This window comes from Haemorhous mexicanus, chromosome 21 (assembly GCF_027477595.1).
Source record: "Haemorhous mexicanus isolate bHaeMex1 chromosome 21, bHaeMex1.pri, whole genome shotgun sequence".
Lineage (NCBI taxonomy): Eukaryota > Metazoa > Chordata > Aves > Passeriformes > Fringillidae > Haemorhous > Haemorhous mexicanus.
The window spans coordinates 2385524-2497639 of NC_082361.1; the positions used below are offsets into that span (position 1 = coordinate 2385524).

Below are 112116 nucleotides of genomic sequence, written 5' to 3' on the forward strand. Positions count from 1 at the left end.
TTTGCCTTTGGAGAAGTCTGGGGACAGAACAGTGGCCTCAGCCTGTGGAGGAATGGCTGGGGACAGGACAGGGCCATGTGCCTTCGGGGAAGGAGGCTGGGGACAGACCACCCAGCCAGCTCCTCTCCACTGGCTCTTAACTCCCACAACGCAGGGACGGGAACAATAAGGGCAAAAGGACAAGAGAGCAGAAGTCAGTCTGGGGTGTCGGGTAACCGGTTACCTGAGCTCTGCCTAAAGGTAACTTCCTCATGAATAGCCCAGGAGCGCTCATCCGAACACTCAGCCCAACAGCGACATGCCAGGCTGGTGAATTATGCAGGGCGGGATGCTGAGCAGATGGCATCGCTGCTGTAACCTGAGCGGCCACACGACACAACGCTCAAAGCCCAGCAATTAACCTTTTCCAAGGTTTCCTCTTGTCTCGGGGATTAAACCTCCTTCAAGCCCCTGCGCTCCACTCCTGCCCGAGAGAAATGAGTAATCCCCCAAATAAATAAGGGAAATAGATTTCGATAGCTCCGGCAGCCCAGTGAGATTGTCACACGGCTCCCAGCCCTCCCCATGAATACCGGCGGGTCTGCAGAGGGAGAGCTCCGTGCCGCCTCTGCCACTTGCCCTTCCCAGCCCTGGAACAGTCCCACCCCGGTGGGCTAAAGACAGGAAAAAGTGAATTCCATTCCCTGTCAATCCACCTTGGCAGCAGCTTGGTGGCCACTCAGTGTGGCGAGGAAGGGAAACATGAACCTGGGCAATGATTTACTACTTAGATGAAAAAATATTTGCCAAATGTGAGGCGTTCACCTTGGTGCATGACAAAAGCTATTATTTTAACTATGATACTTGATCCTCTTTGTAATTAAACTGATTAATTCACAACAATAGAGTCTATATTGCCTAATACTTTTAATTAACAAAGTGTTGTACATATACTGGCAGAGCATTACTGGCATGCTTCCTAGGCAATACACTTAATTCTGTAATAAATTATTAGGACAAATGACTAAGATACATTGCACCCTGGAAGAGACTGTCAAGAGAGAAGGACTTGAGACTCTTGGGCACTGGCTGGACCATCATAGAGCAGAACAGAATCTGGGGAAGGGAAATGTGTGCGAGTACAGCACTGACAGCTACAGCACCTCCAGAACGAGCTGAGTGCAGAGCCAGTCCTGCTCCTGCCAGCCCTGGTGACTCAAGACTGGGGTCACCAGCCACTGTAGGGACACCCAAGGAGGGAAAAGAGTGGAGGTACCAGGGGAAGAAAGCACCAGAATGGAACTAAACAGCAGGACTTGACCCTTGGCACATGCTGGACTTCAGATCTTAAAGGTGACCAAAATTTTATGATTGTTTATCGGGTATGAGAAGGAAACCACATCTTGTAAGAATATGGAGGTTAGGGGAAGGACCCTATGTTTTCCCAGGTTTATTATGAATCAATTAAGAGACAAATACCCTGGGGACACATGCAAAGCAAAATTCATTCCTGCAACTCTTATTAGATCACAGCTGAAGAACCTCACGGTCACAGGTCACCTGTGTTACTTTAAGACACAATCCCTGGGGTCAAGCTAATTAGCACCAGGGATCACATCACAGGCTTTTCCCTTTCCTCTTTGTTTCCAAGTCCTCTCTGACCTCTGGTCAGAGCCTTCCAGCCACCACTTTCCTCTAGTTTTCTGGCTGGCAGACCTGTGGCTTGGCTCAGACACCCAGCTGAAGAAACATCCAGGTTTCCTCCTCTTTCAGTTCAGTTTGGAACCAGACAAGAGACAATTCACGGCAAACACAACTTTATTCCTCTCTCCAAATTATGGGAGCCATTTGCTGGAGACACCTACCCATAACTGATACTGATTGTAGGGCCCCACAGCAACCATGGCTGAAGAGGTTTTAGCAGCATCCAGCTGGAGCTGAGCACATTCCCTGCTGTCCCTGGGCAATGTGGGCCAGCATCACTTCTCTGACTGGCAGATCCCAGCCCGTTGTGCTTGGTCAGCACATCACAAAGATGAGTTTCATGCAAAAGCTGAGCCTAGCCCCAACCTCATAAATTTGTAATGCATTACATCTAATTAATGTAAATTATTACAGTGACTAAATAATGGCTCTGCATCAGATAAGGGAATAATCATAAGTGAGCCTGAAAAGTCCCAAGGTCCAACTGTGTTAACCCTTTCCCCTGACTCCCCTGGACCTGGTGTGAGGATTGGGAACAAGCCCAACTCTTGTGCCTTTGGAAAAGGGGACACGTAGTCCTGTCCCTGAGGCAGATTTAGTGTGGGCTTTGGGGAGGTCTGTGATCAGAGTGCCCCAGGCAGGGAGCTTATGCTCATCAGAAATGCCTCCAAGTGTCTGTGCTGCTGAGACCTGGAGGGACCCTGGTGTGTTTTTCAAGGCAGAAGTGGTCATCAATGTTTGCAATAATTCCTGGGCTCAGATTAAATGGAATAAAGGCATGAGTTCTGAGCAATAAATAAATAGTCTTCTCTCTGCCTCAACGTGTTTCTCAGGGATTCATTCCCAAGTTTCCTGCCTCTTCCTCCTTGCCTTGCTTGTGCCCAGCTCCTCATGGTACCTGTTTTGCCTTGGCAGAAGAGCCCACAAATCATAGTGACACACCAATCAAGAGATCTGGAAATTTTTACACCACTCTGCCTCTTGAAAGATGAGTCACCTTCTGCACCACGTTCCTGGGCATCCAGATAAATCTGTCACAAACTTCTCCTTCCCTCAAGGTGCAAAATTCTCTCCCTCTTTCAGTAGAGCTGTATTTCCTCCTTTTAAGCTCCTCTTTCTTGCCCCAATACGCATTCCCACTCCTCAGCCATCTCAGTATATTTCTCCCTTTGTTCCTGTTTCACTGACAACTTCATCCTAATAGTCTCCTCAAAGGAATGATGAATGCATAAGCTGCATATTGATCACTGCAGTGATTGATTACTGGATCTCTTTGACAGATGAGCCTACTAAGGTAGTTGCCAATATGGAGGTATGGATGGCAGGGCCCCCTTGTACAACAGTCTAATGGTATCTGACCTGATAGGGCAGAAAGGCAACTCCCTCATTTCAGCAGGAAAAAAGGCCTCTTTATACTCTTTATAAAATAATTCATAGGAAACTTAAAACACTCAGACACAGAGAGATTGCAAATGGGGAAATATGATGGATTATGGGTTGAAAGGAGCCGACTTCTGGAAGCTAAATTGATCCCCAGGAAAATGTTTTTGTCTGCTGTGAAAAATGGGCAATATCTCAGCAGCTCTGGAGGGCTATAATCTGGAAAATAATTTGCTTTTGATTTCCTTTAGTTTCATGCAGGTTTTTTTTTTTTTTTTAAAGTTGGTTCCTTGCAGGCTTTGTTGCTCAGCTGGGAGAATCAGTGATGAAACAGGAGAGGGATTAGCCATGGACAAATACGAGCTGATCCTTACTTATGGTTATAAAGCCCTCACCCCACCCAGTGTCACTTATTCCTCAGGAGATGTTACACCCCCTGCAAACAGCACTCTGCCTAGGAAAAAAGGCAAAGCCAAGCCCAGAGTTGGGCATGAGTGTATCTGAAATAAATTAGAGAATCTCTGTCCATGATCCTGCAGAGTCCTGCAACCAGATGTGACGAACACACTCCTTTTCTAAATGTCTCCAGATTGCCCCACTGACAATGAGGAGTAGATTGCACAAGGCTTGCTCAGCTCCCTTACTCAGCCCTTGCTCAGTGAGAAAGCCTCCGTGAGTAATCCTGTGAAATGGGAGGCACAGTTTTGGGAGCACTGCTGGCACCAGGCAGGCAGGGAGAGAGAGAATTCCACGAGCTTATTTACTGCTTCTGCCCCTCACCAGGATGTCCTGCCTCCCTAATTTAGGGGCTGGAAAGACACAGAACAGCAGGGTGGTCAGTAAAGCGCATTTAGAAGCTCTTCTTCAGCAGAGGAGTTTCTTTTGCTCCCATTTTTTATTCAGCTTCCCGCTTCTACTGCTAATAACGAGAAATGTTTTGGCAACAACTAGAAGAGTTTTGTCCGAATTCAAAGTGCTAAGAATAAAATTTATAGGAATAGTTACAGCCTCTCAGTGCCTGGAAATTCCTTGGCAGTAGACTTTTGCTCCAGAGAAATATTGAATCAATGGTGTGCTAACAGCTCAGGAGCCTATTACAATAACACGCATACCTTGAGTCCAGACAATCAATAACTCAGCGGGATGCAGCTACCAGAAAACAACAACAAATTAGTTAGATTTCCATGGACTATACATTTGGTGAGTAATAATCTGTAAGTGGAAATGAACCCAGCCTGGAGAGACCACTGAGCCAAATGGAGATCTTTTATTCATGGCTTTAACTATTCTCTGAGCAGGATGTTTGGGGAGGGCTTCAAGCTTCTAAATATACATGTGCATGTTTGGCTTTGCACATATTCCTACTGAGCCCAGCCACTTTATTGCTACACTGGAGTTCTGTTTGCAAAGGTTTTCCAGTATAAGTCAGGATAAAGGCCCAGTAGTGAAAGACTGGCAGGCTTAAATTTAATGTATCTTATTGTTTGCACGTCCCTACTTTGAGGTACGGCTGAAAATCCCTAAATAAAGTCCAGAGGTCAAATCTTTCTCAGGTTACATATTATTGTTGCTGACTTATAGTCTTCTAAGTCAGCCAGGATTGACCTCTGGCTGTATAAAGCACTTGAAGTATAAGAGCTCTCAGAACAGCAGAACCACAAATCACCAGGTCTAAGCACTACAAACAGTTTCAAGGCTATTTCCGTGGTTTCTCTACAGGCAAACTCCTGTTTCCTCTGAGATTTCCAAGTTCATTTTTCTCCCTCTGGAATAATGAATATTTGGATTAATTTTTAATCATAGGTGCCTATCAAGAGTTGATTAGCCCTTTATAGCTAGAGCTTCTGTTAGTAAAGCTAAATGATAAAGAAAAGTGTGAAAAAGCACAGGTGACATCCACACCTCCCCTACTGATTTATTCAGGCCACAGCTGTGCCTGTCTCGTCCCTCACAGATCTGGATCCCAGCTTTTACCCAACACCTGTACAGAAGAGAAGAGGCCACAAAAAATGATTTAAATTTGTTGGCTAAATTCAAAGCAGCTCAACTTGCTCATCTAAGTGTAAAATTAGATCAGAAAGTAGCCATGGAGCATCAAAACATTAAATGTTTCTCACGCTCACCTGGCAGGCAGTTTCTGGGGAGGCAGATCTCACAGGCTGGGAGCTGATTTTATCTGCTCAGGCATTAAACTCTCCTATTCTTGACAGATTTTAAGGAACCCTTTTCTGAATACCAGGTTTTATTTTTCCAGCTGAAACACAAATACCAAAGAGGATGTGTTACAGAGATATATTTGCTTACTGCTTTTAGTAAAGTCTAAATGTCTGCTGCAAAGTCCCTGGGGAGAGCACATCTGCATTACAAGTGGCCTTTCCAACAGGAGAGACCCTTCATAGCTACTGTTATTAGTCATAAAAGCTTTTAATTACACAGTTCTGACTGGACCTAGTGACTGGCTACATGTGCAGATAACACCAACCACTTGCCTCTGTATTTCTTTTTATTTTATGATCATTATATAATTGTATTTAATTTAGGAGAAACACAAATTGTTAAAGAAAATAATCCCCGTAAAAACCCCAAACTTCTGGATATTTCCAACCCTGCACCACACTCTGATCCAAGCTGAGAACAGGCAGGAAAGAGTCTCTTAAATGAAGAAATAAAGATAAGGCTGTGCCTATCACAAGAACACACATTAAGTTGCTCCAGGAACATATGTACCTGTGGGGGTGTCGGGGAGGGTCCAAAATTGTGAATTCCATTTCAGGGAGACATTTTCATATGGATGTGGGGAAGCATTCAGCAGTGTCATGCAGTGATCTATGGCTATTGCCAGCACAGGCCAGGCACAAGCACTGCAGTGAACTTCCACACTCGTGCACGTGGAACTATTTTTCATGGATCTGATGAATTCTGCAGCGACGTTCATCGCTGTAGGACACATTATTGCTGCAATATATGACTATCAGTAACACCTACAAGCCTTTAATATTCTGCAGCTGAACTGTGGAAACAGAAGAAAGTCACTTGTAAATGCCTAATTCACAGTGTAAGTGGGCTGTCTGTCAAAATAATGCTCAGATGTGAAACTTCAAGTAGGAAGCCTAAAAATCAGAAAAATGCAAGGAACCTCTTGATGAATGTTAAAAGCAGTTTAGAGAAGGAGAAAACGACCAGAATACTTTTCTGCTCTCGTCCTCATCACAGAGTTGCAATTAGCTCTGTCTGTACAGGTATCTAATCACAGAAATTTCTGCAGTCTTAGCAGCCATCATCTGAAGAGTAAAGAGGGTTGTTTCAAGTGACAGGGCTTTGAGTGTGGCAAAATGGATTCTGTCCTTCATTTTGCCATTACAGGAAATGTCTCCTGCTTATTTCTGTCTCCCAGTTCATTTGTTTCAATAGAAGTGCTGGTTAAGTGTGCTGTGCTCCAGGATTTGCAGCTGCACTCCCTGTTCCTTTACAGATGGAGTCAGTCCCCTGCAGAGTGCCCATGGGAACAGGTCCTCAACTCTACCCCTCCAAGGACATGAAAGCTAGATGGTGGCAGGAGAATTCAGACTTGGAGAAAGAATGAACTGAAGAGAAGTGTTGCAACACAAAAAACACATTTAAAGAAATGGGCATTTTGTGTTACATGAGGGATTGTCCACTCCTGCCTCGCTCCAGTGCCAAACCTGCTGGGGGATTTGCAGCCTGCGAGTCCATCAGACTTTCCCTGCTGGTGCTGCACCTACACGGGGCAAACAAGGAGCAGCAGCTGCGGAAGCTGCAGCACAGATGAGGGGAGTGCCCCTCTCCCGCCCCGCGGCCATCCAGCGGGACAATCCTAGTTGGCATTCCCGTCATTGGAACCGCCCGACAGCTCTTTGCATGAAACATTGTCCCAGGCTTTGGCAGGAAGTTGTGCTTACCGACAGGCTCTCATAGGAGGCACTTGATTATATTAGACAGATAATTATTGATCCAGCTATAGTTTATCCTTGCTGCCTAATTTCAATAAACAACAGCTTGGGGGAATTAGCAAGGGATTCTGTTCCCCCTCCCCCTGCTTCTTCAGGATTTGTCAGAAACAAGATGATTTATGTGTATTCCAGTAAGATTCTCGTTTGTTGGCAGGCTGCAGGGATTGTTTGGGGTTGGAAGTACTAAGCTTTTATATTTAAATGTTTCCATGCGAGTATTCATGGGTCTCGGTGCCTTGCATTGTAATATCTGAATAATAACTGTGACTTATGCAAACCAGTTTTCAGCTGTTCATCGGGATCAATTTTTCATTTTAAGCAACTCCCTGCCATCCCAGGGAAAAAAAAATAATAATCTGATAGTCAAGAAGAGTGAGACCCGAGGAAGGCAGTAATGCTCTTCCCTTTTTAAATAATGCACAACTCATTTCTGGAGTACTTTCAAATGTGTTGCTTTCTATTAAGCACAGATAATATTCTGAGGATGTTCCCCCCTCCTTTCAGGTGAGGCTTTTGGAACAGCAAAGGTTCACACAGCAGTGGCAGGATGGCCAAATAACTTCAGTTCTTTCAGGGAACACCTCGGTGTCATTTCTCTTTTTAAATAAAAATCTCCCAATTGGACAGTGAAAGAAAATTCTTACTGCTAATAATTAGATCTCTGCTGATAAATTAGTTTTTTGAAAACACCCTGGTTTTATTTCTACTTCCTGGCTTGTTTAGGAGTCCCAGTTGCTAGAAGGCTGCTGGGGATTTAGTTGTCTCTTACTGGCACAATTTGGAAGCTTGCTGTACAATAAACACTTCATTAAGCACCAGAGTGATGAGTTACAACACGATTTACAGATGAGCACTTGGGAATGATCTGCTCACTTCCAGGCCTGGGCTTCCCAACGGGAACCAGATCCCAGCTGGTGGTTTTAGCAAGGCCAGTTAGATTGATGCTCTGGTATTTCAGCTCTGTCCAAGAGTCAGAGTAGCCAAAATTCTGTCATTAGATACCAGATACAAAGGTCACATAGGAAATGGCTTGAGTGGGTATCTATGAGAAATCCCTGATTTGGCAATATCCCTGTGCTCACAGTCTGTGCAGTTAGGAGGAGCCTGGAGTTCTTGCAGGCGTCAGCAAGCAATCCTTTTGTCCAGGAAAATAGAAAGTAAACAGATTCTATACAGGGCACACAGTATTTCATACTGGCACTTGATTATTTACGTTACTTTCCAGAAAGGTTTCAGGATAACCTTTAAAAACTGAAAACTAAGAAAAACACCTAAAAGAAACTCAAAAAACTCAACCCAACCCTCTTCCCATCTTAGTTCTAAGACCTCCTTATTCCTGAGTCACAGTCCCTATTATAAATTGAAAATTTTGCCCAGAAAAAGGTGAGATAAGGACCTGTTGTAGCTAGGAATACCAAAATAAGCTGTAAATCTGGGATGGCACAGCCTGCCCATTTCCTTTGGCCTCCCAGAAAAGGAATAAAATCCTTTTCCAGTAGTGGGGCAAGAGAACAACCTTCCAACAGACACCTGGCCTGGTTTTAAAGACTTATTGGGGAACATCCCCACAGCCCATGGGAAGAGCCCAGCAGTGAAACATTGGCACAGTTGAGAAAATTTAACAGGTTCAGTCAAAAATTGTTGGAGTGGGACAGTTTTCACAAAATATTGAGGCTTTTTCAGAAGAGACCCCATGTTATTTTTCACTCTCTTGCAGCACAAGCATCCAGGATCTCCTTTGCTGCATATTTAGTGAACAGCATCTGCAGTATCTTAATTACAGTAGCTGTTCTCATCTTAATCTCTTGCTTCAGAATAAGGTTAAGTGTAATCTGTCCTAGATTCTTATACAGATGGTTCGTTTCTTAAATACTTGAGAAGAGTTTAGTCGATCTTTAATTCCTTAATCTGGGAACCAAGACCAACCAACCTGATTCTGACTGATATTTTAGCAGATTTTACAAGAAAAATGTAACACACACAAACATGGGTTGATTCATTTTCAATATATTTGTTGGTTCTAATAAAAGTTGCTGGGAGTAAGAAGCTGCACATGACTCTGCCTTCTTCCCATTTAACTCAAAGAACTGCACAGCATTATGGATAAAGAGCGCCTGAATTTCAGAAGAAGCCAGCAAATATTTTTTTTCTTCAGATGAAATATAGGGGTTTCTAAACAGTTCAATAATATAATCAGTAGAATTTTTTTTTTCTAATCTATAACCAGATTGCTGGCATTGCCAAAAAATACAAATCCTGATTGGACATAGATTTTCTTTCTGCAAGAAAGCTGTGCCTACCCAATTATGATCCTGGCAGGGAACAAACTGAGACACACAATGACAGTTTTCAGTCTGGTTTATATTGAAATACAGCAGTGAAAACTGCTGTAAAATTTTAAACCAGAGTTTTGGTTTTTAGTTATTTATCTGAGTCTTGAACCAAACTTCTTGACCTTCACACAACCATGAAGAAAATAAAAGGGCAGATTTTTCACTCAGACTAAAGGAATGAAACCTCAAGGGTTCACTACACTTTTTCTTGTCTGTTTCAATTTTCCTTTACAAGCTGAGTTGCTCTTTTATTCCCAGTATGGCACCAAGGGAACCCAGCTGATGAGAGCACAGTTTCATCCCTCCACACTCTCAGTGAGAAACAACGACAGCTCCCAAAAGCAGCCAGTGGAAGTTATGAAATGAGAAATCACCACCCCAAAATCCTGTGGCAGTGTCAGCCCAGGATGCTGCATCCCTGGAGTTACAGGCTGTTGTCCAGCACAGCCCTTCTTTTCCAGAGGAAATAACTGTTCACCTCTTTAAGCTAATAATCACTTCGCCATTTTAATTCCCCAGCTCTTGGCTTGTGCTTATGATTTCAAGCTTTGAATTCAGTAAGACCCTAAAGAAAGCTCAAGAAATGAGCTCCCCAATAGTCACTTCTCTTGATGGGCTCTTCCAGAACAGGCTCTGCCCACCCTGACCTCTGGCAAACCTCCAGGGAAGGCATTTTGATGCTCTTTCCAGCAATTCTGGGAGCTCCACATAAGAATAATTGAGATGTTGTATTTCCCCCCAAATCTGGAGTGAGGAATTTTCTGTGAGCATTTAAAAAAATAGCTATGATGGGCACAGAATTATGGAATTGTTAATGTTGGAAAAGGCCTTTAAGATCATCAAGTCCAAATATACATGAAGAAGGCCTACAAGGAAGATGGGGAGGGACTTTTCATAAGAGCATGCAGTGACAGGACAAGAGAGAATGGCTTCAAACTGCAAGAGAATAGGTTTAGATGAGATATTAGAAAAAAATTCCTCCCATGAGGGTGGCGAGGCCCCGCACAGGTTGCTCAGAGAAGCTGAGGCTGCCCCATTTCTGGAAGCATCCAGGAATACTTTGAGGAATGGTGATTCCACTACTTCCCTGGGCACCCTGTGCCAACCCTTTCCACAGGGAGCTTTTTCCTAATACTCAATCTAAACCTCCCCTGGCACCACCTGAGGCCGTTTCCTCTGCTCCTTTCACTTGTTACTCGGCAGAAGAGATTTCGTCGCTCCGCTTTGAGATTCCCAGGATTGGAGCCAAAGGCTGCAGGATATCTGCACCCACCCTGCAGGGCGAATGAGCCATTCCCCCAAAGCCTCGTATTAAGGCATTGATCCGAGTAAACAATAATCTTTATTTATGTCCTTGATAAATCAGCAGCTCCTCAGGCCCAAGCCACCCGGCAGGACCCCTCCAGAGCCAGGTCGCCCCACACAACCTCTTTGTCACAGCCCCTTCCCCCTGCCCGCACTCAACTTCCCCAAGTTCCTAATGTGCCTCTTGGCAAGCCGCAATTTTTCTCCGCGATTATAAATTTCCGCGGTTGCCCTGATCCGGCAGCTGCCGGGCTGCCAGCGCGCCGCGATTGCTCCCCGGTGACACGAACAGATCGATTTCTCGCCTCGCAGCGCTCGGGCGGATTAACACAGTGATAAATGGCCGGGGATTGATTTGCACTTAATTGACAATTTGGTGAACCTGCTCTAAAACCCCGAGGTTTGGCCCCGGGTAATGGAGCGGGATCGATCCGTGAGGGGAGCGCGGCGCGGGCCGACAGGGGGCGCCAGAGGCTGCGGCACCGTTGGCGCGGGGCCCTGAGGGCTGAGGGGAGCTGGGGGGGGCGGCGGCGCCTTCCCGCCTCTCGCCGTTCCCGCCTGTGGAGCCACATCCCTCAAAGGTTAAAAAAACATGGATATGGACCCCGGGGACACGGGGTAGTGGTGATCATGGTGGCGGTGCTGGCGTGATTATAGAGTCACGGAATAGTTTGGGTTGGAAGGACCGTAAAGCTCATCCTCTGCCCTTGGCAGGGTCGCCTTCCAGCCTGGTCTGGGGCAGCCACAAATTCTCTGGGAAATCGGTGCCACAGCCTCACCACACTCACAGAAAATTATTTTCTTTGTAATATCCAACCTAAGCCTACTCTCAGTTTGAAGCCATTCCCCCTCGTCCCATCACTCCAGACAAAAATAAAATAATCTCTCTCCGTCTTTCATGTAGGCTCCTCTCATGCACTGGAAAGTGGAAATTAGCTCACTCCAAGCCTTCTCTTCTCTGAACTACCTCAATTCTCCCAGTCTTCCCTTACCCAGCTGCTCCGGGAGTGGTTCCAAACTCATTACCTCTGGCTTTACCTGTGGCATTATGTTTATCTTAAATGTAACATAAACTCCCCCCAGGATCAGTCACCTGTGACTACAGGGCTTTATGGACAAAGCAGGAATGGGCTTATTGGCAGGAGTGAAAGTAAAGGCCAGGGAGGAAGTTAATTAACAAAAACTGTAACCTTCGTTTGCCTTTTCTGTCGTCTTTTGTTCCTTCCTTCTGTTGTGCCAAATCCCACAGCTTTTACTCAATAGCCCCACAACACAGTCTGCATTATATGATAAAAGCTCTGTGCAATTCACGACAGCAGAGCAACATTATCCTCCAGTATTTATCTATTATTTATCACAAAGAACTTTAGAGTTGACAAGAGAAGCACTATGGAGCCAACCTGTTGAACAGCACGTTTCACCCCCACCTTGTGTTTGAGGTTTCTGAAGGGCTGTGTGACTGTATGGTTGTGTCCCCATAGTGAGCACAGCTCAGGCATCTCCTGAACATAAAAAATGTCGGAATTGGGAGTTTTTCCAGTAACTTTTTAAATTCCAGCTAACCTGAGCTTCAGTTCCAGCAATAGCATCCACAACCACCTCTGCATTTCAGTCTCTAGGTTACAATTGCTACACCTGGTAAAAAAAAAATTGCAAAGATAAATCCTTCCTATTGAAGAGTTACTTTAGGCTTCACACCTTCTCTTCCTGCTCACCCCAGTGCCACCTTCTCCCAGGAAGCTGGCACAAACTGATAATGAGTTTCAGTTTGTGAAACAAATGCAGGATTCCAGAGATGAGTCAATCGTTTGACAAAGCAGAGTAAATCCAGTACACATGTAGAACCCCTCTCCCTGGAACTGCAGAGCTCCTCCTGAAAGCAATCCCACAAACTGCAGCACACACTGCCCCCACAATGGGCTCTGACCCTGAAAGGCAGCCCTTTCTTGAGGAAAATCAGAGTTTTTCCCAACTCCAGGACTTGTCTCCAGCTCTGCTTCAAGCAAGGATGAGCAGTACTACCGAAAAACCTCAATCCACCTTGCCTACAAGGCAGCCTTCTAGACTATTTTGTTACAGTAGTTACATAATGGAAAGGAGATAGAGAAGCAAATTAATCACATGGGATAAAGAAAATATCTTTTTAATGTTACCTGTAGCTTTGTGGCATCTTCCTACTGATTACAGCAAAGGGAAAATAGAAGCCAAGTCAGAATGCACCATCAATACATTTCATTGGAAATGAAAGGGCAGGTTTACTAGTTAATTAAGAACCATATCAAAAGACAGCTAAAATTACATGGAAAGAAAAACTTGAAATTTCTCTGGCCCCAGCATGACCTCCACTCCTGCCTGCAGCTCCTTTTGTATGAGGTTTAGCCAAACCTCTGCATGTTCCTTACCTGGAGAAACAGGAAAGTAGCAGAGGATGCCAGGAAGCAAAATAACAGTGGCTGGCATAATAAATAAATGCAGAGTTATAACTCCTGTCATGAAGAGGGTTTAAATAATTGTATGTTCAATGATTTTATCTCCTTGTGCAAGAATCAGGAGGTAAAATAAAACCTGATACTGCTAGAATGAAATAGCACCCTCTGATAATTCCAGTGTGGTAAAAGCTGGTGACTGCTGAGCATTCGTGTTTTAATTATTGGACACACATAAATCATTTATTACACATTGACTTGTTTTTTAAGGATGTTTTGGTAGTGTGAAAACAGCTGGTAATTAACTTGTGGTCAGATAGATTTAGGCCCTTAGCAAATCAGGGGGAACATCTGAAGGCTTATGTTTATCAACCATTTCACTTTTAATTCTAAAAACAAGTCCAAAGCTCACAAGTTCTTGATAAAGATGTAGAAATTATTTTGTGGAAAGCCATTAAAAATTGTAAGAATTCTCCCTGTCCAGAAAAACCAAAAACAAAGATTTCAGATTCATAAGAATTCGGATTGTGCCTGTGATTTTTATTGAATTCCTAAGCTGTATCCAGAGGAACAGCTAATTGGAAACTAGGAGTTCATTAGTTGCTCAGAAAAGCAATATTGGTAGAAATAGCTGAATCCTTGGTGCAGCAGAATCCTGGCCCTTGTCCTCAGTGTCCTTCTGCTGGCTCCAGTGGGTCAGGGTTTCACCCAAAGGCTTGAAAGCTTTTCAGCAGAGAAATTGTTTTATTTACTTCACTTTTACAATGAAACTCTTAATAAAGAGACTTTCCTCTAAAAACAAGCAAGGAGGAACGGAAATGAGCTTCTTTGTAATCAGCCAAGTCAAAGCAGCAAATGAACCTGGCTGCTCTGAGTTTCTCATTCGGATGCTATTCAATGCCACTGTTATTTCTGAGCCTGGTGGTGCAGCCAAGTCTGGAAATTGAGGGATTTGGAAAACAACAGGAAGAAATCCCATATCCCCTACCTGTCCTGTGAAATGCTACAGGAGACCCGTGGATAATTATTGCCCACGGCAATCTGGGTCTGCACCAGGGGACAGAGGGTTAAGCCCAAGTTATTTTGAACAATAGATTTCACTTTATTTTCCTGTTTCCTACTTTACAGACTTACATTCTGAGGCTTTACTACTTAATCCCCACTGTAGTAATAAAAATTTTTAATCCTGTGTTTAAAATATGAGATTTACTTGTCAAAATCTGGATATACAGCATGGAATTATAATCGCTGTTCAGCAAAAGCAATTCCCCTCAAGTTCGGGCTGCTGTTTGGGAGAGCCTGCCAGGTGCTTTGTGTCAGCACTGGAGGAATGTGCAGTCTGCAGGGTCACAGCAGCTTTCCCTGCACACTGGGGACACAAGTTCACATGCATTTTATAGGTACCAGCTCAGATTTCCCATTTTTCTCTGATTTTTGTGTTTTAATCCCCCTATTCTTGCTGGGGTGTTAATAGCAATTTTGACTCCCTCAGCCAGCACCTGCCAGGCAATTACTACCTGGCAATTAATGGGTAAAGCATTCATCCAGCATGAAAATCAGATTTTTCACAGACAACATCACAACGCCAGCTGGGCACTGCTCAGCTCTGCACAGCCTCAGGGAATTTTTGGCACCAGGAAAGCCTTGGAAGCCTCAGCACTGGACACCCTTAGCAGGCCCAGGATGCCCAGACCAGCCAGGCACTGCCCCCAAGGGTCAAGGTTAAACTTCTCCTGAATTAAAGTTGAGATGCTGATAAGGAGCAGATGTGGGATCTAACACAGATTAACATCCAATTGCCATCGCTGCCTCTCTGGGAGAGGGAATTCCAGGCTGACCTCACCACTTCAATAATGAACTTGAAATATATTCCTCTCTGGAACAACATTTAGTTTCCTCACCCAATATTTATTCCGAGCAGATTTGGAATGTGCCACACCTACCCATCTTGTCTTACAATAATAGTACAGAAAATATTAAACTCCTTATGTCTTAGTGTGGCAAAATTAATGCCAATATACCTGAGCTGTTTACTGGATTCTTAAACAGCTCTAAGCTCTCACACAGGTATACAGATATTGGAATTATTCTGTTTCCAACAAAAAGAGAAAAGTCAGATGCCAATTTATCAACAATTATTCTGGATTTTTTTCATTTGATTTGTTTTGAGACAATAGGCTGAGAGTGTTGTATTTATCCCAGTGCCACCTCTCCCAGTGTTAATCTTCTCCCAGCTGAGTAAAAGAGAAGTTCCTGCTTGGATTACATTACTTTTTTTCCCTCTTTGAATTGCACTATTCTCTTTTGCAGCTCATCTCCCTTATTAATTACAAAATTTGGTGCTAGGAAAGGAACATACAAAGAGCCAACTTGTGGCAGGCAAGGGTCATTACTCTGGGGTGTTTCGAGAGTACCTGGTTATTTCAGCATTGCTTTGAGATTGTTTCTAACCAACAGCTCTTTATCTTGCTCAATGGCAAGAACACTTTCCCATCCTGACTAAAGGAAGGTTTAAATCTCAGTGAGGAAAAGGAAACCTAGGAATAGTGATTATTTTTTCTTAATGGAAAATTATATATCAACTAAATCATCCTTCATGCTAGATATGACAGACTTAAGCACTTTGAAGTGATTGATTTTTAAATGATATTATGATTTCATGGTTGAAGCAGTAATACTCTTTGCTTTCTCAGACCCTGTGTATCATCCTATTCCTTACCCAGTGAAGACACCATTAAGTAGCAATTTGGGACGTTTATTACTAGAGATGGAGATAAATTATGTTATTTTACTTGTACAATGCCCCCGTGTCTCTGCCATACCAGGTCATGTGCACTACCCAGGGCTGGCTTTACCCAGGACATGGTGCTGCCCTGCTTTTTGCTGTTTTCTGAGAACTGCTCCAGTGTCCTCTTCCTGGCCAGGAAATGAGGACACAGCTGCTGGAAGGGCCACCCAAATCCCACCTGCAGCCAGCCCTGCCTTTCACCCCATTGGTTAAACCACTGCTTCATTCAGGGAAAGAAAATCTTCAAGGAACACATCCAAAGCATTTAAAATGCAATCAGCCCTCAGCCAAATATCTCACTTGGTTATCCTGACTTGAAAATCTGTGCTGCAGAATCAGAGCTGGTTCCAGCTCCAGTAGCTGGATAAAATAAAGATATTCTCTCTGCCTCATTGGACCCAGCACAGATTCCCTTCCCAGCACATCTTTGTCCAAACACTGTGACCTAAACTGCTACAAATGGAGCCAACCTTTCCATCAAGAAAGCCTTAATTTATGGTGAGCAAAGAACAACAAATCACAGCCCCTCAGATTTATGGCCCCCAGGATCTGAATTGACCATACAGCACAGCAGCCTTTCCAGCACTCTAGTCATTTCTTTAATAAAGTTGAAAATATCAAATCTGCATGCATGCAGAGCCACCCCATCTGAATTTTATGTAAAGTGCACAATAAGTTTATGGATGGTAGTAACGTATCACTCCTTGTAATTTCATTATGTAAAGAGACACAGTTGGGATCTCTTAGGCCCCTATTTCAACATTTATGAATTAAATAACAGAATATATGCAAGGCTGGAATTGGAGAACAACATTTTCAAACAGGCAGAATTGATGAGGAAGGGTTCTCAGTATTTTATGAGGCTGTAACAAACTCCTTGCTGCCTAATTAGAGAGAATCTGACAGAGAATGAGGGGGGCAAAACAACAAAGGAAAGCAGAAATCTGTCAAGATGGGGATAAAGCAAAAGTTAGTGCAAATTTAGGACCTTGGAACAAACCCACCCTGACTTGCAGATAGTTCTAGTATCAGAGCAGGGTGCAAAATTTAGGACTTGTTCCTGTCAGCAGGAGAGCTGTGATCCCCTTAGTCTATCCAGAAGCCCCAGTGGTTGATCCTGCAGCTGTGTGGATAAACCTTTGCTGTGTCTCATCAAACTATAAAAATGTGGTCATGCCCTGGGTCTGTTCCTCCTCTCACTCTCCCTCCCAGAAATCTTGAGTTTAATTTCATTAAAAGTTCAATAGTTTGGTCACAATGGCTGCACAACCAAGGAAGGAAAAGCCTGGAGTAGATTCTGGGCTTATGATGTTATGTGTGGGACATCTCATGCCCTGAGTTAAGTAAACTCTAACCTGTTTGGGCAATACCTTTTGGTCCATAGAAATGCCATTATTTAGACTATCACAATCAATAAATTGGATTTTGCTTTTGCAAGTAAAAGGGCTGTTATTTTTCATACAGTTTGTCAATAGGCTCCAGGTTAGGAGATATATGAAAGATATTCTACACAGGCCAGAGAGTTATGAGCTCTCAGGCAGATGAATTATTTAAGTTCTTTTCGCTTCTATAAAAAAATAAATACAGAGATGGCCAAAACAGATGCCATAAATTGTGGGTTTGATGTAGGATTTTCATCTTTCCTTGTCTGTTCTAAAAAGCCTGGGTTCTTTGTGCTGGAAATCCTTTCACCATTTGCATCTGTGCAGTGAAAGACGTTATTATACACTGAAATAGTGTCCTGTGAACTGGACTTACAGGTGAAGACTTACTGCACTCACAGCTGTTGGGTCACGCTGGGAACTGCAGCAGCCAAGGACATTTCATTCCCTCCTGCCCATTCCCTCCCTGGTGTAGGCCCCAGGAAAAGGCAGAAGGGCACAGCACCTTCCATTTTTGCTGACATCCCTGTAATTCCTGCCTTTCTGCCAGTCTAGCAATTACCTGCTCCCATGAGCTACTGTAAAGAAGTCTTAAAGGAAACTAATTATTGTAAGAATTATTTGAGAATATAACAAACTCTGTGTGATCTGGACAGAGAGGTTTCAAACCACTGGAACATAGGTACTGTCTTCCAACCTGCCCCTTTCTCTTTGCCCCCAGTCTCTCTCTAACCCTCACACCCCAACTCAGCAGAATTTCTGCCTTGCCATGATCCATTATTTAATCCTAATGTGCTCTATATACCTCATCAGCATGTTCAATGCACATATTTTCATTTACAAGTCTGCTCTCAAGAGCCAGGACAGAGAACAGGGCCTCTTTGCTGCCAGATGCTGCAGGGATGTTTAAGCAGAAGGGGAATTCTTTCCAATCTCCTGTATTAGGGTATTGGTTCATTTTCTCCACCAGCACTTGCTTGGAGTACTCCAAGCCAGCCAGCTCTGCCCTTGCTTTTTCCTTACCCAATCCACTCTAGTTAAATACCTTTTTCATAAGGAGTTTTAAATTATAAGTCTAAATGAGGCCAATAAATTATACTTCATAAAATCCTGTGCACATCATTTCCTCACAGAAGAGGCTCTAAAGAAATATTTTCCATGCCACCACCTATGTACCCATCCCTTTGCAATATAACATTTATTCTAATATTAAAATGGCAGCTGCTCTATAAATTGTGAATCATTAGCACTCTTCATTGATTTTTCCCTTGCAGCCTGCAACCCTGGGCAGCGACTGTGTGTGAATATCAGTCTATTGGATTGAGATTCATATCCTATTTGAGGGTCAAAGACCAAGACCTCGTGAGCTTGAACTTCTATCAGCCTAAAGCTGATCAATACCTGGAGATGTATTTGATCCTGGCTGCTAGCACAGATTAAGGGGCCATAAATACAATCAAAAACGTGAGGCTGCTGGGGGAGCAGGAGCCCAGCCACAGAGATGCCAGCTCCAGTGGGATTTCTGGGAGCAGGGACAAGCCTGCAGGGCTGGGTCCTGTGATTTTGGGGAGGCTCAGCCCAGCATGCAGCTGCTGGAGGAAGAAAGGAGGATTTGCAGCAGAGACAGGATGCAGAGCTGTTTTCCATGATGCTCCTGTCAGACATAGGACCACTTCAAGGTCCCACACCCCAGGTACCCCAGGATGTGAGGGGACTGCTCCTGACACGGATCAGAGCCAGCTGCACAACCCCTGCTCAGCTTGGCATGGACACCACGGGTGGAAACACTGGGAGGATTAATTGAAAAACATTAAACAGATCAAATAAGTCCCTTTTTTTCCTTGTGTCCCCTCTCCCCCTCTATCCCCAAGTGAAACTTTAAATATATGATTAAAATGACCTATTAAAGAGAAGAGACTCATTCCATTTGAGTATATTAATGGTGATTCTCTGCTGGCTGAGGAAGAAAAAAATCCATAATCATAAGCCTTATTAAAGAACAATATCCTTCGAGAGCTTATTGTTTTCCCCTTTGGAGAGTGCGAAGCCTTGAAAAATAGACCTGGAAACAGAGAGAAATAAAGACACTGTGTTGCACTGCTCCAGACACCACAGCACTCAGGGAAATTACCTCCCTATTTTTAGGCATGTTTACAACAGGCCTATTTACACTATTACCTTTGATCCTAAACTCTAATTTAAATTATTCTTTTAAGCGCTTGGGAGATCAAGAGGGGAAATAATTAGAAGTGGCAGGAAGTCTGAAAAAGCAAGAGGCTCTTCTGTGCAGAAAGTGGCTGTGAGATGGGGTGGAGGATGCCACTCTGGTCAAGCAGCAAAGGGCACAAACCATCCTTGCTGTGTGTGGGGGCACCAGGGGCACCACCAGGGCACCTGCAAGATGCAGCTCCCTCAGTGCTGATTTTAGGAGAGAAGCCTCTGTCTGGCTATAATCAAATACAAGCTGCTGTTTATATTTACATGGTTTCATGTCCTTGCAGTGTCCTTGGGGGGAAGAGACTTCATTATCATAAAGAATATGTTTTTATTCCACTACATAAGTACTACTTATTATAGTCTCATATATTTTCTGACACTACCAAGGGGTCTTTATTGTTGTACATCGAGGTCACTGACAAGTAATATATTCAATCTATTAAGTTATTAGGGAGATAAATAATTTGGATGCAAGCTGAACTCTGAACTTTTACCTTTTCCCCTGACAGCCGGGTAGTTTCTTGGCATTCATACTAATCTCAGCTCTGCTTGAATAGTAATTCCATTAGGGTTATGGCTGCAGCTATACATATGCAATGACCTCAAACACAATTTCTTTATGGACATAGGCAATAGGAATATTAAAATTTTAAGCCAAAGAGGATGTAATGTAACTTTACATTATTTATTGTAGACACAAATCCTTTATAATATTAAAGGATAAAGAATTAATAAAAGAAAGATCCCATAAACAATCCATAAAGTCAAATGTAGTTCTTGATTTAATGCAATTGCTTTTTAGTGTCTTGTGGTTACAGACTTGCACTTCATTAAAAAAAATCTAGTCCAGAATCAGGAGCATCCTGCTAACTCAGTGGTCCCTGGGTGGTTTGGAAAGCAGCTTTAACCCTCTGGTTCTGTTTGTGACAATCTACCCAGGGATTGTCATAAACCAAGGAGTGGGTAAGCCTAATCCAGAGTTATTACAGTTATTTCAGTCCCTGAAACCAGGACTAACTGGTTATCTCAGTCCCTGAAACTGGGATCTCTGCACCTGCTAAGCAAAGTTTCCCTCTCTGAGACCACACAAGCCAGGTCTTCCTGCTGCCAGGACACCTTGGGATTGGCTTGGACCTGGCAGTGCCCCAGGGAAAGTCTCTAAATCGGGAATTGCTGTTTCTCCCCTCCCAAATATTCCACCAAGTAGTTTATCACTCCTGATTAACCCAGCTGCAGGGACTGAGTGCCTCTGAAGCTGCAGTATGAGAATGTCCTGTGCCAGATTCTGGGGCAGGAAATCATCCCTGAACATTGGAGCAAGGACGCTGCTTCCTCCAGGCTGATGTGGTGTGGTGTGGCCCTGGAATCCAGAATTTAACTCTGCCAAAATCACATCATAGTTGATAGGTATTGACAACCAATGTGTTAAAGCTGCTTTCATGTAAATTCTCTCTAATTGAGACCTCTAATGTCAGGAGAATGTAAACCTTGCTGAAAACACCAGTACCTAAATAATTAGCTAAACTTTGGAGGGAGCTTTTCTCTAATGAGAACAGAATGAAAGTGGAGGAAATAAACCAACAAGACTTTCCTACTAAATTTATATAGCAAATACCTGCTGCTGTAACATGTGGCAAGAGAAGAGCTATGATTATTACTTTTTTCCCTGTGTTTATTTGGGATTGGAGCTTGGGATACATATGAGAGGGTGTTCTAATTATGTCCTAGGCATTCTAGAACTACTCCTTTTAAGTAACCTGGATTCTTTTTCCAGGGAGAGGAATAGCTGTGTGATCCTGTCTCTAACTGTCCAGGGAGATGTTTTATTCCTGCTGCTAAAGACAGAAGTCAAACCCATCTGGGGTGTAACACTGCCACAGTCAGAGTTCAAGCACTTCTTTTCACATCCTCCATTCTCACTTCTTTTTTTTTCCTCCTCCCTCATTCATCATCCCCTGCCCACACCCTCTCACCACTCCTCAGTGTCTTCTTCCAACTGGGAAATCTCTCAGGGGCTCAGAGCAAGTTGTTTCCCAGGCACCTGCAGTCCCCACCCACTCTCCCTGGGGATCTGGACACAAAACAGCCCCCCCAGCACCCAGCCCATACAGAGCTGCCCAAATCCTTCCCTCAGCCCCAGGGCAGCAGGAGCTTTGCCCACAGGGAATGTTTGTTTATGATGTTTTCACACTACAATGTGCCAATCAATGAGCTTGATCCAGATTTGAGGTTTTTCCTCAGGTTTCTTTTTTTTTTTTTGGCTGTACTTGTTGGGCATTTGGGCTGCTCCAGCTCTGCCCCAAGCTTTTGTATTGCAATAAGCAAAATTCACTTTACATCACCCCTGTCAAACCAAATCTCAATATTATTTTAGATTTAGTAGAACTATTGCTGATTAAATAATTACCCATTGATTGGAATAGTGAATTGGGGGTTACTGAACTTGAGAAAAGAGCCTTTAAGCACTTAGATTGCAACAGGGGAGCTGTTCTGCCCAGCAGGGCTGGTGACCTGTTCATCAGTGGGCACAAAGCCAAGCAGAGTGAGGAGCTTTGGGACTCCCCCACCAGCAGCTGCTCCCTTCCCCAAGTCTGCTGTTCAATAAATCAGTGATGGATGGTCTGTCAGGTGGGCACAGCCCTAAAGAACACCCCTGAATTCTGTGGAATGGCTCTTGGGATGCTCCCAGGAACAGAGTTTGGCCCTTCCAAATGAGCATTCCAGCCTGAGGAGGGGTCCCTGCAGCCAGGGTGGGCTGGGATATTCCTGCAGCATGTGGGGAGCACAACCCCCTCTGCTCAGGGAGGGACACATGAGGGTTTAGCTCTGCTGCTGCAAATCAAACGAATGACATGGATTTGTGGCCTATCATCTTGACAGCCTCCTTTAAACTGCTTATTTTAAAACAGGATAAACAGAGGATTAATAACCTTGCAGAACACAGAGAGGCTGGTTCCTCCCAGGGAAGCCTCTGTAACATCCCTCCCCAGCAGCTGGGCGAGGATCTCACCCCCCTCCTGCCCTGCTCTCTGGAAATTGTGTCCCCAGGAGTGAGCTGTGTCTCCCTCAGCATGCAAAAAGTATTCAGGATATGCCCCTGATTCAGTTATAGGAATAAGGTGCTACTGAAAGATGATTTTCCTTTGCATTACTTGATTTAGGAGGGAAGAGGTCTGTGTAGTAAATCTGAATATTTTCTTAATCATCAAAATAAAATCATTTCAAGGCCAACTCATGTTCCCACACTGGGCAACAGTCTGCTCCCCCCACCCCTCATTCAAGTTGGATAGAAATGCTCTTCCAAAACATTCATGCAAGTTAAAGCAGTTGAAAAATTCACAGATACCTTCCAATAAACACAAACACACTTGTATTTACAAGTGAGTAACTCGACTGAGCAGCACAGGGGGATTTTATCCAAGTCCTCCTGTCCCTCAGTCATTTCAGGGCAGATTTTCCATCCGTTGCTGCTGGACAGCCCCACAGAGCCTGTGTGTGAGCAGGGAACACCAGAAAGGTCCTTTCACACTTCTGCCAGACCTTGCTAACTTGAAAATGCCACATTTGCAGCAAAGCAGCAGCACATCTAATAAATCACATCTGCACACTGCTTTATTCACAGGCACTGACAGTTTAGGATTGACGACACCCAGGGCAACCTAATGTCAAGCACTCCTAATGAAAACTATCCCATTTTGCTCCAGTAGCAGCAGCTGCCAACAGACATAATCTACTGGCATATGGAGAAGGCCATGCTAATCCCTGCAAGGTCATTAACAAGAGGGTGAAAATTACATGCAAAGCACCAGCTGTGGCATCCCCGCTGCCTCACACTTGCTGTAGCAGGGGCAACAGAGGTGAAAAATGTGGTTATGTCTGAGTAGGCCAAGAGTTGTGGTAGAGCAGAGCTATTTCCACCCCTTCCTTCCCCAAATCCTTCTTGTGAAAGGAGCTGGGAGACTTTCAGGTGTCACAATCTGCAGTGGCTCAAGGAGAGAAGAGCTGCAGGATGGCTGGAGCTCACAGGAGAGCGAGGAGGTCTTGGCTCCCCTTGGCACACGGGCAGGAACCGTGTCCCACCTTCCCAACAGCCTGACATTGCTTTCCTCTGTGGAACAGATGCAAAGAGCATCTTCACACCCACCTTTCCAAGCAAACCCAAGGAGATGTGGTGCCTGGGGAATGGTTTAGTGGTGGATCTTGGACTTGATGGTCCTAAAGGGATTTTCCCCCCCATATAGCACAGAATTCCAAATGCCTTCCCAGCAGTGAGGAGCAGCATTACACAAGGACAAGAGGAAGCAAAGCCTCCAACCTCTTTTTCCTCCAACCCCTAATCCACAAATAAGGATGTCCTTGTCACTCCAGGCCCACCTTGGGTTTGTAAATTTTAACATTTACGTGCACATGAGCTCTGCTTCCATAATCCCAAACTCACTCCCACAGAATATCCTACCCCCACACTTACATGGGAATTCAGGATTTCAGTTTGTCTTTCCATTAAATTGCACAAACATTTTTATAAGCCATAAATCAAAAAGTCTGTTAAAACCCCTCTGCAACGACTACCTAAAACAAATCTTTTCCAATTTAAATCCCAGCCTGCATAACGATCAATCCCACAAACCCCTAATTGTTAACATTACTTTGGGTAATGTTTAAAAACATTAATTTCAAAAAATGTAATAGGAAAAAAGCTCTTTAAATCGGCAAAAAGATAAATGGTCTTTAGCAGCATGACCTTTCCCCATACCACAGTGACATTGAATCATTTTAAAGTTATTTACATTTTCATTCTTCCCTGGAAAAACGTTGACAAGGCTTTCAGGGACCATAATGGATACACAGCAACATCTGTGGGAAGTGTGACTGCATCAAGAGCCCTTCCTCGATTCCTCCTCACACCAACCAGCTTTAATTAATAGTGGAGAGGTGATTCCAGAGTGAGCTGGCTGAGCTGGGGGAGCTGCCACAAACCTAAGAGGGGTTTAACCACCAGTGTCTCCCTGCCTCGAGCCCACATCCCTTCAACTCTGCTTTTCCAAGGTGAATTTGGCTCATAAACCCCATGAGGCTGCAGGCTGGGCCGAGGCAGCACAAAAATACCTGAGATAAATCTTGGCTTTTTCTTTCCAATCTGTAGTGGAACATGCCCCTGGCAGCTCCCTGGGCAGAGGCTGTGTCGTGGTGTGCACACAGTGGCCCCAACAGACAAAACACACCCAAAAATGCTGCTGCAGACACCTCAGTAGGCCTTTCCTGGGTAGGAGAAAGTTTGGCACCACCCCTGCACTAATTCCCAGCAGGAGCAGGGACAGGCTTAAGAAAAATGAAGAGAAGTCTGGTTTTCCCTTCCTCCATTGTCTGCTGGGCATCTGGGGCTTTAGAAAGTAAAACATCTACCCAAGTGGAAGCAGGAGGTGACTCCTGAGTGACTCCTGTCCCCACAGACACAGCAAGCCAGGGCTGGTGGGGCCAGACTCAGCCCTGACTCATGAGCCTTCAACAGCTTTCCTGGATATTCCAGCAGCCTCCCCTGACATTCCTGCTGCCCGTTCGAGCCCAGGCAGCCCAGCCCTGTCCCTGCAGCCCGCTGGACACAGCGCTACCAAGGCTCCCCCACAGCAATTCGAGCCCTGCTTGGCTTCCTCTAATATTCATGACAAGTAATGTGTCAACCCCCAGGGGCACCAGGGGATCGTATTTCAGCAGTGCTGTGCCCAAAGAGGTGACACAGGCTCACCTGGGCTCCAGGGTCATGCAAGGAACCAGGGCAGGTGCCAGGGCACAGGGACACGTCCTGTGGCATCATGGACAGACTGCAAATGTCTGAGCTGCTACTGCAGTGTTATTGTGGTGACAGCTCCTGCAAATGCTGGCACTGAGAGGTGGCTCAGGACTCGCTCCATCCCTGTGCGTGGTCCAAACACTTCAGCTCACACACAGGACATGACCCTCATGTTGAAGAGGAGCAGAAATATCCCACCTGATCAAAGCACGTCAATTAGTGTTCATCTAAGTTAACGAGATGCTTCAACTAACACAAGGGAATTTATTTTGGAACATAATGGTTTTTCTGTTGGCAAATGTAGTGATAAAACCCTGCACAAATCTGTATTTCAATGGAGCTGGGCTGCAGCCTGGCTCCAGACTGGCTCAGGGTGGTTTGCTGCCCTGGTGCTGTGGCATGGCAAATATCAGCATCCCACAATTAGCATGCAGCTTATTAATCCCTGCAAATAAATGAGCCTGGTCCTACAGTCCAGAAAAACACTTGGGGGACCAATTCTTTATTTCTGAGTGTATGATTAGTACAAATTAAAACCAGAATAAGTTTTAATTTTGCCACATCAAGCAGGTTCATCAAAACACCCTTAACCCCCAGAGTCAGATCCCAATAAAGGCATAACAAGGGGATAATTCAACTAGAATGATTAGGATAGTCCAGGAAAATTAATTTTGAAGTTCATGGCAGCCTCCTGTCAGAAACAGGCCACAGTGAGGAGGGAATGTTCAGGAAATGAAAATGAAAAGGCTGTGCTAAGGACTGCTGGTGGCAAGGAGCAGGCAGGACCTGGCTCTGCTCCTTCTCAAACACTCTCATAAAAGAAACACGTCCTATGAAGCCAATTCAACGTGATACACTCAACAACTGGAGCCCAACTCCCAAATACAGAGCCCTGCTGTCCAAACCCTCCCTCATTTACTGAGGGCTCCCCGTGGCTCTGGTTTGGGCTGCCCAGAGCCATTGGAGCAGGTGCTGCTGCAGAGGGGCCCAGGGGGCTGCACAATGACCAACAAACACAGGGCAGCACGGGATGTGCAACTTCACTTTCCAAAAAACACACTTCAAAGCAATTTCCCTTCAACACTGCTGCCTTCTGCCACCCTGGCTCTGCCCAGCACACACAGCCTTGCTGTGCTCTATCAAACCCACAGGGCACCACCTGGGCTGTGGGACCTTCATCCCAGTGCACCCAGGAGTAGTTCTGGTGCAGGGACCCACAGCCCTAAGGAAAACACCAGTGCTCCTCTTCTGCACCCACAGACACAGCTGGGCTTGTGCCTCTGTGTGCCAGGACTCTCCTGTCCCCAGAGATGAGGCAGCAGCAGAGCCAGAGCAGAATTCCCTCCAGGAACAGGAAAGTAGCAATTCCAGCATCCGCTTTCCAGAAAATATTGTAAGTCCTTTCAAATTATAATTCACGTTTGAGAAAACAAAACAGAGCCCAACACATCCCAGTACAGCTTGTAGCACACAGAAGGGAAAGCAGCCACAGCTCATGAGTGGCCTCAGAAAAGGAACCAGCAAACCAGTTCAGCCTCTCAAACCAGGCTGAAAAGTAAAGTAAAGGCTCATTATACTGCAAGCTGAGATCATCTGAGCTTTGGGGGGTTTTGGGTTTTGTTGGGTTTTTTGGTTTTGGGATTTTTTTTCCCCTTTGAGAAAAGAATCACATGTTCCAACCAACCTCTTTATCTGTTTCATCTATGGTCCACACAAATGCCAGGACAAATGCTGGGGAAACACCAAGCACTACGTCCTGAGATGAAATCAACCCCACACCTCATGATTTTGCAGCCATCTCTCCCAAACACAACCAGCACCACTGACCTTCAGTCCAGAGGGAAGACTCAATCCCAGATCCTACATGGTCAACACAGAGTGCCCCTGTGATCGTTGAGAGCAATTAGGAATCAGCAGAGACACAGCCCTGGACAAGGGGAGCCAGGAGCCATTAAATAATTCCCCTCTGGCCTCACCTGCAGAGCCCAAGCTAGCCTTGGTGAGGCCCATCCCTTTTTCCAGGCAGGTTTGGGGAAATCAGATGTTTCAAGTAGAAATCAGCCCTCCATCCCAAGCCCTGCCAGACCCGTGTGGGTGTCTGTGTGAGGGAAGCCCTGTCCCTGCACTTTTTCCCTCCTGTGCTTTGCATTTCTGTTCCCTGCCCTGATTTACCCCAGCACAGTGAGGGGAGCCCAGCCTTGCACCCCGTCCCTGCTATTAATGAGTATTCCAACGGGCTGCTTCCATAGATTGAGAACAACATTCTCCCTGGGCAAAACAGAAGTGATTCCTGAATTAATTTAGATTTCCCGCTGCCTTGTTAGACCAGCTGGATATGGCACGCTTCATCTTCCCTGCAAACAGTGCCACCCTCCCTGGGGGACACTCAGCACTTTATAAACCTGTCAAGCCCTTAAAGCCGCTGACCGTGAGGCTTCACAACAAAACCTGGGGAGGTTTATGGCCACACACACACCAGCCAGCCCCAGAGAGGAGCTCCAGCACGGCTGGATTGGGACTGAGGGGATGTTGTTTTGTGCTGTGCTTTCATTTAAAAGCAAGCAAGGAAAAAAAAAAAAAAAAAAAAAAAAAAAAAGCGCTGCATGATTTATTTTAAAGCATCCAAGCTGCTGCAGCCTGCGGTGCTTTGAGAGCGTGTGTATATACATGGGGAATGGGAGATTGTCTCCAAAGTCATTTGCATTCATTGCCCTCTCCCCCTCCTCCATGCAGGGAGTGTTTTAAAAGGCCTTATCCTGCAAAGGGCTGAATACCTGCAACTTGTGCAGAAATCTGACTTTGGGCCGCAGAGCACCTAGCGAGCTGGTTTTTATTTAGGAAACAATGGTCTGCCACTTCCCCCCTCCAGTGATAATTTAGTTCTCTACTCTCAGACAAGCTTCACAAAAGATTTTTTTTACACAAACAACATTTTTCAGCATCTCTGTGACCCCTCAGGCCGAGCACTCTCCGAGCTCCGGGCAGGCAATGCGGGGGGATGCTCGGGGATGCTCCCGCTGGCCCGGGCTGAGCCCTTCCCTAGATCACAGGGGATTTGGGCTCCGGGCTCAGTCCCTGGGGCCGTGCTCAGCTGCCGGACGCTGCTTGTCCCCCAGCTGGAGGGGCTGCCAGCTCCCGGCCACTCCTCTGTCCCTCGCTGTCCCCTCCCGGCCGTTTGCTCAGCCTGACAAGTCGGCATCTGATGGAGCCGCTGCCGTTTGGGTCCCTCAGGGATTATAAGATGACTGCAGCAGGTCCCAGCTATTCTCTGCAGCCCAGCATGTTGTTGCTTCATTAAACGCCAAATTGTTACATTAATTCTAACTGCCCTGTAGAGATGTAGCTGTCAGGAATGATTTACTCGCCTCCAGCTGACTCGGAGCCTTTTTCCAGGCTCTGCAGAGGCGCTGGAAGAGGCCAGGCCTGGGTGGGAGTGGGATGCAGGACTTGTGTCCAGCCTGACGCTGGCTCTGCCCTCCCTGGAGAGACAGGGACACTCTTCAGACCTCAGTGGAAGAAGAACCAGGGAGCTAAAAAACATGTGGAATTTACTTTTGCTGAAGCGTGGGTGGCTGATGATGAAGTTTCCTGTTGACAGGCATCAACTTTGCTGGAATATTTACTGAGACCAAATGTCTGGGACTCTCCCTCGTGCTACCCAGCAGCTCTGCCTGCACTGCAGGAGGAGGATCCAGGGGTTTGGCTGCCTTGTTCCTGAGGATGCTGATTTGGGCAGGGAGAGGTGAGGTGGGACATGAGGGTGGTGGGAACACCTCTGCTGAGATGCTCTGATACATCTGGGAGAAGCCACCAGAGGGACCTGAGGATGAGCTGGCCATGTCCACCTTCCCTGCTCCCTATGGATGAGGGGTTTCACCTGGCCCACACGCCCAAAAGGGGCACTGAGGTCCCCAGGCTCAGTGCCCAAGCTCTTGGTCCCCTTTTGTCACCTCCTCCCCTGGATCAGACTGGGTAGGAGAGGAGGTGTCTGTCTCCTGGACATGAGGGATTTGGTTTCATTGGCCTCACAGGGGAAATCCAAAGAAGAAAAAAACAAGCTGCTTTTAGTATTTGGCATAAAACCGAAACATTTCTGTAGGGAGCACATAAGTGAATATGCTGTTTGGGGAAAAAAAAAAAAAAAAAAGAAAAAGGTAGACTTTCCTCATTGAGAAGACAAAAAATTTCCTTCCTCCCATGTCAGACACTGATGGAAATCAGTGGAGGTTGTAAAGCCACCTGCAAATTGAGCAGTGCAAACCTCCTCTTCCTAACTCTGCCTGGGTTTTACAAGCTGTCACTCAGTTGGACAGTGTTAGTTTTATTTGCCTCTTTCAAATTGGTTTTCTTTTTAATGGGAAGAAAGCATTTATATTAATGGAATCCTTGAGCCTCGGCCCTGAAAGGAGAGGCTGAAATGCAATCCCTGAATTTGAGCTCAGGACACTCAGAGCTCTTCTCCCTGCTCAGAGCAGCACGAGCACCGGCAACTTCCAGCCCCGTTCTGCCTTTCTGAGCAAAGCACAAAGGCAGGGGGAGATTTGCATTTCTTCCTTTCTTAAATTCAGCCATCCCCTGAGAATTCCCAGGGGCAGAGGAACAGCAGCACCCGTTATTTACTGGGAGGGAAACGATGAGAGAAATATCTATAAAATACAGGTTTGATGACAATTATTAGACTGCTTTTATAACAACAGAATTATCCTAAAACCAACTGCATTTGTCTTCCTGTTGTTAATTCTTTATTTTTAGTAAATAAGAGTATTTAAAAGTATTTTTTTAGTCCTTTATATGAAAATATTATAAATACTTGAACTGCCAAAATATTTTGTTGCAAAACACCTTCCCAGATTTGGTGAGGGCATTTCTAGACACAGAATTCTTGACAATGCGAACTCTTCCTTTCTCTTTCAGTGAAGTTCTGCTGTCTGCTTGTTTTAAATCCCACAGTTTTCTATTTACTCCAAAAATTTCCTTAAGAAATGTCCCTGTGATGTAACTACAGGCTGGCAGCAACAGTTGTCTCTTTATTATTGACTTCTGGAGAAAGAAGGAGAAGCTGCTGAGCCCAGTTTTGGACTCAGGAGCTCAGAACTGAAGGAAACAATTTATTTGTCTGGGATTTCTCCCATCCCTGCCATGGTTCTCAGAGTGGATCTCCTGGAGAGAAAAAAGGGAATTTCTCTGTTGAGTGAGCAATTCTTCCCTAAAGCCATGCCCATGGAGCTGCTCTGCTTTGCCAGGCTCCTTGTGCTCCCTGAGAGAGAACCTGGAGGGAAAGAGCAGGAGGGGGCGATGGGCATCGTGGGCAGCACAGCCCCCAAACCACCCAGCAGCGGCCACGTGTCCTTTAGAGAAGGTGAGGGATAAAAGCCGGGATGTTCCAGCTGTGCCCCGGGGCACGGGGGCTGTGCCAGGCGCTGGCAGCCCGCAGGGCACCCGCAGGACCCGGCGCATCGCCCCGGGCTGTGCTGCTGCTTCACGGGCACTGGGAAATCTCGGTGCAAACAGTCCCTGACTTCCCAGGGCAGGGAGAAGAGCCCACGTGTGTCAAAAAGTGTCTGTCCTCAGCTCCTGGAACCAGAGAGCTCAGCACAGCCTGCTCTGTGCTCCCAGCAGCGTGACCACGGGCACGTGGATGTGTGTGCTTATCTGGATATGTATTTGTGTGTGTATAAATATAAATATAAATATAAGCATATGTTTGGTCAAACTGACTCCCTTAGGAATTTTTTCCCTTTCTTTCTCATTGAAATATTTCCATCTCTGTGTTTCACATTCACGACTTTTTGCAGACAGACAACATCAGATTCCATTTCCATCAGCCATCACCTTTGCCACAAATGCTGAAAAAGAACAATGTCCCATCAAAAATATGATCAAAGCCAGAGCAATCCTGTTCAGATCTCCCAAGGACTGCCAGCCTCCCATGTCCTCATTTTTTTTTGTTTCAAAGCATTTCCATATCAGTAGGTTTGCTCTTCTGTTGAAGGGGAATATTTCAACATTTTGTTCAATCATGGCATCAAGTTTTAAGAGCTTTTAATTTCAGATTTTTTATTTACTGATATTGATGTGAATTTAGCAAAAGACTATGTAAAGTTTAGCTGACAAATTTATTTGTAACCTTGAAGTATTTGATCATCAGAGAGAGAGCGAGAATATAAATAAAAGACACTGGACATCCACATAATCTACAGTTAATTCCATAATTTTTACAGATAACAATATACACATTGTCTTGCCTTTCCTCACAATCAGTTTGCACGATAATCTGTGGAAATACACAAATGTCTGGAGCAGGAACGTGTCCCCAGGGAAGGGGCTGCTCACTCCAGCAGTGCCTGGGGAAGGGCTCATCTTAAACCCGACCCCACGAGAAGGTTTTTGGCAACAAGACATCAGGGTGATTTTTGAGACACTTTGCAATAAAACTGATACAAAGAAATTTCAAGGAAAAGCATAAGATCCACAACCCAGATTGACCACTGGTGTCCCTGGGTCAAGAAAATTCACCCCTTGAGCTCGTGATAAACGTGGAATTACTTGGTAATAAATACATCTATTCACGGTTTAATGCTTATATGGAAGAGTCAACCTAGCAATCTACAAATTAAAAAGGGGAGAAGCAGAATTAACATATGATTTTCATTTTACAAAGGAAAAGGGCTGTTGATAAATGATTGGCATATTAAAGAGCATTTTGTTTTAGAAAAGTTAATGTAAATTCAAAGTAAAACAGAACATACCGCATTGGTGCACTTTTAAAAAATCTGTTGGAAGAACAGAGAAGTTTCCTACCATGGATTTCTGAAGTGATTCACTATGAACATTTCTCCTATAGAAATATAGACATTGTCACACCTTTCACCGTGGATGAGGATTTTATTTTCCCTTAAAAATGTTTCGGTGTAGATGGGTGACGGAGCAAGTCCTCGCTTTGGAGAACGCACCGACAACAGAATGCAAAATACCTCCTATCAAATCTGTAAAGCACAAGTCCTGGTGTTTGGTAAAGACACGAGATTCTGTTTGGTTGGGACGCTCCGGGTGCCAATGGCTGCAGTGCCAGGGCCTTTGTCCACCATCATCATCATCACCATCTGCCAGGGTCATCTCCAAAATCCCCTCTGCTCCCTCCGTGCCACATTCCTGCCCCGCTCGGCACTCACGGCTGTCCCTCTGTCCTTTCCAAGAGCAGGTGACATTTAACAGCACCGAGTCCTTCCCCTTCCCACTGCCTGGGGGTGGCCCCTGTATCAAAACTGAGCGTGGTCGACCTCATCCAGCCAGGAGGCCGGGCTGGCCGGGAAATCCGGGTACCCCCCGCTGCTGCCGGTGGAGAGGTCGGAGCTCGGTCCATTCCCGGCCAGGACCCTCATGGGCTGGGGCACCCCTGGTCCGCTCTGTCCCATGATGGCCAAGTTGTCTGGGTAAACCAAGCTGGAGATTAAGGGCTGGTGGCCTGGCAGTGCCTGCAGGGACGCCGGGGACGGGGGGATGCCGTAGGGGCTGGTGGAGCGCAGGTCGTGGTACTGGTCCTGGGCCGGGATCCCGCCGTGCTCCAGGGCAAAGCTCCCGTTGGTGCCCGCCTGCCGCCCCAGCGCCGGGGAGGCTTCGTTCAGGTTGCTGTAAATCCCATTGGAATGGCTCATTTCGGACATGGAGGGCTCATCTGCAAGGGAAAAGGACTGGTTTTACTGGGAGAGCATGGGTCACCCAGGAACTCCTGCAGACTCTGGGTATAAATAGATTAAAGGGTGGGAGCTGAGCAGTCACACTCTTCCTCTTGTAATTCCTTATTATTCCCATCCTCGTTGATAAATCTTCATAGGCAGCCACGGGATTATTTTTTCCCTGAGTACAAACATCTAATACATCTTGGATTTTAAAAATATGCATGAAAAGTACATATTAAAATATAAGACTGTGAATTAAAAATAATTCTTTAAAGGGGAAGTGAATTCAATGTCTTTCCATCTTTTGTTTCTATTTGGTTTTGGGGTTTATCTTGAATTTTGATATCACTTTTAGGATCACCTGAACCAATGCAAGATAAATTCCCCGTTGCTCAGGAAAAGAGATATTAAATTAAGATATTTTTCTGCTCAGGAACAGGCTAATGAAACCACAGGAACACAGAATGTGTTTCTATGGCTTAAAAACACTCCTGAAAAATGACCAATATTTTTTAAGTTCCCAGCAAAAATTGTTTGTATTCTTTGGGGGCTTTATGGACAGTGAGAGCTGCTCTGTTGCCGGGGATACAAACCTGTTTGTGGCATCGAGCTCTCAATAATTGTTTGACATTTTTTAGTTATTATTTATAGACTATTCATATTTAATGAGCTGATACACAGTGTGCATAAACAGACTTGAAAATCAAATAGTTTTTAGGAGCACGGGAGAGGAGCTGAGGTAAAAAAGTGTGTGTTTATAAATACACAGTCTGTGTAAATACATACAGAGGTTTGCATCTCAGTTTCTCTCCCATTCCTAAAAATGATACAAAAATTTGGGATGGAGCTGGGATTGTGTAGAACGTGTTCCTGCAAATGTAACCCGGCCCTGGGCCCTGCCCCTGCGGGTCTGGAGAGTGCGGGGTGAGCTGCTGTTGGTCGGTCCTGGGCTTGTCAACAGAAATCTCGGCTCCAAAAAGGGGGCACTGCTGCAGAAGCCGCCTAACATGCCACAATTTCCTTTTTGCAGCACAGGAACAGCTCCCACAGGACCGAAGAGTCCTAGTGAGCAGCTGCACAAATAAAACCATCCCTAAAGAAGACTAAAAAAAGCAACAAAAAAATCACACTCGTTTTCCCATGGAAACATTCCGTGGTTCTGGGCTTCCCGGTTTTTGTATTTCCAGGAATCCCTTGAAAAGGCCGTGTCTGAGCAGCGGCTCTGACGCTGCAGCGCTGCCCGGGGAGCTCTCCCTGCTCCTCCCGCAGCTTTGGGGCCCGGCCGGGGGCAGAGCGGGGCCTCCCCCGCTGCTCCTCGGGCCCGGCTGCCCCTCGCTGCCGCTGTCCGGTTCCGCCCCGCGGTGAATCCGCGGCTCTGCCCTTCTCCCACCTCAGCCGCTCGGTTTCACCCACGGTTTTACCGCCGAAAATTCCGACCGCGGCCCCGAGGGGGTGAAAGCAGCCGGGGCACGGCAGCAGCTTTGCGGGGAGGACGCAGCCCTGGCAGAGCCCGGCTGGGGCTGAGGGCACCGACCTGTGAAGGAAACCTCGGCGTCGCTATCGGGCCCCTCCTCCTGGATGCTGTCCTTGTCGGACTTGGATGTCCCCCGGGATCGCTTCATGTTCCTGAAGTACTGCCCCCACCGCTGCCTCCCCGCGTCCTTCTTCAGCCTTTTCTCCTTGGCCCTGCGGTTCTGGAACCAGACCTGCGAGCGGGACACGCCGGGGAGCTCCGAGCCTGCGGGGCCGCTCCCCGCCCGCCGCCCCCGGCCCGGCCCGCCCGGACCCCGCTCTCACCTGCACCACCCGCATGTCCAACCCCGTCTCCGACGAGAGCTGCTCCCGGACGTGCCGCGCCGGTTTGGGCGAGTTGTTATAAGCGTTTTTGAGGGTCTCCAGCTGCTTGGCCGTGATGGTGGTGCGGGGCCTCTTGGCCGTAGACTCAGCCTCTGCCGACACGGGGCGAGTTAGGGGCGAAGTTACCACGGGGGACGCGACCCCCGACCCTCCCCTGGCTCTCCCGGGACCCTCCCGCCCGGTGTGTAAACCTGTCCCGGAGGGTAGGAGAGCCCCGGGCCGCCCCCCTGCTGCCCTCGGGGGTGGAAGGGACTGGGCAAGGGGTACCTCTCTGCTTGGCCGTCTCGTAGTCCGCCTTGCAGACCAGCCTGCTGTCCTCCATGAGGTAGAACTCGTCGCCGGTGGCCAGCTGCCGCTTGCAGACGATGCAGGCGAAGCAGTGCAGGTGGTAAACGAAGTCCTGGGCCCGGCGCACCACCTGGGTCGGGGGGATGCCCTGCTGGCAGGCGGCACACTTCGTCCCGAAGCGCCTAAGCATGGGGGACAAGCGGCGGCCGCTGAGCTGGGGGACTCCGGTCATTGTCCCCGCCGGCCCCGGCGCTGTCCGCGGTGCTGCTCCCGGTGCCGCTGTCCCGGTGCTGAACCCCAAACGCGCCCGGGCTGCCCGCGCTGTGACACCCGCCCGGCCCCGGCCGCCCCCCGTCCCTTCCCGCGCCGTCCCCACGCACTTGAAGAAGTCTTCCTTGCAGTAGACGCCGTCCCCGCGGCTGAAGCACTTCTCGGCCAGCTGCGTCTGGCAGTCGGAGCATTTCAGGCACTTGCTGTGCCAGTGCCGGTCCAGGACTTTGAGGATGAACCTGTCCACGATGTGCTGGTTGCAGCCGGCGCACAGCGGGATCTCTGCGGGGAGGGAGCCCCCGTCAGCCCCGATGGCCCCGCTGGCCCCTCCGCCTCCCCGACGGGCCCGGCCCGGCCCGGCACCCCAGGGCTGCTGCCGACCGACGGTGGACCCGGCGGTGGCCCGAGGAACAGCACGAAAAAAACATTATTCGTTCAAATTCGTTGTCGTGGCATCGTGGAGAGCAGCAAACGTCCGGGCAGAGCACACTCGGGGAGAAGTGCCCGGGAGAACCGGGATAAACAAGAAGGGAAGTGATGGAAACGGAATTAACCCCCTGAGCGAGCCGCCGGCAAAGCTGTAATTATCCCAGGCTCTTTTTCCTTTTCCTAAACTTCCAAAATTCACCTGCTGGCAACGGCGGGGGAGCCCGAACGGGTTGGGGAAAGAAACTACCAAAAATTACGAGAATTGCGCTGAAAATAAAAACGCGACAGTCTTGTCCTGTCCCCCTCTAGATACTGACAGAGATTACACAGAAAGAGATAAGGGTACATTTATGGAGAAATAAAGATATAAAAATAAACAGATACAGCAGATAGAGAACGAAATTTACAGATATATATAGACATAAATATATAGATTTCAATATATAGGTATAGATAGAGATAAGTAGGTGAAAATATGGATATGAGGGACATAAATACAGATATATCGGTGTAAATAGAGGCTGAGAGATGTATGACACGGCTGTACAGGAACAGATAGGTACGGACACGAGAGTATTTCTATGTAAAGATATTTCTATGTAGATATAGAAGCTGGATCGCCGTGCACAGGGGTAAGAGGTGGAGGTGATAATCGTTATCCTTAACAATTCACCGCGTCCAAACAAACAACCCCAGCAGCGGCCGCGCTAAAGGCAGCGGCCCCGGCCAGGACGGAGCTCCGGCACCGGCACCGGGCCCGGTAGCACGGCACAGCCCAGCAATGTCTCGGTCCAGCCCGGTCCACGGCTCTTACGCTGCATGGCGATCCGCGGGCTGCGGCTGCTCCGCTCCCTCAGGCGGGCCGCGGGCTCTGGCGCATCTTCCGCGGGCGCAGCCGCCGCCGGCCCCAGCCCCTCCGCCGGGCCGGGCGCGGAACCGCCGCTCTCCCCCCGCCGGGCCCCCCCAAATCAGCGGCTGCTGTGCCCCGCTCCGGGCGCTGCCACCCCCGCGGCGCCGGGGATTTAATTCGCTAAAGCGGGTTATTTTTAGACGCCGGCCCTCGCCGCCGGTGCCGGTCTGAAGCGCCGGGCAGGGCATCGCAGCGCGCTGTATTTAATCCCCCCCGCCCCCGGGGCCTGCGGCACATCCCCTCCCGCCGCCCCTTCCCGGCCGCGCTAGGCGGGAGGGACGCGGCTCCGGGGCGCCCGGAAACGAACCCCGACGGGGCCGGCGGCGGGCGGGGGTCGCGCCGGGGGACGCAGCGCCGGCCGCTGCCCCGAGCTCGTTGTGAGCCGCAAACCCCGGGATTTGTCCCCGGCCCGGGCAAAGCACCCCACGGTTCGGCCCCCCCGGCGGCGCGAACCCCCCGGGACCGGCCCTCGGCCACGGTAAGCCCCGCCGAGCTCGCCGAGCCCTTCCCGCTGCCTCCCAGGGCCCCGACGGAGCCCAGGACCGCGGGGCCGTGAACGAGCGTCGTGTCCTGCGGGAAAACGGAGTTTGCGCGTCCTTCCTTCTACCGGGGCTCGATTTCGGTCGCCTCCGCCCCTGGGGAGCTCGAGCAGCTCCCGGCTGCCGGGTCAGAGGCGCAGCTGCCGCTGCCACGATTTGCGCGGGTAGCCCACGGGGACAGCCACGGAAAGGCGAACTGGGGTAGGACTGGGGGCACCGGCCCGTTCACGGCGGCTGCGGTCGGTCCCGCTCACGGTGACACCTCTGTCCCAGCACACCGGCGGGGGCCCCGCCCTGGTTCGTAGTTGATTTTTTTTTTCTAAGCCCCATCGACAGCTTTCGGTGTTGGCGAGAACCGAGACGGCCCGGCTCCAGGACCGGACCCGCTGCCCCGAACCCGGCTCGGGCTCTCCCGTTGAGCCCCGAACCCCGGCCACGCCTGGGGAGCGCAGCCCGGTTCTCCCCGCCCCGCCAGGGCCGGCCCCGTTCGTTCAACGGGACAAAAAAACGTTTGAGAGAAGAATTAACGGAGTTTTTCTAAAGTGGGGGAAAAGCCGCGTGGGAGCCGGGCAGGGGGGCGCGGGTGGTCCCCGCAGTCGGAGGGAACCGTCGGGCAGCGGGAAGTCCCCGTCTCGTCCCTGTCCTCGTTGAGCGGGCAGCGGTGGGATCCCGGGGCATGAGCAGCGGCTCAGCCGGACCGGGCAGAGCTCCCGTGAGCGGCGCTTTTCCCCGGGATCGACGGGGACCCGAAGCAGCCGCGGGGCCGGCAGCGAGGGGGGCTCTGGTACCGGGGACGAGGCAGGAGAGAGCGAGAGAGAGCGCGGGGCGGGCGGGCCGGACCGGGACGGGCGGGACGGATCCCCCGATGCCGCCGGGCCGCTCTTCCCCGCAGCCAGCCCCGACCGCGGCACCGACGGTGCCCCCGGGACACAGACGGAGCACGGCCGGCCCCAGAGCAGCCGCCGCTGCCTCCGCAGGGGGACGCGGAGATCTGCGCGCCTCCCCCTCACCTGGGCTCCGCGGGAAGGGGCAGAGCTCCGTTGCCTTCTCCGAACCGGCGCGGACCCGCTCCAGCAGCATCGCGGCCTCCGTGGGCGCCGTCCGAAGTGCGCGGGTGGCGGCGGAGGAGTGGCGGAGCGGCGCGGAGGGGCGCGCAGGGAGCGGCGCGGGGCTGGGCGGAGCGGGGGGGCGCGGGGGGCGGGCTGGGGGCGGCACCGGGCCGCAGCTGGGCCGCGGTTCAGCGCCGGGTTCTTTAGCATCACAAAAGCGGCGCAGGGAGCGCTGTCCCCGTCGTCCCACTCGTGGCCGCGCCCGACGCGTGGGCTCTGGCTGCAGCCGCCACCCTCGGGCGCAAAGCCGCCCCGGGGCCCCCGTGAACCCCCCGGGGGCCGCACGAAGGGGGTCGGAGGAGCCGCCGTCGGGTGGAGCCTCCGCCCGGGCCCGGCTGCCCGCCGGCCGCTCCTGAGCCCAGATTTCGTTTGTCCCCGCGTTTGTCCCCGCGGTGCGGGGCTCCCCCGACGCCGCCCTTGGGCAGCAGGGGGGCTTTTCCCCCTCCGCTAATTAATTAACGAACGCGGTGAGGTAGCGTGTGCCTGACCCGCGGCCAGCGGCGTGCGGCGGCTGCAGGAGGTTAATTGCGCTAATTGAAGACGGGGCGGACACGGACGGAGTTGTACGTGCGCAACACGCGGGGCCGTGCGGGGATTTTGTGAGCGCGGCATTCCTGGGGCTGTGCGGGAGCGCTGGGGTGGCCGGGGTCTGGCCGTGCCCACAGGTGTGGGGTGTGGAGTGTGGGGTGTGGAGTGTGGGGTGCTGTGCCCGGAGCCTTTGCCTGTGCTCTGTCCCACCTTCTGTAGCGTTCCCGCGTGTGCGGAGCTCTCGGTGCGCTCCCAGGGGCGCGGGGCCGTGTTTGTCCGGGGAGAGCCCCGTGCGTGTGTGCACCGCTTGCCGCGGGCAGCCGGAGCTGATAATTGTGGTTGTTACTGTGAGCCCGTTAATCCCCCGAATCCCTTTACCTCCTGCTCGCAGGGGATTACAAATTAATAAAAGCAGCTTAGGGGCGGGAGCCTCCAAACTCACATATGCTCCTGCCGACGGCAGCACCGGGACTTTCGCCCGCTCCTGGGGGTGGCCGTGGAGCCCCCAGAGAGCCCCGGACCCCGAGGCACCCAGCCCGGACCACCCTCTCCTCCTTCGGGTCCTGCGGGGCCTAGAGCCGGGTCGGGGCTGTCCCCTTGGATGGTTCATCTGGCCGGAGACCGGCTCCAGTCTGCGGGACAACTGGGAAATGCAGGGGACACTCTGGGGACCAGGACTGGGGTCCCCAAATAAAGCACCCAGGAACGCCAGGTGGGAGTTGGGGTCCAGGTCCTGCCCGAGTGGGACCGGTACAGTGAGCAGTGACACCGGGTTCCACCAGCACCAGCACCTGGCCCTCCCCAGGGCCATGCACATCTTCTGGGGACAGCTGGTGGCCCACGCGGTCCCTTTTAAGCTCGGTTTTCAAGTGGATTTTTAGTCTGAGCCTTTAAGGAAGCACTTTAAGCAAACCCGTGTGTGGTGGTGCCGGGGCAGGGGTGGGGCAGCCAGTCCGGGCAGGAGGGAGGGCAGGAGCCGTGTCCCACACAGGAGGGAGGGCAGGGGCTGTGTCCCACTCAGGAGGGAGGGCAGGGGCTGTGTCCCACTCAGGAGGGAGGGCAGGGGCTGTGTCCCATCAGGACAGAGATCAGGGGCTGTGACCCACTCAGGGCAGAGATCAGGGGCAGTGTCCCACTCAGGACCATCAGAGGCCCCTGCCAGCCCTGTGGTCTCATGCTGTGACATCCAGGACCCCACAGAAGCCCTTGTGCTGATCTCCCCCTGCACACCCTCCTGTGCCCTCCTGCCCAGGGGCCAGCAGGCACCAGACCTGCCCATGGCCTTCCTCACTTGGGCTTCTGCCATTAATTTAAAAAAAAAAATCATTAATAAAAACCAACCCACTCAAGCATTTGTTTTTTCCTGGTTTATTTTCTCTTCCCTCGTTCAGATTCCTTAGCAACTCCTGAGAAGTCTGGGCTTAAAAATACACCTCCCCAAGAGGATGGATCTGGTTTATCATGGACATGTTCATGAGCTGCCCTGGCAATAGAGTTCAGCCTAAAATAATTTGCAGACACAGATAAAAAGCCCAAGCACATCCACTTTGCCCAAACGCTTGCAGTTTATTTTAAACAAGCACATTAATTTACAATTTAGTACAAAACAGTCACTTTTCCTTCCAAGAGAGGAATGAGACAGTAAAAATCCAACCCAACCAGAACAGACTTGGAGATGTCAAGTTATTGACTTCAAATAAATAGAACATTTAAATTACTGAAATGGTATTGTCACTATTTCCAACACCTCATGTGCAACACCACACCTGGGACCTTTGTTCCCATCCTGCAGGGTGGATGCACTGCTGAAAACAGAGAATTAGGAGTTCTCACAAATAACTTCATCAGGTTTCTTTAGCATTTGCAGCTTTTGTCTCTCCTGGTACATTTCACTCTTTTTATTTTATTATTTCCTATTTGAAATCATCCTGAGAGCAAGGAAAGCTCCATGAATTACAAAGGGCCAAGTGACTGCCCCAGCACAGCACGATTCCCACAGGGAAGTGGCATTGCAGGAACCTCTGTGGACAACACACCACACCAATGAAGCCTCCAAGGTTGAGGATGTGGGGCTGGGAGGCAATTTTTAAACCAGAAACACTTTCCTGGCAGCATCAGCCATCCCCCAGCACAGACTGTAGTGGTGCAGAGACATAAAATAGTAAAATTTGTCATTAAAAAGACAGAAAACAAACCCAAGATTTACTCAAGTGAATTCAAAGTCAAGAAAACCTTCCCAGACGAGGACATTGAAGTGAAAGCCTTGGCTGGTTCACTGGCAAGGGCTGGAGAACCAACATGGACAAACAATATCCTCATTTCATTAATTTCATACTTTCATACTCTGAAGAGACAAAAAAAAAGCCACTGAAGTTTGAGTATTGATTCATTTTGTTGTGTTTGCAGCAGGGTCACAGCAGTGTGGAAGTTCAACTTTATTCCAAACTATTCCCCCCAAACTTTATTCCATTTGCTGGTTTTTAATGGCAAATTCATCCCTACAAACCCCCAAGGCCTTTTGCTTTCATGTGCAGACAAAAATGAGCAGAATGAGTCCAAGTTTATGAAGCCAGGTCTATGTATTGGAATTCTAAACAACCAATGACTGAATTTCAACTTGAGAATGTGCAATCCTGACAGCAGGAATTATTAACCAGCTCAGTTTTCCAGATCTAACACTGCTGTGCTGGGTTAGGCTTTCCTGGTGTTTGGATTTTCTTTCAAAGCTAAGGGTCCTTGCTGGTGGGCTGAGAACACCCCAAAGTCACCTGGTTTTCAAAAGCCAGTGTGGAATCTCCAGGTTTTCCTCTGCATGAGCCTTGCCCTGGGATCTCACTGGGTTCCAGCCCAAACCAGAGGGCCCTGATGAGCCTGGAGCCCCTTCCCCATGGGCTCACCACCACCCTTGTGCTCACAGGGTGTCTGAATATCCAAGCCCAGCTGCTCTAAGGATGGGAGTCCTAAGTTCCTAAAGAGGAAAGAGCCAGGATGGTTCCTCCTGCCAGAACTCTGGAATTCTGAGGGTCCTTAAGGACACAGACCCAGCCCCTCTGCAGGAATGCTGGACTGACAGGGCCATGGGAACTGAGATTTCTTCCCCTGACACATTCACAGCAGCCCCAGAAAGTTGTTCCTCTCCGTGGGTGTTACTGTGCCAAACTTCAGCTACAAGGGACAGTGAATCTTTGCAGCTCACTTCTGTCATTCCCACTGGATGCTGCAGGGACACATCAGAAATACTCAATTTTGTGAACAGCCACTGTTTGATAATAAAAAATAACCCTGTGGAGTTTTGGGGCTTTTGTGTTGCCAGGCTTCAAACTTTCTATGCTGGGGCTTCTGAGGGGAATCAGAGGAGGACACACCAGTGGTACAAATGCAGGGAATTGGCCAGGGACTCCTCATTCCTTCTCGTGTAACAGAGGAGCCAGCAAACATTCAATTAAATTAAAAGTTGCAAATGTAGAATTGAAAGGAAAAGCCTTTTTATATAACATAATTAATCTGGAGAACTCACTGCCACGAGAAAACATTGAGGCCAAAACCTATTAGGATTAACTAAAGATTAGGTAATGGATAACTAGAACATGCTCAATTACATTGGATAGGATTAGAAACTTCACTATCCAGGACGTGAATTATCCCCCCCAGCCAGGATCACAGCAACTCCTACTCCCAAGGATGATTTTGTAATGTTTCCATGATTTCTTCTCACTGCTGCTCCAAGTGCCCCACACTGAGCTCTAGAGGGAACTGGACATCCCAGAAGAGGGCAGCTCTGGGTGGAAATACCAAGGGAAGTGTTAATTGTTCTCTTGTGATGGAGAAATTCATCAGAAGAAGCTCAGGATTTGTAGATTTTCTGATCTGTTCTGCCACAGTAACACAAAGCTTGCTGTCCTTCACTAAAAACATTGTTTTCCTTTCCTAGAGCTCATCAGGATTGGTTTCCACCTGGATAACACCACAATTACTTAGCAATCAGCATCAGGCTGCTAATTGTGCCCCAAAACTCTCATCCTAGTCATGGCACACACGTATCCTTGGCTGGACTGCACCCAAGAATGGATGAAAGATTTGAACATAAAATGCTTCCTACTTTAAATATGTAAATAATATTTCAGAAAGTCACAGAGGTTTAGAATTGATTTAATCAGAAGACAACTCATGTTTCCTGAAAAGAATCACCAAATTCCTGCTTCTCCCATTGAAGCAGCCAAGGTACCATTCAGAGGAACTGCTCAGCACTCAGGGAGGTGAAATCAGCTCTGGATGAGTTAAAAAAAATAACACCTGACTTGAAAATACACAAAACAATATCCAATTTCCTTCTCCAGCAGGCACAGTGGGTTGCATAATGCAATGTTTACTCTGGAAATGAGTAAAGGATGTTGGTGGGAAGTCATGGAAAAACCTTAACTGCCAAACACAACGCTCCCGCGTGAGGACATTGACGTGGCCTTGGGCAAAGCCTGGGGATCTCAAGGCCAGCTCCACCTGTTCAGCTGAACACCTGGGAAATGCCTCAGGAAGAAAGGGGTGTGACCCAAGGAATACTGCATATAAAATCCCTGATCATAAATATTAAAGCTGTGTCTGGGACCCAACAGCCACGAAGAGCGAGAGCTCCTACACCGAGGAACGGTGAGACTTCACTTTCCAGCGCTTGGACCTCACCCGGAAAAAAAAGTACATGATCATCAAAAACAAGGATGATGCCACATAGAGGATGACACACAGACTCATGTCTAGGTTGGAAAATCCAATCCCTAGGAAGGACACAGCCTGCCTGGTCCCTTTGAGGCTCACGGATGCAGCTGCGCCTTTGCCGCTACCTTGGACAGCTCCAGGATTTCCCACCGGCTTCTCCAACCCCTTGGAGCCTGGATCTCCTGGGTTCTCCTTCTCCTGGAGTTTGTTTTCTCCATTTCCCCCCGAGTTCTTCTGCAGGGTTTTGTCTTTCCCCTCCCTCGTGTCTCCCTGCTCGCTGTCACTGGGGTCAGCCTGGCTCTGGGTGTACTGATAGAGAATGTTTTCACTGCTGTAGTGGGACTTCAGGAACTGCAGCACTTGCTCTTCATTCCAGCTGTGCAGCCCTTTGATTTCCTCATGACATGCAGGACAAATGTCTGGAGTGGGCCACTGAACTTTGGGGAATTTTGGATCTTCAGTCAAATCACCTAATTGGGAGGAGAAAAACAGAAATGGAGAAAAGTCAGGAGGGATGAGCAGGGAAAGCAGCACCTCAGACACTGCCCAGGGAGTGCTTCCCACTTTCAGCGAGGTTGGCATAAAAAACCACAGCACAATAACTGAATTAAACAAAGACAGTCACAAATTTGGAACTTTTCTCATCAATTCTGACCCCAAACATTTCAAGATGCAAACACTAACTCACAATTATTTCCCTTTTCTCACAGTAAAAGCTGCAGCATTTCAATCCCAACCCCAAATCCTGCAATTGCTGCTTTTAGAAGGCAGGAACACAGCACAGTCTGGGCCCTGCAGGGTTAACCTGAATTATGGTGCAAAACAAACTGCTCTTTTCACTCCTTAATCCCTGTTTTCTGCCTGGTTTGCAAGAGCAGCTCCAAGGCCAGACACTCAGATATTTTCATGTTTCTGTGTTTTGAACCATTCCATCCCAAGCTTGCTTTTCCACAGCTCTGCATCATTACCAGGACAAACATTTGCAGTATTTTAAAAGCCATGTTCATGTTTAAGATGTATTTTTCAGCTAAAAACCAAGTCTTTAAATATGTAACACTGCCTTGAATTAGATCTAATTTTAACATTTCAGATGCTCACAGCTCTGGCCACGTTTCTGAGCTGAACACTGCAGCTGGTTTCACACTTTGCTCTAAAAACCAATATTTTAAAATGGGAAGGAGATAATTTTTAGAAAAAAAATCTCCACCTGCTAAAACCCCTAATTTATTAACCTGATTAGTACAATAGCACTTAAAATATTTTAGAAATAATAATTTTGTATTTTATTCTCATTTTATTATTTTTATTCTTTTTAAAAGCAGGAAACTTCCCCATGATTTTGGGTAAAATAGGGATTCAAAAGACATTTAAAAATGTTTGCCTCCTTGATATTTACGAGCTAAAAAGCAAATTGGCTTTTTTATCCTGAAGATCACTCAGCAATCAATTTGTTTCAATAAAAAATGCAGAAACAAAACGTGTTACAGCAAGGTTACAAACAGAAAGCTCCCTGTACTTTGTGTTTTCCTGCCAAAGAGGGAAATGCTGTAAATCCTGTGCATTCCAAAGGAACAGGGAATAATTCAATAGGGCAGAGCCATATCCAGGCACCTCCTGACCCCCACCCCAAGGTGTTTTCATTGACCAAACATCATTTCTCACTCAGCACCACAAATACAGATGCAGCTTTTAAGGGTGAAAATACATCACTGTCCCACAGAGAAATTTTAGCAAACTGAAAAAGCATAATTTAACATTATTATTTATTCCAGTGTGTTTATAGTTCTTACTAAAAGGGTATTTTAGCTGGCTGCTGCATCACCTAAATCAATATCCACGTGAGTTTTCCAATACCTTAATGTTCTAAATAAGTGCATTGCTCCACCACTTGGCAACTCCAAGTCCACAGGAGCTGCCTGTTAGAGGAGCCAAAATTAGAGGATGTTTTTATTTAATCTCTTGTTATTTACCTTTTTTCTCCTCAGAGAAAGGAGGCTAACTGTTTGTACTCACAACAGTATTTAATTCTTCATAAATCTTGGGAATGCAGCAGGAGCATAATATGAACACAATGTAGCATATTGAAATTGTAACTAATGCTGCATTCCCAGATCCATAACAGCAGACAGGGATTTAGTGCAAAGAGAAACCAATTTTCTTTAGTGCTTTAGTTACTTGATACCTCCATAACAGAATGGATTCAACACAACCAGTATTTTAACAGCACTTTCAATGAAAACACAGTGATCTGGAGGGAGCACACATTTCCTTTGCACAGTAATTTTATTTTATTCAGCTGCTGATCTGCCAAGAGTTGAGGCTCTTTTACCCCGAGGAAGCCTCTTGTTCAATTGCCACCATTTTCCAGTCAGGTTTTCACCCTAAACTGGTACAGAAAGAAATGCAATCATTTTTTATCCACTGCTAAGCAGCTGAACTGCTCCTTTGATTTGTGCTCCAGAAAGAGCCTCACCAAGCAGGTGGAATCTCAGAAGAAACCAGCTCTGAGGATGTTGTTTTCCATCCTCCACCAGCCCTGGCTCAGGAGTTTCTCTCCCCTACCTGCCAACCTGTTGTTGACCACGTTGTGCTTCTCCCAGAGCCACAGGACAGCCTGGTCCAAGGTTTTCACAGAATCCAGGGATTCTCTGGCCATCTCCTCAAAGTGCTGAGCACAAGCCTTGCACCCAAAGAAGTGCTGGATGTATCTCCTCATCACCTGCAGCACAGTTTGGGGGTTGTCCTCAAGGCCTAAAAGACAAGGCACAGACACAGCTCCAACAGCAGGGAAGTGAAGGAGGGGAGAAGCAAAGGAAAAGTTGCTCCATTCTTGTTCCCCAGAATTGACAGCTGAGCAGAAATAAATCACTTTTGCAATTTGAAGTGGCTGTTTGTTCCAACACCTACAGCATTCAGTCTGTACAACTGTGCTCAAAGCTACCCTGAACACCACAACCAAATAAAAGTCAAGGGGTCTCTACAGCAAAATTTATTTCTCCTTTCAGAGTATCTTAAAATTTCAGGGAGAAACCAAACTTAGTTACTGAAAAACAGACATTAGTTTTATCAGAGAACATTGTGAAATTGTTACAATATGCAAAATTCACATTTTCTGTATGTCACAACTCCAGTGGAATCAGAGACTTTCTCCAAGCTCTTGCCCAATATGTAAATGAATGTTTATATTATGCATTCACCTCTATATTCATGCTCAGGCACTGAAGTTATGGTGACTTTGCTACTGAAAAATCAAGAGTCAATCCCCCTCTGGGGAGTCCTGCCCAAGGTGCCTGTGAGGGCTGTTTGTTACTCCTCAGTTCTGAGGAATTAGGGAGCTCCACAATCTCATTAGAATTATTAATTCCATGGATTTTTTGGCAGGCTCTGAATGCACAGAGCAGCTGCTGAGCAACACTTTGGAGACTAAATCAGGAATTCCTCCTAAAATAAACACAAACATGTGATTCTTTTTATAACATTCCCATTTCCACACTAAAGACAATGCAAAGGAATAATGAATTCAGCAGGAAGACGAGGCCTGCACAGGTTGAGAACTTTGTGGCCTTTCCTGTGTCAGCAGGCAGCTCCTCACATCTCTAAGTGCCTTGAAAACCTGATATAATTTGTTGAAATCCTAATGGTTTCATCTCTGTCACAAAGAATTTCTGATTCATGCTTAATTGACCCAGTAAATTATGTCAAAATGTATTTAAAAATGTCCTGTGTGTTACCATGAGCACACACTTGTCAAATTAAACACATTTTATGGTGCAGATTGATCAAATTACAGACTCCTGCTGCTGAACACCACGAATAATTTACTATTGCTTTGTTTTCTTGGAAAAAAAAAAATCAACAAAACATGCTCAAACTATCAGAGCACTCATCTGTTATAGATATGGGAAATATATAAAGATTGTCATCAACACCTTTATTTAGAACAACAGGGTATTCTCAAACACAGCAGCAAAATGAAGTTTTTAAGGCCCAAAAGAAATCCTAAAAACCCCCTGATTTCTCCTCAGCTATTCAATATCTGTGATTGAACAGACATGTATAAATAAAAGCTATGAGATTAAAGCAGATTAAATTACTGCATTAAAAGAAAGGCTGGAAAATTATTTTGGAAGTTAAAACAAATTTCAGGCAGAACAGTTTTACCATTTATACTGAAATATGTATTTAGGGAAAACAATAAACACAACCAGAAAATTACCTCTTTGTAGAGAAACAAGAGATTGATACACAAATTTCATTTCATCTCCTGTGTAATGGTACACTCTTGAAAATTCATTTTGTGGGGAAATCTGTCAAATTCAGCACTAGATTTAAAAATGCCAGATAATTTATTATAAAATCCACAAGGCTGTTCTATTCACACCAACACCTCCTGTTACTAAAACCACATTTCTTGTTGTGAAGTGTGCTCAGGAAATGATTTCTTTGATGATTTTATACATCCTTGGCTGTGAGCAGCTCTGTCCTGAGTTCCTTCAGATCCCTCCTGCTACTCCCACTGCAGGTTCAGATTTCCCCTTTCAGCATTAAAATGAATCAAACAGAGCCCAATAAAATCATTTGCTCAAAAGCCACGGGGAGTTCACCCAGAGTGCCAGGCCCTGGAGCAGAGGGGACGACCAGGAGAAATCCATCTGCTTCAGAAAGCAAACAATTGCAAAATGGCTCATTTTGGTTGTTTTTTCTTTTATCAGCCCCGAGATGAATCTTCTATTAACATCTGCCATGTATCATTGTGTAATCCTCCTTTTCTCTTTCCTCCCAAACTACTGCAATTCAGGGTAACCCTAATCTTTAAAGTGGACAAGAAGCATAAAACCCTACCTGTGGTGGGAAGGATTAGGGAGTACATCATGCTTTTTAGTAGATGGGATTTAAACAAGCAATAAGGAGAGGAAAACCTCCCAAGACATAATCCCACAGTCTCAGACTGACCCAATTCTTTCACCATAAGAAGTGATCATCACATATCTGGCCCGATTTACAGCCAGGGTTAACTGTGCCAAAGAGTTCCCAGGTCCTACAATGGATTTTTAACTTCAGGCTCATGCCTGAAACACACAGTTTGAGGGGCAATTTTGTGGTGTTAAATATTAAGAATTAATAGATTTAATCAGAACACTTTGGGACTAAAAAGGGGAAATTTAAGTTCTGCAGGATCATGCTGAACAGCTCAAAATCATCCAGCACAAGCCCCTCAAACTCACTGCACTAAATTGAAGAAATTCAATGTATTGCCCCATGAAAAACAAACAAAACCAGAGAAAAAATCAATAACAGAATGATTTGCTATCAAAAAATGCCTGTTCTGCAAGAGAATTATTCAGATTTGAAGGATTTTCACTCTGACTGCAAAGAATGCTGGTCAAATGTATGGATCTATAATGTGAAATATTAAAATCCTTTTAAACATACAATCAACAAATGGTAAATTGAAAATGCCTGAGTTTTATGATGTCCATGTAGAATTCTCATGTCCCTTGGAAAAGACATTTAAAAGGCTTTAAATGAAAAATAAATAGAACTGTAACCAAACAAAGCCCTGTCCTGGCAAGAATAAAACCCAAACTTTTAGCATTAGTGATTCTCTTTTCATTGGGTGAGGAGAATAGATTTTATAACCAGCATGTTTCTTAAACAGGAATCATCACCAGAATATTAACACTCAGCTTCACAAGATGCTGCAAGTCTAAAAAGGAGCAATTTTACAGAGTGCTGGCAAAGTAGTAAATCACTGCAGGGATTAATGACAGGTACATTCAGCTGGGAAAAAAAAATAAACCAGAAAGTTGTAACATGCAGTATTTAAGAAATAACATTACAGAAGGATCAGCTAATGGCTGTACATCTTTTATAGCTACTGAACTGGATGGTAAAACCTCATTTTCCTCGAATTTCATTCCCAGTGCAACCTCAGGTAACCTGAATCATTTCCATCCCTTTTCAGGGAGCTCAACATTTCTTTGCTTGAAATTCTCTTTTTCTTTTTTTCCTTTTTCTGCTTTATTACTCCCAGCTTTAGGGCCACACACTTTATTCAGCACATTTCCAAACCTTTCTGCTGCAGCCAAGCTCTGACCCCTGCTGGTGTAGCCCTGCAGCCACTCTCCTCCACAAACTGATTCCTTGAGGATTTACACACCAACAAATATTTGCTGCTCACCTGTGTTTCCCAAAGCTTTTGGTCTCAGTGCAGCCTGAACAGTGAGGGTATGGAACAGCTTCCAGAGGGAGCAGCTGTAGCCCCTCAGCTCTGGTCTGCTGCCCTGGCAGCCAACCCACTGCACTTTCCTGGGGAGAAATATCCCAGAAATCTGCAAAAAAAGAGATGTATTTAAGGTATGTGCTGCTCTGGGGCCTAAATGTACCACTGAGTGTGGCAGCACTGCTGATCCCACATGGAATTGAGGTGATCCAGGGCAAAGAGCAATAAATGACTTTCTGCACTTGTTGATCAGTTCATGCTTCAGGCAAACAAAAATCCTCATGTCTCAGATACTCTGAAGCATCTTCATAGAACTCATCCCTTTTGGATAAGCTACAAATTGTTCAGTCATTGACATCAAACCTACCAAAATCAGTCTGACAGAGCACACAAAGTAGTTTAACCTGTGAAGATTTTTTTTTAAAAAACACCACACACAAAAACATTCCTGTACACTGACAGAACTCCCCTGGGCACATCCAAAATTCCCTATTACTCCACAAAGTTTACATGAGTTACAGTGTAAAGCCTTGACTGGCTGTAAAATTCCATATTATTTCTTCTTGGAACAAAGCCACTCCTTACTCATTGCACCTGAAATGCAGTGCAACATTTTAATTTCTGAGACTTTTCTCTCCTCTTTCTAAAACACACAGGAGGCTTTCAAATTTCAGACAGAAATAGGGAAGAAATTGTGAAGTTCTGTGCAAAGACAACCCTGTGACAGGGCTTTGCCAAAGTGGGATGGGATTCCAGCAGGGAAATTGAAGAGTATTTGGGGAAACTCTTCAGGAATAATGCACATTTCAGTAGGTAAATTTCTCATCACTTAAACTCTGACCTTCAAGAGAATCCTGCTGACAGCAGGCACAGCAAAGTCAGAAATATCCTCTGGGAATCTTGCATCCCTGGGGATGACATTAGGGAACAAGTATTGCTTGCTCACTCTAAAACCCAGCCAGGATTGCATGCTTCAATTCTCTCATTTCAATTTCTTTGTGTGGATGTGGCTTGGTTGTTTTTTTTTTTTTTCTGCTAATGATTTCACTTTATTTTCATTTTAACCTTCTTATAACTCCATTATGAGTGGGGGAGCAGCAGTAAGTGATGTCTTAGATTGAAATAGAATCTTATCCTTTCCTAATGCCCTGTTTGATGCTGGGCCTGGGAACAGCTTACCCGCATTTTGTTGTTGACCAGATCCAGGATAGCATCATAAGGGATTTTGTCTAATGGAAGGCTCACCAGCCACTCCTGCAAGGTCTCTAACAACTTCACCACAGGCTGACGGCCAGGAAAAAGCTGAGAAAAATAAAAATAAACAAAGAAGTAAACATTTTCAAGCACAAATCTCATTAGCAACGAGATCCTTTTGGTTTTATCCAAATGTTTTTAGGCTTCATTTTGTTTTCTCATGAGCAAATTAATTACTTGTTCTGCTTGCAGTAAAAAGCCATCTCACACCAGCTTTTGCTTACAAAATTCACCGAGTTTTTTTGTTCAAAATGTTAAAATTTTTTAAAATTTTAAAATTTTTAGCAGAACAACTTGACATTATCTAGGATTTCACATTAAGGTAATTCAGATCAGAATGTTGCTCAAAACAGAGTAAAACACCTCAGTGAAACAGAGAGGCTGAAATCCTTCCCATTTCTGGAAGATCAATCACAAAAATAAGATCTTTTTAGTCAGATTTCTGTGAGTTTTGAGTTGTTATCCAGAAGAACTTTTTCCTTTCATGTGTAACAGTGATTTCCAAAGTGATCTGGAATCAGGGACTTCCTTAACTCAGACCTTACAGAGCCACAGCCTGGCAGATGGGTGTGAGGACCTGTAAATCAGTGGCAAGGCCATTATTTTACAGCAGAAAGGCTACTTTGCTTTAATTAGGGTTGGAATTATTACAGAATTAAGTCAAGTATCTGCCTTTCTTTAGGACCCTTCCAGAGGGAGCAGGATTTCAGTCATGAAAATTCCCCAGGCAGGGAATCAGAGACCTCTGTGCCTTTGGATTGACCATCACTATAAACAGGAGAAGAATATTAAAAAATTCCTAACAGAAACACCTGAAAATATGAATGAGACAAGTGAGAAAAGTGTTACATGACAAAAAAAAACCAAAAAAAAAATGCAAATAAAGGATAGCAACTCCTGGTGGGACAGGGCAGGGGGAGATGAGCAGGCACCTAAAAGAGAACATTCCCCATTTATCACAACAGCCAGGGAATCAAATGACATCAGCTGGCCAGGAACCATGGGAAGAGCAGAGGATGCTCTGGGGATAATATGATGGAAAGATTACCACCACACTTTCTTAAAGAAATGAGGCCAGCTGCAGATTTCTGACCTCTGATGGCTGCAGGGGGGAGCTGGCTGGGTAAGGAACTGTCTGATTCTCAGATAAACCCAGATATTTGGAAATGGTTCATATGGGCCTTATTATTCCTTTGAGAGTTATTGATTCACTTGTTAAAAATAAAACAAAGTGTTAGCTACACAGGGAGTAAAAATAAAAATGTATTGGTCATTTCAGGGAGATGGCATTGTAAAGCAAAATGATTTTAAATTTTTTCAAGTCATATCACATTATATGTGTTTTCTTTTTATGCAAATGAAACACATAAGCATTTTCAATTTTTAAATACTCAATTATATTCAATAGCTCAGTTATTTTTGAATACCTATTTAATCAAAATCAGTACCTCAATCATATTCAAAATTCAGACAGAAGCTACTAACATCTCTAAATAGAACAGCACTTGCCAAGTATGAATTAATGAAATCCAAAAGTCAAGAATGAAAAACAAAGGTTGGTTTAATCCCACTCAGTAACAATAGCTACTTATCCTGAAAATCTGATAAATGGACTATATTTACAGTGTTTGTTCAATATGCTGCAGACTACTTAAGCTTTATTTAATTTTGAGCCCCCAAAGGTGAAATTAAATTGCATTTTAACCCTGTAAGTATGTCAGAACAGCAAACAATACCTCAAAAATAGCCTTTAAATAAACCCACCAGACTCTTTTTGAAGCTGCTGAGGATGCACACACTCAAACACAGTGCAAGACATTTTGAGAGATTTATGTCCCACGATAAATTTTCTGGTGGAGTCACTTCATCTTCACAAATAATCACAGCCCAGGAGTGCCTACCTTGGCAGAGATGGTGACAAAGTCCTTGAAGGTTTTTAGCTCAGGTCCCTCGAGTGCCTTGTGCGTGGCCAGCTCCACCCGGAGCAGGAAATGCAATCCTGACTCAAGGTCAGCCATGTAGAGCCTGGACCTGGAACACACATCAATAACCCTGGCAGGCTCTGGCAGCCTCCTGCCACCCCTTCCCTCACCACTCACCCCGGTAAACTGATGAGAGGAGGTGTCATTAAAGCCCCCCCAGAGTGACTGCAGTCCTGCCCAGCCTCAGTGGCACAGGCAGAGTGTGGAAATTTGAGGCACAACCACACATGAGAAAGTTTTTTTTATATTTGACTGAACTTTTTGCTTCCCAGCCAGCTTTACCTTGTAATGAAATTACAGCCCTGGTGTAAGGAAATTACAGCTTCTCTGCTGGGCTGACCACAAACAGAAACAGGACATGCCCTGAACAGCAGGGATCCCACACAGGGCAGGGTGCAAACTAGACTGGAAATGTCAGTGTTGGGAAGGACTGAATTAGGAATCCTCTCCCAAATGCAGCAGTTTTACTGCAGGCCCTTTACCTCCCAGCTAAAACACAGCAGCTCTTGAGACAAGAGTTCTGACAGGTACAAGTAAACCATATAAACTAAATAAAACATCTTCCATGTTCCTTCTCACAGCCAAATATCTTCATAACTAAACCTGCTTTACAAAGTACAAATGCAGCAGGCACACAGCCCCAGCTTTCAGCGCTTTCCAGGCAGTGTGAGACAGCAATGGAACTGAACAAACAGAAGTTCAGAGAGCTCACACTTCTTGTAAGAGCTCAGCAGCACTCCTGTTGCTAAAAAAACACAATTACAAAACAAACATTGAAAAAACTGGCTGCTCCCACCTCCTAAACAACATGCAGGAAAGAACATATTAAAAGACAGAATCATCTATAATCATATATACTACATCTATAATTTCATTTAAGCCACAGATTTATTCTGAATTCATCTCCTTAATGAATAAAGTACTCACTTAAGTTATAAAAACCAGCACAATTCTGCTTCAAGTTTCTTAAATAAAGAGACATCCACATGAATGCAGGAGGTTCTCCAAAAGGATCCTATTTAGAAGATACTTGGAGTGGAGATTCATGTCAACAAGATTTTGCCTTGCTGGAAAGCAGCTCAATTTAACCAAGTTGTTTTGCTAACTGAATGCTCCATGTAAAGTATTTTATAATAGTCACTGAAAGAAGATGACACTAATAGTGCCCATGAAAGGAAAAGAAGTATTATATTAAAGCACTCAGTCCCACATCTTTTACATCTAAAGATGCTCAGGGATTATCTCTCAGCAAAGGCTTTGCATCCTTCTCTCAAAGAGGGAAAGAGGGTGAAGATAAACCTCAGAGGATTTGGGGTGATAAACATCTTTCACAGTGACTTAAGTATTTTCTATTATACTTGCATTTGACAAGCCCTTTCCAGTGGGCTCTGTTTCACCACTGCACACACACAGATTTCTCCTACAGAAATGTTACAGCTTGGCATTTTACCATGAATTTTTTCAGGGACACTGATCACTTCTTTCAGGTGGTGGGTGGTAAGTCCTTGGTATTTTCAAGGCAATTGAATATTTCACAACACTTCTGGTAAAAACATTCCTTCCAGAGCAGTGCAGATATTTGCTGCTAAAACCAAAATACCTCAGTAATTTCACCTGGGAATTGTTTGAAAAGCTGCTCACAATTGAACTGAATGGAGTGAAATGAAGTAAAATATGGAACTGCACAAGGATTTTATAATAAATTACAGCACAGCTTCCCACGTGACAGGAAAAAGCTGCAGGTGATTTTTAATAACCAAATTTATAAAAATCAAGGGCATCACTTACTTATCAAACTCTTTCCACACCTTGATTTCTGTGCTCTCCTCTTTGTTTTCTGGAGCAGGCAGCTGCAGTGGCAAAAGGAGTTTTTTCCTTACACCTGGCAGTGACTTTAAATATGAAGAGAAGAAAGACCGTAGAGGCTTCAGACTGCAAATGGACAGAGAGAGATCATTTTAATCTCAGACTAAGTGAATGCCCAAAGCAAATAACTGTATTTATAAAGTAAGATATTCACTTTGGTTTATGTTTTACAGTCCTAGAGCAGCATGGCTTGTTTGGATACAAAGTGAAAAGAAATAATGTTCAATTTATGAATTACAAATCACTTGGATTAGGGGTGTGAAATTCCATTCAAAATAAGAACAAATAATATTTATCCAAATGTCAGTTCTTGTTAAGAACATGATGCTTCATTTATTTTTCCACTTTTATTCCAAAGATTTTTTCTCCTTTCAGAATTATCACAATAATAAATTGTAGCTATAAATAAGCAACAGTGATAAGTAAAAGCAGTCTTTTATTGATAATATAGGGAACACACAAGTTCAGGCAGTACAATGCATTGATTGAGGACATCAAATCCTGACATTTTAATAAGTGAACATCTCCATAACCCTCTGACATTAATTACTTACTTGTTAATTAATCCATGGCTGCCATTGGGCTGTATCAGGTAGCATGAGGGGACTGAGGTGACCCCCAGTTTCTCCAGAAAAGCTTTATCAAAATTCAGTGCTCTCCTCACCACGATGTTTTCATACTGGATCAAGTCTAAGATAACCTGGGTAATGAGAGGATGCCATGAATTATACATTGTTCAAGGAATATCCAATCTTGCAGGACAAGACACATAAACAGGTGAAGTGCATCATCCTTTAAGGGCATTAAGTTGTTTGCAGGAAGTGCAGCTATGGCTGCTCTGTGCACACAAACAATTTCACTTAAAGAAGATTTACTCTTCTCTAGAAATTATTACTCCTATTTTCCTTTTTCCAATTTTAGTTTTTCTTGGTCTATTCTGTTCTTTTCCTCTTTCCTTCCATCAGTGATGACACATGGCCTCCTTTTTTTCAGCAGTATAGGAAGGTTTGTCCATTTTGTCTTGTGTTGTAAACATGAAAACAATGCTATTTTCTGTTTCACTAAACTATTCTATAAAGCCTAAATACTACATAACACTAACCAACATTTTTTATCCTGAAAGCAGACTCCACTTTGTGTTAATCAAATGACTCTGTCTTCCCCTCTAACTGCAGATAATAAAACCAGTGTGATAAAAAGCTGAGGAACTTTATAACCTTCACATTTCTTCAGTAATGCCCACTGGCATCACCACAGCAGCTCCCAGAGAAGAAATGCCTGGAAGCAGTCTGATCCCAAAGTGATTCCCACTCTTGGCAGCACAGCCTCCTCCACCCATGACACTGGGCCATCTCAGCATCAAATCTAACTAGAAACATTTTGTAGACACTGGATGTTTCCACACAGACTATGCTTGGGTAATTATGCAATTTTTTTTCTTCACTTATCCTTAGAAGAGAAAAGTAACAGTTGTCTGAGCTAACAACCAACACATGAGGTAGGAAAATGGTGCCAATCAAATATTTTATTGGGAAGCAAAACCTAAAGACTTCCACTTCCTCTGTGTTTCTGAACTGGGTAAATAATTTTATGCTACCATCCTAATTTCCCAAAATTTATATGTGAAGAAAGGGAATTGGAGAGTTTAGATTATTACAAACAGTTGTCCAGAAGAATGAGTACTAAAAATGGTTCTCTAGTAGCAACAAAACAATAATGTTATCTGGCAATACTTTTGTTGTTATCTTTCAAATTCCTGAAAGAAAATTGTGCTGAGAATGAAATTGGTAAATTAACCTTCCACTAAAATAAGAATGGAAGAAGTTAACATGACATCACATTTTTTGTAAGCAAGTTCCTCTGTGGGAGTGAACACCAGAGCCCTACAAAATCCCTGGGTTTTAGGATCCCCCAAACATGTGTGACCTGCTCTAGTGCTGCATTCAGGGAGCTGCTGCTTGGCTAAATGAACTCAAATCCAGCTGGTTCCTGGTGACATCATTCACAGTCACTCTGTCCCTCACAGGCCCCACGTTACCTCTCGGCCCACGTAGGAGCTGTTGCTCTCAAACACAATGGCTGTGTAGTGGTGGCTGTTCTTGTCAAAAAGAGATGGGAGATCACTGGACCTTTGAGGAATCGAAAAGAAAATTTAGCACAGAATGCAATACACCCACTGTTATCATGGAATTTCCTTTTACAATCTCATAGCAGAACCTGTATTAAAAAAATAAAAAACTTTTAAAAGATTTTTAATCATCTACAGTTTATTTAATTAACTGAGTGAACAGAGAGCAGCTACATTTGCAAACAAGGAACTTACAACACTGGATCCAGAGGTGGGCAAGCAGGAGGTCTCAGCTCCTGGGAATGGTTCTGCAGGAAGTCAATCATCATCTGACGAAGGGTCTGCAGCTCTCGATCTCCTCCTGCTGAGAACAGGTTCCAAACAAACACAACCCTTCAGAAAACTGGGAAAAATGACTCACATGAAGGCTTGCTATGCATGCTTTTCTGGGTCAGGTTTTTGCTTCAAATTCAGACTTAAAACTCAGCATACTATTTGGCTGAAGGAACTAAGGATTTGGTTGTAGGACTTCATTTTAATGTTGCTGTGAGATCATATTTACAAGCTGTCATCACACCCTAAAATGAATAAAACCTCAACACTTTTCCAAATGTAGCCATCTGCCTGCCTTGCTGATTTTCTCTTCAAACAATGCTTGATTCTCAATGTGAACATTTTCACTGTAGTTGCTGTGGGCAACTTCAGCAGGATAATAACCACAAATTAAAACCTGCCAAGAGATATCATTACTACCAAATGGAGAGGCCACAAAGCCATGGAACAAGAGGAGGAAATAACTGAAGTGTGAGAATATTTTATTTGCTTTAAAAGAACCACATTAAAAAGTAGAAAACACTTCAAATGCCCAAGAGATAAAACTAAGGTTCCCTTGTACAGGAAGGGTTAATGGTGCAGGTGGTCTCTCCTCTGACCTCTGGCCTTTTAAATGTTCATCCATGGAAAGGGACAACATTACTTTTGTCCCAGACAAACCACCTCAAGCTGTGATCCTGACAAACTCTGGGATAAGCCTATTTTCAGGGAGTCACCATCTGAATAGGGGCTCTCCCAGTGCAACTCAGGATGCCTGGAAAATGGCTGAGGGATCAAAAGTCAGGATTGAGCAAATTTGATCTCGTGCTGATGAGGAGTGTGGTGGGAAAAAAAGGGATTAAAAAAACTAACAAGCCATTTGTGAAAATGAAGAGCTACATTAAAAAAAAAAAAAAAAGAAATGTAATTCCTAAGTTTCTTGTAGAAATGTTTAGCCTGCCTAAAATTCTGATTAACACTTCATAGAGTCCTTGAAATATTCTGTCTTAAAGAGCTATTTAGTGTCCACCCCATCCCTGCCCAAAGGAACTGACAGGATTTTGCTTGTTGTGTGACACAGCCCTGGCTGACAGGAAAACTGCTCTGAGTAAAATGTTCTTACCTTGGTAATTTTCTCCAGTTGTGAATTGCTTTGTAAATGCTTTGAAGTACTGTGTGGGAGAAAAGTCATTGTATTAGACAAAAAAGCCCAGTTTAGGAACAAAAACAGCTTTCAAGAGTTTTCACTTTTACACCTCTAACTACAAAACATTTTTATTTATCTGCTCAGGAGACAGTTTTCCCCCTTAGCCTATGAGTTCCAAAAAGCTGCTTCTCACCTACCTGAGGGCAAGAGGAAAAATACCTCAATTCATAATTCAATGGTGTGTATTGATCCTGCAGTGCAAACTTTAACCCAAACACAAACAAACTGATCACCAAATCTGTGCTACAACTCTGTGTGTCCTTGGAACACTATTCACATTTTCCCAACTCCCTCCAGTGGTTAAACAGGAGATCTAAGGGAGCTTGGCTGCCTCCTGCTACAAAAAAATAACATGGAAAAGATTCCGTGTTTAATACAGAGGATATCACAACTTACACCTAAAACTTTGAAAATTTAAAAAAAAAAAAAAATCGTTTTTACTATCAGGGTAAAAGATCACAAATCCTACATTGAAATGTCTTGTGTTCCCTCTCCTGTCATCACAAACATTTTATTCAACCCTCTCCATCCACTACATTCTGCTCATACTTAATAATGTGATTAATTCAGACTGACTGAGAAGGTAAAAAATTGTATAAAAATGAACAATGGTAGATACTTTTGGCTAATGTGGCATCCTCATTAAAAGGCAGTTTAAGCATTTTATTATGAAAATTATTATGAAATTAATCACAAAAATAGCAAAGGATCTATCAAGGGTAAATTTTTAACTGGCCATGCAATCTGCTGTTTTCATGAGGCAATTTCAATGCGTTCCCTTTACTTTCACACACCAAAACTAAAAACATTATTAATAATCCTGTAACCTCTAAATTTGAAAAATATTTACACAAATAGTTATTATCTAATAAATCTATTGAAACTAGGGGTTTTATACATGTGATAACATGATACTTTACAGAATGATATCTTCTTTCAATAAGAATTGTTCAGATTCAGAACCGAATTACTGCTCAAAACAGCTGCATCAACTCTTGCATTCAGCAAAACCCCCTCAAATTAATCTTTTATCAACTCTGCAGTTTTCTCAGCAAAGCAAAAACTCCAGCTACAGAACAAGGAGTGACACAGTTTAATTACTAGAAAATATTTGCCTAAGGCAGGATGTTCTGCACTTACCCTAAGGGTTGGGTAATAGTGAATCCCATATTCTTTGCACGTCTCATAGTTCCCTTCTTCCCCACAGTCCAGCACTCCAACTCTAATTGCAGATTCCCAGTCTGCAAACAAAGATATCTTTCAATTTTCAGCAGGAGTGACCATGGATCCCAGCTGATGAATTACCTTGCTTCCCATGGAAACCAGCAGCAGGACTCTGAGAGATTCCAGTGGCATAAAAATCCAGCCCTGGGTCGATTCTCATTTGCCATTCATTTCCATCCCCCAGTGTAATACAATCTACTGATTTTTAAAATAACTAAAACCTCCCTGTTTTTCTTGGCTGCATCAGTGTTTTCCATGCACCTGAACAAGAGGAATCCCAGCACACAATGCAGCAGTTCCAGGAGTGAATCCAGGAAGATGAAATCAGGGCCAATCCTACACTTGCAAGGAACTGGATTGAATTCCTCAGCATTTCCCATTATCTGTGCTCATAAAATAGAGCATGCAGAATGAATATAACTGAACAAAATTCATCCAACAGTTACTCATCCACATGGCTGTCAATTACAAACCCATAAATCTGATGCACCTTGTATTAGAGGTTTTTAACAAGCTGATTTTTCTCCAACTTCCAGTATTCTGAGAGGCCTCAGAATTACACACAACCCCAGCTCATGTAGTGTCTGCCGAAAGCTGCATTTATCTGTCAGTATTGTTCAGAAATACATTAGTTATACCCCCCAAAATATCTGGGTTTTAACCAGAGAGTTCAGTAGTTGAGTTTGAGCATCACTCTGACTTTCCTTTACAGCAGTAACCATGAGAGTTCAAGGATTTCCATAAACACGCTTATATAACTTCAATAAAAGCTTTCAACTAACTTACAGCTTTTTCCTTCTCTTTTTTGCTGGGAATTTATCTTTTTGAGCCAGCCTCTGCTGCAGCATTCACTTTAAGGAAGAACCACTCCAAGAGAATCCTTAGACAGCTGCTTTTTAAAGCAAAGTTAAATCAAACCAGCCGTGGGCAGAATCTGAAGGTCCCTCACAATTCCCAATAAAATTTAAAAAGCACTAAAATTAAACCTGCTTTTATAGCCAAGAGCATGAAAGCTTCAAGTTCAAGAGCTGATGGACAGTCCTAGTCTGTCAAATTTAGCTTGACCTTTACTTGTGTTAGGAGGAGGCCAGGGCAGCTGATGGAGAGGTTTGTGCTGAACATGCCAAGAGCTGAGCGGGCACCAGGAGAGCAGATGGGCACCCATTCACAGCAGCACAAAGGACACAACAGCCCATTTCATCAAATAAAATGCAAAACACAAAAGAAAAGTTGGGCTTCTGGTTATCTCCTCCATTCAACTTTCACCACTCCTCCTCTTTTTTCCACCTGTCTGGATCCTCCTCCACGCCATGAATGGGAGCTCTCTGAACTCAATGCAAATAACCCCGCACAACAAAGCAGCCCCACCCCAGCTAAACACCCGGGTTAAAGAGCACCAGCTGGGATGTGCTGCTTAGCATTCCTGCTGCTGGAAACGGAGCTTCTCCTTTCCAAGGGGTGCCAGAGCTGCTGGAGTGCACAGCTGACACTCTGGAGTTACTGCAGCACTGTAGCCTGGGCTGGCTTTTCTCAAAATGCTGATTAATTCGGAATTAGCATTAGTGGTTTTGAAATACTGACTCACAAGCAATGGGAACGAGGCAGATGAGGGATGCATTAACCAACACAAACTCTGGTTATGCTAAACAAGCTCCAGTGAATGACAGGGCTTTGTTGGACAAACTGGAATCCTGCAGGTGGAAATGCCACAGATCCCATGTGAGAAATGCCACAGAGCAGAGAATTACAGGGAATTCACTTCCTTTCCATAGACCTGGCTGTTTTCCATCAGGAAGTTTCAGTCAGGGGGGTAAAAGGCTGATCACAGGCACCTCTCTCTCACAGCTACTTGAGAGTTGCCTGTTTTGTCACTTGGCTGTTTCCTGACTGCAGTTCCCCACCAAATGTGTTCAAAGAACAGTTTCTAGCAGGAAATCTTTATTATGGATTTGAAACAAAACCTGCTTAATTTGGACAGTTACCCCAAATTCTGAGGAGTGAAATGATTCTGTGTATAATTCACAGGTTGTCCTATGTGGGATTTCCAAGGGTTTGTTACTACACATAATTCCAGCCTGTGGATATTTTGCTGGATAAACTTAATCATCTTTTAGACAGAAAAAGGATAATTAACTCTAATGGCCACTTTGGCCACTGCTGTAATAAAATGAAATGTGTGATTAGGAAAGCAGCAGCACTGACTGAGCTTAAAGCCTGTTCTGAGAGGGAGTATCAAAATAAAAACATAAATTACACAAAAGCAAGCACTGATCCTATTTTTCAGGAGGATTATGCTCTGCTGTGAAGTCTGCAATGGTAGTATTGCCAAGATTTAACAAATGAGAAACAAAATTAAAATTAGGTCTATTAGCACAGGCCTTTTTTGGACAAAGCTGTTGCACCAATTTAACTGGATTTTGTTTGGACACCAAATCAGCAAACATAACCTCAGTGATCCAGGAGCTCCCTAATGTAAAAATCTGCATCCTCAAGGATATCCTTTAATATCCCAGCAGATGAGTAAATATCTTTGAAAAAGAAATGTTGAGACAGATTAAGTGGGCAAAATATTTTGTGTTGGGTTTCTTTGATGAAGCTACCAATTAAAAGTGTGACTGTTCTCAGTATTCTAAAATCCATTCATCCAACTTGAAAATGGAAATATTTGGCTGACAAATAACACCAAAGCCAACAGCATTTGCAGGCTGTGCCAATGTCCACAAACATTCAAAATCCACTTTGTAAATGAAAGTTTTCATAAAAGCTCAATGGATTAAAGGAGAGAGGCCTTTAACTGATTGCAGTGATACAAGTGCATACAACTGCATCTGCAGTCACCATGTCTGCTGGTGAGGAAGAAAATATGGATTTTAGGAAGTCTTTACAAGTTACAAAGGTATCACATTGCTGTAATCCTACCTAAATCCCTGTCTTATTTTGACTCAAGCTCTGGCCAGTTTGGGCTCTTCATGCTCTCCACTGCTGTGCTCAAAGACCTCCTTGTTACTTCAAAGCAGGAGAAGATCTAATATTATTTTGGCCACGAGCAGATTGAAGCAGGAGAAAAAATGTTACATAAACTTATGCAAATTAAACAGAAGAAAATTACTGGTTTATAAACAAACCCTTCAGGCAAGTAAGGAGTGTTTGAAGTGCTCTGAAAATCACGACAGTTCTGTGTTTCTCTGCTTTTGAGTTTTTGCTCACCAATCACAATTCCTCAGCGTGTGATGCACCTATTTTAGGGTGGGTTTCCATTTCCATAGATCTAAATGCATCCCTAATATTTCACCTACATTTCAGATGAGCTGTTAATGCTTTTCATAGTGTCAGAGAACAGCCAGAGCTCTTCAGTTCCTCTCAAAGTGAAACCATGATGCATTAAAAACTGCTGCATCCATCCTGGAAACATCTCCTGGGTGAAATGTGAATTAAGAGTAGTTTAAAAGCCTTTTACACTGCTGTATTAAGCATAACATTTCCTACAAATCTGATCTCAGGTTTCCTCCCCAGCAGAAGTACTGAACTTCAATTGATACCTTAGGGGCCTGTTTGTTTCCTTACATCTACAAATAGAATAAAACTCTTCAGCACCTGCCAAAAAAACTGAGCAGGCTAAGAGATAGCAAGACAGGTCCCTCAGCATAAGCTGGAGATGCCACCATTACTTTTAAAGTCACTAACTGATTAATCTGAAAACCTGCTTCTCACTTTGCTTGATTTTTGTATTATTTCCTGGTGGTCCTCTCCCCACTTCGAGCCCATCCACACTACACTGAATTTACAAGATATAAATCAAGTGTGTGCACAGACTCTCCAGTACCACAGTATTTTTACTTATCCTCTGAAACAAGCTGCTCTCTTTATAAAACATTTAGAAGATAAACATCGTGCCTTCAAGAGTTCAGTGTAAACAAACCTCGGGTTCACAGGGACGTTTACATGCAAACCACACTGCTGTGTGTGTGCAAGTAATGGTTTATGCTTGGATTCCTCCAAAACCTTTAATTTGGAGGTGTGCTTCCACCATCCACCCCTTGCTCTGTCCCATCTGCTATTTTGGCTGTGTGGCACCACAAGAGCAGGGGATGAAGATGATGCTCACAAACCAGAGCAGGGGATGAAGATGATGCTCACACACCAGAGCAGGGGATGAGGGTGATGTTCACACACCAGAGCAGGGGATGAAGATGATGCTCATGCACCAAAGCACCTCCAGAGCAAGGGATGAGGGTGATGCTCACACATCAGAGCAGGGGATGAGGGTGATGTTCACACACCAGAACAGGGGATGAGGGTGATGCTCAGACACCAGATCAGGGGATGAGGGTGATGCTCTCACACCAGTGCAGGGGATGAGGGTGATGCTCACACATCCCCGGGCACACGTGGCATGACCCGCAGGTGACACAGTGACCGAGGCCCCGCGGTCCCCCAGCCCAGCGCCCCCCGGGGCACCGCCAGGCACCGCCGCGGCCCTGCACCGGCTCCGGGCACCGCGGGAGGCCGAGAAGGGCCGCGGGACAGCGGCCGGGCCGGCGGGGCCGTGTGCGGTGACCCGGTCCAAGCCTCACCTTTGACGTCCCCCGCCAGCGCTCGCCAGGTGGGCGCGAAGGCGATGCAGTGGCCGCAGGACGAGCTGTAGAACTGCACCACCCAGGCGGCCGAGGAGTTGAGCAGCGCCGGCCGCACGGAGCTGGCCGTCAGCACGGTCAGCGGGTCGTGTCCGGGCCGGTACAGCCGCGCCGTGGTGGCGGCCGCCAGCAGCACCGAGAGCAGCACCGGGAACGGCACCGGGAGCGGGACCGGGAGCAGCGGCCGCCGGCCCCCGCCCGCCGCCGCCATGTTGGGACGCGCGGAGAGGGGCGGGGCGGGGCCGCGCCATAGCAACGCGCCGGCCATGGCGGCACGGCCTGAGGGCAGCAGGGTCTGTCTCGCGTCCCTGAGGGGAGCGGCGAGCGTCCCGTGTTCCTTGGAGCAGCCGGGATTGTCCGTGTTCCTGAGGGGACCGTCCCGTGTCCTCTGAGGGGAGCGGCGAGCGTCCCGTGTTCCTTGGAGGAGCCGGAATTGTCCGTGCTCCTGAGGGGACCGTCCCGTGTCCTCTGAGGGGATCGGGAACCGTCCCGTGTCCCCTGAGGGGAGCGGGGATTGTCCGTGTCTCTGACGGGACTGTCCATGTCCCTCAGGGAAGAAGGGACCGTCCGGTGTCCCTGAGGGGAACAAGGACTCTCCGTGTCCCCTGAGCGCTGCAAAATACGGAATATATAAAATTTTTACTTGATGTTTGATGCAAACCGTGAAACAAGCAACCAACAAGCTCCAAGTGTTAGAAAAGCGCTTGTCCCCGGAGTGGCCGCGCACAGGAGCAGGTTGCCCGGGGAGGGTTTGGAGCCTCCCTGACCGGAGATATCCCAGAGCCATCGGGACACGATCCTGAGCTCTGGATAACCCTGCTGCACCAGGAGCTCGCACTGCCGGACCCACTGCGGTCCCTTCCAGTCTTACCCATTCTGGCCGCCTGTGAGATCACTTGGTGGCCAAATTCGTGTGATAATTTATACAGAAAAAGAAGTTTGAACATCACGAGCCTTCTCGCTGAGCAGAGATGAAAGCAGGGCAGCCTTTGGGTCGAGAGCTCTTTCATCCCTAAGCAGCTCTCTCGGCAGGGAAGAGCCTCTCTCCTCAAACTGAAGCTCTGATAAAAGGCTGTGTGTAGGTGGTTTGAGAGAAGCTCTGTCCTTTCCATAAATTCAGGATGAGCACTAGTCATGGATTTTAGCACCTTTTCACTCTGGCCCAGTATGGAAGTCTCATTTCTAAATACAGGCTCAAGAATTTTCATTATCTTAATGAGAAGCAGACACCCAATAATGTCCCCAGAGAAGGGTTTCAGAGGATTTTAAAACTCAGATGATGAAAGATTGAGGTCTCTGAAAAGATAATTCTTGCTTCTGTTGCTCACAAACACTTCTTTTAATCCTTGAAGAACAAGTCGTGAACAAAGGGGTTTAAATTCTTATTTCAGGCCCATCAGGGGAGTTCAGGGTTAGAACTTAATTAATCATTGTTTGTGGCCAACAATCCACAAACAGGACAAGAGTGAAATTCTGCTACTTTTGCTTTTTCCTGAAGCTTTCTTTTATTTGACCATTAAATCTAAAATGGTTCAGACACGTATCTTTTGATCCATATTCACAGCTACAAGCTAAATGGTTTCTCATATCACATCCCAGCTTTGGGGTTTTCTTTATTTTTTTTCTGGGTACAGCAAGCAACAAAATAGATGGTTACAATAGCAGAGCTACAACAGCTTCCAAGAACTGAAAAAACTTGTAGCAGCTGCTAATTAGGATTTTAAAAATCTGCAGTGCCTAAGATATTTTAGAGCACATTTTATTTAGAAGAATTATTAAATGTATGAAGATGAAAGAGATGGATTATAGGAGAATTAAATGTAGGGTTTAACTGAGAAATAATCATTTTCTATGAAAGATAATGACTCCTCTTGAGGCTAGTATCAAGATTTATTGACCCAGGAGGTTAATATTGATCAAACCCAAGGCAAACAAAATATTAGACCTTGAAGGAGAGTAATCTTGATATTGAAGCCTTGCCACTGAGTGAACAGGTCAATATATCTGGGTGCCAGAATCTCAGATTTTGAACACAGAATGGTGGGGGATATTAAACATGTCTGACATGTTCTGTGTACACTTTTTATTCTCATCAGCAGGAGGTACTTTATGGCTGTGTCCTTCCCTGCAGAGCACCCTGTGAGGGTTCAGGCTTCACTCACAACCCTCACTGCAAATCTGATGGGTCTCTGCCTCAGGTGTAACATAAGGCTAAAACCAAACAAATCCTTCAACTATATATTTATATCTAAGTGACATTTTTAATAGATTTCATTCCAAACACAGAGATTCTGCTACTGCAGAACCAGAGTGAGAATAAACTGAAAAGCCAGAGTGCTGCAATTTATAGATTTGTCATTGTATCCAACATGCTAAGTCCAGGAGAAAAAAAATGGACTTAAATTCTTCTATAAACTGACAACAAGAAAACAAGTAACTGATGTGGATTAACTAATCAATGAGGATAAAGTCAGAGGCAAGGAAATGTACCACTAGAGACATGAAAATTGTTTATAGGATAAGATCACCAGTTAAGGTGCTGCGGGCAGAAGTTGCCTTTTTATTTCTGTTCATATGGCAACAAGCAGGGAAGGGTTTAATGTGTCCAGCAAAACAAAACAAAAATGCACCCATTAACTGCTGAGAAAAACAGTGTGCACAAGATAATCTGTAATTCTAACTGATTTCAGTGAAAATAAACAAAATAAACCATGTGTATTATATTTTATTCAGAAAACAAGTACAAAAAACAATTAAGCCAACAGTATTTAAAAATACAAACATAAAATCTTTCTAGTCCCCCAAGCAGATTTTAAGTGTTGTATTTTTAAATCTTAAGTTTATCTATAATTTATCTTTATTGATTCTGATTTTAATTTTATTTGAAAGACACTCTGAATGAATAGGATTGGAAAAAATCTGATCTCTTTACAATCAATTATTCAATAATGAACAGTTTCTGAATTGCAGTAAGAAATATTTGCAGAGTATTTATTTTAGAAAGAACTAACAAAAATTTGATTCTCTCAGTATGAAATAGGTGGGACCACAGCAATTAGCATAGTGAACAATTACTATGCTGAGGAAATGCTTCTATTTCCTTGTCAAAATCTTGATTTTCTTTTCGAGTTTTGCCAATACAAAAAGTATTGATTTCCTCTCTTTTGTGTATTAAAGTACATTCTCAGCACCCCACATCTAGATATTGTAAAAATTCAATGGGCTCCTGTGAATTGCATGATAAATAACCCAATTACAGGCACACATCTAATTGTTAGGAATTGAAGGTGCTGATAGAAAAATCCCCAATTTAAAGTGCATCACATTAGTATTTACTTCATTTGCATAAAATTATGGACATTTAACCTGAATGTCTGGCTCCAGGTCCTGCCACTCCCTGTGCCAGCTCCAGGCTCCGTTTAACCAGTTGCACAGTGTATTAAAAGAAAAAAGATGGTGCACAGTCACCTTTCAAACAGGCTTTTTTCAGATAAATCTTATTAAGAACTCTGATTGTATCAAGGATCAAGCTATCAAATATGGCATCAGTCATCCTCATCTTCACTGTTAATTCATCATCACCATAGGAAGTCCACTGAGATTCTTCTTTGCGGAGCTCCTGGATCTAAAAGATAATATGGAAACAAATTTTTACTTCAAAAAGAAGGAATTTCTCAAAAGTACTGAGACACTGCACCTAATCCAACAATTTTACATTTGCATCATTAATTTATTTAATTTAAATCACTCACAAGAGCTGGAAATACTGGATTATTAATTCAATTTTTAAAAGGCAGTAATTTGAAGTTCTGAAGGTAAGTAAATGTGATTCTCACAAAAGGATGGGAATTTCTAGTTTAAATCTGGAGGAAATAGACAAATCCCCATTGGAAATTCTGCTTACCAGAATAAGGTCCACTCTGTCTCTCTTACAGTTTCCATACTTGGTCATATTTAGGAATTTTCTTTTCATTTCTAAGTCATTCTTTTCCAGGTTCATTATTTTAATAATTTCACCCTGAACAAACATCTACAAAATAAAGAAGGCTGAAAAGAACTCTCCTCATAAGAATTCTGGTGCCATGAAAGGTTCCAGGTGAGTGACAGGTGCCAGTGTGAAGATCCAGCTTTAAGTCCAGAAACATCCCAAAGTCTAGGGGACTGATCTAGAGGTAGCTGATCAATACTGGCCAACCAACACATTTTAATCATAATATTACACACAAAATAGTCATAACTAGGAGAGTTTAAAGGCCCATTTCCATTCTTAATGCCATACATATGGAATATTTCAATGAATCAGCTCAGTCTATATTTATTCAGGCATTTCAGGGTAATACTGTTTCTTCTCCCATCACCTCAGTTACATTACCATAATCCTCCCAAATTTCACATTTCTTTTTGTTATTGCAATCTCTGCTCTTTTCACTCTTGTTCCTGTACTTGGCATTGCCAGAACATACCTTGACATCACTGACATCTGTCCTTCTGCAGAGATGCCTGGAACAGGGAGATCCCACATTTTTTTCCATCTGTGGGAGCGTATTTGGCTTTGCAGTCACTTGATATTCTGCACACAGCAACTCATGGCTCAAATCAAGTATAACCTGTAACAAACTCAGCAGGACACTGAAGTCAGGAAAACTGGATTCCAGTCCCCAGCTTTCCATGGAACTTGGCTTTCCCTGAACAGACCCAAACCAGACACTGGGGCAGGTGTCCAAGGGCTTATGGGGGAACTCTGGCAAAACTCTGGAATCTCTGCAAGGACATTTATTCTACTGGAATTATTTTGCAGCAAATTGCAAAATACTCCTGGTAGTACCTTTCAGTGCTCCTTTAGTTATATTTAGTGTTAGCAACTAGAATAACATTAAATATTAGCTAATATGATTCAGCCTCCAGAACACTACAAAAGTTAATTAACAGTTAGTGCTTTAAAAATACCTGATTATACATCCTCTTGCTTTCTCCTTCCAAATCATTCCCTGGGAGATCACTATATTCCAAGTACTTTGGCACGTTGATGTTCCTGAAATTTGATTTCATGTTCTCTGGGGTCCATAATTCTTCCACAGCATATGCAGACAAATTTTTAACATAAGAACTGTTATGTGGTATCACAAGAGGAACTTCCACAGTTTTCTTCCAAGGAGCTGAGTGCCACTGGTCTAGTTTGTACAAGTGTTGCTTTTGTGTCTGTCTCACCAGCATGTTTTGGTCAGAATTAGGCTGATCAAAATCTTCAGAGCTTCCAAAAACACCAGCATCAAGGATTTTTAAAAGGAGCTTCAAGAGAGAAAAAGAAAAGACTGGTATAGTCCATATTTTTTCTCCCCAATACCTCTATAGAGGTATTGAGATTATTAGCAACTGATCAAGGTTACACTTAAAACCATTTTATTCATGGGCTCAAAGAAAGGCTTACTGATATATTATTAACAATTTCAATAAAGAACTCTCATTATCTTTGTTTGGACCATACATATACTATCTAATGGATACAGAATAATTCCTTAAATAAGGAATGGGTCACATGAAGTGAGCAATCTGGTTCCTAACATTGATATAATTTCTGTGGATGATGAAAAACTGGGCCACACAAATTCTTGCCTCTATAGACCCAGCTTCAGGGCCAGCACTTGAAATAAAAACTTTCTCACTGTACTTACAGGCAAAGTGGTTGGAGAAGTCTCTGGAGATAAATGAAGTATCTTGTCTGCTTTTGATCTGTGTTTTCTTTTAATCTTCTTATATTCTTTAACTGCATCATCTATAAATTTAGTTACAATTCTGTCTGTTACTGTGTGACAGCCATGAATGCAAAGTGTATCAAAATCACCCAGTAAAACATCAGAAACCTTTGCTGATGGTTCAGATAAGGCAGCAACTGAATTTTCTTTGAGGGGAAATGGTTTCTGATTGTCTTCTTGCCTCAGGCCTTTGCCATAATTCATCATGTCTTTTTCAAAGGCACTTTTATATTTGTGTTGAGCTGTTTCAGAAAATGCAATTAAAATGTCAAACAGAAGTTTTTCACTGAGTTCACTAGCAATATCATCAGCAAGTTTAATTCTTTTCTGATCCTCTACCAAGCAACAAATATTTTTGCTCGTGTTTACTTCATCTGTCTTGCTTTTCTTTGGAAGAGCATCTGCAAATATAGTTTGTTTTATTTGTGCCAGTTCTGGTTTTTCTTTATCTGATCCCAAGCACATTAAGTTCTTTTGACAGAGGAATTCATTACAGTTACACTGGTTGGAATGGGGAAACTTTTGCCCTTTTCCACACAGCAAGGCCCTGTATAACCGAGACTGGTGTTCTTTTACTTCTGAACCTCCTGCACTGTTTGTGTCTTCTGCTTTCTCAGCTGCAAACCCCACTCTCTGCACACCATCTTCAGAATAGTTGCAGTCTCCTTTGAGAGAGTCATCATCATGGAAGGAGTCAGAATCTTCATTCCCCATGTAACTGGAACAATTTTTGTTAACCCCAAACAGGTGGGAAATCTCATCAGGTCTGACAAAGACCCCACAGTTCTGAGCACACTCAAAATACTTCACCCCTTCATAAGTTCCAGCACTGTCACCTTCAGCTTTGTCCAGTGCTACACCAGCCCAGTGGCCACTGCCAAAATGAGTCTGGCCTTTGAACATCAGAGTTCCAGGCTGGCTCTGCTTTACCAACACTCTGTCCCCAGTTTCAAATGATAAGGGGTCATCACTGTCCTCAGCACTGGGCAGCTTTTCACACATTTTGCGTTGTTTCATTGGGAATTCAGGACTTTTACTTCCACCAGAAGAATCTGTATTTGACACAGGCAGAAACTCCAAATGCTGCAAAGGCATCTCCTGTTCTCCATGCTGGTTTTCTGACAAACAGCTGGAAAGAGCTGTAATAGATTGTTCTGAGAGACAACCATCCTGAGTTGAAAAAGCACCACTTGTCTCTGTACTGAGCAGGGGAGATTCTTCAGGCACAGTGTTATCAGGTAATGGGGGTAATGCATCCATTTCCAGCAATAGATCTTCATCCATGCCCTGACTAGACTCTGAGCCTGTCATTTGTTCCAGTGGAGATGTGAAATCATCCATGCTGGAGGCAGGATCACCATTTTTCATTGCATCTGCACCTAAAGGGGGAGGAGGAAGATCTTCACTTGGAAATGACAAATCCTTTTTGTTAGAGGATGGCAAGTCAGCACTTCCAGAGGACAATACTTCACCCACAGGACACAGCATTTCTGACCAGGTATCCTTGTCAGTTGAAGGGAGACCCTTATCACTGCTGGAGGTTGCATCAGTGCATGAAGGGCTGGCAGCTGCATCATTTCCCAGTGTTAGGATCACCTGAGAACAGGGCCTGTTTCTGCTGCAGCTTTGTGAGGCACCCAGGTGTGACTCATCCACTCCCTCTGAAGGGTTTTCAGACTGGGAGCAATGTGCTGACTTGGTTCTGGAAACAATTGCTTCATCTGCTGGGATGAAGGAAAGCAGGTGATCAGTGCAGCCATGACCCAACACATCTCCAGGGTATTTCTGGGAGAGAGATGAAGTCTCAGCTCTGTCATCTTTAGGCAGCTCATGTTCATTGTGTTTGTCACTAGGTGATGTTTCCTTTCCATTTCTTATTGCTATTGGCATCTCTTTTGAGATATTAGCAAACATATCAGCACTGTCACAGACAAACTCTTCTGGGACACTGACATCTGTGTCCTCTCCATGTTTCAGCTCTAATTCTGGGTCTGAAATGGAATTTTTTGAGAAGCTGATCCAAACTGCAGACACTTTCTGAAATTCTGAGTGAGAAGAGTCTGATTTGGCACTTTCACATTGCAAAAAGAAGTTATTTGACTCGGACAATGATTCTGTGGAAGTTAATCCCTCAGAAAATGCTTTTAAATTTTGTTCATCAGAAGCTTCATGAGAAATATGTTCCAAATGCTTCAAACACTGACTGGCATCCACCTGATAGATCTCAGAAGGAACAGGCACTTCCACTTCTTTAACTGGAACATTTAAAAGAATTTTTTTTTTTTTAATCATCACTTTAAAGAAAAATATTTGATAGAAGAGCTTGCTGATAGATCACTTAGGACACTCAAATATATCATGCTCCTCACTATGATCTCTAGGAGTAAATTAGGAGTTGGACTTTATGATCCTTGTGGTTCCCTTCCAAATCAGGATATTCTATGATTCTATGAAATGCAGAAAGATGGTTCATTAGAAAAATGACAGAAATAGGAAATACTGCCACAATATGTAAATGTTTATATTACAGAAATTATGCATACCCAGAACTATGTAAATGATATAACTGACTCATATATAAACAGACAGTTTTATTTTTCACCTCTCCTACTGAGAGTAAGAAATATGACCTGAGGATAAAACCTGGAAACAAAAATAACTTCAGCATGTCCTGTCCAAGTCTATCTTCAACTGATGTATGTTCTTTTAAAAAGAACAGCCTTAAATTCTTGAAACACTGTATCAAAAGAGAGCAAATTGTTAATGACACAATCAGAGTAAGTAATGATTTTGTTCTGGGGAAGCAGTGTAATCATATCTCTTAATACACCTCTGAGAGATCCTCACCATCTTGCCCAGCAGTGATTTATACATTGGCTATAGTGAGCAAGACACTTTGGTAATAAATGAGAAGATTGTCTCTCTTTCTGTTGGATTAAAATTTGATTGAAGTAGTTGAAACAGATTGGACATAATGGCATTAAATATGATTGACCTGTTCCTTCAAGAGTATTTTCCTCCTGAACCAGGCATAAGGTACACCAAGTAGGAAGCATCCCCAAGCCTTTCACTGGGTTCTTTCTGCCACATGGATTAATATCTTCATTATCTTTAGATTCAGGGTTTGAAAGAAGTGCCTTTTCCTCCAGCACAGATTCCTAGAATGTAAACATTTAGGAGACAGAGTTAATGTCTTAAGGAAAAAGTGCATGTAACCAACACACTTATTTTGACTTCATGTTCCTAATTGCCAAATGACTCCTGTCCTGGTCCTATTTTAAAGGCCAATGTAATCTGGGGCACCCTTTCTTTAGGCATTAATGGAATTCCAGAGGGGGTCCTTACCAGAAATACACACTTTTGGCCTTTTCTTGTAACAAGTGTGGCTGTAGGTTCCATTCCAGCTGAATTTGTAGGTTCCAGAGGTAAGAAAACATCATCCTGAGCATTGAGGCACTGCTCCAAACCTGGTAACTCCTCCACCTGCTTCTGGTGTTGTACCAGTGATTCCTTGTTCTCAGTAGAAAAGCTGTGAAGAGTTAGACATGGAATGCTTTGCTCCTGATCAGTATAAAATATGAACATACCCATGCAGGTGGATAAACAGCATAATCACCCCTCTGTACTCCTACACAGGACAGAGATCTATGGACAATCAGCCAGAATTTGGGTGCATTTGATTCCACAGCCCCTGGCTGTTTCAGACTGACACCAATATTCACTGTTCTCCTACGAGCAGCCTTGTCAGTAATAAGAAGTGAAAGCACAGCCAAGAAACCTTTTAAAGATTTCTCTGACTTGTAATCAATAACACCATGAATTATAGATCAGTTCCATGCAGGGATTTATTTGAAAGCCTTCCCCTGTGGGGACTTAAGTAAATGCACAAACCTGACTCACCACCCTGCTAAAGCTCTGGGTAACACTGAATGAAAGGGGGTTTTAATTCACATTGATAAATATATGTCTTTCACTGCTTTTTCTCTTCCTGAAGCAAACTAGATTTTTGTTCTGAGCAGTGTGGATGCTGTGGGGTTCTCATTCACACTGCTCAGCTCCTGCAGCCCAGCAGGAAGCAGACAGGGATGTTCCTGGGGAACAGCAGGATGGGGATTTCTCAGTCTGACTAAACTCCTGAATTATAGCTCACTGTAGGATTTTACATGACACCTCTGTGCTTCAATTTAAGCCCAAAATTTAGCCCTGTGAATTACAAAATCCTTCTCTGGTTAAATCCTCGGTGAAGCACAGACCAGCTCTGAGGGGCTGAGTGACATAGAGGCTCAGAGCCAGAGGGTGACAAAGGAGTGAATTTCCCCAATTAAATCAATATATTTCTACTCATTCCATATGGGTATTGTGAAGCCTAATTAATATATAGTTGCAAAGTGTTTGGGTTTGTAGTTAAAAGCCACCATGAAAGCATGAACTATCATTAGCAGTTGTGTGGCATCATTAAAGGTGCCCTGAGGAGCTGACCATTTGGGACAGAATGATAAGCAGTGACCTTGATTTATCAGCTGCTTGAACACAGAAGTTGGAAAAATTTATCATCATGCACTCCCTCTTTGGAGTATCTAAAGATCACACAATTATCTAGGCCATACCTGTCTCCATCTTCACTGGATTCAGTCTTACCTTCAGCAACCACTGAGAAAGGTTTTACTTACCCCTCATATTTCTTGCTCTTTTTATGCTTTAGCTGGACACAATTGTCTTTACTCTCTGACTTCACAACCTCCTGCTTCCCAGCCAAACTGTGCAGCTTTTCCTGGAGTTGTGCTGTTGAATGCTGCATCATTAAGATTTCTCTCTGCTGCTTTAATAAAAGCTTCCTTTCTTGATGGGCTGCCCTGTGGATGTTTTTCAGGTGCTGGATTTCTGCCTACACAAAGAGATAGAAAGAAGCATAACAGAGTGAAGATAATGAAGAGCTATACTTAAAAATATGTATAATGTTTCTTCACATAGGGCACTATTAATCCCAAAATACCCTGAAAATACAATAGTTTCTTTTTTTATAAAAAACTTGCAGTTTTATTTTTCAACAGGGCCTTCACCTGTGAAAACTGATGACAGGTAAAGGGATGTTTTGATGGTGTGTCAAGTGGTGAGACCTTTAAAAATTGTCTTCAGATCATTCAAAACTACAGGGTGCTTGTGGTTTGCACTAGGAATTCCTTTACTTAAATGAGAGGCTCTCACTACATAAGGAGCAGGACAGAAATTTTCTGACTACCAAGCGTAATTACGAACCTAGCATAGTGGAATAGCCAAGACTATAAAATTAGCTGTCAGATTAATTTAATATATTTCACCAGCACAAGCATAAATCAGTGGAAACCTAGATTATATGACCTGTTTGTTATGGCATAAATAGAAAAATCCACAATAACAGTGAGGTAGCAGAAGAGGAAAAAAAAGATGTTTTCTTTTATCCAAGATTTACAGACTGCTGACTTTGGCACAAAAGCCACCTCACTGTGGGTATGTAGGAAACACACAGAATAATGGATGCAAGGTGATTTTTTTTTTTAAACACAAACCCCACTTGCTCCAGGAACTCCAGACACCTCCCTGTGGATATGAGATGAATGCCAGCTCCTCTCACTGCAGCATTACCTGCTCCCATTTCAGCTCCATCAGGATTTTGTGCTGCTTTGCTGCCATGGCAGAGGCTCCTGTACTATCCTTCAGGTTTTCCAGAACACTGGAGATCACAAGGATGAGAATCCGAGTCAGATCATTAAATGCCTTGAATTTATAGATGGGATGGGAGCAAAGCTGCTCTCAAAACAGCTGTAGGTGTGGAAGGCTCTGCAGAAAGTTCTGATGGACTTGGAAGACATTTCACCACCCTGGGGCTGTGGTGCCTGGACCTCGCCTGAAGCAAATGGAGTCTCCTGAGCACTGGGGGGTTCCTCACAGTGTCTCAATGTGGTCAGGGCTGAGGGACACCCCTCACTGTCCATCCCTGAGGGCTCCTTATCCTCATTAGTGCTGAGGGACACCCCTCACTGTCCATCCCCGAGGGCTCCTCAGCCTGCTCAGTGCTGAGGGACACCCCTCACTGTCCATCCCTGAGGGCTCCTTATCCTCATCAGTGCTGAGGGATGCCCCTCACATCCCTGAGGGTTCGTTATCCTCATCAGTGCTGAGGGACACCCCTCACTGTCCATCCCTGAGGGTTCGTTATCCTCATTAGCGCTGAGGGACACCCTTCACTGTCCATCCCTGAGGGCTCCTTATCCTCATCAGTGCTGAGGGACACCCCTCACTGTCCATCCCCGAGGGCTCCTCAGCCTGCTCAGTGCTGAGGGACACCCCTCACTGTCCATCCCTGAGGGCTCCTTATCCTCATTAGCGCTGAGGGACACCCTTCACTGTCCCTGAGGGCTCCTCAGCCTGCTCAGTGCTGAGGAACACCCTTCACTGTCCCTGAGGGCTCCTTATCCTCATTAGCGCTGAGGGATGCCCCTCACGTCCCTGAGGGTTCGTTATACTCATTAGCGCTGAGGGACGCCCCTCACCATCCATCCCTGAGGGCTCCTCAGCGCAGTTGGTGTGTCACACCACCACAGAGGAGGCTGCAATAGAAGCTCGACTCTGCTCTGGAGACACTAAAACCATGCAGGCTCCTTTCCTCTCTTAATTTTTTACTTGCTACTTGCTTTCTAAGAAGGTTTTACATTTATTATGTTCCCCTGAAAGGAGGTAAAGCAGTCCTGGCCTAGCAGGCCTCCAGCAGCGGTGCCCCCATGGCCCTCACCGTCTGCGGTGGCCCAGCCAGGCCAGCTCGGCCCTGGCCCTCTCCCTCAGAGCCTTCCTCCGGAGCTGCAGGAGCACTGCCTGGTGCCGAGCCCGCAGCTCCTCTGCCCTCAGGCACTGCTCCACCACGGCCAGCCTGGAACCATGGAAGGTGCTGGAGCCTCCGAAGCATGGAATGGCTGCGCTCCGCTGGGGACAGAGCAGAGTATCGGCGTCATCAGGTCACCAGTTTGATAGAGGGACTAAAACCAAAAAAACCATAGAGAGAAACGCTCCTCAGACTGTTTCAGGAGCTGGTGTTACCTGGCTGTTGGAGCTGGCCTGGTCACTGCTGTCCCCGGAGCTGTCCCAGGTCTCCCCATGGGGCAGATTCACCCAAGGTGACAACAGATTTGAGATGTGATGGCTGTGCTGTGACTGCCTGTGATCTGCTGGCAGAGACCCCAAGGCAAAGAGTTAATGTCACCAAAAATAAAATATCTGAAAGGAAAAAAACACAAAAAACAACTCCCCAGTACAAGTTAACATCCATTTCTGAACTCAAGGTGCTTTGGCAAATATTTGTCAGCCGAGCCCGTGCGCTGCCCTCAGCAGGAGCTGGAGGAGCCATCCCTCAGGTGTTTACTTCCAGGAGCAAGGTATGGACATCAGCCTCCCTTACAAGTGAAATCGTGGCAAACAGGTAAAAATTTAAAAAGGGGCCCATCAACAGGGTAAATAACTTCAGCTCCCAACATAACTGTCTAAGAAGGGCCAGCAGTACAAAGGAACATGGTCATAGTTTAAATATACATAATGAACGTAATATTTAGGTCAAAATTTTTAAAATTAGTTAGAAAAGTGAGTTCCAGGCCAGGTTGAATGAGGCATTTTCCCAATACCACTAAATCCTTTAATGTCATGTTCACCTCCTTGAAGCACTGGGCAATATGAACCTCCTCCTCCTAAAGGTTTTCCTTCTCCCAGTATTTTGGGATCCACTGGATTGGGATCTCTTTCTATCTTCAATGCAGAGTGTCTCAGTGAACCCATCTCTTGATTACTGAAGGTAAGAAAAAGGAAATATTTTCTTACTGCAGTCAGAAATATTATTTCAATTCCTTACTTTCACAGCCAAGTCCTCCATGGAGATTGAATCTTTTCAAACCAGAATGCTGCTCATTTTTATGTGGTACTGAAAGTTTTACCTGTGCAAAGGAGCCTTTCTGCTAATTGCATCCATAAGACCCTGGAAGCAGTTCTCAAGTCTTTCTGCCACTTTATGGGAAGTTAAAAAATACACATACAATATTCTGATTTATGTCTATGGTATGATAGTAAAGCAAAATGAAGAAAATTATACTTTTCACACAACTTTCAGAGGGGTGTCTACTTTTTTAAAAGTGCAAGATCTCCCACGACATTGGAAAGGTGTTAACACTGTAGTTTGGGCATAAATCAGAGTTAAAAACACTATATAGCAATTACTTTAGTGCCCCAAAATATTAATATAGTCAAACCACAAGCCAAATTCTTGGAGTGCCTCACTGTATCCTACCTCCTGTAGCTGCCAACAGCAAGGTCACCTTCCAGCCAGTGTCCTCTCTGTGTCTGCTCTGCGTGGTCAGGTCTTGTCACAGGAGGATCACTGCCTTTGGAATTCCTGCTGTCCTGCACACACACAAATTGTCACACACCTCAATGATCTATTTGAAAAGCAAAACATTTAAACCTTATTTCCTCATCTTCTTTAGAAAGCCCGTGGTTGTAGATAATGCTTTTCCTATGCCAACAATTCCTAGAGAGTTGATTCATTAATGGGCTGGGAGAAAACTCTGTGGGCACGTGAGGATAAAGTGCTACAGCAGCTCACAAATTGCTGTGTGTTTAGAACTGCTCTCATGAGAGCTGGGGCCTAGAGGTGTAACCCAGGGTCTGAAATCATAACTTACCTCAGAACTGAGCTGCAGCAGGCCCCTCAAAAACCTGTGGCTTTCCTCAACCTCTTGCTTTGCCTTCTCCCTCAGCACCAAAAGCCGATGTTTTTGCTGCTGCTGCTGGAGCTGTGTTAGGAAGTGACACATTGTAAATGGTATCTTCAACCAGGTGACACAACACCTGAGAGCTGGGGGGCAAAGGGCAGGACAGGAGCTGCACAGCCAGCTCCTGCCACATCCTGCTGCCCTGGGCAAGTACAGCAACATCCTCTTACCCACAAGAGCTACACTGAGGTCTCCAAACAGCAAATGAGGGCTGGCACCTCATCTTTGTGGTCCATAGGGTTTATAAACCTGACTCAGAGCAGCTGATGCCAACTGATTTTGGCCTAAGCACACCTGAATCTGGGGATAGGGAGCATCTTTTCCCTGGGATAGCAGAACTGGAATTCCCTTTTCTCATTACACAAGTTCCCACTGACCTTCAGTTTGTGAGCCAGTAGTAAGGAGGTTTGTCTTAAAATGTCCAGGTGTCTCCTGTGTTTGTCCTCCAGCTCTGTGCCACCAAAATCTCCCTCACCTGCAGAAGTTTAGAGGATCATCACAAGGGGAATGTGTACATTGTTCCAACTGCATTTTCCTATTGAATCCTCCCTGGGCCTATTTTTGGAAGCCTCCCAAATCTGACATCTGCCTTTATTACTGAAATAATTTCTCTGCATACATTTACCTCTTCCACCATAACTGTAGAAAGAAAATGTCAGTACCTACAGCCTGTCAAGAAATGTGTGAGCATAAAGTCCTGCAAGTATTGGGAACTGTCAGGACTTAAGGAGAGAGGAATGAGGAACAATTCCCGTTCTAAGCCTGAATTTCAGAATGTGGCTTATTGTCACTCTTGGTCCAGCTTCTCCTTTGCTGCACCAACAGGATCAGAGCCACTGGGTACAAAAGAAAAACTTCCCAAACTTGTGACAAGGTTTCCCAAGAGAAAAAAGGTCACTTTTTTGGGAACTCAAACAGCATCCTGCATATCCCTTCCATCTGCATTGGGATGCAGGCTGCTTCCTCTCTCTTTTGTCACAGGGTCACACAAACCCCTGGAAAAAAGCTTTCATTTTAAAGTGGAGAAGTTTCCCCTCTCTTGCTCAGGTGCACCTTTTTCACTGTTACTTCCTCACTGCACCTCCCCTGCCTGTGTGTGACAATGCAGCTGATATTATGTTTACCAGTGAAATGTTCTTGGCTGCTTGAGCTTCTCAGATGAATTGCTCAGCTTATGCAAACAGGTTTTGTGTTTATTCTGTGCTGTGCCACTGTCACAGCAACCAGAGTCATAAAAGAATGGAAGTGTGGGTCATAAATAGAAATAGGTTTGATTTGGAAACTTGAGATAAAATCTCTGTCTCTATCCAGGTCACCTGAATCTAAATTACCCCATGGTGCAGGATAAGCCCATGACATGGAGAGTTTGTTTTTGTTTTACAGACTGAAGGAGCAGAGATGGGGGCTTGTTTGCATGCCAGGGTGGGGTTTGTGTTCATGTGGGTGTGAGTGAAACAAAATATTAAATCTTGGAGCTTGGTACAGATTTTCTATTAGAATGCTGCTCTGTTTTTATAAACAGCTTGATTGCAGATTTCACTTTGCTCCTACAGTGGAGGAGGAGGAGGCTTCTCCTATGAAGCTTCTCTTAACACCCTCCTTGTCAGTGTCAACAGACTGGATGGAAATCTCACCCTTTCTTTTGATAATGGGCCTTTCTCGGTTTTGGAGGGTGGTTTGGAAAGGCAAAATCATACTAAGTTATCTAGACATGCCAAATTAAGAGTTCATATTTTTAGAAAGAATGTTCATTTTAGCTAGTCTTTCTAATTTTGAGGACTGAGTCAGACTCTTTAATGCTGATAGTTAACTAGAGATGATTTTGTGCAATGACCTATTTAGGAAAATGGAGTGGATGAAAAGCTGGGTTTTGTACAGGGAAGTTTTATTCATGGCTTTAAGCAATGCAATTGAGGAAAAGACAAGTGAACAATTCCTCAGTGGGTCTACAGGCAGCACTTTCAAAAGCTCCTTCAATACTAACAAATAAGGTCATTCTACAAAAAAAGTTACAAGCTATATTTATTGATGCTAAATTGTCTGAGTAGCTTTTAATACTAATATCTGGGCCAGTGAGAAATATGATCATCTATTAGGATATAATTTAAAACCTGTTCAATTTGTGCCTCAAACTGAACAGTGCTCTTGTTATTCTGACCAAAACCCAACCACTGGTATTGATCTCAAAGTGATTAAAAAGTTTGCTCTGATCTCTTTTCTTTTCTTTTGAATGTAATTTTCCTAATTGTGGCTATTTCCAGATGCATTTCTTGTGTTGCAACATCCTGCATTAAAGAAAATGCCATCTGGCTAAACTTCACGTCCTTTTAGGTGATGATGAATGGCATTTACTGCCTACCCAGATAGCTTCAATGTGCATACACTCAGCCTTGTGAAAAAAATGCTATTTATTAAATCACTTTCCGCTGCACCTGCAGAATCTCAGCAAAGCCCTGAAGAATCTCCCTGACATATAATTAAAAAAGCCCGGCTAAAAGTCTCATTTTTCTAATCACTTGAAGCAAGGCAGAAGCATTTACTGCTGCTTTCCTCAAGGACAGCTTTTTCTCTTTCTGCCCATGTCAGCAACCAGACCAACCCAGTTATTATAAAAAGACATAGTTGCAACTTTAACTGTAAGCATGACTTTGTCTGCATTATTGCCTGGAGGTATAGGAATGTGGGGTGTAAAGTGTCCTGAAATGCTGCTGTGGAGTGAAGCAGCAGATCCAGAAGGAATTTCCCCGTTAGCCCCCATTTGGGCAGTCCTTCCCCTCTCCAAAATTCCCAGGTTATCTCAAATGCTTTATTATTTCAGGGTGCTCTCCAGGTAAGGTGAAATACCACCCAGACTTCAGCAATCTCTATGCAGGAAAGGACCTACAGTGATGACAGGTAAAAGGGGAGGAAGAAAAGAGGTTTGGTAACTTCTGATCACCAAGGGCAGTTTGGCCCTTCACAAGACCTGGGAGCCACGAGCAATCCCCAAGCAAGAGACTCTAATGTGAAGGCTCTGCCTGTTCCCTCAGGAAATCCACGGGCTGAGCTGCACTCTGGAGTACCTTGGAGAATCTGTATTTCCAGAGCTGCTGGATCAGGTTCTTCTCTCCTCTCTAAACATGTCTGGTATCCTGCTTGGCACTGAGGAATGGCTGCTTACCAAACAAGGGGATTAATGTGGCCTGTGCTGTTCCTGTGCTCTGCATATTCTGTATTTATGTCTAAATCCTCTGGTGTGGAGGGCTGGCCTGAGTTCAGCTCCAAGCCAGATGTTGCAGCACATGGCAGTGTCTCACCCTGCTGCTGCCCCTTGTCACACGGAGCTGCAGGGTAGCTCTTGGCTCAGGATAGCAACAGAGCTGGGCCTGAACCCAGACCTAACCAGAATCCTGAATTTCTGTGGAATGGTCCTTCTGCTCCTCATCAGTTATTCCAAACTCTCTCAGTCATTAATATTCTCTCATTCATTAATATTCTCTCAGTCAGTGACAACATCATTGCAGACAACTCCAGAGGTGCTGAAGGCAGGGCTGGAGCTCACTGGAGCTGTGGGAATTACAAAACACAGCCAGGATTTGGGAGGGAACACAGAGCTGCCTCAGCTCAACATTCTCCATCAGAGCACAATTAGCTGAAGCCATGCTGATACATTTCTGTGCTTATTCCACTAATTTAATAATTTCTCCCTCTTCTAGAAGCAAGAAGGCAGCTCCCTCTAGTGATACAAAAAAATATGTCAATCAGCAGTTTAGGGGAAAGATGATACATATAAATACATTTTCCTTGTAGTTCAGGTTAAAATTCTGCATTTCAAGAACAATGGACAGCATTCCATTTGCTTTCCTAGTGCAAATTATTTTAAAACACGAGCCATGATTAATCCTCAACATTTAGAAAATACTTTATAAAGAATTAGTTTCAGCTTAAATGTTGATATCTGTCAAATACAAAAAAACATGGAAACGAAAAGTCTGGTCTAATAAAATGAGATTTCTGGCTCATTCAGTCCAATCCAGCTCAAAGGCCATTCCCTAGACTGTAGGAATGGGCATGGGCAAAATGTTGGGATTTTAAAAAATCATTCTCTTATTTAATAGAAATACAGAAATTTGGATACTATGGGCTGTATTCAGAGGACATGCTGGAGTAGCAAGGAGAGTACAGCTCATCTCCTCAGCTCCCTGTGGGAGAGCCTTGGTGGCTGGGCAGGAATGACAGAAGGATTTTACATAGTAGTGCAATATGCAAAGCCCTTCCTTATCAGCTCATTGCTTGTACCAAGTTTTGTGCCTAAACTGATGAGAAATTCATGTAAGTGCAACGTGAAATACTTCCCAACACTACCTGTGGAGACAATTTTTGCTCACCACAGCATGAGCTTATAGGATTTGCAATTCTGGGTTTTATACTTGGCTGCGTTTAAAAAGAAAATTCAACAATTCAAGACAAGTTCACTGTCTTACCCCAGGTGCTAAACAAGTATTTTGTGAACATCATCTTCTCTCTGCTTTAAGATGTGTGAAATGAAATTTGTTATTTTACCAAGTGTGTTTACTACAGAAAATGTTTCTTTGGCACAGCAGTTTGTGGTCAGGTGACATGTGTCCCTCTGAAAGGTAAATATGTGCATTTGGCAGCAGTTGCAGAATTACACCTCATTATGTTGCGTGTGCACGGTGACTCCTGTGTCCCATGAAAGGGCAGAGCCAACTGCTGGGTGATGCCTTGAGCAGACAATGCAGCCTCGAATCTGAATGCCCTGTCCCTGCTCTGGGTGGTGACAGAGCCACTTGTGACCCATATTTCAAACCCACTTTGTGCTGAGCACGACAGTTCTGTGCCTCCTGTGCAGCAGCGTGGTCATGGAGGGAGTGCTGCTTCCAGTCCAGCCTTGGGCTGGCAGCTCCTGGAAATGCTCAGGGAAGGGGAAGGTTTCTCCTGGCACAGACATGAGGCAGCAGCTCCTTTTGTTCCTGGGGTGAATAGTGGGTGGCTGGGCCTTGCAGAATTGGGGCCCTCAGTTATTAATAGTAAATAAATAGGTTGTCTTTCGCTTAGGGTGAAACACTTCAGACAACAGCCTTGCTGCCCAATCGTCTAAGAAGCCCTCCTGGTCCCTGGGGGGGGAGGGAGAAGCACAGTAAACAATGCTGGCTTCTCCACCACCCCAAAAACCAATATGATGTATAAAATGTTGTGAGGAAAACAATGAAGAATCCTTAATAAGAGCAAAGGCTTTTTGTAAGTACCCTCTTTGAGGAAAGGTTATCTGATCTTGTTCTTTTGTCTCGGAAAAGCCCTTAAAACAATGCACCATCTGCTGCTGTTTGGTGGGAGCAGGCAGAGATCTCTTCAGACAGAGCGATCTGCACGCTACTGGTCGGCTTTTAACCCTTTCAGCCACAAACTTTCCCTTGTTTCCGTGCCAACCTCTGCTCCCGGCAGAAGTGGCCAAGCCCTGCGCCCTGGCCAGCCCCCAGCACCCTGCAGCACATCCCTCCATTCCCCCTGCACCCTGCCCATGTCCAGTGCCTGTCCAAGCAGGACAATATCCCACTCTGCTCAGATGGGGTAATTATGAAGAGTTAATTGTAAGGCTCCCAAAGACCTTCGGATAAAGCTACGAGGTGCTGGAAATGTCTCTGAGCTAAATGGGGTTTGTCCCACCTGTAGCTGTCACTGTGAGCTGAATTCACACCTGTGACAGCACAGCATGGAAAAGGCAAAGAGCTTCTATGCATTTTATGCAATTTTAATAATAATTCCATATAATCTCTTAGATTGTGCATGAATGTTGAGAGGACGATTTTTCATGCAGCCTTTTTCACCTTCGAAATCTGGAAGAGAACCATCTATTTGAAATTCCCCCTCACCTCAGAAGATTTTTCAGCCCTAGCCAGAACCATCAGCAAGAATTCTGTTGCAATGAGGAACTGTTCATTCTATTGCCACAGCACAAGAAATACTTTGGGAGGGCACTGAGTGACCCCCTGGGACGTGCCACCTTACCCAAGTCCTGCTCAAAGCTGCCAGTGCTCAGAGTGGCAGAGGGCTGGAAGCTCAGGCTGTCCCAGATCCTCAGGCTCTCTCCAGGAGATGGCTTGGCCATTTCCTCTTGGTTCTGAACTTTCAAAACAGTTTCACATCCACATTGATCCCTCCTTGCCGTGAGTTCTCCCTGCGGGCTGCATCAAGGTAACAACAACAATTACTATGGCTTTGAGATGTGTATAAAGCAATCATTAGAACTTTTAAAAAAAGGTTATTTCATTTAAACAGAACTATTACATTTTGTCAAATGGAAACAAAGGGCTCCTTGAGAAGTCATACCTGGCAATGAACAAAATCTCCTGTCTTGTACCTTGATGCTGTCAGGAAAGTTAACAACACTCATTTTTACCTGCTCTAGTTGCTGCTCTGAAAGAGCTGGGTATTTTTCAACCTGGTGGCAAATACAAACAACAACCTTGCAGTGTGGAGGCTTAATTTATGGGGGCTGCATTGTACAATCCGTGCCATTGTTGGGACTTGGTTGCACAATCCAGCTCTGAACCTCGGCAAAGAAATCTGTTTAGAAACACAAAGTCCTGAACTCTGTTCTAGTGTTTCTGGGACTTGTGCTGAGCATGGCTGTGGCCCAACTAAGATCTGGGAGTGATTCATATACTTTAATATTTCAAAACATTGTCAGCACCAAGTCCCGCAGACGAAGATCTCAGCCAACTGATTTTACTTTGTTTTGGTCTGCAACTATCTGAGCTTAACTAAAAAGATTAAGAAAGAAGGTGTGAAAATGGGCATTTATTGATCAAGCCTCAGCTGAACCACATGCAGGGACACTGAGACACTGAAATGGTGACAGATGTTTTCTTTTTTATACAGAAAAATGAATGTGAATTTTTTTTTTATTGGCAATCAGCTTAGGGAAATCTTATTTCATTTTTCTCATTAATAAGCTTTTCTTTGTTTTTCATGACCCAGAAACTGCTAAAACGATTAGTACAGCTTCCACTAACGAGTCTTGGATGTAGTCTTCAGAAAGTAGGAGCAAAGGTGCACGAGAGAGAAAGAACAGAGGAAACAGGGATTTCTTACAAAGCAGTTCTAACATTCAGGTTAAATGTGCTGAGTTTTGTCTCTGCAATTTTGTTGTGATGGTTTTTTTAGGCACTGTTTTCTGTGGCTCTTGGGAAATGTCTCCTCTGTTTGGGGCGACTGATGCCGAGGGGAAGGGCATCAGTGGAAATCAGTGCAGATTCTACAGAAAACACTGGGTTTCCACAGGAGGGGCTAGCAATGCCTGCCCTCCAGACACAGCCAGCTCTGCATAAACCCCCACAACTCCCAGATGAGGCTCTTTGGGTTTGCACTGAAGAGAAAGCACTGCTAAGTCCAGAGGAGGAGGCAGAGCTGTGATCCAACAGGTGACTCTCCAGCCACCACCCTCTGTCCCAGCCCCTGAAGCCACCCAGAGCACTTTCAAATCTGAACTTACAGCAAAAACTGGATGATTTTTTTGACTCTCGAGAGTGTATCACTTATAGAGGCAAAAGAAACAAAATAAGATGGAATTGCCCACACATTTTCTGACAGTTTGAAGAATTCCCATCAGTGAGTCATTTGCATCAGCAACAAACCTCCGCCAGCCGCCCCTGCGGACAGGGGAGCAGCCAGGCATGAAATGGGAACATTGCTTATGGAAACAGGCACCTGCAGGATTTCCTGCATGAACACGAGCTGCTGTTTTCAGAGCTATAATTAAACATGTAAACAGCAAACTGTGCTGTTGAAACTGGCTGTGGAGAAGGTCATGCTCAAGAGCGCTGGGTTTGGAGCACTGCATGTTTTGTGTTTGTGAATGAGGCCGGCACACAGTCAGTTTTAACAGGTGGCTTTGTTCAGATGAGCTGTTGGAGAGACAGAACTTGGGCTGTTGTAGCCAAATGTGGACTTCTAACTCCTTAGCAGTGGAAGTCAGAGCACAGACCCAACTCAGCTGCTTTTACCATCACATTTTCTAACCCAGCTCTAGCTACATCAGTGAGAGCTCTATAGAAGCAGGTTTACAAGGCAAGAACACAGCATGGACCCCTCCTGTTAGCACAGCCTGTGAAGTTTGTGTGCAACTTAAGAGGCAGGCTCCCTTCACTACCTGCTGACACTCCCCACAGAGAGTTCATGCACTCAAAGTGCAAATGTTCCTGGAGAAGGAGAAATTACAGCCCTGCAAAGTTCCTCAGTCACCTCCTTAGAGCACACTGTTGCTCCTTTATCTGATAGCTTTCTGTCTGATTTGATCTGTAGTGAATCAGTTGATACCAGACCAACTTCAGGAATAACTTGATCATGGGAGCCTCACTCTGTGTGCCAAAGGACTCATCCACTTTTGCTTCCAGTGAGTGTGCAGACTTCAGGAGAGGAGCAAAATCAGACTCTAGATTATATACAAATAAAAGATGAGGGCAAAAGACAGGCTTCTACTCCGATCCTTTCTATTAATTATGTGCTTTACCAGCAGCTAAGGAAGGGCTAGGCATGGGGTGCTCTTTCCTGTATATTGTCCCCCAACTGTCACTGCCTTTGCATCACAGGGAGGCCTCAGCCCACCAGGAGATGAGTCTGGAGTCCTTCACAATACAGCCACACTTTCCACTTCTAATCTCTAAATACAGCGATATTTTATCTGCAAGTAGCTCTCCTCATCTTTTGAAGCAGCACTTGCAAGAGGGTTGTGATTTATTGTCTGAGAGGTTTTATTGGTGTTTTTTTCGGTGATGCTCTGAGGACTTTTTGACTCTGGCTGCTTTGCTTTCTCAGTAATTGCATTGTTCAGCAGATCAGTGCAATCTGTCTTATTTCTCCTTGGTTTGATGCTTGTCCCTTACAGCTGGGGGCTGTTCCCAATGGGCCATGGGGGTCCTGCACCTACCATCATTCCTGTGAGTTTGGGTGGTGTCAGGACAAGAGTGATGGAGCCCACAGCTACTGGGCTGTGCTCCCCAAGGTGCAGTGCAGACACAGCTCTGACTGTCTCCACTGCACTCTCGGAGTGCCTGCTGCTCATGTTTTATACATTTGCTGTCTTCTGTGACAGAGCAGCTCCATAATCCTTGCAACTGATCTCTTGGAGCAGAGATCAGCCCAGCCTTTGTGAGCCTGGTGGTTATGCACAAAGAACAGGGGTTTAACTCCGGGAAATTCCAGTAATTACACCTCATAACTTTGGTAAGCTCATCTGTCTGGACTTATCCCTCCAATTTTCATTTTCCTCCTGGTTACTTCACACTGTAAAGCTGTAAACAATCTTCTTGAAAAGAATGCTGGGTCTAATATCCCACCTTCAATTAAAAAGAGAAAAAACAGTTTTTCCCACTGGAGAAATTTAGCTGCAGGTAGTTTGGCCCAGCCAGCTCGTTCCCAGGCACCATCAGAGTGCCCATGGAGCAGATCCAGGCCATTCCTGCCTGGCCAGGATCCCACAGCACCAGCTCCTTGTCCTGGTCTCTGAACAGGACCCTGGGGACATCCTGGTCATATTTAATCTTCCAGGGCTCAGGGGATTTATTCTCTTCTCTGCAGAGTCGTGTGGCCTCTGTGGGAACTCTGGCTTTGTCCCTCTCTGTGGCTGGGCAGGGACACGCTCTGACCTCAGTTAATGATTGTCCCTTCGCGGTCTCCCCTGTCACCAGAGAGGACTCAATGGGGCAATTTGCTCTCTAAGATGGGCCAAATTCAAAGGGGTTTCTCTCTAAATATTTAATTAACGTAGGCTGACAACAACCTACATTGATGTAATAATTTTTTCTACACTTCTTGCTACCAAACCAATTTTCCACAATAATCGCATATGTGCTGCCCAAGGAAAGGTACTGTGTGTGAGCAGGTGTTGCTGTGCAGCATACAACCTACAGAGCTGCTGGGAATCTTTCACCCGCTTTTATAGCAAAGCGAGTGAAAACAATCACTAGAAATTATTTTTTTTAATTAATCCCCGCCCGAAGGGGGCCGCGGCAGCTTTACCCAGGGGCTCGCTCCGTCCCGCTCCGCGCCCGCGGCTGCGGCGCCCTCCGGTGGCGAGAGAGCGTCATGGCAGCGCGGCCGGGAACCCACCGGGCCCGGGATCCACCGGACGGACAGGGATCCACCGACCGGAGCAATTCGGGATCCACCAGCCGGAGCTGGGATCCACCGACCGGAGTCACCTGGGATTCATGGACTGGAGCCGGGGATCCACCGCTCCCGGGAGATCCAGCAAGCCCAGGGATCCACCGGTTCCAGGAGCCCACCAGACCCGGGGATCCACCAACCCCTCCCGAGCATCCACCGCTCCCACTGCTCTACGGGATTCATCCCTCCTGAGGATCCCACCGAACCCGGGATCCACCAACCACTCCAAGGGATCCGCCGCTCCCGGGAATCCACCATTCCTGCTATTTATTTTAATTCTGTGTGGCACATTCAGCAGAGGATAATACACCAGCTTTGTTATCCCCAGATTTCCAACTACATGGGGTCGGGTTTATATTTCCTTTCTTACTTCTGGGAAAACCTAGGCAGCAGAAGGGGAAGTGATGTGTCCAAAATCAGTGGTGAAGCCACAGATAAAATTATGAAATGTCATTTCACAGAAGCAATGAGTGGAAAGTGAAGTCTAGGAGACCCACTGCCCCGAGTCTAGCTCCATGCTGAATTGGTGCTCCTTATTTTAGATACATGCAAGGCACATTAAGCAGAGAATAAAATATCCAGCCTTGTTTACCTTCTAGTGAGGAATGTGCGAGCTGGAGAGGCTGGGCTGGTTATTGGCTTTTCATGCCACAGACTTATGTCCACCTTGGAGCCCTTATTCACAGGGAAACCTTTTAAAAAGACAAATGAAGACATTTAATAAATATGCTCTTCATAGAAATGAAATGGCCCAAGCTTTGGCATCTATTCACTGCCTACTTACCTGTGAGCACTTCATTTCATTACAGCTCTTCTTATCCACAGGTTTTTAACTACATGGGTTTAGGTTTATAATTCTTTTATAAAGGCACCAGAAAGTGACATGTCCAAAATTGGTGGCAAAGCCACAGATAAAATTATGAGATATAGCTTTACGGGTGCAAGGGGAGGGGAGGAAAGTAAAACCTAGGAGAGCCGCTGCTCAGGGATTTTCCAGGGCACAGCATTTCCAATAAATAGCCAAGGGGAGATGAAGCTTAACCCCTGCTTGTAGCTTTGAAGGATCTGGGCAGTGGCACCTGAGCATCCCTGTTGTGTCATGTGGAAAGGATTTACCTCTCAAGGTGTTGGTCAGCTCTCCTGCAGGGCTGAGGTGACTCTGTCCTGCACTATGAGTGATCCAGGGCAATTCTTCCCTCTCAGCATTCCCACCAGGCACAGGAGTTGGCATTTCCCTCTGTGTGCCCAGGGCTGCTGCTCCCTCAGTGCTGCCCAGCAGGCCAATCCTGCCCAGTCCACGGCATTCCCTGGTGGATGTCACACAAAGCACTTCAGGATCTGGGGTGTCCAGAGGCATTTGTGCAGTCATTGTCCTCTCTTGCCTATCCCTGGAAGTCTCAGGTTCTGGGGCAGAAGGAGGATCACTGTGCAGGTCCAGAGCTGTCTCTGTTGATTGTTTGTCAGCAGAGGCTTTAGCCCAGCTGGCTGCACTCAGCCTCTTCCTCGCCACGTCAATCTTTTCTGCAAGTTCCCTGGACAGACTGTGGATGGCTCTCACTTGATCCTGTTTGCTTCTCTGTGGAGAAAGACCAAAAGGTGGGTACTTGGAGGAAGGTTTTGCATCTTTCTGAGGAACAGAAAAGTTCAGAGGAGGTGAATGCAGAGCTGGGGGAGAGCAGTCCCTCAAGTCTTCACGTTTCAGAGGACTGAGAAACCAGTGTTCAGATTCCAGTGGTGCTGGAGGACCTGATGCTTCTCCTTTTTCAGGTGATTGAGCTGTTTCTAGGAGTTGATTCCTGTTAAAAAAGAAAAAACGAGAGAGATGTCTGCAGTGTGAGCTGAGAAAGTGGCTTTCTAGGATGCCTTTTATGTCTGAGTACCTGCCTCTGTGATCTTCTGGTGATAGAGGAAAGGATGTTTCATCCACCCAGGCCATGAAACTCCTTTCCAGTACTCCCCCACTGGTTTGCTCCTGAAAGAGAAGAGCCCAGCAGTGTAAGCACTCAACAGTTGGCAACAGAAGGGTAATGTCTGGCTTTTATTCCACCGAATAATTTGCTCATGTAACACAGCAAACCTGTTCTTTTAGCTCAGGCACTGGAGATTTCCAGGTTTTTGGCCTGAAGTTGAGGGTTCCAGCCCTACCAATGAGCCCAGCAGTTTATGCCATAATCATGAGCTAATTGCTCTGCTTTTCTAGATAAAAATTTTTCTCTCTCTCAAAGCATTTGTATGAAGTGTTTCATGTCCTGCACATGCTGCACTGAGATTGGAGGGGTTTCAATCTGCCACTCCTTAGGACTTACTTGCTCCAACTCACACTGAGGGTTTCTTTTGGCAGAACCTGTTTTCCCAAGGGATTTGTGCATCTCATCAGGACACAATTTCTTCCCAATAACTTCTTTTTGTCTCCTGTACAATTCTTGCAACCTCTTATTCTTCATCTCTGCAGCCTGTGCCAAAGACTTTTTCTCTTTGAGGAGTTTTCTCTTTCTTTCTTCCTTTTTTCGATACATAAATTCCCGAACACTTTCAGGGCTGTAGGGGTGAGGTTTTTTAAGGTTTGCCCTCCTCTTTGAAGGTTGCATAAGGTTTTCTTTCTCAGACTCTTTCTGTCTCTGAGGAGATTTATTTCTTCCTCTGCTGCAGCTTCCTGAGGTGCTGGGCTTGGCTCCATCTTTCCTTAATGAAATTCCAAGGGAAGGAGAATGGATCCCTTGGGGTTGGTGTTTCACAGCATCTCTGGGGAGCCTGATATGTCTGTGTTCCTCACAGGACTGCCTTTGCAAGAGAAGATTCTTGAGGGCTTGGTTTGTACCCTCTGTGGGTGCATTGCTGCCCCTTCCAGCCTTGCTGGGAGCCACCACAGAGCTTTGGGCTCCAGGGCTCCTCCCCACAGATTCATTTCCCTTCACTCTGGAGCTGTTTTCCACCACTGGCATTGCTCCAAGTCCTCGACCTCCTTCCAAAGGTTCTGTGGGAAAGATTTGGAAACAGCAGTGATGTAATTGTTTCAGAGAGTAACAATTCCTGTATCTACAGTGTGCATCTCCCAGCCTGCTTCCTAATGCAGCTCTGAGGATTATTTGCATTGTCTGTTGTAAAATCTGTGATATTCAAGGGTGAAGATAAACCTGTAAAGGTGGAAATTGAAGATTGCAGTGGCCAATTGTTATTTCAGGAGCCATATTTCAGGTGCTCAGAAGGGCCTAGAAAGCTTTTGTTTAAATTAGGTTTAATTTGTTTCAATTAGGTTTAAAAAGCCTTTTTTTTTTTTTTTTTGGAGGGGGGGGGGTGTGCCAAAACATGCAGTGCTGTAGAAGGACAGTTGTACCAAAGGTCTTTGCTGTGCTCTGCTCTCCAGTTCTGCTCCTCAAATGTGGAAGTGGAGGGGGTGGACCCAGCAGTCTTCTAGCCAACTTCTGACCTTCTCTCCATGCAGAAACACCAGGCAGATTCACACCTGAAACAGAGAGTTTGTATTTAATTATTAAAGCCCCACATGCTCTTTGAAAGACTATTTTAACTCTCTTATTCAAATCTATTTAATGGTGATTTCCAGGAATCACACTGAAGGTGTGAGGAGATCTAAAAAGTTTCAGTCAGAGCAGGTTTAAAATAAAAAACTGGTGCTACTTTGGTAACAAAAATTTTTAAAGCACCCAAACTTTGGAGGCTGCCAGGGCCATGAATCAGAGGAGTTCATGAGTGTTAAATGTGAAGGTTCAGTGCTTTCCTAAGGTTTACCATCAGCAAATATATCATTGAACACTTGTAGTGTGTTCACACAGTCTTACAAGTTTTACTCAGAAATCACTGACTCCCAGAGGCCTAAAGAACACTGAGAAAAGGTCAGGACTTCCTGGGCACCAGCACATTTGAGAGCTGAAAGGAAGGGCATAACAAAATTATAATTTTCCTTCCTTTGAAGTGATTACTTCAAACTCACCAGAGGAAACTAATTCATTTTTAAACTGGTGAGAATCAGCAGGATGTGGTGTGGAAGAATCAATGGAGGATACAGGATGAGGGACAATGTCTAATGCAGAAATAAACTGTGCAGAATGCAACACAAACAAATTACTCTTGCTTAATAGGTGGTGTCACATAATAGACAACATTTATCACTGTTTTACTTCATAATTTCAGATTGCATTCACAGCATGCCAATACTGGCACAATTATGTATTTATTGCAAACACTCCTCCAGCACAAGGTGGCTGAACAGGTACTTAGTTGGGTTTTGCATGGAAATTCTACCCCCCCAAAATCTCCCCCAATTAAAATGCTTTTAAAAAGGGGGTTTTTGTAATAGGAAAGATTTTACTCTGAAATCAGCCTCAGCTTGTGTGGGTCAGTTCTCAGTCAATTGTGCTGCACCTCAGGGTCAGGGGAGCTGCTGGACACAAAGGACTTTCCAAAGACTCACAGGCCAGTGGGACTGCCCTGAGACCCCCTGTGCTTTGGGAACAGTGTAAGGCAACCTCTTCTCCTCTGTACCATGGCCACTGAAGGGGTCACAGCCAACAGCTTTTATTCTTCATTTGTAGCAGTCTCTGAGATGCTCTGCAGCTCCTGTGAATCCTGTCACAGGGAGAATGATGCTTTTCAGACAAGGAAGAGCTGCACTCCCTGTGGGGCTGAAGTCACTTCCTAGAATCCCACAGACTTCCTTTGGAAGGAATTATCACCAGATCTGTGCATGGTGTTCACAGCAGGAGCACAGAGGGAATTGCCAGAATCTGCTGGGCTCAGGAGAGCTGGTATCCATCCATGTCTTTAAGGAAACACCTTGCTGTGTCACTTGGTTTTGTTTTTAGCAGTACTGAAAATGCATTTATTTTATAGCCTGCCTTAGCTCCTCTGAATGCACCAGACAAGTTATTTTGTGGATCTAACAGTCTTTGCCTCACCATGTTGTTTATTTCAATTAAATCTTCTTTTTATCTGTATTGTGTTCATTAGCTACAGCAACTATGATGCTAAAGTTCATGAGCAGCCTGCATTCCTGATGAGAACAGTTGATAGAAGAAACTCTTTTGATTTAAATATTCTCCTGGGTTTTTTCCCTACCTACCAGCAGATGAATATTTTATAGCTGTGGTGACTTAATTTTTTGTTAACTACAGCAAATTTATAATTCATCAAATTCCTGAGTACTCTGGCTCTGACCTCTGCCCCTCATTCATCTCTTTGTAGCCCTGCCTTGGCTCTTTCAGTGACAGAAACTAATAGCCAATAAAGACACCATGACACTGGCAGTTACAATGATGAATGCTTCACGTGGCATGGTCTTATTATGACCCACTCTCAGAGGAAGAGCAAGCCATTTTTCAAACAATCCATTAAAACAAAAAAAAAAAAAAGAGGAGGGAGAAGGAAATTATTACATATTTCATGCATTTTAAATCAAACTTAGGGACTACAGCACATTATCTTGATAATTCTATCAGGATTAGAGAGCTTGGATTTTTTATTTCTGCTTCACACAAGTGTCTTGGGAACATGGCTGGTATGAAGTACAACCCACAGCACTTCCACTTCTTCCCCACAACATTTGAATTCAACCATTTCTATGCAAAGCTATAGCATTAAATGGGTAAAATGACACCAGGAATTCAAACCTGCCCTTAGACACACCTGTCAAATAAAACTGAGAAGCAGCAATTGAGACTTGGATAATTCATCTGACTTTTCACTGCCTGCATTCAGTCCCTGCTTGGCAGACCAGGAAATCCCTGCCTTTGGTGGCACCCTTAATTCATTAGGGAAACAGAACTGAATAGGTGACAGACAGCTCTTCCCACTAAGGATGTATGACTTAGTTTTCATTTCTGATGAATTTTAATCCTGGCAGGTGTGGAATTCAACTGCTGCAGGCAGTTCTGTCCATCAGTCCTTGTAATTTCTCATGGTTTTCAGCCTTACCTTTCCCTGCCACTGCTCTCTCCAGAACACAGGACTTGGATGAAAGCTGCCTCTGGTGTTCTGCTTGAATTCTCCACGCTGAGCTTCTCTCTCTTTGGTCTTTAATCAGGAGGTGAAAATAAAACACAGAAAAGAATTAGTGTAGCTAAAATCAAACTTGATGAACCCAACACTTCAATCCCCAGCACCATTCCCTTGGAATGCAAAAACAGAAGTCTTTTAATTGAAACTGGTCACCAAACATGCAGGACTCCTTCTTTATTTAATGTTTGTTATATAGAGGTCCCAGCAAAGGAAGCAGTGGCCTGGATCCATCCCTGAGGCTCTGTCCATGACCTTGTCCATCCATACAACACAAGAAACAGCTCTGCCCTAACTGCTGCATCCTGTGGGAGCAGTGGGACACCTCCCCTTGGTGCCTTGGAGAGCCAGGCCAACCTTTCCATGCACAGCAAACACTGAATAGTTGGGGAAGTTCCCAGTTATGCTACCTCATTGCTAACCTGGGATCTTTGGGGCTTTTTTATAATCCCTTCCTTGTCCAGAGATGGTAAATCCTTCTCTGCCTGGTATTCTATGCTCTTCATGAGGCAAGGAGGGAACAGAGCTGGGTTCAGAGCACTAAAACCCAGAAAAACAAGTGTTTGAGAGCCATTAGGCTACAAGGAGCTGTGCAGATGCTGGGATTCAACAGCTGAGCTCCTGCATGTGTGGAGAGCAGCACTGGGCTCCCAGGTGTCTGCAGAGGGAACACTTGGCAAAGCAGCTGTGACACACTTCTGTCAGTAGCAGGGGACAGGCAGACACAGTGAACAAGATGCAGCTGAACTGAGTGTCTGGAGCTGTTGATCCCCAGCATCAGTCTGTGTGTGTCCCACAAGTGGAACAGTTTGTCTGGCAGTTCCCTCACTCAGTTACATAAAATGATCTGGGTTAAAAACAAACTGAAGAAGCCTTCCCTTGGGAACGTCCCAGGAGGCTCAGCCTGGACTGTGGCTCTGGCTTCTGGCTTTAGGAGGGGTAACATCAGGCACTGGTGACAGAAAGTGCTGCCTGATGCAGCTGGGAAGGGACACGTGGCTGCCACAGACCTAAGGGCAGCACCACAGCACCCCTGCAAAATGTGGGAGGGAGCAAATCCAAGGGAAGAGCCCCTGGAAGCTGGCAGGGTGTGCCAGGGATGCCAGTGCCCAGTGAATTGACACTAATGCTATTACAGCAATGAGATTTATTAGGTGCAGCCTTTCAGCCCGGCTCCTCCCGTGCCGTGTTCCTCAGTAATCCCCCGCGGCTGGGGCTGCCCCGGGCACTCCCGATCCCACGCCTTGCTCCCAGCAATCCCAGATCCTGAACCTCACTAAACTGAAGTGACAGCTGGAGATGGATGGTTCTTCAGTCCCAAATTTAGCAGCAAAGCAGGATAAGAAGGGCTAATAATATTTGCTTTCAGATCCACACTAGTTCCACTGAATGAACTATTAAATCCCCTGTAATGCCTCTGAACTACACAATTCCTGATTTAAATACCTGTGGTGCCTCTCCTCACTACTGTACTGCCTCCTAGTCCATGTTTTATATGTGGCTAAAGGAAGGATGTGGGAGGAAAGGGGAGATTTGCAGCAAATTCTTTACTATTTTGAGGAAATGAATTTGTGTGTGCTGGAGAGTAAATCCAGTGGACTCAGTGAGCAGGGTGGGATGTACAGCACAGGGAGGTTTGGACCTGCAGAAAGAAATGGATTTATCACAAGAACATGGGTGATGTCCCCCAGATACCACAGGGAGGGGTGGAATCTCTGCTAAGTTATTCAGCTGTGCCAAAGCACTGCTAGGGAATACCCAGTTCCAGCCTTTCTCCAGAGATTCCAGACCACCACTGACCTCTGTGAGCTGGAGCAGGAGGAGCAGAGGCCACTCTGCAAACCTTTCTTTTCAGGGCTCTCTTTGGCAGGGGGTCCTTAGCAAAAATCAGGCGCTCCTCTTCCCGGGGTGCTGCTTGCTGCTTTCTCTTCTGCTCCTGGATCCTCTTCTTGAGTTGCTCTAACTTATTTTGGGGTGCTTTCCCCCACAGCTCTTCCAGCCTTTGATCTCTGGCCTTGCTGGCTGCTGACAGGTGGGATGTGGGAAGCAGGAGAGCCATGGGCACGGGAGTGCTGATGCCACATGGGACAGAGCAGGAGCTGCTCCCTGCAGGGCAGCAAGGTGGGCCATGCAGGCAGCAGAGAGATTTCTCCTTCTGTGCTGGGAATCCTCTTGAATCTCCCAGCTCCCTGAAATTGTCCCTTCTAGGGCTGTCCAGGCTCTTTGCAGGTGCCCACGTCCCAGCTGAGCCTTTTCCATGCATAGCCCAATTCCTGGCAGGACTGCACCGTCCTGAGGCTGCCCTGGGGGACTGAGGGGACATTCTGGATGGACCAGAGATCACAGCAGGGCTCCCAGGCAAACAGGTCTGTGAGCGAGCAGGGGAGAGAACAGCAGAGCCTCTCTCTCTTTGGAAAAAGAGAAACAAGGGTCAGTATGTAGGGTTAAAATTATTAAATTGGTCAATACACTGATATGAGTGACTGCTGAGTTTGTTCATGTTCTGGTGTGACCTCAGCATCTCCACAGAATCAGCACTTTGCCTGCCACCAGCAGTCTGGCAAATGAAGATAATGTTAGGGAAGTGCAGTGCAAATTGTGATCTGATATGAGAAATTATGAGCATGGGCAGAGAACTGATACCAGGCATTGCCTTCCTCCACTGCCTTGTTGGTCACAGCAGGGGGAGGAATTGTTTGGTGATTCTTTTGTTCCCTTTTTCCCATAATAAACAGTAAGGTGCTAAACTTTTTCTGAAGTTCTGCATCCCAAATTTGAAATCCCTTCACCAGCTCACCCCCCAAGTGCTGTACACTCAGGTTATTATTTACCTTTGGGCTGGAAGAATCTCATTGCTCTTTTTCTCACTCAAAGCTGTTTCATCTTTGTTCCTCTCGCCATCTACAGCACATCAAAACTATGTCAATGTCAAAATGTTAAAAATATTCCTTAACCATTAAATTCAAAGAGCAACTTTGACTGGGGACTATCCCCCCAAAAAACCTGGCCCATAAATATTAAATAAATATTAAAGGCTGGCAGCTGAAACTGCTCCCAGCTAATAAACCACCTCAGAAACAAATATTTAACAGATGCAAAAATAACAAGTGAAGTCTGTTCTTGTCATTAATTTGTAAGAATGTTCTGGAATTGGGTGAAATTTCCTGCTTTTTCCTTCTCCCACTTCATCTTTTAGAAACTATTTTAAACACATTATGTATTTCCTGCCAAAGTTAGCAAACAAAACGTTGCATTTACATCAGTTTATCTCTAGGGAAGGAACCCTCAGAGGAGAAGCACAGGGAGCTTTTCTGTGCTGTAGCTGGTGGGTGTTGATTCTGCAGCTTTTGCCTGAGTTCTCCCCAGCAAGGTGTGACTTCCTGTGCATTGTGATCTTTTGCTGGGAACACACAGAAAGCTGATGAAAATACACACTTGTCTCAATAAAGAGGGTTTTTCACTATCTCCTGTCACCTTCCCTTCCCTCCAGCACCAAAGCAGTCCCATCTCAGCAGTTTCCCAGTAACTCAGAACTCACCAAAGCTCTTTCCGTGCCAAAGCTTTCTTCTGGCTGCCTGTGATTTGGCACAGCTCCACATTTGATGACAAAATTTGTTTTCAATCCTTTGTAGCTGTGAAAAAGCAGATTTTTCTTTTGAAGGGAGACATATGTTTGGGGTTTTTTTCTGGAGACGCTTTTTGCTGGCATCCGCTGCTTCTCTGATTAGTTTTGCAGCTCCTAGTTACTGTGTAAATACTGGCTTGTCTGAGCGTGTTCCCTGTGCTATTTCCTACAGTTGGAAAGAATGCAATTGACTGGGAAGATAAGAGGTGAAATCACCTCTCTCCTTTATTTACTCTTTGTATGTGTGTGTGTGCCTCAGATTTTTACTGATGTTTTTAAAAACCGCTTAAGCTGGAAGCGACCCCAACCAGGAGCAACTTCTCAGTGAAGCTTTTCCCTCTTTGTGGGTATCACTTATTTTAAACATCACAATTTTTTAAGTATAAGCATTTGAAATGTGGGCTGTAACCGTTCAGGTTCTCCAGGTTTTGGGTTATCCGGAGGGCACAGTCTGATAAACCAACAGCAGAGGGCAAACGCAGCCTGCACACTGGAGCTGCAGCACTCGGTGTTTGGAGCCTCCCGGCCCCAGTTTGTGCCGGGACAAACCAGAGGAGGGGCAGATGCCGCCTAGGACAAAGACAGCCTGGAATGGGAAGCAGCAGCAAAACTCTCACAACAGCAACAATTCACTTTCCTTTTCGTTTTCATTCTTTTTATGGAGCATCTGCTGGATTTCAGTGGGCTGTGATGTCCTGGACTGAGTCCCGACAGTGCATTTCTTACATCCCCTGAAAATTACCTCTGCAAAGCCATAAAACACATTTCTTCTTACCCCACTTACTGCTGTTGTGGGTTGAATTTCAGTGACTACCCCTCTGTATCTTCTTCTCCCACCCCACTGCAGAGCAGAGCCAACTGTGTGCTGTTCCATCAGCATTTTGGTTTATATTGAATCTGACTCCTTTTTCTGGTTTATATCTCCAATTATTTGTTCACTCTTTGTAACTCTTTATAACTCTAGAAGGTAGATTTGCTTCTAGCAGCAATGTCAGGATTGTGAGTGTTGGTTATTCCTGGAAAGCACTCAGAGGGTGAGGTGAGACACTGGCACAACCTCCTTCCATGCCCACGGATCCCTGTGGTCTCTGAGAATTCCTCCTGAAGAAACAGACTCAGCCTAATCTACTAAATGTCCCAGCTCAGAGCCTGTGCTCAGACATCCCAGAATTTCAGCTTTTCAAGCCTAACCAAACAAGGAATTCCAGACTGGAGTCACAAAGTTCCCTTTTCAAGCTGTTCCAAGCCAGTGTTCTGGCCTGATTAGAGGTTTCAGTGCTGGGAATGCAGAGCCTGCCCAAGAGGGAGCCACAGCTATTCTGGGTGCACAGTGATAAGAGCCCTAATTGCAGTCTCAGGGCTCAGGGGTGGAACCTCCAGGAGGAGAGAGAACACAATGTGCAGCCTCAGCAGTGGGAGGACAACTCTCAGGGAAGATTTGGGAAGATGGGGAGCTGTGAGAGCTGCCAGGAAAGCCCAGGGCTGGTCCCAGCCTGCTGGGATGGTGGGAGAGCCAAGTGGAGCAGGAATGTCTGTGCTGTGACAGGCAGAGCTCTCTTCAGGCAATGATTCTGGGTCCCTCAGGTCGGACTGGTGCCTATTTTGGCTCCATATTTTCTCAGCAAGCTGTTGGAGCTGACAAGAGCCAGGAGAGTGACAGATTGCCACTGTGTTATGCTGCACATCTTGGAGTGTTAGACCACAAATCTGCTGAGAGATGAAGTGAAACCTATCACTGGGCCAAATCCCACTTCTGCAGAGTGTGAAACTCCCAAGTGAAGGAGCCGAGGGTGAGCTGAGGCAAAGAGGAGCAAATCCATTAGGATTTGTATTTTAGATCTCCAGGAGCAACATGAGCCAGGCATGTACAGTTCTGTCCTGCTGACTCCACAGCTCCTGTCTCACGGAACCAAAGCAGGAAGAGGCCCTGAGTTTTCACTCCTGTGGCATTTTGAGGCACCAGCCCCCAAAACATTGAATTTCCTCAACTGAGATACTCCAGCTACCACCTACTCATTTTAGCAAATCAGACAACTGGCTATGGCCTATTCAGAGCAGGTTTTACAACTGAATTTTAGGTTTTTTTCTGGCAAGGACATGGCACAGTTTTTCATCTAAGAACCTGCTGAGAGAGGGGCTGCTGCCCCCTACATGAGGTTATCCCACAGGAGCACATGGTCTGGGTTTGAGTCTTCTTTTTCCCTACCAGCACTTCCCCCTTGCACACAGCTGCTGAAGGGGGCAAGAACTGCCCAGCTCTGCCACACTGTGGCACTCAGAGCTCCAGGGTGGATTTCTGGTGGTTTTGCAAGGCAAAGGCAAGTGGCTTTGGTATTTACTCAACCCTGTATGAGGCTGTTTGGACTCTGGAGGTTTGTTTGATATGGACTCACCTCCCAGAGGCTTCGGTTTCTGCTGCTGTGCACTGTCACTGTTTAGGAAATATTTCACCCAGTAACCCACAAGGTCTAGCAAAATTCAGGAAGTGCAGATGTATGTGAACCAAAACCAGAAATTCCTCCTAAGTCTCAGTGTTTTGAAATTTTTGCACCCTCTAGACATGCTCCAAGAATCCTACAAACAGCCCACAGCTCTGGGAATCACACCCCTTTATTCTCTTGCTGGTTTGCTCCCCGTGCCTGGCTTTGTGGGAGTGTTGTGAGTTCCTTCACTTCTGGGAAACATGTCCAGCTAAGAGGAAAGAAAATGGTATTTCTTTGTTGATTTTTTACAGTGCCTGACTAAGCAATTTCCATGGTAAACCATCTTCACAGCAATTCTCAGTTAGCAAACAATCAAAGCCCAAATGTGGACTTCGATTGCAAGCTGGATGTGACATGAATTCTGGAGTGAGCAAATGGAGGGAAGGAGCAGCTGATAAAATAAGCAAGTGCACTGCTCTGAAGTCTGACAGCCAAGGCCCTAGTCCTGCACCCCCTGGAATCTGTGACAAAACACTCCCTGAAGTTAAAAGGGACAAAGATAAAGACACTTAATAAATTGGGATTTGATTTGAACCCACAAGGAGCTTAGGAGACCACTAAGCTTTGAAGCCATTCTTAGCAGTACTTATCATCTCTCAAATCAGCTGCATAATAAGACTGAGACAAATGGGCTGGCCCATTAATGGTGCCATGTCACAGTTGCTGAGATAAGGCACAAATTTCTTCCTCCACAGGTAATGTTGTGAGATATCAGTGCTCATGTAAAACACCCAGAGACAGGGGAGGAGTCTGATTTTTTGCTGGTACCACTGATAACATTTCCTCTTTTATGTTTTCAGTCCTAGCAGACGAAATTCCCAATTCCTTCCCACGTTGCTGGGAAGCAGCAGATCCTTTTCCCATGGGCTGTGCCATCCCCTCAGAGGCTGAGTTGCACTGAGTGCTGAGAACAGCTTGGATGCAGGTGGGAGGCTGCCACGAGGCTGCCCAAGCTCAGGGAAGGATTTGCTGCAACAGAGACACGCTGCCTTTGCTTGGCTGGCAGCCAGAAACACAAGGGAATATCAAGCTCGTATTTTCCTACTGATGTCCTAAAATAACAGGAGTAATGTGTGTCAGGATAGAACTAGACCTTCAGAATATCTGGATTTTATGCTGCCTGCCAAGTGGTGTCTGGCAAAGGGCAAGTGTTCTCTTGATGTGCTAAAATACAGATCCATCATCCAGTTATTGGGGGAAAGTGTGTTAAGATAGCAAATAGCTATCCATGGCCCATTTGGGTTTTTTTCCTATCAATAGGAGGCTGTGTGAATGGAATCTGAAGTGAGAAGGGGGGGGCTGCCTGCACGGTGCAGTGGAATGTGAGAGAGCACAGCATTGCCATGGAAACCCGCTGTAGTAAACGGGGCTCTCCAGCTGCAGGAGAGGATTTATAGTGCCAGGCTGGGAGTGGGCAATTTAAACCACCAATCTACAGGTAAAATGGCACATTTCCTTACACCTTGGCTCCCTGCACTGCCAAGTGAGAAAGGAAGGGTACGTGGGTGGTGAGAATTACACTACAGAGTGATGAGGTGTCTTAAAGCCTGACCTAAAACACTCAGGAGCTGATGCAAAGATTCTTGTGGGTCCTGGTGGGGGCAGGAGCAGCCCCGTGTTCCCTGTGCCCCAAACCAGAGCAGCAGGCACAATCCCTGTGTCCAAAAACCTCACAGGGATGAGAAGTAGAGTCCATTCCCTGCTCACATAACCCACAGATTGGAGACCCCACAGCTCAGGGATGCTCCCAATTTGTTCTTTTGGTTTGGAGCTGGGGAAGAGTCCATCTGGTAAATCTCCCAAACCTGTTACACCTAAAAGTGAGACAAAATTTGCTGTGAGCCTCAAGCCCCGCTCTGTAACAAGGGATCAGATAAATGGGGAATGATTTACTGTGTTCAGATGCCCCAATTGATTGGCACTCAAGCACAGTGATCTATGCAGTGCTGTGAAACAACAACATTATTTTTGCAGTGCTGCCTTCATCACCATGTATTGCCAGGTCCTGAGTGCCCGAGTCCGTAATTCCCTGGATCAGACACCACACACCTGTGTGCTCCCATTCCCAGCTAAGAGCAGTGCTTAAATCTGTGGAACCACCATGGGGCCAGGGTGGCCTTTAGCTCCTTTAAGTTTAACCAATTTAACTTTTTGTCTTATCCTGTAACCTCAAAATTTCCTGATTTACCATGGCTTGGTGTGCAGGCTGCTGCACACCTGGCTGTATTTGTGTCACTAAATATAAGAAGGAAAATTCCTTTTGAGCTGGAAATTCAGAGTCCTTGGTGGCAAAGTCTCAAAGCTCTGTGTACTCCGTGAGGGTGTTTTATTGTGCCCCACAGCTTTTTCTTCACATGTTACTTTGTTCTGCTTCAACCTTTCAACAAGACATCAAACAGCTACCAAGAATGGCAAGATTTAGCCTGTTCCTTCAACAAGAATGATGTGTTCAAAATCTAAAGAGTCCAATCAGAATCTGGGAATTGGGTCCTCCTGTAACCTCTGCTGCTGCCTGTTTTGAGTCCTGCCCACACAGCAGATGCTGCCAGCCAGAGTTCCACTTCCCTGTGCATTTATTCCTCTCTGGAGTGCTCTCCTTGGGCCTTCAGCCTTCAAAATCCTTCCTTCCACCTTTCAGCTCTTTCTATCTACTCAGCAGTTTGCAGGCCATTAATCTCAGCCCTGGCATCAGAGCTGCTCTGCCCAGTCCCAGCTGGGACACCAGCACAACTAGCAGAGGTTATGAGAGCAGAGGAGCTTTATAAACCCCACTTGCCAAGAACAGCCCCTGGGGCTGCTGACCTCTGCTCATTAATTCACCTGATTCTTCTGGATTATATTTCTTTCACCACTAAATGCCAATCCAAAGCAGTGTCAGTGGAGAAGCAGCAGGTTAAGCCAACACAACGGGCCATCTCCTGCCTTGTTATGCTCTGTCAAGTCAGGTTGCCCTCAGATTTGCTGGAGTTTCATTCCTGCTGTCCCCTGGGATGCCAGGCAGCACAGTCATTTAACCCAAGATCATTCCTGACTGACTGGAATTTGTTTGTCTGGCCTAATTTTTATTTTTTTTCCTCTCTGTCTCTTCAGATAATCATGCAAACTAACAAAAACATTGCCTTAATATTGACAAAATGAATCTATAAGGAGATAAGTGCAAAGGAAAACAGATACCAGTGCCTGCCCATCTCCAATGGAAAATAAACCCAGCTTATGTTGAAGGCTCGATTCCCTGCTGATGTAAAGTGCTGCAGCAACCAGAGCTCTCCCAGTTTATGTAAGCAGGGAAGCTGACCCTGAGGAGTTTCTGTTTGCTTGCAGCAAAGGGTGGGTGTAGAGAAACAGCAGATCCTGGGCACCTGGAAAGGATGGCTATTTAGGGGGCAAGGAGTGCCAGCACTATGCAGGAATTTGGTAGGAAAACGTGGGCTCGATGGATTTTTCTGCTAGGAAGGCGTTGAGTTTGCAGAGACCAAGATGAGGAGAGGGAAATGTCCTGTCACAGCCTGGACTGGAAGGGTTCCCACATGCCCCTTTTAGGTTCCTATGCCAACATCACTTCTGGAGTGAAAGTCAACAGCAGCAGCCAGGAGAGACAGATGGACACTGCTCTGAGGGGCTGCTGTGTGGATTTACTGGGTCCCCAGGAGGAAGGAGGAAATTATAAATCTGACTCCATGTTCTTAGAAGGCTAACTTATTATTTTAAGATATTATATTATGTTAAAGAATACTATACTAAAACTATACTAAAGAATAGAGAAAGGATACAGACAGAAGGCTACAAAAATGATAATGAAAACTTGTGACTCCTTCCAGAGTCCTGACACAGCTTGACCTGATTGGTCATTAAGTTAAAACAATTCACACAAAACCAATCAACCAACCACCTGTTGGATAAACAGTCTCCAAACCACCTTCCAAAACAGCAAAACACCAGAGAAGCAAATGAGATATATTGTTTTCATTTTTCTCTGAGGCCTCTCAGCTTCCCAGGAGAACAAATCCTGGTGAAGGGATTTTTCAGAAAATATGACAGTGACACTGCTGCTTTTGCTTTTCCAAGGAAAAGAGAGGGGATGGAGATGGACAGACAAATGCTGCTTTGCCAGCCTGAACCTCTCCCTCAGAAGGAGGGCTGTTCTTTCCCTGCAAAGGGCACCAATGTTTGATGGCAGTGGGCACTCGAGCAAACGCTCCCATCCATTCCCCCGGGCCGTGCGGGCTGTTAATCACCCGCGGGATCGATGCACCACAAACACGGCCAGGGAAAATCTCAAATACCCGTGCAGAACCCTGATCAATGGGAAAAACGAGAAGAGTGTTTTCAGAGCTAACAGGGCAGATTGTCTAATTAAAAATCTGGGTTAACACAAACACTGGGTGAACGCTGCAGCAGACCCAGAATTTGTGTTTGAGCTGCAGCATCCCCAGAATTTGTGTTTGAACTGCAGCATTTTTAGGCACTGTTCTTCCAGACCCCACCTAATGCAGGCTCCACTCTGCTCCTGCAAAGTTAATTGTGCCACTGTTTAACTACCTACATTTAAAAATCACCTCTTCTTTCCAGGTTGAATTTGCCTTGCTACAAGTTCTGGGTGTGACACTTTCTCCTGGACTAAAACAATTTCTATGCCCATAAAATTTCTGTCTATAAAGTTAACTCTCACCTAAGATTAGGTCAGACTTTAAATTTCACTCAAGCAAACAGAACCAAATCACCTGCAAATTTTGCATCACTCCTGTAGGTGATATTCACAGTTTTGGCTGCAATGGTGCTTTGATAAAATGTTGGATTGATAAAAGTGTTGGATAACACTGTAGCAAGAGTAAATCCTTTTGGACACACTAGAAATTCCTTCATCAGATAATTACTTTTTGATGCATGTTACTAATTTTTCCATCCATTTAAAATAAGCTACATTAATTTTATTTCTTTTTTTTTTGGGTACTATTTTTAACAGAATGTCATGCAAGATTAAGTCAATTGCTTTGCAGAAGTCTAAATATATTATGTCAGCAGAATTATCTTTATTAACTGAAATTATATGAAAGATTGCTTCTTTGATGAACAGTTTTCTGGAGCAAGGGATTGACATTCCTCAGCCCTTTTCACTGCCTCCCATATTAGCATTGCACCAGTATTGGATTAATGAGGTACTTGGGTAATCCCACTTACTTTTATTCGAAGATCTTTAATAAAATCCCAAAATCACAGATGGGTTTGGGTTGGAAGGGACCTTAAAGCTCATCCAAGGACACCTTCCACTACCCCAGGTTGCTCCAAGCCCTGTCCAGTCTGGCCTTGGACACTTCCAGGAATGGGGCAGCCACAGCTTCTCTGGGCACCCTGTGCCAGGGCCTCCCCACCCTCACAGGGAAGGATTTTTTTGGGCCTTTGAAACTTTCCTTGTATTCTGTTATTTGCTCAAAAATCAGCATTAATGGTGTCTGCCAGTTACCAGCCCTAAAATGAGAATTATTACTTTTATAACCGATAAATAGAAATGAGAATTATTACTTTTATGCTGCTTAATGTTGCTAAAATATTATCCTAATATTTGACTAGAATGCTAAGAGCAGCCTTAGCTTCAAACGGAAGAAATGTAGAAAAATGTGGATAAACTGAGCAGAGCTGAGCTGTGTACAAGGTGGTGGTTTTGCACTGCCTTTCATTGCTGATTGGAAACTCGATGGGTTCAGACCTGAGCCTGTGGTTTGATGCAGTTTTGGTGACAACCAGAATGTGCTTCCTGTCACCACGTGCTGGTTTGGGGAGTGGAGGGGCTCTGCTGCAGAAGCCTCAGTGACCTTGTGGTTGGTGACAGAGTCACTTCTGCCCTGCCTGCCTCTGGTTCACTGAATTGTTGGGAGCTACACAGAAACAAGTTCCACCCTGAGTGTTTGGAAAGCACTTGCAGAAGCTGGACTGAATAATGCAATTATACTGCAAATATTGACAGTCTGTTTAAAAACAAATCCAAACATGCTTATAATTAATGTCAGTACCAACAGTTACAACGTAAATGGAAATAAAGCCCCCTTCAAAGGTGAAAATGTTTATTTCCCCCTCTGGGCTTTCAATTCTTAACATAATATTCCTCTTCATTTCCTTCAATGCCAACAGGAGGTTTTCCCAGACTTCCAGCAGAAGAAATTGGGGTTTTGTCTGTTGACTCTTGGAAATTGAAGTTGGTTAAACAAATCCACTGCCAACATTGTAAATAGAAACTGATCATGACTGAGCTCTGGCATATTTGTCTGAGCAATAGAGCTTTGATAAGGTGCCTCCAAGAAGAGCTCCCTGGTACTGCCATCAAGGCTTCCAAGGCCAGAAAAATCCAGCATGGTTCTGGTGAGCCTCCCACCACCCCGCTGGGTTCTTGGCTGAAGCTCTCTTGGAACAGGCACCACCAGGCTGTTGAATTCTGCTGCAGGAACAGAAGAGCTGCTCCCAGGCAGTGAAAAAAGGATGGGAATTCACCAAGGGATGAAAAGAAGCAGAAATATTCCTTGAGCATGTCCAGCTTGCTGCAGGCATCACTGGGTGCCAGAGTGAGCTGCCCCAGTGCCCCTCAGGAAACTGCACCAGAGAGGAGATGCTGGGGCACAGAGGAAGTTGGCATGAGGCAGAACTCTGCCCAACATCAGCTCCTCTGCTTGAACCTTGCTGAGTTCAAAAGCCTTCCCAGGCACTCAGCAGAGTGATTCTGCCCCAAGGCAAAGAGCAGGATTTCAGTGGAGGAGGAGCTGCTGGGTGGTGGATCCAAAGGATACATGACATTAGCACAAAGGCTTCAGGACAGTCCCTTCTGGCCCTGCCTAAAACATCCCCATCTCCCCAGCAGGCCAGTGCCAGCCCACAGGGCTCCATCTCATCAAACTCTCCACAAGGCTGGGAGCAAGGGCATTTTGAGGGTCTCTTGCTATTTATTTAATGAAGCATTTGCAGTCTAGCTTGAAGGCTGGAGGAAGCGGATGAGCTCTGTTGCTTTTTTGTCTCCTCTGAGGGCCCAGAGGAGCATTAATGAAAAGGAAATTCAGGGACATCAGAGACACAGGATGTATAAATATACACAAAGCAAAGGCCAGATCCTCAGGTGCACCCAAACACGAGGGGATGGAACTTGTGAGAATCACTGAGGTCTTGATGTGTGTCTGCAATGCTGGACCAGCAGAGAGGGGTGGGCAGGAGGGTGGGGAAGGAAAGGAAGAGCCCACTGGCTGTGTTCCTGCTCAGGTTCTGGGAAGGGCTTGGATCCAGCTCACCCATCCCCAAACTGGGCACCTGAGCTCTCCCGAGCCCCTCTGTGCTCAGCACTTGGGGCTGGTTCAGGAGTGCCTGTGCACAGCTGAATTATTCAGAGGAGCTCATTACTCAGAGCTTTTCCTGAATGTCTGTGCTCCAAGAGGTTTTTAAAAGAGACAATCACAGTCAGCAAAACAACTCTTCACTCTCAGATGATCCTCTTTATTTCAGGTATGAATAATATTCCTGGCTGTGAGTCTCTATTACAGGTTATCTGCAGATTGTAATAACCTTTTCTGCTTCTACTTTGGAGATAAAATAATGGTTCCTCACTGAGTCCTTCCCTCTGATCAGAGGAGTTTTGTTGCCTTAGGATCAGACTCAGTGCAAGGAAGGATTGTAGAAGCCCTTGAAAACTGTAATTTCTTTCCAGTTCCTGAAAAAGCAGCTGTGTGGCACAGCAGTTTTATTTAGACCTGTTCAATCTTTCAGCAGCATGGAGGCTTCTGTTCCCCAAGCACAGACATTGAACCTTGTTCTTAATTTGTTGTTTTAACTAAAGGAATAGCTGAGCACTCCTGCTGAAACCCATCCCTGCTCCCTCCCCACTCTGGGCTGTTCTGGGGACGATGTTGTTGCAACTCATGTAATTATGCTTTATGAAAACCCCAAAGCCAAGGCAAACGTTCCTGGCTCAGACAGGCCCTGTGTGGCCCCGATTTGCACACCAGCCCTCAGACCCTCCAGGGGCATTTTTATTCTTCCTTTTTTCTTTCACAAAGCCAACTCCTCTCTTACCCATCTTCACACTGCTGTCAGGCTGATTCAAGCTCCTGTGCTCACAGCTCAGTGACACATTAGAGATCTCCAGCCATTGTTCTTTCCCCAGGAGGGATGGGGAGAAGTTATTTTGTTATCTCCACTTTACAAACTGGCATGAGGCAGCACCAACAGTGATGTTCCACAGTAAAGCAGCCCCGGCCAAGGCTGCACATCATCCCCTCCAGCTCTGTGTGCTGGGGAAGAGCTGGATCCAGCTGAAAAATACCCACTGTGAGCGCTCCTCTCCTGCACACAAAGGAAGCTCCATCCACTGGGATAGTTTGTATTTACAAAAGGTGCAAACTTCCTCCAAGATAAGTTTATCTCCATGTAAATTCACAGCTGTGAAACTGATATAAGCCAAGACAAATTTCTTCAGTTTTGCTATGTGGTTCTTTTTTAGGCTGGTTCAAACCCAGAACTTCCTTGTAGGCCACGTTTAGAGGGATTTAGAAAATGGAATGCAGGACAATAGCAAGGTGCTTTTGGAACCTGCCAGCTTGAAAAAATAAAGACAGAGCAAAGTCTGGTGATTAATCACAGCTGTTGCCAGAAAGAGAAGACAATTACAGTGCCAGTTCTGTGGTGATTTCAGCTGGGGTCTGTCAGCCTCGGAGCCTGAATTGCAGAGCTCTTTTTGCACACAAACCCCAGCAGAGGCCCCCAGCAATCCATTTCATGAGCTGCAGGAGAGCTGCCATGCTAATTAAGATAAATCCTTGTGTTTTGGATGGAGTGCCTGGCTCTGGTGTGTCTGGATGATGGAGACGTGGAGGCAGTGGAGGGATGTTCCTGTGTCCTGGCAATTCTTAACTGATGGGCAAAATTTGCTGTTGTCTTCTGTCTCTCTGTCTTCCCTTGAGCTTTCTGTGCCTTCCTGCTCTCAAGGCTGTCTCTTCCAAGTGGAAGGAAATATGGCAATACTTGGAGCTCTTTCATCTTGTGTTGTGATAGCTTTGAGTATCAATTTACAGAAGAAATGTTAAAAGTTGCCCAAGAAGTCTTAAGGATCCTCCAATCCTATTGCTTAGAGCTGGGATTCTGCCTGTTGGTAAGTGAAGGTGTAAAGACACTCAGGAACTGGGAGGAACCAGATTTTGAGCTTTAAGATTGCAGAAACAAAAGATGTTGGAGGTGCAGGGGTGTGTGAGGTCAAAGGAAAAGGAACCCTGCATTGCCTTTGCTGGATTCTGGCCCAGCTGTGTTGTACCCTGCCCTGTTCTTGAGGATCCACTCCTCCTTTCTTCCATTCTGCAGCATCCCTTTTAACAGCTAGAGATTCCAGCTCCACTTCTTGATCTTATCTGCACTGAACAAATCAATTCTCATGCCTTTCTCTGGCAGGTCACACTTGTCACATTCATCTGGAGCCTCTCTAATTGCTCTGGGTCCTTCCCAGCCCATGTGCACACAGTTCACCAGAGGAATTAGTGGCATCTCTGAAGTACTGGGGTTTCTTTCTTTCTCTGCTCTTATCATTTCCCTGTTTCATTGCAGCTGAGCAATGGATCTGAGTTGTGGCTGAGGTCCAAGTGCTTGCAGGGAGCTTCTTGGCATCAACATGTAGGGTTAACCAAACCCAACCCACAGCAAAGTAATTGAATTATTTCATCTAATGAATTCAAATCTATTGTGACCTATTTGCCACTTGTAGGAGAAGGAAGAGAAGCTGAGTTTGTCAGATGATAAATGATCCTTTGCAAATTCATGAGTTTGAAGGCCAGAGGGGACCATTAGGCTCATCTCAGCCTGACCTCCTGCACAACCCAGGCCCTGGAATGTGCCCGAGCCATTCCTGTGTCATTAACGTGGGGGTGACCTGCTTGCCCAGGGCTCTGTGGAACACCAGAGAACTGGCTGGAGCCCAGAATGGAAGCTGGCCTCCTCCCTCCTTTCCCCTGCTCTCCTTTCCAGCATTGTTTCTCCAAAGGGCAATTCCTCTGTCTTCCCACACTCGGTGAATGCCAGCCCAGCGCTGGGCCCAGCTCAGCTTGGCATCCTCAGTGCCTGGGGCTAAGCAAGGGCAGCAGCAGCAGCACAGGCTGGGTTTCATCTTTTGCACTCATGTCCTTGCCTGGAAGAGGGAGAGGCAAGATCAAACACCCCCTCCAAAGTGCCAAAATCTCCTAGGCTGAGCAGTCCCATGTTTCTATGGCTTGTGAAAAGCTGCTTTGGACCAGGATGTTTGCTGCTGTCAGTGAAACCACAAACCTGGGTAAAAACTGGCTGGTGTGAAGCACATTGTCCCAACCTGCTCCTTCCAGTGGGGGTTCTGGGGCTGCTTACTCAGTGAGCTCCTTTTTTTGGGATAATAAGGCACCCAGGACAGCACCACACCTCCGTGGGTGAAGCTCTCAGCAGGATGCTTTCAGCTTTCTCTGCTGTGGTTTATCTACAGAATTGAGACTAATCCTAAGCTGAGACACAGACAGGTTTGTTTATGGGGTTTTGTTTCAAATTTAAATGCCCAATCAATTAGCTCTTGAGAAAGAGGCTTTTGTGGTTTGCTAGTGGGGCGTTATTGATGATGTTCCTTCCTGAGCAGGATCTGGGTTTACTCCTGAGAGGGGTTTTGAGCAGGTCCCCAGGGTGAAAGAGGCAGTAAACAGGCATGGCTCTGGATTCCTGCTGACTACAGGGTTCTGTGTGTGCAGAGCAAGCTGCTGGAACCCAGGGAAAGCCTCAGTTTGTGGCTGTGCTTATTTGGGGGTGGGTCTGTGATGATAATGATGTTTAATTTGCTGTTGCTGGGTAAGTGGCCCTAACTTTCAGCCAGGTTTCTGCTCTGTGACCAACTCCTTAACTTTTCCAGGAGCATCTCAAGCCTTGGAGAACACAAGGAGCTGGATGCAGTGTTT

General features: G+C 45.4%; 4 protein-coding genes across 5 annotated transcripts; all 4 read right to left on the minus strand.

Annotated features, from left to right (window-relative positions):
• Window positions 1–32532: 32532 nt before the first annotated feature.
• On the minus strand, window positions 32533–38325 carry LHX3 (LIM homeobox 3). Its single transcript, XM_059865194.1, has 6 exons — window positions 38256–38325; window positions 35478–35649; window positions 35077–35279; window positions 34750–34901; window positions 34487–34658; window positions 32533–32948 (listed from the first exon to the last, which is right to left on the minus strand). The coding sequence occupies exons 1-6, from the start codon at window positions 38323–38325 to the stop codon at window positions 32533–32535; spliced, it is 1185 nt and encodes a 394-aa protein (XP_059721177.1).
• A 2103-nt stretch (window positions 38326–40428) lies between these two features.
• Window positions 40429–64630, minus strand: QSOX2 (quiescin sulfhydryl oxidase 2). 2 transcript variants are annotated; one of them, XM_059865002.1, is made up of 12 exons: window positions 64303–64630; window positions 59645–59745; window positions 58421–58469; window positions 57241–57349; window positions 56956–57046; window positions 55472–55617; window positions 54840–54983; window positions 52971–53100; window positions 50995–51117; window positions 49774–49924; window positions 46155–46343; window positions 40429–44062 (listed from the first exon to the last, which is right to left on the minus strand). In XM_059865002.1, exons 1-12 carry the CDS (start codon window positions 64628–64630, stop codon window positions 43512–43514), a joined length of 2112 nt encoding a protein of 703 aa, XP_059720985.1. In that variant the 3' UTR covers window positions 40429–43511. The 2 variants fall into 2 exon arrangements, with proteins under 2 accessions (XP_059720985.1, XP_059720986.1); XM_059865003.1 differs by having other exon boundaries at window positions 57241–57346; window positions 64303–64593.
• A 2441-nt stretch (window positions 64631–67071) lies between these two features.
• Window positions 67072–85350, minus strand: LOC132337093 (centrosome-associated protein 350-like). The gene is made up of 17 exons (XM_059865235.1): window positions 85235–85350; window positions 84914–85089; window positions 79282–79379; window positions 78815–78925; window positions 78421–78533; window positions 77792–77925; window positions 77187–77311; window positions 76885–77072; window positions 75738–75825; window positions 74786–75000; window positions 73461–73644; window positions 73111–73273; window positions 70035–72370; window positions 69310–69651; window positions 68826–68969; window positions 68267–68392; window positions 67072–67987 (listed from the first exon to the last, which is right to left on the minus strand). Exons 2-17 carry the CDS (start codon window positions 85011–85013, stop codon window positions 67802–67804), a joined length of 4653 nt encoding a protein of 1550 aa, XP_059721218.1. The 5' UTR covers window positions 85014–85089; window positions 85235–85350; the 3' UTR covers window positions 67072–67801.
• Window positions 85351–88920: 3570 nt separating this feature from the next.
• LOC132337201 (centrosome-associated protein 350-like) lies at window positions 88921–95101 on the minus strand. Its single transcript, XM_059865530.1, has 5 exons — window positions 95000–95101; window positions 92406–92534; window positions 91378–92045; window positions 90188–91043; window positions 88921–89120 (listed from the first exon to the last, which is right to left on the minus strand). Exons 3-5 carry the CDS (start codon window positions 92011–92013, stop codon window positions 88921–88923), a joined length of 1692 nt encoding a protein of 563 aa, XP_059721513.1. The 5' UTR covers window positions 92014–92045; window positions 92406–92534; window positions 95000–95101.
• Window positions 95102–112116: the final 17015 nt, after the last annotated feature.

What these genes read in the sequence shown, in the direction of transcription:
- LHX3 (XM_059865194.1), bottom strand. Translation starts at nt 38,325, where the DNA reads ATGCTGCTGGAGCGGGTCCGCGCCGGTTCGGAGAAGGCAACGGAGCTC. An exon ending in TGCAAGGAAGACTTCTTCAA is followed by an intron (nt 35,280 to 35,477) that starts GTGCGTGGGGAC and finishes CCCCATGCTTAG; the next exon opens with GCGCTTCGGGACGAAGTGTG. An exon ending in TGGACATGCGGGTGGTGCAG is followed by an intron (nt 34,659 to 34,749) that starts GTGAGAGCGGGG and finishes TCCCGCTCGCAG; the next exon opens with GTCTGGTTCCAGAACCGCAG.
- QSOX2 (XM_059865002.1), bottom strand. Translation starts at nt 64,630, where the DNA reads ATGGCCGGCGCGTTGCTATGGCGCGGCCCCGCCCCGCCCCTCTCCGCG. An exon ending in GCTCCTACGTGGGCCGAGAG is followed by an intron (nt 55,618 to 56,955) that starts GTAACGTGGGGC and finishes CTCATTACCCAG; the next exon opens with GTTATCTTAGACTTGATCCA. An exon ending in TTGTCACCATCTCTGCCAAG is followed by an intron (nt 51,118 to 52,970) that starts GTAGGCACTCCT and finishes TATTTTTCTCAG; the next exon opens with CTTTTTCCTGGCCGTCAGCC.
- LOC132337093 (XM_059865235.1), bottom strand. Translation starts at nt 85,013, where the DNA reads ATGGCCAAGCCATCTCCTGGAGAGAGCCTGAGGATCTGGGACAGCCTG. An exon ending in TACTGGCTCACAAACTGAAG is followed by an intron (nt 78,926 to 79,281) that starts GTCAGTGGGAAC and finishes TTCCTAACACAG; the next exon opens with CTCCAGCAGCAGCAGCAAAA. An exon ending in GCTGTTGGCAGCTACAGGAG is followed by an intron (nt 77,926 to 78,420) that starts GTAGGATACAGT and finishes TCTTACCTTCAG; the next exon opens with TAATCAAGAGATGGGTTCAC.
- LOC132337201 (XM_059865530.1), bottom strand. Translation starts at nt 92,013, where the DNA reads ATGCCAGTGGTGGAAAACAGCTCCAGAGTGAAGGGAAATGAATCTGTG. An exon ending in CTCAGTGTGAGTTGGAGCAA is followed by an intron (nt 91,044 to 91,377) that starts GTAAGTCCTAAG and finishes CTTCTCTTTCAG; the next exon opens with GAGCAAACCAGTGGGGGAGT. An exon ending in GCTGACCAACACCTTGAGAG is followed by an intron (nt 89,121 to 90,187) that starts GTAAATCCTTTC and finishes CCCCGGCTCCAG; the next exon opens with TCCATGAATCCCAGGTGACT.